This window comes from Quercus lobata, chromosome 12 (assembly GCF_001633185.2).
Source record: "Quercus lobata isolate SW786 chromosome 12, ValleyOak3.0 Primary Assembly, whole genome shotgun sequence".
In the NCBI taxonomy this organism is placed as follows: domain Eukaryota; kingdom Viridiplantae; phylum Streptophyta; class Magnoliopsida; order Fagales; family Fagaceae; genus Quercus; species Quercus lobata.
The window spans coordinates 2,112,436-2,256,614 of record NC_044915.1 but is presented as its reverse complement, the minus strand read 5'-3'; the positions used below and the strand labels follow the sequence as shown (position 1 = coordinate 2,256,614).

The 144,179-nt window shown below is 35.0% G+C and overlaps 9 protein-coding genes and 1 long non-coding RNA gene across 12 annotated transcripts; 4 read left to right on the top strand and 6 right to left on the bottom strand.

The window, feature by feature from the left end:
• Nucleotides 1-20,437: 20,437 nt before the first annotated feature.
• On the bottom strand, nt 20,438-20,869 carry LOC115971651 (E3 ubiquitin-protein ligase RNF181-like). The gene has a single exon (XM_031091652.1). The coding sequence runs from the start codon at nt 20,867-20,869 to the stop codon at nt 20,438-20,440; it is 432 nt and encodes a 143-aa protein (XP_030947512.1).
• Nucleotides 20,870-23,669: 2,800 nt separating this feature from the next.
• On the bottom strand, nt 23,670-25,304 carry LOC115970926. Its single transcript, XM_031090551.1, has one exon. The coding sequence runs from the start codon at nt 25,157-25,159 to the stop codon at nt 23,702-23,704; it is 1,458 nt and encodes a 485-aa protein (XP_030946411.1). The 5' UTR covers nt 25,160-25,304; the 3' UTR covers nt 23,670-23,701.
• A 5,522-nt stretch (nt 25,305-30,826) lies between these two features.
• Nucleotides 30,827-34,226, bottom strand: LOC115970927 (probable serine/threonine-protein kinase PBL15). The gene is made up of 5 exons (XM_031090552.1): nt 33,746-34,226; nt 32,512-32,647; nt 32,006-32,142; nt 31,773-31,896; nt 30,827-31,533 (listed from the first exon to the last, which is right to left on the bottom strand). Exons 1-5 carry the CDS (start codon nt 34,160-34,162, stop codon nt 31,085-31,087), a joined length of 1,263 nt encoding a protein of 420 aa, XP_030946412.1. The 5' UTR covers nt 34,163-34,226; the 3' UTR covers nt 30,827-31,084.
• Nucleotides 34,227-59,994: 25,768 nt separating this feature from the next.
• LOC115970930 lies at nt 59,995-60,741 on the bottom strand. The gene has a single exon (XM_031090556.1). It carries the CDS (start codon nt 60,589-60,591, stop codon nt 60,265-60,267), a length of 327 nt encoding a protein of 108 aa, XP_030946416.1. The 5' UTR covers nt 60,592-60,741; the 3' UTR covers nt 59,995-60,264.
• Nucleotides 60,742-69,683: 8,942 nt separating this feature from the next.
• On the top strand, nt 69,684-70,970 carry LOC115970929. Its single transcript, XM_031090555.1, has one exon. It carries the CDS (start codon nt 69,832-69,834, stop codon nt 70,546-70,548), a length of 717 nt encoding a protein of 238 aa, XP_030946415.1. The 5' UTR covers nt 69,684-69,831; the 3' UTR covers nt 70,549-70,970.
• A 5,345-nt stretch (nt 70,971-76,315) lies between these two features.
• LOC115970928 (ubiquinol oxidase 2, mitochondrial-like) lies at nt 76,316-79,354 on the top strand. The gene is made up of 4 exons (XM_031090553.1): nt 76,316-76,816; nt 77,487-77,615; nt 78,474-78,962; nt 79,095-79,354. The coding sequence occupies exons 1-4, from the start codon at nt 76,427-76,429 to the stop codon at nt 79,152-79,154; spliced, it is 1,068 nt and encodes a 355-aa protein (XP_030946413.1). The 5' UTR covers nt 76,316-76,426; the 3' UTR covers nt 79,155-79,354.
• A 7,645-nt stretch (nt 79,355-86,999) lies between these two features.
• On the bottom strand, nt 87,000-93,929 carry LOC115970924 (11S globulin seed storage protein Jug r 4-like). Of its 2 annotated transcripts, XM_031090550.1 has the most exons (5): nt 93,629-93,929; nt 93,289-93,539; nt 92,646-93,194; nt 92,224-92,547; nt 87,000-87,103 (listed from the first exon to the last, which is right to left on the bottom strand). In XM_031090550.1, exons 1-5 carry the CDS (start codon nt 93,927-93,929, stop codon nt 87,056-87,058), a joined length of 1,473 nt encoding a protein of 490 aa, XP_030946410.1. In that variant the 3' UTR covers nt 87,000-87,055. The 2 variants fall into 2 exon arrangements, with proteins under 2 accessions (XP_030946410.1, XP_030946409.1); XM_031090549.1 differs by lacking the exon at nt 87,000-87,103 and having other exon boundaries at nt 92,143-92,547.
• A 2,584-nt stretch (nt 93,930-96,513) lies between these two features.
• Nucleotides 96,514-114,047, bottom strand: LOC115970923 (LRR receptor-like serine/threonine-protein kinase FEI 1). The gene is made up of 14 exons (XM_031090548.1): nt 113,864-114,047; nt 110,994-111,223; nt 110,357-110,492; nt 109,396-109,467; nt 109,232-109,303; nt 105,979-106,050; nt 102,153-102,224; nt 101,967-102,038; nt 101,528-101,625; nt 101,083-101,250; nt 100,628-100,960; nt 99,502-99,747; nt 98,206-98,339; nt 96,514-97,246 (listed from the first exon to the last, which is right to left on the bottom strand). Exons 2-14 carry the CDS (start codon nt 111,088-111,090, stop codon nt 97,028-97,030), a joined length of 1,791 nt encoding a protein of 596 aa, XP_030946408.1. The 5' UTR covers nt 111,091-111,223; nt 113,864-114,047; the 3' UTR covers nt 96,514-97,027.
• Nucleotides 114,048-119,977: 5,930 nt separating this feature from the next.
• On the top strand, nt 119,978-122,996 carry LOC115970080 (E3 ubiquitin-protein ligase RNF144B-like). Its single transcript, XM_031089752.1, has 2 exons — nt 119,978-121,650; nt 122,683-122,996. The coding sequence occupies exons 1-2, from the start codon at nt 120,596-120,598 to the stop codon at nt 122,756-122,758; spliced, it is 1,131 nt and encodes a 376-aa protein (XP_030945612.1). The 5' UTR covers nt 119,978-120,595; the 3' UTR covers nt 122,759-122,996.
• A 4,437-nt stretch (nt 122,997-127,433) lies between these two features.
• Nucleotides 127,434-133,377, top strand: LOC115970961. Of its 2 annotated transcripts, none has more exons than XR_004087183.1 (9): nt 127,434-128,006; nt 129,222-130,072; nt 131,390-131,473; nt 131,588-131,689; nt 131,911-131,945; nt 132,069-132,378; nt 132,580-132,652; nt 132,733-132,797; nt 133,002-133,377. It is a non-coding gene; the product is annotated as an uncharacterized LOC115970961 (long non-coding RNA). The 2 variants fall into 2 exon arrangements; XR_004087182.1 differs by having other exon boundaries at nt 132,729-132,797.
• The last annotated feature ends 10,802 nt before the right edge of the window (nt 133,378-144,179 follow it).

The window sequence follows — 144,179 nt, the reverse complement described above, 5'->3', positions numbered from 1 at the left end:
ATTATAGAACATAGAATTGGTAATTTAGCAACATAGGCATAGGAGAAGGCATGTAGTGGTTTAGGAAGAGTAGGCATTTAGTTATAAGGGAAGAGGAGTAGGCATAAACATAAGAAAACCTTTGGATGGAGGAATAAGGAAAACAAAGAGTTTTTGATGATTAACATCCCTCTATCTTATCTATTTGTCTTATTTATTACTAATTAAAATCTATTGAGTTTAGTAAATAACTAATGTGGCATCTAATAAGTGTAATAAATTAAGAATTGTGTATTTTATTTTTTATTTTTTAAAATTCAATTATCTTTTTAAAGAGAGTGCCACTTGGCAAAACTTCATACTCTCCCACATAAAGTCTCTGCTTATATATATATATATATATATATATATATTGATTTATTATAAAAATTGGGCATAAAATTATTAACATTATTAAAATTATAAAAACTTATTAACATTATCAAACTTAAATATACAGATAACCAATTAGCTACACTTTATATTTCTATAATTTAAAAATAAATAATTTAATTATTTATGACGTCATCGGTTCGACCATTGATTCGACCCCGATCGGACCATAAAACTGATAACTAGTCTCTTTTTTAGTCTTTAATCGTACCAGTTTTTAAAACCATGCATGAAAGTTATGAAAATAAAAAAATAAAAAACTGAGACATGGAAATCATGCATTCACCAAGCAAGTGGTTGTTTGGTCGCATTAAAAATGCGGATGGACTAGAACACTTTAAAAATTATTTGCTTGTTAGAAAATTCCACATTTTTTTTTTAATTCTCGTATGCAAATGCCGCCCTTTTTTTTTGTAGTTCGCGGTTTGTCCTGAGCATTTAGCACATGGATGTGGAAGGTCGAAAATGTGATTGAGAGGTGGACACCGCACAGTTTGAAATTGTAATATTGTATGGTAGGATTAATTAACATTTCTTGATAGAGTAGTACTAGGGACATATAATATAACACAATTTTATGTCACAATTTGTCATGTGACGGGTTGTGATTGGTAAAGGTGTTATTTTTTTTTTTGTCTTTTTTTTTTATACCCAATCTTCATTCCAGGTAAATAGGCACTGGAAGGAAAATCGAAGCTCTGCCACAAGATTTTTGAGTTTACCTCTTAAAACAAGGTTTCCCGAATCCAATAGCGTAGCACTTGCAGTTGCATTGCCATTAGATGACATGTTGGATACCGAGTAAGACAACTGACCATCCGCAATCATGAGATTCCCATCATTACTAATAGTGAGAACTGCAGAAGAATTGACAATAGGGTGATTTCGGTTGGCTTCCTATGTGACAGTTTGCTGTGGAGTTTCCAGGACGAAAGAATCCTAGTTCAAATTTTGCGTCAGCTAATACTATAGTTTCCGTAATTGTAATAGATTGTCCTTGCGATATAGTATCTCCGGCAGCATGAGAGGAGTGAAAGAAGGGGCATAATACTAATAGCATCAGCAGGAACACAAGACGAGTAGACTTACAAGTTAAAATATCCATGCTACTCACAAGCAATCGATGCAAGGTCATCAAAGCTTGTTCAAGCATCAACTTGTTATAAGCGCAATTCCAGCTCCTATAGTGATTTTTCATATGTTTGACTCAGACCTTGAGTCGTCACACAGTTTCTAGCGAAAGACTTTAACTCTAGGCATATTTTTCTTTGTTTAATTAATTTTCACTTGGCTATTAGAAGTTTCGGTGGGGGACAAGTTTGTTAAATTACCGATTGTTTCAAAAGCTATTGGGATATGGTAAATTTAATCATTTAACCATATATTTCTAACACTCCCCCTCACGTGTGGGTCAAAACTATCTTTTAATAGGTGAGACCCAACACGTGGGAATTTAAATGGAAGGTAGAGTAGAGGAGACAAGGATCGAATTCAAGATCTCTGATACCATGTTAAATTATCGATTGTCCCAAAAGCTTAAGCTATTGGGATATGGTAAATTTAATCATTTAACCACATATTTCTAACAAAGTCCACCTAATACAATAGACTACTAGAGCCAATTTGGTCTTTTACTAAGTTTTTCTGATTTCCTATAGATAACCATTTGAAAATGTATAAATTTAAGGAGGCAAAGTATCATTATCTTTTTATACACCATTTGTTGTGTTCCAAATAATATTATCACAAATATTAGCAATCCAAAATAATAATCACACACAAGAATACAAAATTTACGTAGAAAACCCTTTCTCTTTGAAGGGAAAAACCACGGGACAAACTCCGAATAATTTCACTATTATCAAATCAATTACAATAATTCTTGTGTATGTCTCAAGCCCAAAGAAAAATCTCTCTTATTTTTTCTTTACTCTCACACACACTAATTATCTCTCTCAAAGGCGGTAATACTTTGCTCTCCTTTTAATTTTCTTCTCCATGCATAGTTATCTTTCTTGGTTGTCTTCTTTCTATAAACGGCTTCCGCTTGGAAGCTCTCTTTGTCCTTGTTTGGCAATCCTTGTTGCTACTCTCACCTTTGCTCTTTTTGCGGCAATCCTTTTTCTCTATTCTTCAATATGCGGTCCACACTTATTCAGCACAAACCATATTTATATATAACCTAGCCTCACACCACAATTCCAATACAAGTCAAATAACGAGTCTTTCAACCATTAGCCACGAACTCTTATTTCAAAGAGGATGAGTTCTTTTGCTTTCCTAGGAGTTCACTGACTCCTAATTCTACGTGAAGTAGAATTCTTGATACAAGCCCATTCAGCTTTCAGGTGGGGTGGACCCACAACACCATTTTCATTGGCATTGTCGAGAACACTCCTCAGAAAACATCTCTCTTATTGTCTCTCTACCATCAATTTATATTAGTGCATTTAGATTGTGCAACTCTTAAAGTATAGTTTTTAAAAATTCGGGAGCATTTCTAAGTTTTGATTAGGGTCCGTTTTGCCTTGCACGGTAATCAAGGCCATCCGGCCTAGGCCATTATCTAGGACACCCTAATAGAGGAAGGCACTGAAAGGGTTGAACGAGAGAGAGAGAGAGAGAGAGTGCTTGCTCACTCCCAAGTGCAGGAGATCGTAGCAATATATTTCTCAAAGTACCGAGGTCGAACTACAAGGAGCAGGGTAAATTCAAAGATAATATAATTAAATAACAATTTGAGTGAAGAAGAAAAATACTTTTGCTTGGTTGTTGTTAACAAGAATAATAATAAAAACTGATTTTAATCAATAATGTAAATACTAAGGCATCCGGGTGTTTCCCTATATCGATATGAAATTTTTTGTGATCTAAGAAAATATCTATTTCATAATTGATTGTTCTTATACAATTAAAAACTTATGATTCAGTTGAACTGAGACAATTCAAGAACGCATGATAACCTCGATTGATAATGCGGTTAGAAAAGTTTTCAGAAAAACCCATTCACTTTAGATCCTGATTTCTATTTGAAACTATTAGAAATTTATCTAAACAATAAGAAAAACATGATTGAACTTATTGAAAGCATGGAAGAACTAATACATCAAAAGAAATCTAATTAAACAATCAAATATGTCGTTGATAAAATCCTAGAAAGAATTACATTAAATATTCATACTGTATAGAATAAACATAACCCCTAGTCCTAGCAAAGAGTTTAGGCTGCCATTAGAGAAAGAAAAATACAAGGTTTTCTCTGCCAAAATTCGTTCTACCAGCCTCCCTTCAAAACCCTATTGTCTAAGTGTCCAAAGAAAATAAAACATTTACTATTTTAATTTCCGTCCAGGTTTACAGTGGTAACTTGTGAGTTAATTTCGGCATTCAAAAATTGAGAATTTCGAAAAACTCAAAACTGAAAAGTTGTAGATATTTAAGTCACGGTTCCAACCCATCTGGCCTTGTGTCAATTGGATTTTTGAGGAGAGAGATACGCTCAAAATACTGATCAGAGCTCAAATCAGATTTTTCCTTTTCAGATTTTGCTTCTTTGATTTCTTTCCTTATTTGAAGCTTCCAATCATGGTAGACGATCCAAGCACTCCAGCTGCACCTCCTTAGACATTTAAGCATGCTCCTTTAGCTCCACTTTAATTCTAGTTTGGCCTCCATTCTCTCACAAATTCTTGTAAACTCATCTTTCTCACATGATTTCCTGAAAGTAGAAAATTACACGCAATGAATAGCATCTTATTCAAGAAATTATGTAAAGATAAATAATAGGGACTAATGCAAATCATGGCTTAATTGTACAAATTAAGCATAATAATAAGGAGGTAACGCCTATATAAATATATAACAAGTATACATTTAAAAAAAAAAACTTAATGAAAGAGGTAAAAAAAGGCTAAATGCAAAATTAGAGTACCACTTGGTAGGACTTCATACACTCTCGCATGTGATCTTTAAGAGAGAGACATTTTGTAACAACTTTTATTCTACAATATTCCTCCAAATTTTTTTTTTTTTACTCATTCTTTGAACTGAATAATTATAATGGTTATGTGTGTGCAATTTATAATTGTTGTTTCACTGCATATTTATAGCCTTCTCAAGGTAAGATTAATTTTTCACCCTAAAAAAAAATGTAAGATTAATTTTTTTTTTAAATCATGAAACAAAAAATAAATGCAAAAGAGTAACAGAACCATGAAAATCAAATAATTTGTGTTGTGTTCACATATTTAATACTATGAAATAAAAGTATGTCCAACTCTCTCATTGTCTTCCACTCATTGATAGTACGACATTAAAACATAGTGTGGGCAAGTGTGTATGCACGTGTCTTATAGATGATTTAAAACCATAGTAGAATATGGTTTTACATTGCGTACCAAATATTCTCTCTATTTATATACCCAAAACAAAAACTATCCAACTAAATTACCCAAACCTAAATCATATTTAATCCCATAATTTAAAAAAAAAAAAAATACCCGTAGGGGTTTCGATGTCTTGATGGTGGTGGGAGGCCAATATGACGAAGGTGACGTCCCCTCAAATTTCTCTTTCTCTCTCTTTCAAATGTTTTGTAAGTCTCAGATCTTTTATAGTGAAACAATGCATTTTGATTTTGTAGTGAAACAATGTGTTTTATTTAACAATCCACAACATTTTTATTTCTCTCTATCTCTTTCCAAGGCCTTATCTGGTTAGTTATTACTATTAATCCTTAATTATTATTTTTTTGCTTTTTTAAAAAATATTAAAATGGTGGGTATGCTAGAAGACACGAAAAAGAGAGAAATGTGTGATGTAAGCTTAGGCAATTAATGAAAGACTAATTAGATAACAGTAAAATAAGTTAATATAAACTTTTGGGTAATAGTAAAAAAAACTTAATGAAAGAGGTAAAAAAAATGTTAAATGCAAAATTAGAGCGTCACTTGGCAAGATCTCACGCACTCCCGCATGAAATCCCTGCTTATATATATATATATTGATGATTATTCCTTTATAACTTCTAATCACTAATCAACATGAGTCTCAAAAAACTTTGTGATAGGACTTTATCATACGTACAAAATAAGTATAGATTTTTTTATCTTTTTTTTTTTTAAAGGATATTGCTATTGTGTTCATCCTTATAAGAATTTAAGCATAGATTAAATTTTCATTTTTTTGACAATTTTTCTTTGATTCCTTTATAATTTATATATTGTGTTGGTTTAAATGAATTTTTTCTCAAACTTTCAGAGGATGGACTTTAGATAAGATGTTCAACTTTTATACGCCAAGTTTTGACTATAAGTCTTGTACATGGAACAAATAGAGATAAGAAATTAAGAATATGGTCCATTTTGGTTGGCCTTAGCTTGATTTGTCTAGACATCAATTTTCTCTCTTGCCAAAAGTTTGACTTATTTTAGGTGGAAGTTTCCTTGATTATTACTTGTATACAAAATTCCAGGATCATTAAATCGGAATAGGTCCCTTACTAACCTAACCAATTGGAATAGGATGAAATTTCTTCCCATCCACACTAAACGTTGTGTACACTCCAAAATTTTTCTGCATCTCATAATGATACGTTGTTGATAGGTGTCATCCAAGTCCAACATGATTGAGAGTTGTAATTGAGACTATGGCCCAGAAACTTTACTATTCAATACTTTGCGAGAAAAATTAAACACTCATTTGATGTAACAGGAGACTATGGAATTTGACATTGTATACACTGGGGTTTGTTCTTGATGTTGTGAAATTGTTGTAGACACTAACAACTCTAGTTTGATTAGTTGGCAAGTCATGTTCTTTAATCGTGAAAATTTTACAATGGAAAACTTTTGTATTCCTACAATAAATGTTTTAGAGAGAAAATTGTTAGCCCCCTCATCCCATTGGGACCCCCTATTTATACAAAGGAAAACGGGTCCAATATTCCTAAGTGTGACTTAGTTACATGGAATTTTTATGCAAATGTGCCTAGATTTCTTTTAAAAATTTAATTATAATTTTAAACTCTAATTTAGTGATTTTTATATGATTTTTGTGGTTTGATTTTGATTCACATATTAGCCAAAAGAAACAAAGGTAAAGCTATTAAAGAAATCTGTACTTTCAGATTAGCAATTACAGATGGCTAATGTTGCATTGTCATTTGTGGTTGTGATATGAATAAGCAGTATGTTGTTTAGGCGACTGATTAAGGCAAAGCAATTAACCATATTAAAAGGGATTAACAACTTTTTCTTTTTCCTTTACCATTTGTGGTATGTATATGCCTTTTTCACATATGCTCAACTGAAGTCCCATTAGGATTTCCCTTAATTATGATAAACATTTTTTTTAAAGAAGTTTTATATTTATTAATTGATATATATATATATATATATATTTATTTATTTATATGTCGAGGGCCATGTAGCTGAATTGGAACCTCCCCATACACAAAGTGACTGGCCTTTTAGGGAGAAAATGTTCAAATTGCGGAAGTCAAGGAAATAGGTACAAGTTGCGGGATTAGCAGCATATTGTAATTATTTCTATAAAATAAAATAAAATAAAAATAAAAAATAAAAAAGAAGATATAGAGATATATATTGTTTTCCTTGAGCTAAAGCAGTTGCGATAAAAGTGTGGAGTGGATGGTTTTTTTTTTGTCCTTAAGTATTTTGGATTGTTTCAAATGAGTAATGGCTCCTCTCAAGCTCCTAAATTTTTTGGTTTATTGATTTTGCTATCTATAACTTTGATTCTTCTTTACCTAATAAAGTTTAGAATTTTCTGTAAGTAAATTTTTTCTTCAAGAAAATGAATAGAAATCTCCCTTCATGTTGATGTTCATATTTGTATCTTTTGCAATACTCAATAAGTTATTTACTCATTTTGTGAATTATCAATTGTAGTTAAGAAAAAAAGTATAAACACAATACTATTCAATTAAACTAAAGTGAAAAATTAAATCTATTAGATTAAAAAAAATGGCCATGAAAATGAAAATTTCACAAAAAATTTCTTAAATAGAATTAAAATAATTTTTACTCAATATTGTTTATCAAGCAATCATGCACTAACAGACAACATTCCAATCATTACGTGTATAACAGGGTGATGAAATGGTTGTTCAGTTTATTTAAGAAATGTTATCTAGCTAATAGAAATTAAAAAAATACAATAACTTTCTTGCGTAGTCATGAATTATACCTTTACATATATCTTATGCATTTTATGAGTTTTATTTTATATAATTGTATTTCATAAAATTAACAAAATTTATCATAAAACCCTTCATTGTATTTTTTAAAATCACTACATAAAAATAAAAGAAGCTTTTTTCCCAAAAAATGTTCTTCAATCATAATATTTACCAAAAAAAATCGTGCAATGCACAGGCCAATAACCAGTCTATATATATAATTAAAGCCAAAACTGAGAGAAAATCCAATTAGTTTCAATTGTTGTCTAATTTTTTGTATGCGTCCAATTTAAGGTTTTTTTTTTAAATGATTCCAAATACCAATGGACTCACCATTCCAAATATATTGCAATATACTAACCTTTTTTTTTTTTTTATGAGATAGTGGCTCCTAAAAAAGGGCATATATGAGACTGTGATTTCATAAACAACATGTAATTTTAAATAGACTGATGGTAGGATGCTATACACACACACACATAGCCAAAACTAAGAGAAAATTTAATTAAATTCTAAATTAAAGTCTAATTTTTTGCCACATGTCTTATCTAATTTTTAAATTTGTGTGTCAAGTGAATTATTAGATGCAAAAATCAAAGAGTCTAAATTCAATTAAATTCTAAATTTAATTTTAATTGGAGTTCAATTTTACGCCATGTATCCCATCTAATATTTTAATTTTTGTAGCAAGTAAATTATTTCGTACAAAAACCGAAGAGTCTAGATCCAATAGATTCTAAATCATATATATATATATATATATATATATATATAATTGTGATTGTGATTGTTTTTAAATGTACATGTGTATATGCACAGGGTTACACACTACTTTTATTAAATGAAAGTATAAATTTTTAAACACAAAATAGAAAAATAATTAGGAAATTGATTTCTTACCTTGTTGACATGACAGCAATTATATTCATTACCATGTTAGTTTACAAGATTTTTATAATATAATTGGTAATAACTTTAACTTCTTAAAAAAATGATAATGTAAAAAATTGACATTAGGCTTTTTTTATTATTTAATTTTCATTTTAAAATTAGGTAAATAGTATTTTTTTTTTAGATGATGTTCATGAGCACTTTAACTAAAAAGTCAAGACTTAGACCCCATTTGGTTGCCGAGAAAGCAAAGGAAAAGAAAAGAAAAAAAAATTTCAATTTTTGCTAATAAAATGACATCTCATTTACTTATGGAGATGCAATTAATATATTTTCAAATATTTTATTTTATTTTCTAATTAAGGACACATGATAATTCAAAGGATAGCTTATATGGCATAAAAATATTATTTTGATATTAATGTTAGATACATCAATTCTTTTCATGTACTACTTAATAATAAGGATTATTTTGACACAATACCAAAAGTTTAGAAACAAAATTGACATGTTTAAAATGTTAAAAACCATTTTAATACATAGTACAAGTGTTAAAGACTAAAACGGTAATTAAACATGTTTTTTACATATTTTTATTAAAGATTAAATTCTATAAGGATGTGGTTTAAAACCCAAGTTTTTCACCCTCCAATTCTAACATGCCACATCATCTTATCACGTATGAAAGAATACAAACAACCACACTCAATCAATTATAATGCTCATTAGAAAATTCAACCAAATTGGGAGTTTATTAATATGTTATTAATTGTGGTATGGTGTACTAAGTTTTAAGTAAAAATTTTATGCAACATCTCTTATTGGATGGTGTAAAACATGAATTTTACACCCCATTCTTACCAAATTCAAACTCCTTTTATTAATATCCTCAAAACACTTTTTTTTATTAGCTGAATTTGGAAATTAATATCATGTTTTGTTGTAAGGGAGATGAAAAGGAAAGAAGGGAGGAAAAAGTAAGGGAAGGAAAAGGGAAGAAGAAAGAGTTGTACATAGAAGGATTGCATTAAAAAATTTCTTCAAAAGAAAGGTCTTCTTTGAAAAAATAATGGGACCGTCTGAAGGATTGTGTTAAGAAAATTTCTAGAAACACAAACTTTTCTCAAAATTATGGGTTGTGAGGAAAGTATGAAACTTCTTCGAAAAAGAAAAAAAAGTATGAAATATTGGTAAATCGATCAAATTGTGTATTCCCACTTTTTAATAGAAAACTAAAAAGTGAAAATACTTAGGACCATCACAGCATGTATTAATATAAAAAAAACTTAATAAAAGAGGTAAAAAAAAAAAAAAAAGGCTAAATACAAAGTTAAAGCGCCACTTGGCAAGACCTCATACACTCCCGCATAAGGTCTTTGCTTATATATATATATATATATATATATATATATTGATTTGCTAATATTGATTTGCTTATATATATATAGTTGATGTCCCATGCAATGCACAGGTACCATATAAATTTATTTTTAAATATTTTATATAAAAAAACTATATATTTTTTATATGAAATTATCTTTATGACCATGCATAATATTTATTATTAATATTGCTACCTCTACCATGGAAAAATCTCTCCCAGCTTCATCTACCATTGCTCCCAATCAAGAATTACCTTCCTCCTTTGATTGAAGCATCTAAATCCAAATTTCTCTCCCTTTGCAACTCAACGCTGCAATGAGCAACTTATTATCATCATAAATCAGAACTCCTTCTTTTTGTTTTATTCTTAAAAAATAGCCCCATCAAATTTTATTTTGAAGGACAACTCTTAAGGAGGTTGCTATTTATATTTGATTGGACAAATGTGTAGAGATAAATAATTATATTACCAAATCCACTGAATCTGACTCTTACAATTCTACATTGAACTTAGTTCTTGAAGGGCAACGGTTAAGTAGGTTGATATTTATGCTTAACTGGTTAAATGTGTAGAGACAAATAATCATATTATTCAATTCATTGAATCTAACTCTTGCAAATTTACATTGAACTTTGTTCTTATGAAGAAAAAAGTAAATAGAAAAGTTATCATTGACTCTATCTAAAGCATTTAAAGTAATAAAGGCATATTAAAGATTTAAGTTGATTGGCTAATATAAAACATCAGCCCATTGTTTGGAATTCAATGGGAAGAGCATAATTTTTGTTATACTCTTGACTGCATATGTATCAATTGTTGCCGAAGAAACTAAATATCAGTAAGCTAACATCATAATTCAAATCAATAGTAAAAAACAAAAATGAATAAAAACATTTTTGAATATGGCTTAATGCATTCTCACATTCATGGAATGACAAATCAATAGATACTAATTTAATTGATTAAACTAATTATATTTTTAATCTATTAGAGTATGTTGCAAACTTTCAATAACATAAGCGCTTGTTGAATAAATTCTCTCTAATAAAACAACTTACATATCTCAAGATATGACACTACCAAGCCGCCCTTGATGGTTCTTCCTGCCAAAATCGATCTTGAGCACAAAAACTTCAAAACTAAAAATTAAAAGTATTAGTTACAATGTAAAAAGATTAGACTACATGCATTTTCATATTTTTAAGAAATGCATTTTTAAATTGTTTTTGGCCATTTAGTAACTTTAGCTCAATGAAGTAAATGTCGGCATACTTAATTTATTTATAGTAGATATATGTTTGTGTGGTTTCTCCTAAAGCATATATCTTTTTGCAATCATCAAAGTATTCATGGTGGCTAAAACTTTTTAAACCTAAAATGAAAATGAAGCACATAACAACCTCAATTTTAATATATCTTTGTGAAAGTTACTCTTTTGAATGTATAAGATCAACCAACAAACACAATAGAATCAAATTGTGTATAATGAAATTGAAGCATCGGCTTAACATCTATACTAACTTGAAAAACCAAAAGGAAAAATGGATCAAGAAAACAACAGTTAGGCTCATTCCATTGAAGTTGAAATGATAGATCCTTCAACACATTGAGCAATACATTGATGAGTTTAGAAAGTTTTATATCTATCAAAAACAAAATGTAGAAACACAAATAATTTTTTTTTTTTTTAAACCCATAAGTTTGTGATGCTTAAAATTAACCCCCCAAAAAAAATTGACAATCTTAATCTATTAACAAAACTTGATAAAAATCATAATTAGCAAATAAAAAATGGCATAAAGAGCATCCTATTATATGACTATATCACTTTATAAAGCCCCAAGCCCCAAATGCCCATAAGAATGATAATTAGCAAACGAAAAGTATAAGTAAAAGAGCATCTTAGTATCAATTTATATTTTAAAAAAAAAATTACAATATTGAACCACGACCATTATGACATGAAGCAAGTGGAAGATGAGCATTATTGTTGTTTATTATCCCAGGTGAATAAACATATGCTTTTTTGGAAGATTCATGTGTTCTTAAATAATCTGATTGCTATTTTAGTTTGTGCAAATTATAGAACATAGAATTGGTAATTTAGCAACATAGGCATAGGAGAAGGCATGTAGTGGTTTAGGAAGAGTAGGCATTTTGTTATAAGGGAAGAGGAGTAGGCATAAACATAAGAAAACCTTTGGATGGAGGACTAAGGAAAACAAAGAGTTTTTGATGATTAACATCCCTCTATCTTATCCATTAGTATTATTTATTACTAATTAAAATCTATTGAGTTTAGTAAATAACTAATGTGGCATCTAATAAGTGTAATAAATTAAGAATGTTGTATTTTATTTTTATTTTTTTTAAAATTCAATTATCTTTTCAAAGAGAGTGCCACTTGGCAAAACTTCATACTTTCCCACATAAAGTCTATGCTTTTATATATATATTGATTTCAAAGATGTGGCTTTGGAGAGAAATGGAAGCGTTGGATCCAATTTTGTATTTTCAGGGTGCGATTTTCTACAATTATTAATGGTACTCCTAAAGGCTTCTTTTCCAGTACTCGTGGGTTGCAACAAGGTGATCCCATTTCACTATTGTTGTTTGTTTTGGTAATGGACGCTCTTAACGTGTATTATGTTATGGGCTTTAGGCCCAGCTAGTTTACTTGTATAGCACACTTGTACTTGTACTTGTACTACACTTTACTTGTACCACACACATATGCCTCCTATATAAAGGCACTCATGCATATTCTTTGATCATGAAATACAATACAACTCATTCAGTATTTCTAACATGGTATCAGAGCCATTGCTCTAATTTTCTTGTGTCTCGCAGTCTTGTTTTGTTGGTATTTTCCGCTGCCTCAACTTCTGTGGTCAGTAAACCCTTTCACTGCCCTCTCCCGACAGCTCCGCCGCCGTCAGAGGTCCTCAGGGTTGAATCTCCACCACCAGAAGCTCCTCCTCCGCTGCCAAAACCACTGCCATCATCGGATCTGCCACCTCTGACCTCCGATTAGGACATAAGATATATCACTATGTAGATATTCAATCACTCTACACATAGCCGCCGGAAAAATCCACCTCTGACCATCAACGCGCCGCCATGCGCCAGTCAAAGTTTCGGCAAATTAATCCACGCACTTCATGCACCACCACCGTAGCTCCAATCTTATTGCCGCTGACACCATCAGAATCGTCTTTCTTCGATTTGCATCTTCGGAAAAGAATCGGCTTCATCTGACAGCCCATGTGCCCTCACGGGCCGCCCTAACCTTCAGCGAATTTTATCCACGCGCCCCACGCGCCGTTGGGTTACCTGCTAACGTCATAACTGCCATGTCAGCCCTAGCTGACGTCACCTGCTTACGTCATCACAGTCTGCCTGCTGACGTCATCCGTTGACTTTTCTTTGACGGTTGACTTTGACTAGGTTTGACCGTTGACTTTTTCGCAGAGTTGACTTTTTGTAGTCCAGGTGCTCCTTACCCAGTTTTTCGCGTAGATTTCATTTTTGCAATCCATTTTTGCATATTTTGCTTCTAAATGAAGAATAAGGTCAAGTCTTCCTCTTGTTGCAATAATCATCGCCGATAATCTAGCAAACGTTTTTGCAATTTTTGCAAACGTTTTGGCCACAATATTGAGACTTGCTATCATTGCAACAAATCAGTTATTTCAATTTCTGCTGCTACTGTTACTAACACTGAGAGTGTCCAACCAATGGCTCCCATCTCTGCATAGTCTAAGTCTTCAAAACGTACTTTCACCATGTCCACAGATGACCTTAAAAACATCATCGCCAATGTCATTCGTATGGTTGGTAATGCATCTTATTCCTCTTCTCTCTCAGCTTTATCTGGTATGTCTCCTTCCTCTTGGCTTATGGATTCCGCTTGTTGCAATCACATGACACCTTACTCGTCCTTATTTTCTGAACTCAAACTTGCACCACACCCTCTTAATATTCGCACAGCAAATGATTCCACAATGTTTGGTCATAATATAGGTTTTGTTTCGACCTCCAACCTTTCGGATCCTGGGGTCTTTAATGTTCCTGACCTTTCTTACAATTTATTTTCTGTGGGACAATTAGCTGAGTTGGGTTATCGTATTATATTTGATTACTTGGGTGTATTGTGCAGGATCCGAGGACGGGACAAGAGCTTGGGACCGGTCCTAGAGTTGGGCATATGTTTCCCATGGACAACCTTCGTCTTCCACTTGTTGCTCCTGTTTCTGTTGCTGCAGCTGCTACAGTTTTTTCAATTCCTTCCCTTCCACTTTGGCATGCTCGACTTGGTCATGCATCTTCCTCTTGGGTACAACAATTAGCTTTTAGAGGTTTGTTAGTTCAGTGTCTACAGAAAATTTTTATTGTGTTTCGTGCCAGTTAGGAAAACAACCAACTTTGTCTTTCAATACTAGTGAATCAATATCCACTGATATCTTTGACCTTATTCATTCTGATGTTTGGGGGCCTTCCTCTGTCTCTAGTATTGGTGGGTCTCGATATTTTGTTGTCTTTGTTGATGATTACTCTCACTATAGCTAGATTTTTAATATGAAACATCGTTCTGAATTATTGCAAGTATATTCTAATTTTGCAAAAATGGTTGAAACTCAGTTTTCCAAATGCATCAAAATTTTTCGATCTGATAATGCTCTTGAATACACTCAATATGCTTTCCAAGTTGTTTTGCATTCCTATGGCACTGTTCATCAACTAACTTGTTCAAGTACCTCTCAGCAAAATGGTAAAGCCGAACAAAAACTTCGTCATATTCTTGACACTGTTCGTGCTCTCCTTCTCTCTGCCAAAGTTCCTGCTCCTTTTTAGGGCAAAGCTGCTCTTCATGCGGTTTATGCTATTAATCGTATTCCGAGTCCTGTTATCCAAAATCAAACTCCATATGAACGCCTTTTTGGGTCACCTCCAGACTATCACCACCTTCGCTCCTTTGGTTCTGCTTGTTTCGTTCTTCTTCAGCCACATGAACATAACAAACTTGAGCCTCGGTCAAGACTTTGTTGTTTTCTTGGCTATGGTGAAACTTAAAAGGAGTATCGGTGTTATGATCCTGTCTCTCATCGTCTTCGTATTTCCCGCAATGTTGTCTTTTGGGAACATCGCCTCTTTGTCGAGCTCTCTCACTTCCGTGCCTCCCTATCTTCCTCCTTTGTAGCTGCTCTTGATCCTCCTGTAGTTGCTCATGATTCTCCTGTAGACTTCTCTGTCCAACCACCAGATATCACTGATTCCTTTCCTAGTTCACCCTTTAATGAACAGGTGAAAGATGAACAGGTTGTAGACGAGCTACCCAACCCCAACCCTGAGCTTGAGTCCCCTGCTCCTGCTCCGCCTGAAGATCTTGCACAAGACATTCCACCTCGTCACTCAACTCGGGTAAGATCTATTCCTGCACATTTACTTGACTATCATTGTTACACTGCCCTTGCTACACTACACGAGCCTCACACCTATCGTGAGGTTTCTACTGACCCTTTATGGTAGATTGCAATGAAAGAGAAACTTGATGCATTATCTAAAAACCATACTTGGGATTTGGTGACACTTCCCCCCCGGGAAATCTGTGGTTAGTTGTAAGTGGATCTACAAGATTAAGACTCGCTCTAATGGGTCCATTGAGCGCTACAAAGCTCGTCTTGTTGCAAAAGGGTTTACACAGGAGTATGGGATTGATTATGAAGAGACTTTTGCTCTGGTTGCTCGTATCTCATCTGTTCATGCCCTCTTAATTGTTGCTGCTGCCAGTAAATGGGACATTTTTCAGATAGATGTCAAAAATGCATTCCTTAAGGGGGATTTAAGTGAAGAAGTTTATATGCAACCTCCTCTTGGTCTCTCTGTTGATTCAAACAAGGTGTGTCACCTTCAACGTGCACTTTATGGTCTTAAACAAGCTCCACGAGCTTGGTTTGCCAAATTCAGCTTTACCATCTCTTACTTGGGTTACATGGCCAATTATAACTGGTGATTCTGCCTTATTTCTTCGTCGCACTGACAAAGGCACTATTTTACTTCTCCTGTATGTGGATGATATAATCATAACTGGTGATGACCTCAATGGCATTCAAGAACTCAAGGATTTTCTCAGTCAACAATTTAAGATAAAAGATCTTGGACATCTCAGCTACTTCTTGGGTCTTGAAATCACTCATTCTACAGATGAACTTTATATTACTCAAGCCAAGTATGCTTCTGAACTCTTGTCTCGAGCTGAACTCACTGATAGCAAGACTGTTGACACTCTAGTTGAGCTTAATGCGCATCTAACTCCCTCAGGAGGGAAACTATTGGCTAATCCCTCTCTTTACAGACGCTTGGTTGGCAGCCTAATTTATCTCACTGTCACTCGTTCAAACATTTCTTATGCTGTTCACCAGGTGAGCCAATATTTGTCTGCTCCACAATTGACTCACTATGCTGCTGTTCTGCGCATTCTTCAATACCTAAAGGGCGCTCAATTCCATGGTCTTTTCTACTCTACTCAGTCTCCTCTTATTCTCCGTGCATTTTCTAATGCTGATTGGGCAAAAGATCCCACTGATCGCAGGTCCACCACTGGTTATTGCTTTCTTCTTGGTTCTTCTCTGATTTCTTGGCAAAGCAAGAAACAAACTCATGTGGCCCGTTCCAGTACTGAAACAGAGTATCGTGCCCTTGCTGATACCACATCTAAGCTCCTTTGGCTACAATGGCTTCTCAAAGACTTAGGTGTGTCTACATCCTTTACTACTCCTCTTTATTGTGACAACCAGAGTACTAGGGATGGCAATGGGGCGGGGCGGGGCCGAAGGATGAGATCTTCGCCCCCGCCCCGCATGGATTTTTCTTACCCCATCCCCGCATGACGGGGAAAATTTCTTGCCCCATCCCCGCCCCTTAAGGCCCCGCGAAGACCCGCGAAGCCCCGCCCTACACCGTAAAACTTTATTTCTTGTTAATTTTCCCTACAACTATTACCATTTTTTCAAATAAAATGACATGTTTCAATAATAAAATATACTTGAAATTATAAATAAATTTATCCTATCAAATCAAACTAATTTTTAGCAAAAGCTAAATAATATTATCTAAATGTTTAACAAGACAATATCACAACAAAAATCTCATAACATGATAAAATAAAATTTTAACAAGCTTAAAGAAACAGTGTTGTTAAGCAGCCAAATGCCCACACAAAATTACAAAAACAATGACACAGACACATATTTAGAGCCACAGACCCGTAACTCATTAAAAAAATATATATTATGTTCATGATGAAAAGTAAGTTGAGAAAGACCATATGAATCATGAATGAAATCATCAATTCAATAGTATATAAATTTGTTTCCAATAAAGACAAAAAAAAAGAAAAAAGTTAAAATTGGTACCTTATTTCCAACTTTGATAGAGAGAAAAAAAAAGGTAGAGCCACGCTAGGTAGAATAAAATAAGCTAATGATATTTTTGTTTAAATAGTAGGGTTTTAGGGTACAATAAAATTACAATTTAACCCTTATTAATGCGGGGTGGGGCGGGGATGGGGTGGGTCTAAAAAGTGTAAACCCATCCCCACCCCGCCCCGTGGTGTGGGTCTAAAATCTCGCCCCATCCCCGCCCCACCACCTTTGCGGGGCGAGGAAAACCCGCACGGGGCGAAGCGGGGAGGGGCGGGTCAAGCGGGACGGGGAAAAATTGCCATCCCTACAGAGTACCATTCATATTGCTCACAATGATGTCTTCCATGAACCGACTAAACACATCGAGATCGATTGTCATTTTATCCGTTATCATCTTGTCCATGGTGCTCTCAAACTGATCTCAGTCTCCTCTAAAGATCAACTTGCAGATATCTTCACCAAGTCACATCCTAAGGGACGCCTTCGTACTTTGGTTGACAACCTCAAGTTGGTCTCACATCCACCTTGAGTTTGAGGGGAGCTGTTAACGTGTATTATGTTATGAGCTTTAGGCCCAGCTAGTTTACTTGTATAGCACACTTGTACTTGTACTTGTACTACACTTTACTTGTACCGCACACAAATGTCTCCTATATAAAGGCACTCATGTATATTCTTTGATCATGAAATACAATACAACTCATTCAGTATTTCTAACAGACGCATTTGGTAGATTGATGTTAAAAGCAAAGGAGGAAGGTTATATAGATGGTTTACCAGTCTCTGCATCTAGTGGGGACTCTATGTCTATCTCCCATTTGTTGTTTGCAGATGATATACTAGTCTTTTGTAATGCAAATATAGATCAGATACACCATCTTAGATGCATTTTGTTGTGTTTTGAGGCTGTTTCTGGCCTTCGTATTAATCTGGCTAAGTCTGAGATGGTACCTATTGGGATGGTTGCTAATATAGAGAGTATGGATGGTTTTATGGGTTGCAGTAATTCCTCTCTTCCTATGAAGTATCTGGGTCTAGATGCTTCTTACAAATCCTGTAGTATCTAGGATGGGATTGTTGAGAAAATGGAGAAGAAGTTAGTGGGTTAGAAGAAATTATATCTTTCAAAGGGTGGTCATTTGACTTTGATAAAAAGTACACTATCTAATCTCCCTACATAATTTTTATCCCTTTTTCTAATACCAGCTAGTGTTGCTAAGAAGTTAGAGAAGATTCAGTGGGATTTTTTGTGGGGAGGTCTTCATGGCGAGCACAAATTCCACTTGGTTGGTTGGTTTATGGTGTGTAAGCCAATACAACAAGGGGGATTAGTCATCAGCAAACTGTTATGTTTCAATCGTGCTTTACTGGGTAAATAGTTATGGAGATATGGTTTGGAACCAGAGTCTCTTTGGAGGAAAGTCATTGATAGCAAATATGGTTAAGATATTTGTCAGTGGACTCCAAAGAGGTGCAAGGGACTTATGGGGTGGGGCTTTGGAATTTTATTAGAAAGGGATGGGATCAGTTTGCTTCACACATCTGATATGAGGTAGGGGATGGTTCCCAAGAATTGTTTTGGAAGAATCATTGGGATGGTAATAGTTCCTTTCAAGATAGACATCCGGAGCTGTTTAGATTTACTAGAGACAAAGATGCTCGAGTCTTTGACTGTATGGAATGGGTACATGGCAAGGCACACTGAAGACCTATTTTTATTCAAGATGTTCAAGATTGGGAGTTGGAGTCTATGACTCAGTTTTTAGATGATTTGTATGCTGCACAGGTTGGTTCATCTGGTGGTGATAAGCTGGTTTGGCTCTCTTCCACCAACAAAGGTTTTCAAATCAAGAGTTATTACACAGTGATCAATACTATAGCAGCTCATACTCTTAATTTTCCTTGGAAGTGTGTCTGGAGAGGTATTTCCCCACCTAGTATCCGTATTTGTCTGGGTGGCAACACTGGGAAAATTTCTAATGACAAATAACCTCCGTAAAAGGGGTATTGTAATCGCGGATTGGTGTTAAATGTGTAAATTATCTGGTGAAACATCAAGTAATCTGTTGTCCAATTGTTCAATTGCCTATGATTTGCGGGTTTTCTTTTTTCTTCTGTGCCATCAGGATTGCTTGGGTCATGTCAAATTCAGTCAAGTCTATGATGGAGTCTTGAAGTGGAATGATGGGGTGTCGTAGGTATGGAACTGTATGGCGGGCAGGGACAGCCTGTATTCTATGGTGCATTTAGAGAGAGAAATCTATGGATATTTGTGGAGAAGAAGCTGTCTATACTGAATCTAATGTTGCTTTTCTTGAAAACTCTCTTTGAATGGGTGACACACTCTTTTCCCATCTCAGCCTTATTTCTTATGGAGTTTTTCGATTCATTGTACTTGTATCGCTAATCTTATAGGTTCATTTTCTATCTTTTGTTTCTTTCTATTTTTTAAATCTCTGAATACTTCCAATATACGCTTTTCCAAATTTAATAATTTACAATTTCTTATCCAAAAAAAAAAAAAAAAACATACCTTCTTTTTCATCTTGATAAGCTATTTGATTTTAGTTGTGCAAGAACTAAAATCAAATAGCCTTGTGCATAGATGGAGGTGTGGAGTGTATTTCTTGTGAGTTACAAAAGTAATGCAGCAGTTCAAAGGGATCAAAATCAGAAAAGCTTCACTTCTTTATGATATTTGTTCATTCTTTCTGCAGATTTTGAATCATTAGGCTTGCTGCATCATCTGTGTCAGTTTGACCTCATGAGCATTTTGTCAGTCATCAGAGTGCAATTGGCTACTTTCACTGCATTTTGCAAGGATGCGCCGAAGACCTTTCTTTCTTCACATGAATGGATTTCAACACGATTGAGTTATTTATTCATGCTTTCCGATTTCTTAATCTGTAATCTCCTCCAGCATTTGGATTGTTACTCAAAATTACGAGTAAATGAAATCTGTATAAATTGAAAATGCTCTCATGATTCTTGTTTATTCCATTATCATAATTTTGGATTTGATCAATTGTAATATATACAAAGGCCAAATCATTCTAAACAACATTATATATAAATATAAATACACACATAAAATCACATATTATTTTTGCTAGACTAACAGCCCAATTAGACAACATTGTCAACTTGAAGCTCTATGTGGAGTCTACAAACAGGACAAGAAGCATGGTTCCGAGTCAACCATGTCTCAATACATGCAGGATGGAAAGCATGAAGACATGTAGGAAGCTCAACAAGGCTCTCACCCTCAACAAACTCCTCAAGGCAGACAGGGCAGTCCGTGGCGGCTTCACCGGCATGGAATTCTCTTTGTGGTAGTTCCGGCATAGGAGCATGCGGCTGATGATCATGAGGAAGCTCCGCATTGTGTTCTTCCGGTTCTGGTTGGTTCTTCATCTTCCACCAAAGAAAGGACATAATCAAGGTAAAGATGAGACCAACGGCTAGTGTTCCTCCTATCCCGATAATCGCAAGGGGCTCTAAGAGAGGCCCTTGCTTCACATGGCAATTCAAGCTACTAGCCGTTGCATTGCCAGCCATTGTGGGAATTTTTCTTTCTTTCGTTTTTTTCTTGCTCTGTCTCTCTCGGAATACAAACTCTCATACGAAAACATAAACTCTCCATGAAGAGTGTTTGGTTGGGTGGGAACAAAGGAAAATAAATAATAGGGTTAATGTGTTTTCCTCCAAACATATCAAAAAGTTTTCTCTATAAAATAGAAAGAAAATTAAGAGGGAAAAAAGTTCATGAAACGAGCTTCCAAAAATACCTCACCTTGGAATTTAGCTCCAAATCTCCAACATGTTGGCTTCCTTTTTTTTTTCTTTTTTTCTTTTTTTTTTTGTTTGTATCTAACCTGTTGAATTTTCTTTTCTTTTCTTTTTTTTTCCATTGATTTTTTATTTCTCTGTTACTAACTAACGTGTTGGTTTTTTTTTTTTTTTCCTTTGATTTTGTCTGGACAAGTGGGCTTCTTTTCTTTTTTTTTCTTTGATTTTTTCTGGACGTGCAGCTTTCTTCTTCTTCTTTTTTATTTTTTTGGTGCTCATATGTTTATTTTCTCATTAATTTTGGTTGGTTTTTGTTTTTTTTTAAGAAAACAATTTTGGGTTAATTTCTTATGCTATTTCTTTTTTCTTTTCTTTTTTACTTTAATGAAGTGTCCATCTATTCACAATTTTTTTAAAGTACAACATGTTACTTTTTGTTTTATTTAATAAGAATATGATGATAAATTTATACAAACTTTATTCTCAATCAAACAAAAAAGTTTTCCATCCCTCTACTTTTCCACCATTCCAACCAAACACAAATGAGGTAAACTAAAAAATTTTTTATCCTCCTACTTTTCCATCCTCTCTCCATTTTCTATCCTTCCATTTTTCCATCATTCCAACCAAACGAACCCTAAGAGTTAAGACAGACAGAAATACTCTGGCGTGTGTTGGTGAGTTAGTGGGTTAGAGGAAGAAAACAAAATTAAGAGAGTTTAATTGTCTAGTTCTCTTTGGGAGAAAGTATACGATATGTTTCAGGAACTCCAGCATCTGGTGTTTCTATGCCCAACAAGAAATTGACATCTATTCCAAATGAGACATCAAATTAAAAGGACGAAATTGACATATGGTGTTTAGTATGATGTAGTTTTTTATAAGTAGAGAAATAAAGCCCTCTCTTTGTTTATTAGTTGATTTAATGTATTTGGTGGTTGTGCTTGATTTTCAAGTATTATTTATTAGTTAGATTTTTTCAGGTATCACATTAGGCTCAGCCAAAATCATTTCAAAGTTCACTTTTTTAATGTACAAAACAATCCCCTTTTTTAAAAAAACTGAAAAATAATATGTTATTTAAATTCAAATTTACACATTTATTTTCATTCTACAAATTCTCAAAAATCAATAGGATAAAGATTTACTTGTTGGTTTTCCTTGACACAGTTATAAGCGGTGTATATTGATAAACATGACAAATGTTGTTTGTTGTTTGGGAACTTAAATCAATTCTTTGTTTTCTTTTTCTTATGGATTAAATCAAAGTACTGTGTATGAAACTTAAAAGTACTGTGATATATTCTAATTGCAATCTTTAGCATGAACTTTTGCGATCACTGATATATTGGACACTCAGGATAGCTACAATGTGATCAGCTATGTTGCTATAGTGACAAACCTTATAATAATTTCTACAACATAGATTTTGAGAAATTGGTGATCGGTGATGTTAAGACCTTATCAGTTAGACATATAAAGGGAATAAAAGGGAACAATGGTGGTGACAGTGTGAAGAGTAATATTGGTAGTATGAGAATGTTTATTTGTTGAATTTGCTTAATGATACCTTTCAAATGAAGTTTGAACTTGGGGTTTGGATGCATAAAAATTCCAAGTTCAAAGTTTCTCACAAATTTTGAAATATAGTGTTTACCCAAAAAAGGGATATTGGTAGGTTAAAATTTTAATTATCAACTCCAAAGTAAAATCTCACTTCAAAATATGGAATTAAAAGTTTCAGATGCAGACCAATTATTCTAAGTCTTGTTGACAAACCGAGGAGGTTACACAAACTATAGTATATCATGAGTTCAACGTGAACTTCGAGTTGAAGCTAGCTAAATCAAATATGTTTATGGTGAAGCATTTAATGGCTATGGCTAAGTAACCTTTCATGGAAACAAACTTCTAATCTGCATATATGATCCATTGATCCCCTATCAGGCTCTCCTTGCATACACACGATAGCCTTTGCAAGAGAAATATGGCTGTGTTAGTTGATTTTTGTGGTATGTTTTTTATTATACTAGAAGCATATATACTCATTTTGGTTTGTATTTGAGAAGTACACTCCCCCCCCCCCCCCCTTCTCCTTTTCTAATTATCTTAGAATTGATTTCAAATACAGAGCATTTTCTGATTACTTATCTCCCATAGTTTCTTTTACTGTGCAATGCTTTTGAGTGTTCTCTTTTTATTTAGGGCTCTGCTAAAAAATTTTGAAGTATGGTAAAAGTCTCTTTTGAATAGTATTTTGGACAATATACTACACAGCTCATGGATAGCATTTTGGACATTATTGCACAGTGGAGGACATCTTAGATAGTATTTTTGACGTGATAATTTTTTGGATAATATAACTGAAAATTTGGACAAGTGATTGCATAGCCAATGTTGTGGTGCTTGCTTTCGAAAGTACAAATATAAGAAAACCAATTTTGAAATTTTCTTTATGTTTAATAATATGAATCTTAATTAATTGGTACAACAAGAAAAACTGTATAATTAGGATTTGATTTTGAAAATCAATAATATATATTATGTTATTTACTCCAAAACAAAGACAAAAAGGGGGCAATAAATGTATCTCTATATAGCCTAAGGATAGGTACAAAATGATTCGTTTTTGATACAAAGGAATAACCTCTCATATGCCAATGCCATCTTTCGTGCAGTAAACATGGAAGTTGCATATTCACGACATGCCTGTCCTCTCTGTGCTAATCTCTCTGATCCTTCCTCCACCACTGCTTCAAGTGCCTCTAACAATGACTCTACATTTGGGGCAAACATGTAACCAAATTCATCATCCACAACAATTGTACCTTTGATGCTAGGAAACCTTGATGCCATTACAGGCTTTCCACTCATCATGGCCTCCATAAGAGTTAGATCAAGCCCTTGAGGCCTAAGTGTGGGATTTACAAATATATCAATGGCATTATAGAAAGCCTTCAATTGTGATGGACTCATAGAGCCCAAAACCAGAACTTGAGGCCCCAAATCTTTGTACCTTTGCTCCCATGGTCCTGACCCAGCAACAATCAAATACACATCAGGGTGCTTTGAAATCAGTTTGGTGAATGCTTCATAGAGTAGTGGATGACCTTTGTCTTTTACCAATCTTCCAGCCACACCAAGTACTAAACTTGCATTACCAGGGACACCCATTCTAGACCTGAACTCAAGGCCTAAGCTCAAATCTTTTCCAAACTCATCCTCATCAACTCCATTGAGAATCACATGGACTCTCTTATTAGGAATTTGATACACATCCCTAAGCATTTCCCCACAACTATCACTTATAGCAACATGATGTGCGTAGCTCTTGAAGAACCTTATTTCATTTAATACCTTTGGGACTACCCCTTGTAAAGTATTGTTGAAAGCTGGAGATATGGGCTCGTTTGGTCTTCGAGCCAAATCTTGGAAAATATCAGATTGTAAGCTCTCAAGTGCTATGCCATGCCATGACACAGCAAGGTTTGGAAGTTGTCTTGCAATATAGTGAGGAAGTGCTACACTTTCCGAGTGAACCACATCAAAGGGTTCACGTTTGTTCTCTTCCATAAATTGCTCCCAAGCTTTGTTATATCGCCAACGCCCCGGTTCGCCTTCATGGCAATGGATATATGGTGAAGAAGTTGTACTAATTACTCCAAGTTGATTAGGAGAGGTGAAGACATGAACTTGATGGCCACGGCGTGCTAGAGCGGTGTGTAGAGTATGTGCGTGGCGTTCCATGCCTCCTGGTGTTGTACCAATAGGCCATTTTCGTGAGAATACAGCAATCTTGAGAGCAATAGGTGGGGGTTGGTCAGGGTATTGGAGGAAGAGAAGACGGTTCCAAGCAAATTGGGCTGCTCGAAGATCACCCGACCAAGGCTTGACATGGTTGGCAAAGGTTGTGCATATGGATGTGGTAGGTGTGTGGAGGAGAAAAAGGGCTGGGATGGTGAAGAGAACTATGAAGAAAAGGATGGTACATAGATTGGATTGGGAAGAGGAAATGGATTTCTTGGGTTTGTTGTTGCTATTGTTAATGTTGAGAGCCATTTTGGGATGGTTTCTCTAATCGATAGGGAATGAATATGTGGATGTTTGTGTGGTGGCTTTTCACTTTGAAAATTTGGTATGGTAGTACTATTACTATACTAAATTTCATTGCTGAAAAGTTAAGAAAAGTTTTGGCAGGTTTTTTGGGGGGTTAGGCACGCACTCAAGCAAGTGCGTTTGGGTTTTGATTACTTTAATAAGAGTTTTCTACTTTTCTTCTTCAAAGTGCATTCCTCACGCTTCTTTGAAGAAAAAGTGGGATTTATGTGCCAAATAGTTTGTGACTTTTATGTATTTATGATGGGTGATATTATATGATAGTATATGAGCTTTTCATGTGGTCACATGAACCACCGTGAGAGACTCTAAATACATTCCACTTTCGTTTTTCAGCTCATGAATTATGCCAAATGCACATGACAAAGAGAGAATTTAAAGTACTCAAATTTCAACTTTTGAGCGTGACTGATTTGAAGTGTTTTTGAATAAGGTTATTTTTATTGACTAAATTTGTTTAAAATTACAATTGTATATAAAATAAGAGTTTAAAGTTGTATATAAAGTATAAACGGGACATGATATTACCTGGAATTTTAGGCTAAAATATACAGAGACTCACGGACTTCTAAAATCTAAATGATTCTTTTCATAATACCACTAATTTTTTTTTTATGGCATATGTTAGTAAACTTTTTTATAGAAAAATAAAAAAGTGACTAACTTTTTTTACAACTTTTTCAATTTCCTATAAAAATTTTCTAAAATGAATGATTAATATACCTTTTTTTAAAATAATTATCACTTTAAATTATATTTAGTGCTAGTTTCATTAAGCTTTTATATTTTAGGCTTTTTAAAAATGTGGCATTTTTGGAATTGTAACTCTGAAGAGTCAATGCAAAAACGTGAACAAATATGCTTCATAGCCCAAAACACACAATGTTAAATCCTACTAAACATAAAATTTTCCTTTTACAAAACAATATATTTTAAAAAAAAAAATTTATGAGATATCAAGCGTTTGTTTTGAGCAGTTTATTTAAGTTTTTTTGTTAAAAAATTTTTGCTAAAAATGGCTAAAGTATAATTGTATTTTAAAAAACGAGGAAAAAAAATTGAAATTTTAAAAGGTTGTATACGCTGACCAAATAGAGAAAGAATAAGCAATCGATTTGGTAGAGATCAGAATGGGATTAAAAGTCAACCAACTTAGGCGAAGACGCGTCTGCACGTCGTTCTTGACTCGGAAAACCCGCCTCATGAGGTGCGTTGTTATTTTCTTTAATACGACAGTCAACCAAGAAATTAGGCACTTGGCATTTTTTTTTTTTTTTTTTTTTTTTTTTTTTTTTTTTTTTTTTTTTTTTTTTTTGAGGGGGAGGCACTTGGCATTTGGCAAGTGCTATTTGCTTCATCTCAAAGCCACTCATCAGCTTCTTCTCTTTAATTGTCCGCACAGATACGTATGACTTTGAGTGACTTCTATGCAGCTATAGCTAGATGCCTATTCAAAAAGCCTATAATATCCTCCAATCACATGGGGGCCTTATTATATTGGAAGATATGGATCATGGTTTATTTTAAGGGTCATTCTAACTAGCATTTTAATTAATAATTTATTTTAGAAAAATTTTGACATTATTTTTGTGAAAAATAAAAAAAAATTGTCAAAATATTAATTTTTTTTTCTTTTCCCATAAAAAATTTTTTTAAGTGGATTATTAACTAGTGTCATTAGGGTACTCGTTAGCATTTCCCTTATTTTAATCCAACACCATTTTGCGGCCAAACAATTTGTTCTAATATATTGTATAGGAATGCTACTTGTCAAATCAAAAAAAAAAAAAAAAAAAAAAAAAAGGAAAGGAAGGAATGCTACTTGTATAATTTTTTAGAACAAAGTTTGGCTCCATTTAAAGCTTTGGGCTCTAATGGTCAATAGGAATATGATATTTATTTTTGTCATGTGGAACATTTAACTTAATTATTTAAGTGAGTCACGTGCATTGTATATAACAGGACACATGTTATTTTTATAATGGTAGTTAGAGTTTTGGGCCTATTTTTTATAAGTGTAAAACTTAGGTTAAAATTTTTTGACAAGATATATTAAGTTTCTCAATTAAATTCAAATACAAAATTGTGTTAAATTTATTTGTTATTAGAAAATTATAACATTAATTGTACTTGATTTATTAGTCAATGCAACCATGTGTTGAACTTTGATTGAAAAATCTAATGTATTGCACCTAAAGAATTGTACTTAAATTTTGCTTTAAAAAAAAATATAGTAATTACTATGTTAACAAGTTGTTATTGATTTTTATATGGATCTACCACTAATTTTACTTTAGACTTATTGTAAGTATTATTAAAATTTTGACATTTCAACAAATTGTAAAAAATGTTGTGATTTTAGACGAATTATATAATATATCTTATACTTTGCTTCCAATAATCATGTGGCATCTTTTATTTTATTTTATTTTATTCTAAAAATAGATTTTAAAGGTTATTAGAAAAAAGCAACTCAAGAATTTGGGACAAAAAGCGATTAATGGTAGCTTGAGTTGGGTTAAAATCACATATAATGTATTTACACTATCATCATTTTCAAATAAAGTATTTTCTATAGTGGTACTATATATAACAAATTCAAAATAGAGAAATGTTCAAATACATGGTTAAACTCCCTATCAAAGGTGGCTCAACTTTTAGGCCATTTAGGCAATGACCTAAGGCCCTCAAATGGAAGAAGGTCCCCTAAAATATATTATATTATTTGCCTTATAATATTATACAAAAAAATAATGTGGGGTCCGAAATCTGAGGTCCCAGCCCACTTTGTATTCAGGGCCCAAAGCCCGGGCCGAGAAGCCCTACTGCCGAGGTCGTATGATGAAAGCCCCTTAAAGGCCCAAGGATGTGGCCAAGGACGATCTCACGCTCAACACCTCACAAAACGCCTGAAGAAAAGGACAAACTCAGTACAAGAGCAGTACAAGGGAGAAAGCTGCCAACACCGTAATGTTGAGCCCTGCGTCTGACAAACCCATACTCCAGACCATGCTATTTAACTTTTCCCAACCACCCCCAACCACTCTGACATATGGATTGATAGGACGAGTCATTACCCCAAAAAGGAAAAACTGACACGTAGACGAAAAACGGGAAGTAAACACTGGTATAAAAGGGGAGGAGAGCCAGGGGAGAAGGGGAGAAAAAGAGGATCCTACAAAAAAGAAGGATGGAGTGAAGGTGATGCTCCTCGGACTAAGTCTGAGGACTCAAACCCTCCGAGCTACACCGATGTAAAGCCTAGCTATTCTAGTCAAACCTACCTTCGTATGCGCTTCCATGAGAATCATGACTAAACCGCCGTCCAACGACCAAGGTCCAGCCTTTCTATCCCACTCTCTATGAATTATATTGTTCGGGTCTTTTACATACGAGCCCAACGTCATTCTTGGGTCGTTAAAAATTGTGTCCCTACAAATAATAATAATAAAGTAAGGCTTCTCACTTAGGGAAAAAATATCTTCTATTGGCCAATAGAATGTCTTGTATATTTGCCTTACGATGTAAAACTTTTAATTAAGGCCCAAAAATTTAATAAATAAAAATTATTTTTAAATATTATACTCTTTTAGAATATTCAACATTTTATTAATTTGTTTCACTATGTTTGCAGTAGTTTAAGTCTTTAGGAGAATAAACAATTTTAATCTTCCAAAAGTTTACTTTTCCTTTCTCTTGCTATCAAAATAAAAATTAGAATTAATAGTTTTGAAGAGAAATTCATTATTAAAATACATTGTTCAATAATTGAAATTCAATATTGCCAAGAGAGTAGTGGCCATCTAAAATAAGATATTTATTCTAATACTAATTGTTTTGATATTTTTAGAATTAAAACTTTTAAAATACTTTTTATGAATATATATATATATATATGGAAATAGTCCAATTAATGTATCTCTTATAAAATATTAAGTAACAACATATTTTACATTTGTGTCTAACCCCAAAATGCATTGAGTCGACCTTAGACTATGCCCTATTTTTGTATATCGTAAATTAGTGCGAGATTTGAAAAGAATCTGTTTAAAACTTAATTGAGATATTCAATAGAAACGACACCATTTAAAATTTACAAGTTTTTAAAAAAAAAAAATATTTTATATTTAAAATACTCTGCATATAAAAAAAAATTATAAAAATGTAACATGATTAATATTTCATTATTTTGGCATGATCATAGTAGTATTAGTACAAAGAAACTAATTAAGTCAAGGTTAAAGTTGTTAAAGAAACAACAAATATCAAATTGATTTCTTTTTGTAAAGAAGTGTTCAATGAGTACCACCATTATGATACGATGCCTATTCTGGCTATGTAGTTTTTGTTAATGAATTACCTTTAAAAAAAAAAAAAATTAGAAACTAATAACGTGTTGAGCGACTTTGACGACGAAGGAAAGCAGACTGGTGCGGAAGGCAAAGTTGCCACCGGAATCACTAAGGACAAACGAAAAAAAAACGAAAACAGAAACTCAAACCTATGCTAACTTGGATTGGGCTCGGCAAGGCACGGGTCTGTCCCAATACGATTTTTTCCCGTGTGTGGCCCAAGTGTTTCAGCTACAATTAGGTCCAATTGCAAGACATGTTGGATATTGTAGATTTTTTTTTTTTTTTTGAGCTCCGGTTATTGAACTATGCAATTACCATCTTATGTGAGATATAAAGGTTGTTAAGGTTTTTTTTTTTTTTTTTACCCTTTTTACTTTTGACACATAATTGGATGGTGCAACAATCCTATCTATTGCATCAAATCCAAATCCCGACAGGGGCACGACTTAAGGGATTGGGCCTGCCGTCGCACAAGATCGAGAGCTGCCAATGGATTTGTACAGCATGGGGTCATGTGAAGTATTCAGGGGCAATGAAATTTTAAAATATGAAATTCAAATTAGCACATGCATCTTACTGTCTACACCATATTATTAACCAAGTACTTAGATATCCTAAACCAAGAAGAGCTTGTTTGGATGGGATGAGTTTTAAGTGATATTACTCAATTTTCTGTTTTCATCATCCAAATCGTGTGGGTCCTATGGATGAGCATTTGTTTGGATGAGTTTTGGATCATTGTTTCCATCACTCAATTCTCTAATTTTTTAGTGATAAGTTATGGAAACTGAAAACACATTTTAGGTGTTTTCAGTTTCCAAAACTCAGTTTTCAATGACACTTTCGTAATTAAACCCACATACCCAACCACAATGTTTGAAAAACAGATTTTTTTTTTTTTTTTGGGTGAAACCCAGCCGCAACATTTGACAAATTCTCTTTTTTTTTTTTTTTTTTTTTTTTTTTCCGGTGAAACTCAGCCGCAACTTTTGAAGTTGAAAACTGGGTCTGAGTTAAGGTACCAAACAGGGGGTTTGGGAAATTGAGGTATTTTAAGTAATGAAAATTGATTAATGAAAATTAAGTGATGACAAATGATATGGATTATGGAAGATAACAAGTTCCTCACATGCCTAAACTTTTATTTTTTACTGCTTACAATTTGCCACTTTAACTAAAATTGTTTCAAAAGAAAAAAAGAATAGTAAAAGTAATTTGAGCTGTTCATTAGTCATCAGATCAATGGACCCTGATAAGCAAGCAAATCATTGTTGTAATTAATCAGAAAAGCAAGTCTAGCTAATTGATGCTAGAACATCTGGTATCGAACTATATATAACAACTTTATCAAGATATTATTATACACTCATGGGGCTATATACTTATATATGCTTGCTATGTGCGATTCAAATATTTACATTGGCAGCCAGACATGGCCAAGGAAAAAGTGTATACTTAATAGACACCCCCATGCTACTATAAACTTTCAATTCCCTCTTCCCTTAGAAATTATTCATGCTTTCTTACTGGGAGTGATAGGAGTGGACTTTCTATGAAATCCACCTTTACTCTCCATCCTCACTTTTGTAGAGACTCCATTTCTAGTTGATTTTGGTGATGATGCTGGCCATTGTCCACAAGTGATTGCCATGTCCTTATAATGTTGCAAGTTTTCAAGTGTTTCAACAACGCCTGGCATTTTTGGTCTGTCTTTGGGGTTCAAACTTATGCATTGCAATGCCAGAAGTGCCATTTCCTTTGCTCCCTTGACTGAATACTGACCTGCAAGTCTTGGGTCAATAATGCACCGCAATCTTCGGCTACTGGTCAAGTATGGCTTCGCCCAATCAACCAGGTTTTGCTCACTCTTTGGTCTTGTTTTGTCTAATGATCTTCTTCCTGTAATTAGTTCAAGTAGCACCACCCCAAAGCTGTAAACGTCACTTTTTGTAGTTAAGTGCCCTGATAAATATTAACAAAAATATTGTTAAAATTATAATTAAACGATTAAATTCAATATTTTCAAATATCTTAAACTTTTGCGACAATTGATAATTTATCATGATATTATGATAAATGTCAACATTTCCTAAATTTTTAAGCTTTACAAATAATCTGTAATTTATCAAATAGAAACAACCAAATTGTTACAAGCTTAGCCTTTATCATTTAGTCCACTAACTATATGCCAGAAGCAGTACCTGTTGAGATATATTCTGGGGCAGCATACCCATAGGTACCCATCACTCTAGTGGTAACATGTGTGTTAGATCCTTCTGGTCCCATCTTAGCAAGCCCAAAATCTGACAATTTGGCTGTGAAATCCTATTAACATAGAGAAAAGCAGCATTATAGTCAAATTACTGGTTTGATTGTAGGGACTTTGTCAATCAACTTATCTGATTAAAGAAAAGGGAGAAATATTGCTACACACAGAGTCTAGCAAGATGTTTGAAGTTTTGAAGTCGCGGTATATGACAGGCTGCTCAGCACCATGTAAAAAGGCAAGGCCTTTAGCTGCTCCTATTGCAATCTTCACTCTTGTGCCCCACGGCAATGATATTGATATCCCTTCAATCATAATTAATGACTTGTGAAATCAAATATTAATTGGAGCAAGAAATGAAAAATATTTAGGATCTCTCAAGCTGGCTAGATTGATTTTTTCCTCATATAGCTTTGAGAGAAATCACCTCTAACCTATTATGTGATCATTTAGATGACTATTCATACGTATTTTAATCATATAAGACACATTAAGTTATCATAGGCAAGTTTCATATTAACTTTTTCCTAGTCCTATAATCTCATTCTCCTTGAAGATAAAACAAACTTATGACTTCTATGAGGGTTTTAATTTTAACTTTATTAATCAATCCCTCCAAAATCCAAGTGTTAGATAAGATAAGAGCTTAAGTTGGTGACAAAAATAGAACTCACTTTTGAACAAGTGATTCTCTAGGCTGCCACGAGGCATGAACTCGTACACAAGAAGTCTTTCTTCATCCTCGCAACAATACCCTATCAGTTTAACTAGATGTGGGTGCCTCAGCTGCCCCAGAAATATCACTTCAGCCTACATGGAAAAATATATGATTGTTAATCAATATGGCAGGGGCCAAGTTTTTTATGTGATGTATGGGAAAATCAAACATAAAATAGAAGAAATCGTATATAATTGAAGAGAGAGACAAAATAAATTATGCTGTATGATATAGTCAAAATGATACGTTTGCACTTCTTAAGTCTTATTCAATTGAAAGCAGACCAGGAACTTTAGCAACACTCTCAGAAAAGAATGAGAAGTAGGTGACCTAATAACCCGAACCATATATGTATTTTGTTTTCTTCATTGTACATATATATTTGGTACAGCCTCATTAATAATTGGCCCATACGATTGAAAATGTTCCGGTACCAGCGCAATTTGCATCCTTCATCCATGGAAACATCATATTCTGTGGAAGGGCTGATTTGACTTCAGCTCTCTGGTTGTATAAACTAGACACAATAGCATACCTAACAGGCTTTTGGCGTAGACTTTAGCATGTGCACACAGACTGTCTAACGAGGTTGGTCCAAGGAGGCCTAATATATTCTATGGAATATGGATCAATTTTAAACAATTTCATGCACTTGTTTGAAAGAAAATTATAAACCTGAATAGATAGATTAAAAGAAAAATAATTGTATTATAATTTTAATTATATTACTATACGTTCGTCTATCACGGGTAATTATTCAGTAAACAATACTCCCTCTACTCTGACATAATATTATTCATTAATTATTTATGTTAATATCTATCATTTACGTAAGAGGATGAAGTACAATGTTTTTTTTATACTCCGAAAGTATCTAATAATTTTATATGTATTACATGACAGGCATATCTGTAATGGACAAATAATTTTAGAACCAATATCTAATAAAATATAGGAAAATCATGCTTTGAAAAAAAAATTTGATACACCAATCATATCATAGATGAACCGTTTCATCATAAATTATTTTTTGTTATTCACACAGAACAGAGCTACATCAGCAAAAAGAGAATATATGATTTCTATTTTCTCAAGCCAATCTACTTCTGGGAAATCTTCAAAAATGGAAAGTGTTTGACACAATAAGAATATTAATTATTGGGTACAAAATTATAAATGAATTTACTTACAAGCCATTCACGGTGTCCTTGAAGGCCTTCAATGTCCAAAAGCTTAACAGCAACTGCCTGAGCCTTCAAACCCTGTCTTAAGTTTTCATCAATATAACCCTTATGCACTGTTCCAAACCCACCTTCTCCTAATAAGAAGTTGCTTGAGAAGTTCTGAGTTATTGCACGTAGCTCACTTAGCTGAAAATCATGCAAGTCCGACCCAAAAGACAGTGCAAGATCTTCATTGATGCGTGTTGATGAAGAGCGACTAAGATCAGAGAAAGATAGTCTCCGAAATGAAGGTAATGGAGCAATGTCCTTAGAGAATTCTGACCTTGATGGTCTGCATCGGCTGAAGTTGCAAAATATTGTTTGGTCTTCAACTGAACAGCAATTTGCTGTAAATGGTCTCCATGGCTTTGATTGCTTTGTCATTGTAGGAGTAGGAGGAGAAGTAGAAGAGGTTGTGGAATAGGATAGTGGGTGTGCATGCCTTAAAAAGAAATCACCATACTTATCTTTAAACTAATGAGAGAAGAGGGTCTTTCTCCAACTACTCTAACCACTCTACTAAACGGGGCAATTTGTTTCCAGTCTCTTTCAACAACATTATCTAAATCTTTGTTCCTTCTTTTGTCACCTGCACACTGTCTTCATGCATAGGTTCTAAATATCTTTTCAATTCATCTCAAGGAGACAAAATTTTAATCATTACAAAAAAATTTAATAACTTTTTTCACTACTTGTAGAGGTCCCAAGTTGTATTTGGTGTGATATTACTTTTACATGAGATACTTATTAATACCACATTCATTAATTACAACATATTATCTCAAAATAGTTGTAAATTTTTTTGTCACTAAATTCATTACATTTTTTTTTCACTTTTTTCGTAATTACTGAGGTGGCTTTTGACACGTTAGCTCAACAAAATGCGAAATTATATAAGTAATCGTGTATATCTTAACTTATAGATTGGGTGGACCTACTGACACATTCTTGTGTGTAGGTTCGAATTAGCTTGCGTTATGAGTATCAAGACTAATGTCCGAGGTAACGCCCAACTCTATCAACTACTTCTCAATTCATTGTACTAAGACCTAATTGTTTTATATATAAAAAATAAAATTAAAATCTTAAACCTACTTGCAATATCATTACTTACAAAGCAAGTTAGTCTAGAGTTAGCCTAAGGTTTAGTATATAGTATAGGCATCAAACCATCATATTCCCAACATGAATACTCACATGGTATTAAAGCTATATTTCAACAATTTAACATGGTATTATATCGTAGCTAATGTCTTGATAATCCCTCTGTTTTTTTTTTCCCAATTGTGATGCTCTCTAGTAGCTTAGCAAATCCTCAACACATGTACCCCCAAGCACCTATACTCCCCAGCACAATTCGTATCACATATTAGGAACAGATGTCACTACTAGAGAGTGCCACATCAGCCCTTGAAACATATTAACAACCACTGCCACATCAATACACCATATACCATGTCAATAACCTACCATATTGGAACCCATCGATAGTTGATCGCCCCCATTTGGCTGCCCACTACCCTTTCATATGTTGTTGCATGTACAATGTTCATCGACATTACAACCATTGTCACTTATACCTGCAAACGATGACTTTGAGCCTTGAGGCCACTCTTTCGTGGGTTTTGTTCTCTTTTATGTGTGAGAGTGTAAACATTAATTCACTTAAGGGGTGTGTATGGAGTCTCTATCGATCATTGGAATTTCTTAAGATGCGATTGGTCACTTGTTTTAAGATTGGTCTTACCTAAAGCCCAGTTCTAAGGGTCATTGCAACTTTTGTGGATGAAAACCATTTTTTAGGACTCCCCAAATTAAGGATGGTTACTAACCGTAAAGGTTTTCCAATCTTTGTTTGCATTAGGAATTCCTCAAAAGTTGGTCAGAAATTCCTAGTGTCTTCCTATATGAGTTCCCCTTTGTCTAGCCAACAACTGTAAGAATCGTCCTTTACTAAGTATTCCCAGAAGATTGGTCAATTTTCCCAAAGAGTTTTTGAACTATAATTTGCATTCAACGGAATTGCCCATAGTTGGTCAAGAATTCTAAGAATATCCCAAACTATTTTTTTCCTACTGTGTGCTATATGTAAGCAGTCCGATGAAACGGTCGGACATGTGCTCTGGGAATGCCCCATGGCCAGAAACGTTTGGGCAATGGCTCCAGGACGGCTGCAGAAGTGTGGAGCTGTGGCGCAGAATTTTTACAACTTGGCCGGTCAGTTGGATGATAGGCTTGCAAGGAAGGATATGGAGACTTGGGCGACGGTGGCTTGGTCCATCTGGAATGCCAGAAATAGGTTCTGTTTTGAGGAAAAACAATCCCAGCCAAAGGACATTCTCCAGGCCGCCACAACTCTAATGCAAGACTACCAGCGATGGAATAGTCATCTGGCCGAACCAAACTAAGCAACTGAAGGCACAGTGATGGGTAACTACGTGTTTCAGCTCCTGGCCATTATTTGCTTCCTTTTACTTTTGCTTGGTTTGTATCCTTATGCCACGGGGAGGCTTTGGTTTTTGTCTGTCTTCTGTATACTTAATGGGGGTCTTTTTCATCCCCAATTTTCAATAAAAATTCTATCTTCACAGTCAAAAAAAAAAGACCTGATGATCCTCCTAACAGAGGTACTTGGGCAAACTTTTAAGGAACCAATCCCCCCCCCCCCCCCCCCCTCAAGATCATTTAGGATTCCTTGTCATACACAGGTAGACAAGAGTCCGTAAATATCCATAAGCCCCACAAGATCATTTAGGATACTCCTGTTAAAGAGTCCCTAAATGCCTTCAACACGTTTTTTGGGATTCCCTTGTTTAACAGATAAAAGAGTCCTTAAAATGCCCCCAAATAAGTTTAATAACTTCCCCCATCAGGCTGTTAATTTGTTCTAAAAATACTCCTCCCAGTTATATTCCCTAGTGATAACCAAAATCTCCAGAGGTAATAATACCTCTAAGACTTCCATTGTAATATACAGCTAGGTTGTTCTTAAAATAAAAATTAAAAAAAATAGAATTTTTTTTTAAAAAATTAGGATTTCCCTTGTCATACAGTTAGTAACTTGGTAGATTTTAAACACAAAAAGCTCTATATTATTAAATGTTCCCTTGTCATACAATTAATAGATTCTAATAAATATCCCAAATTATTCCTTAGATCTCCCCTTGTAAATATAGCTAAGTCCTAAGTTGCTGTATGACTCTTTTAAGAATCCCCTTGTTCTTATCAAAAAACAGAATCCCCCTGTTATACAGTTAAGAGATTCCGAATAACAGCTTGATGATCATGATTTCCACTACACACCTAGGTTAAAATCTAGTCACAAAACTTGGTATCCTCTCTTTACATTGGTGTTGCTTGTTCAAGCTTTGAAAATTACGGAAATTCTATGAACACCTCATTTTTAACCTCACCTCACCAAGAGAAAATTGTAATTTTGACCATTGGATTTCTAAATTCTTAATTAAAGACAAATCTAGAAGAGATTTGGATGAAAACAACATATCATGTTATTAAATCAGACCACGGATTAAAAATTATAACTAAATCAAAAGTTAATGGTTAATACCTAATATGCATTCCATAGTCAAAGTGCTTGCTGTGATTCATCATGTTTCTCAAATTTCACCAACGCATGGGGATTAGGGAAGGCAAATTAGGATGTGTTTGAATGTCACTCACACTTTTAATTCATCGCAAAATTCACAACTTACATACAAATTTCAAAATTGATCATAGTTTTGGCCAACTATATCTACACATGATCTTCAAACTGGGGAAAAAAGCATTTGAAAACTTCCTAACTCATGTTCATATCATAATTACACCATGAAAATGATAAAGAATTAAGAATCCATTCTATTTATAAATTGTCTGTATACTACTATAGGCTGCAATGTTAGAACAAACTCGTGCTCCCCATCCAAATATTGAAACACTTTTTGATCAAAGTTCATAATTTATTAGTACAAATACACCAACTTTTTGCTCATTTGAATGCCATTAACCCCTTAAAATAAGGGAATTTTGACCACCTTTCAACCAAAAAGAATGGTAGTATATGAATTACTAGTATATATATATGGATGAACCCCACACAAAGCTGGCCTGATATGTATAACAGCATGAGCAGTAGCGTGATGAGAGATGAGAGCAGCAAGTTTGTTTGGAACCGTAAAGAAAATCCAAGGGGGAGCAGTTGAAAGCTGATGTGATGAATGATGTGTGCACTGTGCTCTACTCCTCTTCCAGCCCCATCATTAGTGCATCATTACTAACAACAAATTTTATTCTCTCATGTCATCCTCACTCTAATATCAATCAATATCTCGTTAGGCTTTTGGGTTTGTTAACACACTTACAATGGGCAACAAGATAGGTTTTGACAATAAGATGATTTGGAGTTTATTAGGAAGAGGATTTGGAGTTTAGGAGTCTATTTGGGATCCACTTATTTTGCTGAAACTGAAAAACTTTTTGTTGAAAATACTGTAGATAAAGGTAAAAGTAAGCTGAAATAGTATAGTAGGACCCTTGAATAGTACCAAAAAATGCAGTGGAGCTCATATATAGTAGCAAAAATAAGCTAAATAGTAAAATAAGCTAGCTTTTTAAGCTGAGCCAAACACACACTAAATGTCTTAGTTGAAACACCAGAAAATACCAACCAATTAAGTTACAAGGGTTTTAACTAATGCAAGATAAATTTGTTACATTACCCCCAATCTTTTGGTCTTAGATATACATAAGTCAATTGTTGCAAAATATAAAATTTGACAAACAAAGACTTATTATTCTCTACAAAACCAGCCAAATATGACAAAATTTGGCTACAACTCCACTCAATGTCTTTTTATTGAATATGAATTTTGACAAATCTACCATTAAATTACGTTACCTATTATTCTCTATAAAACCAGCCAAATACGACAAAATTTGGCTACAACTTTACTTGATATCTTTTTATTGAATATGAATTTTGACAAATCCACCATTAAATTACATTTTCTTTTTATATCATCAATGTTTGCAAAATCTTCAAAACATCAAAGATTAATAGCTATGTCATTAATCAAATGTTTAAATTTTAAATTTTTATAATCTATAATTATGCATAAAAAATAAGTTGGATCGAATAGTAAATAATATATGATTGACACGATATTCGACATGCAAGTAAATCGGATGCTACCATGGATCTACATCTATTTATAAGCTTCTTCACATTTTTGTGTGTTCTTCTGATACTCTAATCTTTGAATTGTGTGTTCTTTACGCTCTTAATATACATGTCAAATTTTGTGTCAATTAGATATTATTATACATCTATAAGTTTATATTTTATACATAATTTTAAACTACAAAAACTTGCAATTTAATAATTTATTGATGACATAGTTATTAATTTTTAATTTTCTAAAAATTTTGCAAACATGAAGGATATAAAAAGAAAATGTAATCTAACGGTGGATTTGTCAAAATTCACCTCCAATAATAACATATTGAGCAAGGTTGTAACTTAAGGTTACAACCAATTTTGTAACTAAATTGTGTCCTTTTTTTTTTTTTGGCTTTTTTGATGAACCATGGCAAGAAGCCATGAACAATTTGATTGAATCCAAAACTGAGGCAAATACAAAATAGGTCAATTAAGCCAGACTGTCCTCTTTCTACACGCATTTGAGCACTCAACTTCATTTCTGCTTAGTTCTCCACACACAAAACATTTCGTTTATGCTTACTAGCTTTTTTTTTTTTTTCAATTTCACTTTCGAAATGCTAGATGAAATATTCGAAAAACTTTCCTCTCTAAATTGCTAAAGCGAAAAAACAAAAAAAAAAAAAAAAAAAAAAATCTTAAACCTAATTTTTTTTTTCCTTATTTTTTATTTCACTATGCAAAGAAATTATCTTGCTTAAATTTTGCAGAGAATTTTTGGTCGAATCGACAAATAATATGCTATTCATACCAAATTGGATTATGTCTTTGAAATTGTGGAACTTAGATATGGCATCCATGTTTAGGGGGATTTGAAGGTTTTTCTCAAGGTTTTTCTTTCTAATTCAAAGAGTAGCAACTTGTGTAACTTTGATGGGTTTTTAGCACTTGATCAAGTTTGCAAAATTCGTAAAACTAGCTTAGTTATGAGCGGTGCAACTTATTATTAGTTTTCTCCAATATTTCAATAAGATTTAGCTTAATTGGTTGGCACCTTAATTTCCAATAGAAATATTCAAGATTCATATCTCCACCTCAACTATCAATGTTTAAAAAAAAAGTTGTTAATAATTTTCCCTTTAAAAAAGGGTAAGCTTTAGTTATTTTATAGATAAAATAGAAAGACACTAAGAATAGTGTAGTGATTTTATCATACTATATATATATATATATATATGTGTGTGTGTGTGTGTGTGTGTGTTTACAAATTAAAAATTGTATGATATAGTGGCTCATATGGATAGGCATGTTTCACACCTACTAAAAAAATGTAAATATCCTTCAATTTTTTTTTTTTTTTTTACATTCTTGATTTTATGTTACTAAAGTTTTTTTTTTTTCTTTTTGTTGGACATTGTTTCAATTGTTTCAAAAACAACTAATTTGAGTAAGAATACCATATTTCAAATCAATTGTTCCACGCATAAATTTTTTTTTAAAAAAAAAGAAGCAATTGTTTCTCATTTAAATCTTAGAAAAATGATATTAAAATTTCATTATGCTTAAAATAATTAATATAACAAAATAAATATATTCATTCTATTAGTTATCTTTCTAATTACATAAAATAAATACTACAATGTTAATCCCCCCCCCCAACACAACACACACACACACACACACACACATATATATATTACATGCCACGAAAAGAAGTTAGAAAATTTTAAGGGTTAAGATTAATTTTAGTGAATTCACAATTTTTTTTTTTTTTATGGTTTTTGTGTCAATTGTTGCCAAAGCAACTAAACGTGAGGAATATTGTAAATCTATTATTATTATTCCTACTAAAAATTATTTCTTATATAGAGTCTATAAAAATAATCATATAAATTCAATTAATATAAATAATTAATACAACTATAGATAATTAATATGTACTGTGGGGATCGTTCGATTGATAGGCCCATAGGATTCAGAATTGGTTCAGGATTGTTGGGCCAGTGGCCCATCCGAGGCCGTATACCCGTCCGAGGACATCATGCTCCTCGGCAGTACGCGTCTGAAAACTACAGCTGCCTCCGCATTAATGACCTCTCAACCAACTCTCTGGCCGCATTAATGTGGAGGTGATACCTGAACAGTAGGGAAGCAGCCTTACAGCTGCCCATAGGAAGTTCCAGGAGGTGCCAGATGGGACAGAAAGAAATCCCCCGGACACAACCTACACGTGTTCGGCGAGGATGGAGCGCAAAGGGGAGTATATAAACTAAAAAAAGAACATGAAGAAAGGGATCAAAAAAAAAAGGAAAGGAAAGAACAGACATAAACTGGAGAGAAGAAAGTAAGAGGAGGAGGAGAGAGTTGCACTAGGGAAAAAAGAAAAACATTCGAGACACCAACTTTAAAAACCTTGAACGGGTTTGAGAGTAAATCTTGGGAGGAAATACCACAGTTAACCTAGTTCTTACACCCACGCTCTACAAATCATATTGTTTTGGGCCGTTTTACGTGCGAACCCAACGCCGCTTCGGTTCGTTACGAATCGTGTCCTTACATGTACATTTACTCTATTAGCTAATTCAATGAACTAATTATTTGATATAAATGCAAACTTTGTTAAAGTAGAAGCCTAAATAAAGAGAACTTTAAGGAATGCACCATATATATATATATATATATATATATAAAAGAGGATTCCCCTCTTTCAACTAAACTTTTATATGGTTCAAAAATACCCTCATTAATAAAGGGTAACTTCATTTAGAAATAGAGTCATAAATGTCAAATAATAAATTTCATTTTGAATTCAAAAAGAGAATTCTTAAAATTTAGGATTTTTTTCCTTTTATATATATATATATATATATGAGATAGGTTCAAGTTACATCTGGTGTAACTTCACAAAAGTTACACCTTTTTTGGACCATTGATTACTATTAGATCTAAGAGTCAAAAAACACTTATAGTAATGCCATTATTACTCCCTAAAAATTAGTGATTTAGGCATTAACTCTTCTCATTAAAGAAGAAGGAAAAAAAAAAAAAAAAAACCACAACATTAACTCTCCGTACTCTTCCATATCATCATCTTCTTCTTCTCATCTTTTTTTTTTGCACTATGTACTTTCAGGCCTTCACCATTCATAAAATGCTCAAGATCAAATTGTAAATCCAAGCTATCTTCATTTTGTTTTAATAAACATGATTACCATTTTGCAAACTCATTTATTATGGAGGGAGTATTGTTTTGCCATTAATTAACCATGGTATATGGTCTGAAAAAGGTAGAAATTTTTTTTTCGTCCATTTGAGTTTTGAGTTTTGGCAGTACCTTGAGTAAAATTTGTCATGATGGTTTTAAAAATACTTAGCCTCAACAATCTTTCTCTAAAACAATTGTGACTTTGGCCATATATTTCTAAAATTTTCAAGTACCTCAAGACAATACTGTTAAGAAATCGATGGTGATGGCCTGAGAGTACATAGCATAAGAAGAAAGATGTGAGAGAGGATGAGAGGAAGAAGATGATGACATGGAGGAGAGTGGAAAGTTAATGCTTTTTTTCCCCCTTTAATAAGAATAATTAATGCCTAAATCACTAATTTTTAGAGTATGATTATGACATTACCATGTATATTTTTTCACCCTTAGATCTAAAAGAAATCAACGGTCTCAAAAAGGTGTGATTCTTGTGAAGCTACACCAATTGTAATTTGAACACATCTCTCTCTCTCTCTCTCTCTCTCTCTCTCTCTATATATATATATATATATATATATAAGAAGATTCCCCTCTTTCAACCGGATTTTTATGTGGTTCAAAAATACCCTCATTAATGAAAGGTAACTTCATTTAGAAATAGAGTCATAAATATCAAATAACAAATTTCATTTTAAATTCAAAATGTGAATTCCTAAAATTTAAGATTTGTTTCCCTTCACGTTCAAAAAAGAAATTATAGTTACTACTTATCTCAAAAGTTTATCATTTTTATTTGTTTGAAAAATAAAAATAAAAAACATTTCTATATATTTCTAAATTATAATAAATGCAAATTGTAGGGATAAGGGCCAAAGATCATATATTGGGCCTTGGGCTTTGTCCAAGGACATTGATAGGTCCAAAGAGGAACAAATAATTACTAAGGGTTCCCATTTAAAGTCTCATAAGTAGGGAATGAATGGAAAGTGATCCAAGGAGGAACTCCTCCTCGGATATGATGGATGCAGCTCAAGTATCTATTCCGATGATTAGAACGATCTTCTAGAAAACTCCAATGATAGGAACATACCTCATGAACATACGAGAAGAAAAGAGACCCAAAAATATCTAAAGAAAAACTGCTACTACCGCATTAAATGCACTACAACTACTTTTCTAGCCGTATTATGTGGAAAAGACCTCTGAACAGTGCTGCCTTAGCTATCACAACTTATAAAAAGCCAAAGAGGTGTCTGATGAGACAGATACTCAAGTAAGGGCTCAAACGATCAACAAGTGTACGATCAAGATGATCCTAAGGAAACTATATAATGTGAGAGATCCTCCATGAGGCAAAGGATCGGGAAAATAGAAATAGAACATTGTAGCAATCTAAATTGTCTTTATATCCAGTTGTGATCAATTTATTTAAGGTGACCTCCTCAGACTGAAAGTCTATTGATATCAAAACCTTTTATTTGTGTTTGATCATCATTTAATTTAGTACTAGCTATTGTCCAACTCACTAGGGCTTAGTTCTTTGATCCACTCTCTATAAATTTTATTGTACTGGGCTTATTGGGCCAAGGTCCTATGCATTTTGGACTTGGACTGTAAATCTGGTACTTACACAAATTATTATGTTTTATTCAAAAAAATAGAGAGCATCTAAGCACGCGCATATTCAGAGGCTAGTGTGTGTATATTGATTTTCAAATTTCCTAGCCAAAAAAATAATAATAATAATAAAATCAATTTGTCCAACCTAAAATAATTGCTGCTTGTATTTACTTCCGTTGATTCATATTCTGCTGTTTATATATTTTTCCCACATGACACAACCCACAGGTCTCTTTCAATCTAGTTTAATTAACACATTTAATGATTGCAATTGAAAATAAAATTATTTTTAATTGATTTATAATTTAAAATATTCGCGGGATATTTAATTTCATTATTTTCTTGGGTACGTCATAATTTCTTAAAGATATTTTTTTTAAATCAAAAAAGAAAATTCCTTAAAAGATATGCAATTTCCCAAATATTCTCTTCTTTTTTTCTTTTTTCTTTTTTCTTTTTTTTTTAGAAGAAACCCTATAATATTATTCAAGAAATAGCCACATTGGTTAGAATTACAGAGAAAAGATGTGGAGGAACATCCTCCATTCACACTGAAAACTCGCTAATATGTTTAGCAATGTTATAAGCAGCTGAGTTGCCTTGTCTCCAAGTATTACAAAAAACGACATTAGAGAAATTCCTAAGAAGAGACTTGGGCTTGTTTAGCTTGGCCATGACTCAGTTTTCATAACTTAATACTCATAACTCAAACTCAAAACCTATAACTTATAACTCAATTTCCACTTTCTTTCAAAAACTCCAAAATTCTTGTTTGGCAATATGACCCAGTCACATAACTCAAAATTTAAGCTTACTTTTTGCCGAAATGGTGGAGCCCACCCACTGACACCACACTATTTGCTTATAATTGGTACCCACGTGGGAATTTTTCTTACCTCTCACAAGACATATTCTCCCAATGCAGCACGCTCAGTCCAGAAACAAACCCAAACCCCATAAAGCGAAAAACACAGCACAAACCTCCCCATCCAACGCCGACTCAGATCAGAAACAAGCTTAGTCTTCTTTACTCTTCTTTCTTTTTCTATATCTTTATGATTTTCATCAATACCCAAACCCATTTCACGCCTCTACCCATTTCACACATCAATACCCATTAGACCTTGGTTTAATCTTCTTTCATTTTTCAATTTCATTTTTCAATATCACGACAAAGGGCTCAGTATGGACAGAGTGACAGAGCTCGGTATGGACTCGCCGATGAAGATTCAGTTTTGCCTTAAAAATGCTCAGTAACAATCATGGAGTGTTCATCTTAGACATGGTGCTTCGATTATGGAGTGTTCATCATGGAGCTAACTCACTGGGGATGAAGAGGGAAAGTGTGAAAGGAGGCGGAGAAAGGGAAGTGAGAAGAGGGAAAGTGTTGCTGAAAATTTTGGGGGAGAAATGAAAATGAAAGAAGGGAGTTTGCAACGGTAATAACTCCAACCTGACTCTGATTTGACAATACACTGATAAGGGGCCCACAAAGTCATTTTATTTACCACTGAGTTTCAGTTTTCAACTTTTGAAATCACCAAAATCTTGTTTCCATTTTCCATTGTCCAAACTCAAAATTTTGAGTTTTTGAGTGATGGAAACAATCATCCAAAACCAAGCCAAACACTTTGTCATCTGTGGGACCCACTCGTTTTAGATGATGGATCATGAAAACTAAGTGATATCACTCAGTTTTGGTGCTATCCAAACAAACTCTTAGCCTCTTCAACCAGATGGCCATAAGCAGCAAAAGAAACCACTTCAGAATTCAGAGCATTGATAATACATTCTGAATCACCCTCTAAAAAAATGGAAGAAGCACCAATGTTGAGAGCAAAGTGAAGGGCTTTGACAGTGGCAATAACTTCCACAGCTACCATCGAGTTTGGGAGATGGATGTTTTCTACCATGGAGGCTACGACCAATCCTTTCTCATCTCGAAGCACTACCCCAATCCCTGCTGCATTCTCTTCCCAAAACATAGCTCCATCAAAATTCACTTTAAGGTGACAATATGGTGGTGGTTTCCATTTAATTCTTTGAGGAACCCGATTAGTTGAGTCTGGAAGCTTTGGTGGGATGGCTCTTGTGAGGCTTGCTTGAGTTGCTAAAACATCTAGAATAACTTGATCGATTGCGTAAGATCTGTTGTTAGCTCTAATTGCATTCCTTTGAAACCAAACTGTCCAGACCATGGTGGCAAAAAACTCAAGATTTTTCTCCTCTCTGAAACTCTGAAATTGTTTGAAGGATCGAAAATTTCAACTGGAGTTTAAATTCCAAAACGGGTCTAGATAAGGGCACAACCAGAGAGCATAGAGAACATCTTCAGAACCAGCTTTACAATGATCACAAATATCTTCCCCAAGGGTACTGAGATGTACTCAAGTTTTTCCCTCTTGAGATCAAAACCTGCTCCAAGCAAACAGGTACATCCAGAGAGTTGCCATATGGTTTAATGGTTGACGTCAAGGTTACATTACTCATCCTACCAAATCATTCCCACTATTGGTCTTCATGGGTGGAAGTTAAAAAATAAAAATAAAAAAAATAAAAAAAGCAGAAGAGTATGTTCTTAGAGGGGAACATAAATATCAAAAATTTGAATCCAACTAGGTGTGCTACTTATCCATAATAAGAACTTTCAAATGAAATTAAGTGTCATTTGTGCTTAGGAAGTAAATTGATTATTTTTTATAAGTCCTCATAGTGTTTGATATTAGCCCAAACTTTAGGGGTGATTTTTTTTTTTTTTTTTTTGGTGAATTTTACCATTTATTTATTACTATACATCATACTATATTGCATACTTCTTTTTGGTATAATAACACAAGAATTGGTTCCTTGTCTTGGGACATGAGATTTACAAGGTTATAGGTTCCAAATCTCTAATGAACATCATTTGGCCACCTTCAAGAGATCTCTCCATATTATGTGTGTAGATGGTGAGATTACACATACTTAAGGAATAGTCAAATACTAAAAAATAGGGGTGTGCATGGGTCGGGTTGGGTCGGGTTGAGGGGATTTTTTGACCCAACCCACCATAGTGGGTCAAAAATAATTCAACCCAACCCAACCCGTCACATAAGTCCAACCCAACGCAACCCAACCCACATGGGTCGAGTTGGGTCGGGTTGAACCCATGGGTTTGACAAATTTTTATTATTATTATTATTAAATTGAGTAGAAAAAAAAATTAATATATTAAAAAAAACCTAAAGATTAGTATCAATGTAACTCCTTAAAGGCGAACAACACTAATGACTAAACAACAATAGTAATTTATTAGGATTTGTGTGAATTAATTGGTTTTTATATAGGATAAGAAGAACTGGCTATTTAAAAAAATTATTAATTATATAATATATTATATATATATATATATATATATATTAAATTAGTATTAGTAGGAGGACCTGAGGAAATGCTGCTCTACAGCTGTTTTTTTTTTAAATTATTAAATATAATATATATATATATATAAGTGCCCTACAATTGATTTTAAAAAAATTATTAAATATAAAATATATTTTAAATATATATTAAATATGGGTGGGTCGGGTTGGGTTTGGTGGGTTTGTAATTTTATGACCCAAACTCAACCCAACCCGCCATAAAAAAAAATTTTGTAACCCAACCCAACCCACCAAGCCTTAAAAACCGACCCAACCCGACGGGTCGGGTTGGGTTGGGTCGGGTTTGGCGGGTCGGTGGGTTTTCTGCACACCCCTACTAAAAAAGAAGCTCTTAACACCCTCCTTGACCAAAAAGATTTAAAAAAAGACTTTTGAGTCTTTTTTTTTTTTTAAAGGAGAAAAGACTTATGAATTTTGATTAATTGAGATTAGGGGTGACAAAATCTAATATGACTCAAGAACCCAACATGACACAACACAAAATTGACAAGTTATGAGTTGAGACTTAATGGGTTTCTATCATATTCAGGTTCATACGACTAACCTGTTTAATAAATGTGTCATGTTTGGGTCCAACTCATGGAACCACTTTGACCTGTTTGACCCATTTAACTAAATGTCATTTTACTAATATATTCTTCAATACCCTAGTCATATAAACTTATTTTCTTTCATAGTTTCATTCTCCCAAACCCCATGGCCGCCTCTCACTCTCAATCTTCAATCTCACCTTATTTTTTTAGCCATCATCACCCTTCTATCACTATACCAAGCCATCGTTGTCCTTTCCTTTCATCTTTGAACTCTTTGTCACTACCGCATAATCGATGTTGTCCTTTACTTTTATTTATTTTCCTTAACTTAATTGTTGGTATCTAACATTGACTGTTGTGGTTTTTTTTTTTTTGTGATTTTTTTTTTTATAATATTAAGATATGTTTTAGTTTTAAATAATTATTTGTGATTCAGTTACTCAATTAGTTTTGAATTATATATATATATATATATATTAAATGTATTTATTTGGTTTTTCATATAGTTCAAATAGAAAATCTCTTTGAGAAAATTTAATAAACGAATCGACACGACTAATCCGTTTAATAAACAGGTCATGCTAGGATTAATCAAATAATCATGAGTCAATACAACACAAACTCAACACGCAAATACAAATTGCCATCTGTAAGGCACCGAGGTTCCCGAACCCAATTACGCCTTGGATTCAGGCCCAGCAACACGGCCCACATTTTCAATCCCTTTTTACTCCACCCTCACAAACTACAAGTCCAAGTCTCATCACCTAACCATTGCTCGGCGTGAAATTCCCGAATAATAAAGAAAGACTGAAATACGAACACACCATAGCATGCTCGGTAGTTTCCAGGAAACATTACTGCCAAGCATTATCACTTAAGTTGGAACCAAGTTCCAAGGCCACATTCCACTCTCACCTAAATATCCACTTACGACAGATGATATTAGACCTTCAATTGCAATAACTATGGCAGTAATCATGATCTCTCCACTAATTTAGAGTTATAAATATGAGAAGTTGGGGAAGGAAAATGGTTATTGAGAGTTTCACAAAAAGAGAGAGAGAGAGTAGAGCAAAACAGCGATTCAGAAAGAGAGAGGATAAACTACGTTGAGTCTCTGTGCCGAAAACAACCCAAAGTAGGAAATCCTAAGCCCACCATATAAGTAAGTTGTGAGCCCAAGTGAGGTCAAGCCCAACAACCTCATTTCTGACGTGCACAATTGGCGCTCACCGTGGGGCTATCCTATGAAGCTGTGGTTCAACTGAGACTCAAGCACAGGAAATGTCCGAAGGGCATTCGAAAGGCCAAGCCAAGAGCGGATCGGTAGGACCTTCTCGAGACTCCACATGGCGGGAAAGAAGACAAAAAAGGCATGAGGATAAGGAGCGTGAGCATAGAAAAGAAGAATCTGACCCATGGAAGGGGTCAAACCAGACTCACCGAATAATGTCGGGTGCCTCAGGGCATGGGCAACATAATAAGAGAGACCAAGAGCTGGAGCGGTTCCGCAGACTGGTGAGAGATTTAGAGTTGGAGGCAAGGGGTTGGCGCCAGAGAAGAGACCGAGACAACCGAGAAAGGAGGGACGGTAGTGTGGGAAATCGAGGCGAGGAGAGGTCTAGCCAGTCCGATTCCCGACAATTTCGGGACCGTTCACTTTCCCGAGAATCACACTGACATAGGAATCGCTCACACTCCCACGAGACGTGTCAGCGCCAGAACCGTTCACGTTCGCACATATATGACAACCGCGGTTCGGATTCCCCGAAGGAACGACAACCCTATAATGCTGCCATGGACGCAATGAGCCGGGCCTTATGAAGAGCTGCTCGGTCGTCGTTCTCAAACGAAATTGAACGGGCCCCTATGCCGAGCTGATTTACGCGACCACCATTTAACTCCTACGATGGGAAAATGGACCCGGTGGAACACATCAGTCATTATATCAATATGATGTCTTTGCATACACACAATGATACGCTGATGTGTAAGGTGTTCCCTTCAAGTCTTGGCTCCACGGCCTTGAGATGGTTTAATCGGTTACGAAAAGGTTCCATTCACAATTTTGTCGAGCTGATCCAGGAATTTGGCGCTCGATTCGTGATGTGTAGTCAGTATTGGGAGCTATACAATGAAATCAGTGAGGGTAATAAGAAGATTGCGGCAAGCACTTTCAGGATAAGGCTTCCCGAGGACTCTGAACTACGAGAGTCACTGACGAAAAGACCTCCCGGGGATATGAGGTAACTTATGAGGCGTATTGAGGAGTATAAAGTCTCAAAGATGATCGGTTGCAGAATAAGGGTAAGGCCCAGTTGCTGAATCGCTCCGGGCAGGGCGTTTTTCCCACGAGACCAAGGAAGGATTTCAAGATGCAAGAACCAGAAGCACAAATTGGAGGGCTGAATGTAGCGTTTAAAGAGCCAGTACACAAAATTTTAGACCGGATTAAGAATGAATCGTTCTGCAGGTGGCCGAATAAGATGGGGAGAGACCCGTCTGAGAGAAATCAAAACTTGTACTACATATACCATAGAGATAAAGGGCACACCACCGAGCAATGCCGGGTATTAAAAGATCATCTGGGGCAACTAGTGAAGGCAGGATATTTGAAAGAGTTCGTAGTGAATTTCAGTAACTGGGATGCTGGCCATGGTGCTCAGCAAAAAGGGAACCCCCTCCCGCCACCATTGGGAGTGATCGAGGTCATCCATGCTGCCCCAAGGGGTGCAACCATAACCAGAAGAGGAGTATTAACAATGACGCCCAAAGAAACCTACACGAAAAGACAACCACTCGAAAAGAGGATGAAAGTTGGCCGGCTGGCAATTTCTTTTGACGAGGAAGATCTGAAGGGAACGATCCAACCACACGACGATGCGTTGGGAGTAACAGCGCGGATAAGCGACTTCTTAGTGAAAAAGGTGATGATAGACCAATGAAGTGGAGCCAACGTAATATACCGAGATCTATTAGAGGGGCTTAGATTAAAAAATCAAGACTTGACGAAGTATGATACGCCGTTCGTCTCATTTGATGGAAGAGTGGTGATCCCTAAGGGTCAAACTTCCCTTTCGGGGAATATGGAGGGTAAAGAAGTGATGGTGACTTTCATAGTAGTCAAATCATTCTCCCCATACACGGCAATCCTAGGAAGGCTGTGGATTCATGCAATGAAGGCTGTTCCATCCACCCTGCATGTAAAAGTTAAATTTCCTACCGAACATGGAGTTGCCATGGTACGAGGAAACCAGCAAATGGCTAGGCAGTGCTTGGTCGCAGCGGTCAGGTGGAAAGGCAAGCAAGTTGAACAAAAGGAAACCACCGAAAGAGTATCTTTATAGCAATTACAGAAGCCCCAAGAAGAAGTAGGGGCAAGTTATGCTGAGGATCTGTTGAAGGTTAAAATTTTTTTAGACACTGACAGGTATTTTCAAATAGGGACGAGCATGAAAGACTAGGATAAGGTAGAAATGTTGTTATTCATTTTGCAAAATGTGGATGTCTTTGCATGGAGTTCGTATGAAGTGCCTGGGGTAGACCCCGAGTTCATTGTCCATAAGCTCAATGTGGACCCGTCATTCCCCCCGAAGAAGCAAAAGCCGAGAAAAGTATCAAAAGAGCATGTTGACGCGGTCAAGTTGGAAGTCCAGAGGCTAAAGGAAGCTGGGGTGATAAGAGAAATCTTCTTCTCGGAATGGTTAGCAAATACCGTGGTAGTGAAGAAAAAGAATGGCAAGTGGAGGTTTATGTGGACTTCACAAACTTAAATCGGGCATGCCCGAAAGACCCGTTCCTAATGCCAAAGATTGATCAATTGGTAGATGCTACATACAGACAACCAAGGATGAGCTTCTTGGACGCCTTTCAGGGGTATCATTAGATTGCCCTGGCACCTGAGGACCAAGAGAAGACAGCATTCATCTCCCCATATGCAAACTATCACTATGACGTGATGCCATTTGGGTTGAAGAACCTCGGAGCCACGTACCAATGGATGATGACAAGGATGTTCCAAGATAAAATTGGGTGCACAGTAGAAGTATACACCGACGATATTAGTGAAGAGTAAACAAGAAGCATAACATGTAGAAGATCTTTGGGGAGTGTTTGAGGTGCTCCAACAACATAAGTTGTGCCTAAATGTTGAGAAGTGCACTTTCGACATGGGGGCTGGTAAGTTCTTGAGGTATCTGATCACTAATCGGGGGATAGAGGCCAACCTCGACCAGATCGAAGCCATGAATCGCCTCAGGCCGCCAAGTAATCCCAAAGAAGTGCAAGTATTGATTAGGATGTTAGCCGTACTTAATCGGTTCATTTCCAAATTTGCTGATCGCTGTAGACTGTTTTATCAGCTTCTAAAGAAGTGGAAGGGATTTCAATGGGATGAGGAGTGTGACAAAGCCTTTCAAGATCTGAAGGAGTATCTGACGCAAGCGCCCATGTTAACGGCCCCAGATTCCGGAGAAGATTTATTCATATACCTTTCGGTGCCCGATCACGCCATAAGCCCTGTGCTGCTGAAGGACCGAGGAATACAGCAACCGGTGTATTACATAAGCAAAACCTTGGTTGATGCCGAGACAAGATACCTACCTTTGGAGAAATTAGTGTTGGCCTTGGTGCACGCCACGAGGAAGCTATCGCATTATTTTCAGGCTCATACTATGTTCGTCATGACCGAGTATCCTTTACAGTTGTTGTTAAAAAGATCAGACTTTACGAGCCGAATAGCTAAGTGGGGGACTCGGCTAGGTTCCTTCAACATAAGGTACAAGTCGCGAAGATCAATAAAGGGGCAAGTCCTTGCTGATTTCGTTACGGAGTGCTCCTCTAGGAACGACGGGAAGATGATCTGTAATGTAGAGAATCGCTTGTGGAAGGTGTTTGTGGACGGCGCTTCAAGTGCTATGGGGGCCGAAGTTAGAATTGTCGTAATCACTCTGGAAGGTATACGACTGGAGCATTCCTTCAAATTGGGGTTCAAAGCTTCTAATAACGAGGCTGAGTACGAGGCCTTTCTTGCCGAATTGAGGACCGTTTTATGCCTAAGTGCATGAGATGTGGAGATTTATTCGGATTCTCGACTGGTTGTGTATCAGATCCAAGGAAGCTTTAAAGCTCGGGATTCTCGGATGAAAGCCTATCTGAGTGCAGCAAAGAAAATCATTAACAAGTTCGAAACAATGAAGGTGGCCCAAGTCGACCGGGCACAAAACAGATACGCTGACTCACTAGCCACGTTAACCTCGTCAATGATTGAGGAGGTTCCTCGGCTTATCAAAGTAGAGCTTATAAAAGAGCCAAGTATCAGTATGGAAGATAATTGTATCTCGACCGAGGTCGACGTTGCCATGATTTCAACAATCAGGTCGTGTTGGATGGACCCGATCATTGACTTCTTGGCTGAGGATAGAGCTCCGAACGATGAAAAAGAGTCCAAAAAGATTCGTCGAGTGGCTTCCCGGTATTGGTTGTCAGCAGATTGCAAATTATACCGGAGGTCTTTTAGAGGACCGTACATGTTATGCTTACATCCCAATAAAGTAAATGAGTTTCTGTTTGAGCTACATGACGGAGTGTGTGGTAGTCATATTGGGGGGCGCTCGTTAGCACATAAAGCGATGACTCAAGGATTTTGGTGGCCGCAGGTACAGAAAGATGCAGCGGAATATGCGAGGAAATATGAACAATGCCAAAAACATGCTCCCTTGATCCATCAGCCAGTAGGTCATTTAAACCCCGTCAATAGTCCATGGTCGTTTGCACAATAAGGGCTAGACATCCTCAGCCCATTCCCCCGAGTAACAGGTAACCGCCGATTTGTGTTGGTAGTGGTTGATTATTTCACGAAATGGGTGGAAGCCAAGGCCCTGGCAAATATCTGGGATGTAGACGTGAAGAAGTTTGTATGGAAGAACATAGTCACGAGATTTGGGGTGCTAGACTCACTGATATCAGACAATGGGCTACAATTTGACAGCAAAGCTTTCTAAACCTTTTGTAGCGATCTCGGCATCAAGAACAGGTATTCTACTCTGGCATATCCCCAAAGTAATCGCCAAGCTGAGACAACTAACAAGACCATTTTGAACGAGTTGAAGAAAAGGTTGGACGAGGCAAAGGGAAGATGGGCTGAGGAACTACCTAACATTTTGTGGGCTTACCATACAACCCCCAGAAAGTCCACAAGGGAGACTCCATTCTCCTTGACGTATGGAGTAGAAGCCGTGATACCGACCGAAGTGAACCTGTGCAGTGCACGGGTTGCAGGATTTAACCCTATCCAGAATGATGGTTTAATATTGGAGCACTTGGATTGGTTGGAAGAGTGCCGGGAAGCAGCAACAGTACGGCTCGCAGAATATCAGCAGAGACTTGCCCAACGATACAACCGAGATGTAAAAGTTAGGGAATTCAATGTTGGGGACTTGGTGCTGAGAAAAGTTATGGGAAACATACAGGACGCAGGTGCAGGGAAGCTAGCTCAAACGTGGGAGGGACCGTACAGAGTTACTGCCATTGCAGGTGCAGGAGTGTACTATTTAGAAGACCTTGACGAGAAGCCACTCCCCCGGCCATGGAATGTCCACAACCTAAAGAAGTTTTACCACTGACCATTCGTGCACGGAAACGTAAGTATAAACTTTGTACACTGCTCTAGTCAATATAATGATGAAGTTCCTTGTTGCAGTTATATTCAATTTCATTATTGCACATTAAGTATTAATTAATTGCATATTTAGTATTAATGGATTACGTTAAGAACAGAAACCTCATTCTCGGTTCGATCAATATCATCGAGCAGGTGGAAACCTTATTCTTATAAAAAAAAAAAATCCTAAGAACAAAAACCTCATTCTCAGTTCGATTAATATCATCGAGCAGGTGGAAACCTTATTCTTATAAAAAAAAATCCTAAGGACAGAAATCTTATTCTCGGTTCGATCAATATCACCGAGCAAGTGGAAACCTTATTCTTATAAAAAAATCCTAAGGACAGAAATCTCATTCTCGATTCGATCAAAATCGCCGAGCAGGTGGAAACCTTATTCTTATAAAAAATCCTAAGGACAAAAACCTCATTCTCGGTTCGATCAGTATCACCAAGCAAATAGAAACCTTATTCTTATAAAAAAAATCCTAAGGATAGAAACCTCATTCTCGGTCCGATCAAAATCACCGAGTAAGTGGAAACCTTATTCTTATAAAAAAATCCTAAGGACAGAAACCTCATTCTCGGTTCGATCAATATCACCGAGCAAGTAGAAACCTTATTCTTATAAATAAAAAAATCCTAAGGACAGAGACCTCACTCTCGGTTCGATCAACATCACCGAGCATGGGAAACCTTATGCCAGAACATGAGGTAGCTTGCCGTTCATCTTCTCAAGAAAGCAAGTATGTGTTGTGTAAAACACCCAATATATGGGGGCTTGATTTATCCCACTGTACAAATCATTCCCGGCCATACATGCAAGAAGATAAATGGCAACAACAAAAAAGAGGGGAATGAAACAACACAGAACAAAGCAATAACCGAGCATTCACGAGCATGATCAAAGCAAACACATGACAAATAAATCATCATCCAAATAAAGTTAACAGAAAAATAAAATCAATGTTTCGTCGCCAAACCCAGCAACTGCATACGGGTCATTCCTAAGAAATAAATAAAATGTTCAGTCACCACAACATAGGCAAATTTATTGGAAAAGAAATAGTATTAAAAGGCAATAAAAAGAAATAAAAGCATTAAAGAGTCGGTTCGGCAATTAAGTTAATGGAACAGAGGGTCCGGACTGATCGGCTGCGTCGATCTGCTGCTGGTCGGCCACGGGAGAAAGCAGATCCCCACTGTGCTGATCTTGAGCACGGGGGATGCTGGTGGCTTCTGTCTCATCTGACTCCGCAAGTGCATCAATCTGTTCCACCAGTTCCCTCATGCTTACCGTTTCCTCCTCGTCAATGGGCACCGGGTGGTTCTGCGCGGCAGCGGTTGAGCTCAGGAAGGGAATCTAACCGGGATCTCTCAGAGGGGAATCCTCAGGGACCCCCAAAATCTGCAGAGCAGCAAACCACTCGGCCTCAAAATCCAACCTTCAAGCATGATTCACAACTGGTTCCGTGGAATTCTCGGCGTCAGCGAACCCTTCATTGTACCATTCCTCCTCGCAAGCCTTCAAAGCCGCTCTCAGGTCGGCAAGTTCCTCAACTTGAGCCATGTTCAGAATGATTGCCTCGGCTAGCTTAAGGTCCGTCTCATTCTGCTTAGCCAAGAGTTCCACAGACCTTTTCTTCGCCATTGCTCTGTTCTTCTCCGCGGCAGCAGCTTTTTTCTCGGCAATGTCAGCCGCCTTTATTTTCTCCTTAGTCGTTTTAACAGCCGTCTCCCTTGCTGCCCTCTCCCAGTCAGCTTCCTCGGCAAGTTCTTTTGCGCGACCATCCAGGATATGGGCCAGTTGAGCAGCCTAACAAAGTAACAAAAATTAGTACGGCAATAAAACTAAAAGGTAAATGAAAGATAATGAATGTGTAAAGGATAGTGAAGAATTAGTAAGTAAAGGGTTACAGCGACAGCCACTATAGCCTTCACCCCATGGACTCCTCCAACCCTTCTTCGAAGGCGTGCACGTCATCGGGTAGAAAGAGGCCCTGCGCCAGAGTCTGGGCAATGCGGCCCCCTTCACCTTTCTCCCACATACACACACAAGCATTTGCAAGAAGTGGCTTGTCGTCCAACAGAAACTTAGGCTTCCATGCCTGTGCGGCTTGGGAGGAGAATGTTTCGCTCGGCCCGACTTGGGTTTGCAGCTCCTTAATGACAATGCTCCGGTTGGTCGGGGAGGATTTTGAGCTGCTGTACCTCCCGGGCCCGTAGGCGTTTGCTCGGCAACCCTCTACCTCTTCCAGACTCATCCGGTTTGAGGAGGAGGTGGAGGAGGAGGTGCTTCAATTTGGCTCTGAGAGGGTGGCTGCTGCACGGCTTGCCTCGCACCGAGCACGAAACGATCTATGGTCATAGCCCTCCGGGTCACCATGTCTTCACTAAGGAAGGGCTCGGTGTCTGAAAGATTGGTAATGTCAACAACAAATTGCTCGGCTTCCTCTACAGGAGCCTCGGGTTCAATAAGTTCCTCAGGCTGTACGGGTTCTTCTTGAACGGGAACTTCTTCTTGGACTGGCTCGTGGGTTAGCTCTCGAAGATGCCGGGACACACGCTCCACTAACTCATCCTTCAATGGTGCAAGCTCGTCCGAGTAAGTGTATCACCTACCCAGCTCCCTAGCTTCACCAACTGTAAACCTCGGCAAAAGGACATTTGCGTGCCGAACGTCTATGTATGACAAAAAGGGGCTATCAACCAAAAGCGCCTGTTTGAAAGATTGACAGGTGGAATACACCGATTCAACTCCGAGGATTAAATGTGATGCCCGGAGCTATCCGTCCCAATGCACATATATCTCGAACCAGAGAATGAAATTCAGGTCCCTAACGTGAACTGTCCTGAAATCCGGGACAAACACTTTACCATTTGCAAAGAAAATTTATATTTATACATTCATACAAAAAAAATGAGATACAATGTTAGTGACCAAATAGATATAACTACTACAAGTAGAAAAGCAGTTAAGTTAGAAATCGGTACGAACCCACTTCATGTCGTGAGAGGGGGCAGGGAATTTCTCCGGCAAACCAATTGATGCATACCCAGACGAACTCCCCGGCTGAATTCCTATTTGAATCAGGTAGGCATGATATCAGCTGTACCCGTGTATCTCTAGTTTTTAAGTAATAATTGGTATTTTTATTCCCACAAAGACTATACATGTGGTTTATATCATGGTGGTCCAATTGCAAATCAAATGTATGGTTCAACCTATTAATGCAACTAACTACCCGGTAAAAATTGGGTGGGAGTTGGTCGGGGCACAACCCATAATACCTAAGTGTCTTAACTAAAAGAGGGTCCACGGGAAACCTAACCCCGCCCTCTAGAATTGCCATTAGGGGGAAGAAAGTAGTACCGCGCCCTTTGTGGAGAGCAATTTCGCTCTTATGGCAATATGCCACTTCCACATCATTGGGGATATCAAACTTTTACCTAAAGGTGGCTAAAGATGCTGGGGTATCTAGAAGAAAAGTGAAACCCATTTCAAAGCCTAAAACTAAAGGAAGAAACTCGAAGAAAGAAACCGAAGTAAAAAGAAAGGGTAGAGAACTTACTTTGGGCTCTAAGGAAGGAAAGGTCTCTGGACTGGTGAGTAAGCGCTCAAATGAATGCTCGATAGAGAGTAAGCTCAGAAAGAGGGAAGTGAAAAAGTGAAAGAACGTTCTGAGATGAACTATTTATAGAGGCCAACGAGGACAGAGAGACGTTTAATCAGTAATAAATAGGTACGATTAACGAAAAACTCTACGAATGCCAATGGTAACCGACACATGTGTTGCCTCGGTTCATGAACCGTCAGGTAATAATGACAACTGAACCTAACGCCCCGGAATAGCATGCCTTTTGAGAGAGCATTAATAGGATACCATAACCGCCCAAGCTTCTACCTGTTAATCTCCCAAAACGAGAATGCCTTTTTGGTTCCTTGATTCTTCCCAATAGCCGGGCATGAATTAAGGGGGGCTAATGTACGGCACCGAGGTTCCCGAACCCAATTGGGCCTTGGATTCAGGCCTAGCAACACGGCCCACATTTTCAATCCCTTTTTACTCCACCCTCACAAACTACAAGTCGAAGTCTCATCACCTAACCATTGCTCGGCATGAAATTCCCGAATAATAAAGAAAGACTGAAATCTGAACACACCATAGCATGCTCAGCAGTTTCCAGGAAACATTACTGCTAAGCATTATCACTTGAGCTGGAACCAAGTTCCAAGGCCACATTCGCCACATTCCACTCTCACCTAAACATCCACTTACGACAGATGATATTGGACCTTCAATTGCACTAACTATGGCAGTAATCATGATCTCTCCACTAATTTAGAGCTATAAATATGAGAAGTTGGGGAAGGAAAATGGTTGTTGAGAGGTTCACAAAAAGAGAGAGAGAGTAAAGCAAAACAGCAATTCAGAAAGAGAAAGAATAAACTATGTTGAGTCTCTATGCCGAGAACGACCCAAAGTAGGAAATCTTAAGCCCACCATATAAGTAAGTTGTGAACCTAAGTGAGGTTAAGCCCAAAAGCCTCATTTCCGGCGCGCACACCATCCTTAATTGATATGGAATCCTAACACAAAAAAATTAATGGCTTTTGAAGCGACGAGACCTTGAAAGTTGCTTTTTCAAGTGTCAGTAGCGGAACGTTCTGTCAATCGGGGAAGGTTTTTGGTGACAACACTTGGAGATAATTGTATTATTATATTTGTTTAATTTTCTTAATGAAATCTCACTAATTAATTAATATTAATGCCAACCTGATGGAAGGGGGCCAAGCGGAGAATGTCTGAATTTACTATTTTAGTTCTTGAAAATGAAAAGTAATAAGCTGAGTTTTCAGACGGCCTACCCATGTATCATTTTGACTAGACCAGTCTATCAAAGACCAAATATTTGCATAAAAGAGCCTTCAATTATTTTTTTATGTTTTCTTTTTAATGAATTTTGACCAGTCTATCACTATCAAAGACCAAATAATTTCCTAAGAGCCTTCAATTATTTTTTTATGTTTTCTTTTTAATGAATTTTGACGAGTCTATCAAAGACCAAATAATTTCCTAATATTGGTTATTAGAAAACTATAGCAACTAAAATTGTCCAACATAAATATTATTTGAATTTTACTACTATTTTGATCGCAAACAAGCAATAAACGTTTGCATGCAGAGATTTTTCCCCATTAAAATATCCATGTAAATAAATGTGTTATCTGTGATCAATTCTTGCATCTAATCTAAATCCTGAATTAGCTAAACATAAATGATTGCTTGACAATTGAGCATCCAACTTAAGTTGTTGAAGACGTACTAGGAATCTTTCAACTCAACTTGTATGGGGTTTTTTATGTTTTGTTTCTTCCATGATATCTTCATCTATATATACAGTAAGAAGATTACAATTTACCAAGGACTAAATTCACTCAGTAAGATTTCTTCTAAGATTTTAAATTGTTACTGCACAACACTAAAAAATATTGAACTTTGAGAATGAGAAGAGAAGCTCTATAAGTTAAATTCCAAAACCCAATTCTAAGGTAATACTTTTTTTACTTGGAATAAAGAAGAGGTAGTACTCTTTCTAAGTAGTACAGCTTTTTGTTATTGCAAAGGTTAATTTGAGAGGGAGAGAAGACTTGGACTACTAGTGAATTGGACTTTATTTTACATTCGAACTAAACTTTGTTTTTCATCATATGGACAATTTCATATTGAATATTCATATGGATAGAAAATAAACAAGAGAAATGGATTTACAAATTCCAATTCTGCTGCCAATTCCATATACAACCACATGCATCAAAAATTCAAACTTCAAGGAAGAAACAAAAAAGGGAATTTTACAGTACAGTATAAGTGTAAAACCATTACTTGGTTGTTTCTTCATCATGATTACTAAGCACAGTTTTGATTACAGAAGCATCCATTCTTGCTGATTCTTGCTTCACCCATTTGACAACCCTGTCGGCTTCCCTACTAATCTTCTCCTCCTCCTCCAATGCCTTCTTCAGCTTCCTTTCTTGTTCCTTAACCGAAAAGGTGCTCAAGTCTGATAAAATCTCATCGTTCTTTTCCCACCTTTTGTCGTCTATGTTTGATCCTGAAACCTCGTATCTCCTACTCTTCTTTCCATCGTTCTTGTTGGTGGAGAAACAAAAGCAACAAACTACTCTTTGCGGAGACTCTGACCCCATTAGCAAACTGATCAGAGTTTTAATCAATCAATACCCAGATGTCAAGCTTTGTCCCTTAAAAGCTGTGAGTTCTAGAATCGTTATCTATCTGAGGAAGAGGAAACAAAAATGGAACAGGTTTTGTTGGGATGTGGAGGTGATGAATGATGATGTGTATTTGACTATTGGTGGTCATTATCCTCTTATTATTAATCTCTCAATTAACAAATTGCTGAATTGTTGGGACCCAATGGGTATAATTTTCAAAATGATGAGATTGGATCCAATGAAAGGCGCATATTCACTTACTATGAAGTTGGTGGAGGGTTACATCTATTGCAAAGTATAATTCTCTTTTTATGTCATTGAATACCAAATCAAGATATTAATTTCATCAAAAAATTATGAGATTGTTTAATAAATTAAAAATCAAAAAAAAAAAAAATAGAGATGTTTATCCTATATTGGTTTTGTGTGACTAGTGTCTGCTATTTATAACCACAGTCTACAATTACAAAAGTTAGGCCCTTTTATAATTATACTCTGATTATGTAATGTATTATAAACCCAATTTAGTATTACTATTTATTCAAAAAAAAAAAAAAAAAAGTAGGGATGTTTATCCCATATTGGTTGTGTGTGTCTAGTGTTTATAACCCCAAAGTACAACTACAAAAATGCCTAATAAGTATTATAAACCCGATTTAAAACACTATTATTATTTTCATGACTAGTGTCAGCTGTTTATAAACCCTATTCTACAACTACGAAGGTTAGGCTCTTTTATAGTTGTACTCTGATTATATAATGTATTATAACCCCAGTCTACAACTACAAAAGTTAGGCCCTTTTGTAGTTGTACTCTGATTATATAATGTATTATAAACCAAATTTAAAACACTATTATTATTTTCGTGTGTGTTCTAATAAGTATTACTGTTTACTCAAAAAAAAAAATAGGGATGTTTATCCCATATTAGTTGTGTGTGTCTAGTGTTTATAAACCCGGAATACAACTACAAAAGGGCCTAATAAGTATTATAAACCCGATTTAAAATACTATCATTATTTTCATGTCTAGTGTCCGTTGTTTATAACCTTAGTATACAACTACAAAGATTAGGCCTTTTTGTAGTTATACTCTGATTATATAATGTATTATAAACTTTGTTTAAAATACTATTATTATTTTCGTGTGTGTTTTAATAAGTATTACTATTTACTCAAAAAAAATTAAAAGAACAGTCACTAGAGAAAATTGTGAGATTGAAGCAATTAATATTGTAAGGACTCTTTTTGTAACAAACCGAAACAATGTTGAGTTCGCACGTAAAAAGGCCCAAACAATATCATTTGTAGAGCGTGGGTTTGAAAGGTTAGGCCTTAGTCACCAGACGGTGGGTTTTTCGTGGTCTTCATACATGGTTTAAATCGTGTTCGCCTTGGGAGTCTTTCTCCTGGAGGCGGGCTGGGAGGCTCTGGTTTTTGGCCATTTTTCCCAGCCCCTTCTCTGGATTCCTTCCCTTTCCTTTTATACTTGCATGTGTTCCTTATCCTTCGTCCACGTGTAAGATCGACTTTTCCCAGATTGATACTTGTCCTATTAGCCCATACCCAAAGTGGTTGGGGGTGGTTATAAAAGCTGAAGAGTGTGGCTCTGTCAGGTGCAGAGTATTGAATGGCAGTAAGGACAGCTTTCCCTGGTCGTTATACTTTCTAGCGTATCCTTCTCTATTGACCTAGATATTTTAGATTTTCTTCCAAGCTGATCCTGTACCGTTTTTGCCCTTCCTTCCGGTGAGATCTCGGACATGCCAAGGACTGAATCGTCCTCGGCTGTATCCCAAGGCTATTTTGTACTCGTATTACCGAGCCTGGGCTATAACCTTCCTCGGCTCGGGCCTTGGACCCCAACGAATAAACGTGCCAGGGCCACAAATTATTGGGCACCACAATAGCCCCTCAAAACCCTGCTGTCCAACTTCTTGGTTGGAGGGGAGGGTTTTGGTAATACCAATCCTTTATTACAGCTCGTTTAACTCAGCCTTTCATTAATGTTGGCGTTTCCTCATCTGCCCAGGAAACGTACCGATTTACGAGACATTCCTCTGAATTTATTCACAATGCGCTCCTGCCGTTTGGTTATCCAAAATGTGCCTTTAATGATCTCCTTTTACAAGACCATTTAAATTCGACAGTTATTGACGGTATGAGGAAGTGGAACGGGTATATTCTCGTTTACAGATTTTCTTGGAAATCTGAACAGATTAAATACCTTCCGTTTCACCCTTCATATAAGAAGAAAAAGCAAGAGGTTATTTCTCCTGTACAGAGACCCTTTCAATCCTTCTGAAATCTGAAACCCTTAGCCTCCTCTAGAGTTTACTTTATCCGCTAGTTTACACTTTAAATTGTAATACGTTCGAGATAGGAGTAAGTAATGAAGGAACCATACCCTTCCTAGGAATACCATGTTCTTATGAAGCTGAAAATGGCTCGGTCAGGGCAGGGATGGCAGAGACTCAAGATACCTCTCCTCCTCCTTTCAGCCAAAATCTGAAGCAGGGGTTCGTTGCGTCAAACTTTTGGCGCAATTGAGTTGGGGTTACCCATTATCAGTACCAGTCGCTCTCTCATGAGCATATCTAACATGGCACCAGCGTGTTAGGAGTCAGGACTGACGCAGGGACCAAGTATCCCTGCTTCTTCCTCTCTTCCTTCACTGGTGCCTCCTTTTACCTCTCTTTCTTCTTCTTTCCACCACCAGATCCATCCTGGTGCTTTTCCTTATTCCTCTTCTTCTCCTCCTTCTTTCTCTTCTTCTCCTCCTTCTTTCTCTAAAGAAGGTCCTCCTTTCAATATGAGCGTTACTAGGACAAAGTTTGGAAGGACCTCGGAGACAAGTTTAAAAGAACATCTGACTATTTATTTGTCTTATTGTTGTTTTTTTTTTTTTTTTTGTTTTTGTAATCCACCTTCTGTATAGGCTAGTTTAAGCCCTCCTTTGTACGTTGTAATACTTCTTTATATTAATAAAAGTCGTTATTGCTTTATTTCACATGTTCTATCTCTTTATTTCTGAAATGGTTACGCCATGAATAGACATACTATCTTGTGAATTCTTTTTATTTTTACACTCTGACCGATGTCTAGGACCGAGATCCTAGTTAATAAAAAGATCTTACTCTGTGTTTATAGAAACTATCCGACTTAATAATACTGAATCGACTAAATGATACTTAGGGCTGAAACCCATATTGAGAAGAAAAAGAAAGGATATTATGATGGGCTTATTGAGGCGGTCTGGCACAACACCGCCGACCTGAGAGCACAATACTTAGGGCCGAAATCCCTTATCAAGGAAAAAGACGCTATTATGAACTTACGAGTGCTGTTTGGCACAATAATACCGACTTAAACAAATGACACTTGGGGTCAAAACTCTTACTAATGAAAAGATATTATCATGAATTTAATAGAGTTGTTCAGCACAATAATGCCGATTTGAACAAATGACACTTAGGGTCAAAACTCTTGCTAAGGAAAAGATATTATCATGAATTTAATAAAGTTGTTCAGCACAATAATGCCGATTTGAACAAATGACACTTAGAGTCAAAACTCTTGCTAAGGAAAAGATATTATCATGAATTTAATAGAGTTGTTCAGCACAATAATGCCGACCTAAGAAAACAACACTTACCCCAAAATAGCCGAGATGACAACTGAATGCTCGGTGCGATGTAGGAGGTAATCATCCGAAGACATATAACCCAAAAATGAACAGCCCCTCCAGGTTGCTGAGTAATAGGGTATTTCACCATCTTCCTAACAACTTTCATAGCTTTACCCTTTTCTGGTATTTGACCCGAGGATTGAGCATCTTAGAATTTTTATTAAGTAACCGGCCTTTCCATAGGTTTGAGTCCGAGGACCATACCATACCTTGGTTCTGTCCAAAACTCAGTTTTCTCATCTAAGTAGTTGGTTTCCCCATAGGTTTGAATCCGAAGACCATGTAATACCTTGGTTCTGTCCAAAACTCCATTTTGATAAGTAGTTGGTTTCCCCATAGGTTTGAGTGCGAGGACTAAATACCTTGGTTCTGTCCAAAGCTTCATTTTAATAAGTAGTTGGTTTCCCCATAGGTTTGAGTCCGAGGACCATGCAATACCTTGGTTCCGTCCAAAACTTCATTTTAATAAGTAGTTGGTTTCCCCATAGGTTTGAGTCCGAGAACTATGCAATACCTTGGTTCTGTCCAAAACTCGATAGATATTAATAAGCAGTTGGTTTCCACATAAGTTTGAGTCCGAGGACCATGCAATACCTTGGTTCTGTCCAAAACTTGATAGATATTAATAAGTAGTTGGTTTCCCCATAGGTTTGAGTCCGAGGACCATGCAATACCTTGGTTTTGTCCAAAACTCGATAGATATTAATAAGTAGTTAATTTCCCCATAAGTTTGAGTCTGAGGACCATGCAATACCTTGGTTCTGTCCAAAACTTGATTTTGATAAGTAGTTGGTTTCCCCATAGGTTTGAGTCCGAGGATCATGTAATACCTTGGTTCTGTCCAAAACTCCATTTTGATAAGTAGTTGGTTTCCCTATAGGTTTGAGTCCGAGGACTATGCAAGACCTTGGTTCTGTCCAAAACTTCATTTTAATAAGTAGTTGGTTTCCCCATAGGTTTGAGTCCGAGGACCATGCAATATCTTGGTTCTGTCCAAAACTTGATTTTGATAAGTAGTTGGTTTCCCCATAGGTTTGAGTCCAAGAACCATGCAATACCTTGATTCTATCCAAAACTCGATAGATATTAATAAGTAGTTGGTTTCCCCATAGGTTTGAGTCCGAGGACCATGCAATACCTTGATTCTGTCCAAAACTTGATTTTGATAAGTAATTGGTTTCCCCATAGGTTTGAGTTCAAGGACCATGCAATACCTTGGTTCTGTCCAAAACTCGATTTTTGGCATGGGGCCCTGGTTTTAGGGGGATTAGCTCCTCGGGCAAGCCCCTAGAACCATCCATGCGATTGACGTTACAAAGCGTAGCCCCTAGTCAAGAACCATAGTCTCTAGTGGAACTTTACGCGAGAACACTATAACCGGTTGTTAGAAATGACAAGGGAACTATCTCGACCTACCGCCTATGCCAACACAGAAGCCTTCTCACAGACGGCGCCAATTGTAAGGACTCTTTTTGTAACGAACCGAAACAGTGTTGGGTTCGCACGTAAAAAGGCCCAAACAATATCATTTGTAGAGCGTGGATTTGAAAGGCTAGGCCTTAGTCACCAGACGGTGGGTTTTTCGTGGTTTTCATACATGGTTTAAATCGTGTTCGCCTTGGGAGTCTTTCTCCTAGAGACGAGCTGGGAGGCTCTGGTTTTTGTCCATTTTTCTCAACCCCTTCTCTAGATTCCTTCCCTTTCCTTTTATACTCGCATGTGTTCCTTATCCTTCGTCCACGTGTAGGATCGACTTTTCCCAGACTGATACTTGTCCCATCAGCCCATATCCAAAGTGGTTGGGGGTGGTTGTAAAAGTTGAAGAGTATGGCTCTGTCAGGTGCAGAGTATTGAATGGCAGTAAGGGCAGCTTTCCCTAGTCGTTATACTTTCCAGCGTATCCTTCTCTATTGACCTAGATATTTTAGATTTTCTTCCAAGCTGGTCCTGTACCGTTTTTGCCCTTCCTTCCGGTGAGATCTCGGACATGCCGAGGACTGAATCGTCCTCGGCTGTATCCCAAGGCTATTTTGTACTCGTATTACCGAGCCTGGGCTATAACCTTCCTCGGCTCGGGCTTTGGGCCCCAACGAATAAACGGGCCAAGGCCCCACAAATATATACCAGTAAAATTCAAAATATTATTGCCTTTTGTATCTAATTTCATTGTAAATATGTTTTCACCACCTTTTTGTGGGTCATTTGATTAAAGACATTGTGTCTTCAATTAATTCTTTAAAATTTCTTTCTTTCTCTTATACGCGTCGGCAAGGCAATGCTTTGGCACATGCACTAACCCGGAGAGAAAGACATTCTTTCCTATTTTAGTTTGGAGGAATTCTTTCCCTTTTGACATTTACAAGTTTTATGTTTATGATGTTTTAGCAATAAAATAGCTTGGTCTGCTTTTTGGCCGGTTTCTCAAAAAAAAAAAATCATTATAATGTATTATAAAAATAAAAATAAAAGTGTATGAGAAAATGTAATTTTTCAAACTCTTGTTTCATGGATGTAGCTCACATGGTCGAAGCACGTAAACTCTCTTATCTCTTTTCTCTATCACTCTATCAAAAATGTATAGAACATCTAAACTTATGAAGAGAATACGGTATTTTAAGTGTTAACTTTTTTTCATAATTCCAAATTTAGTTCCTATAAGCACCTGACCTTGGTTATTTTATTCAAACCAGCTAAAGGTCTTGATGGTTTTCCTAAAATAACTTAAGCATGTGGTCATTTTGTTCAAATCTACTAGAGAAAATTCATGGTTTTAATAGTTTTATAATATTTTCTTCCTATAACAGATGATATAAGAGTTTAACGCCTCAACTTGTTATAGGTACAATTTGAGAAATTATGGGTAGCTTATCTTGTGGAGAAAAAGAGATAATCACTCTCATATTAATAATTAATTAACAATATATATTAAAAACCTTGTAACTTAATTGACAATCTTTTAGGGTTTTTAACCTAGATATTTAATGTTCAAATTTTTATCTTATTTGCTTAAATTGTAGATGAATAGACGATGATTATAGATGGAGGAAGAAAATAAATAAATAAATAAATAAGAAGATGAAGAAGTAATAATGATTTATTGTGGGCCTTGAATCATTTGTGATGTGATGTGAAGAGCTTCCACGCCTCAAATGTTTAGGTTAATTGATTGTTGGGAGGATTAAGTTTAGGGTTCATTTGAGTCTCAAAAATAATAATAATAATTTGGAATCATTTAGAGTTAGTTTCCTCAGGTTGATCTAAAACTGGTTGATTGATTCAAAAAAGTAGCCGAGTGGGTGGATTAAAAAACGAAACCCTCCAGGCTTATCTATGTATATTGGTGATCAGAATGTTGAGTAAAAGCATTAATTGTTGACCTTAACTGCCAAATTCAGCTATCGATGTTTCATTAATTTGGCTTTAGAGGAAAGCTCCTCTCTATGAGTTTTCTTTTTGGGCGGAAAGGAAAAAGATGTATAGATTCTAAAGTCTAAACCCCCTCCCAGCCCAATTAAAAAATAATTCGTAAACCTAAACCAAACATTCATTCTTTAGCTCTTTTTCTCTCTCTTTTACTCTCTCTTTTAAATATTCCTTGTTGCATATTGGTTGTTGATGACTAAAACTTGTTTGTTCTTTGCTATTTGTTTTAATGAAAGTTGTTTATAACAACATTTTTTTTATTATAATGAACTGCAAATTTATATTTTATGTTAGGACAGATCATTTGATTCTCAAAAAATTTAAAAAGACAGATTATCATAACATTTTTTTTTATAATAAACTGTAAATATATTTTTATTTTAAGGAAGATTATTTTATTCTTTAAAAAAAAAAAAAAGAGAGAGAGATTATTTTGTACAATAGAAAAAAGAAAAGAAAGGTTGTCTTCTTAGCGTATAATTGCCTCATTGACTCTTACAAACTCAAAGTCTCAAAGCTTAGGCTGCTATATTATATAAATTTCAAAAAAAAAAATTGAGAATATTATAAATTTGGAATACTTAAAAAAGAAATCAACCAAACAAAAAGAGCAAGATTTTTTTTTTTTTTTTTTTGGGTCACCACTAAGCTAACCTCCACAAGACACAACACACAAGTCCCTTCAGTTAATATATATCGCAAACTTAGTAAAAGTACATTCAACATGCCAATAGCATTTTAGCTCAATTAATACTTTTTGGTGTTTCCAACCAAAACATCTATGAATCAAAATCCTCTTCCTTTAACTATTAAATTATAAAAATAAAATAAAAAGTATATTCAACATGTATCTTGTAGAAGCCCATCTCGTAAGAAAAGTAACTATATGAACGGGCATAGACTTATTTGTTTATTTATAACAAACTTGATAGTAGAGATGTCATTTCTTAAAAATTTTGGGTGGGGGCAATGTAAATTCATTAAACCTCAAAAGAAGTTTGTGTAATTTACCCTAAACTTTAAAGGCTGAAAAATCAAGATTGTTTGTAAGGGTACCCAACTTCCTAAGGTCATAACTTTTGAACCTAAAGTCCAATTGATGCAAAATTGGTGTTGGTGGAAATATAATTCCATACATTTTCAAATAAATAAACAAGAGAGAGAGAGAGACTTTGCTCCAATAACTCAATATATTATTATTATTATTATTATTATTATTATTATTATTATTATTATTATTATTATATAGGTTTATTTAAAATATTTTATTATATGATGGGTTAGTTTGTGCTAATATTAAAAGTTTGGTTGATAGGAGAAAATAAAGATTAAAGTGCAAACCCATCAGGTGATACTTCATTGTCAGTGTTACTGAGACGCAAGTTTGGAGTTAGGAGAGCTGAAAAACACCAAAGATAAAGAAAATGGTGGATTAGAATCATTAGACTAGTGTGCATACAGCCAATGATATCACTGTAATAGAACAAACACAGGAGAAAAATTGTTCAGAACCAAATTAAAGAAGAATAGCAGTAATACACCAAATTTGCACAACATTTTTCATAATAATTAAAATAATAAGTATTTTTTGTTAATTCTAATTTAAAACCTCCATTTAAAATTTATAATATTATTATCTACCATTTACAATTTATATTATCACACTAGTGAAACATTATATATACAAAAATAAAAATAAAAATAATTTGACAAAACTTTTCATAATTGTCAATATAGTATATTATCAGAAAAAATTTGTCAATTTAAAATACAGTGAATTTTATGTATATATATTGCATTAATGTCTGTTTTTTTCTTTTTTATTTGTTTTTATTGATTTTAACTCCTAATCTGAGTGGGCCGAATGTGTGTGGACCCCACTCGTTGAAAAAGAAAAGTATGAAAATTAAAAGCAAGAAATTCCTAAAGCATGAGTTAGCCGTTAGAGAGAGAGAGAGAGAAACATGTTCTACAATCTTCTTTCCTACTGGACCAGTGGACCTCGAAACTGCAGTGTGAACGCCACTGGGTAATACTGCATTTTTCACTCCCTAAACACCAAAAAAAATTGAAGCCCATAGCCAATTTTAGAGTTTATTCCAATGGCTGATTTCAGGTGCCTATCAGACACAGACGACGAGGAAGAGTCAGCAGCAGTGGAAGAGCTAATCTCACAAGCAAAAGACCTTTGTGTTCTTGAGCAAGTTGCTGCTATTCGCTGCTCTTCTTTCACTGACTCTGTCCTCCCCACTGACCTTGAGTCCCGCTTCCGCAAGCTCAAATCTTTTCCACTCACTAATAAGCCTAAGCCCAAGCCAGATCATTCTGCCAATGCCGATTTTTCGCTTTCAAAAACGCCTCCCAATCCAAAATCACCACCCGAATTGTCAGTGGAAAAGGGGGTTTTCTCAGATTTGGAAGAAAACCCAGATCCAGTTTTGAAGCATGAGTCTTCAAAATTATCAAAATCTCTATCTGGGTCTTCGTCATCGATGGATTTTTCGCCTTCTCCGCCGAAGAAAACAGGTTGCTTTTTCTGCCTTTCTCCAAAGAAGGCTTCTTCTCATGATCATCATCAGAAGAAGAAGAGTAAGAAGAGTAAGGAGAGTGGTCTTGATTGGGACATGAACAATGAATTTTTATCGGATTTGAGCACCTTTTCGACGAAGAAGCAGCAGAAGATGCTAAAAAAGGCTATGAAAGAGGAAGAGAAGATTAACCGGGAGGCCCAAAAAATTGTCAACTGGGCTAAGCAATCGTCTGCTAGGTTGAATGTTGTTTCGGGCATTCATGATGATGAGCTAAGTGATAGTAATTAGAAGTATAGTTTTTGGTAATCTTGGCCTTCAATTTTTACACTTTGAAACAATATATAGTATAAGAGCTGTGGCTGTTGTCATTATTGTAGACAGTCATATACCAGATAATCATGTTTTGTTCTGCTTTTTTTTTTTTTTTTTTACTAAATATATGTTGTAAAGGTGATGTATGTTTGGAAATTGGAAGAATTTATCTATATGGAAGTATTGGAAAAATTGTCTTGATGTGGTTCTTTATGTAATGCATTGCTTCTAAATAATTTCCAATGCTTTATATCTATTGGAGTGTCACAGTTTACAATTATGTTTTTCTGTGGACTTCTTTGAATCGCATGTTTCTTGGAAGTTGAAACTACTTATTAGTGTAAAATAATAGCTTCTTATATAGTAATTAGAGTATAGTTTTTTTAATCTTGGCCTTCAATTTTTACACTTGAAACAATTTATAGAATAAAAGCTGATACTGTTTTCGCTATTGTTGTTCTGCTTTTTTTTTACTAAAGATATGTTGTGGTAATGTCTGTTTGGAAATTGGAAGGATCTATCTATATGGATCTATCAGCAAAGTTATCTAGCTGTGGTTCTTTATGTAATGCATTGCTTCTAAATAGCTTCCAATGCCTTATATCTGTTGGAGTGTCATGGTTCAATATTATGTTTTTCCGTGGACTTGTGTTAGTTGAAACTAGTGATTACTGTATATTAATCTTTTTCCTCTTGTTTCGCGGTATTACTTTCTAAACTTAATTTGTTGTGTGATGTTTTCACCTATTTTAAATATTGAACTAATATTCTATTTGGTGAGGACTAACTAGTCTGCTTCCCTTGTCATTGTGTTAATTGAAATGAGAAGGATAGGAGACTGCAATCTTCATATCCAACTCCATATTTGTTGCAGATCAAAGAAGCTTAGTAAATAAATAAATGGTGGATAAGAATGATTATGGTGTCCATCCCGGTTACCAAATCCTTAATCTTATACCCATTAGTTCAAAATCGATATACTTAATCATTAAGGGACTCTTCAACAATGACATTGAAGGCCTTGACTCTGGAGGGACAATCGCCATCTATATATACTGAAGCACCAACTAAGATGTAATAAGAAGAAAAGATCAAAGGGAACCATGAGCAGCAATGCTACTGTTCTGGAATTTATGTATCAGTTCATATTATTTCATTCTTGTCATAACAATAGAATTGATATTTGTAATTTATCATAGGGACTGCATGTAGATTGTAGAAGCAATAATATTTGTTGCAATTAGGCTCTTTCACAAGCAGCACAGGTTATGTTAATCCTATTTAGCTGATACAATGCACTTTGTTGTGGAAGATCTTGCTCCATGATTCATGGATCTCTTAAAGGATGTAAGTATTTAAAAGCTTTGTTTGTCTTTTCTCAGATTTACAAGTCATGGGGTCATGAAATTGCCTTTCAGGGCACTTGTCTTCATGGATCATTCCTTCTGTTGGTGTTGTTCATGAGCCCTACATTTGTGAGAAGCTTCACTAGGATAGGTGAATTTCCATTTTATTTTCTGGATGATGTCCATCTGATTTTCACTACAGTTCATTGACAACATGAAAGAGCATTGAGTACCTGACTAGACTGTTGAAGATAAAGAAAATCCTAGTCTGGTACCATGTGGTTGCAACCACCAGTTTTCACTCTTTTTGTCATTGTATGTGGTTCTGGGTATCACTAGCAGCTTGCATACAAATTTGGGGAAGAAAGAGGTGAGGAACTTGGGCTTTGATAGTTATCTAGTCAAGGCGCTCATATGGACAAGGATCAAAAGCTCCTCATGTTCTCATATTTCCCTTTCCAGCACAGGGACCTGTCAACACCATGCTCAATCAAGCGAAGCTTCTTTAACTTTCCAGCCTCAACACCTATTGCAACCCCAATCGCCTTGTTGTTTACACCAATATACTATCCTGTTTCACGTGTTTTCCTACATTCCAATGCAAGACCATCCCCGGACCTTCCAGCTTGTTAGCATATAGCCATTATTTTTATATCATACATTTCAAATGTATGTGTACATATGAGTAATAGGGACACGCCCCTTTCCACACCTAAATTTACACCATGTTTATGTGTCAACTCTTAATTGGATTTTAGTTTTTTCAAGTAAATGTGGTGGACCCATGTGAAGAGTTGACACATAAGTAAGATGTGAATTTGGATGTAGGAAGTGGTGTGCCCCTACTCTCTAGCTAGTATTACTCGTGTACATATTTCCTAAATCAAATAATATCAATTATCATTAATTCAAACATAATAAGAGCCTCTCAAGTCAACTATCTTAGCATATATATAGGGCAAGATGTAAATTTGAGTGTAGGAAGTGGTGTGCCCCTACTCCCTAGCTAGCATTACCCATGTATATATTTCCTAGATCAAATAATATCAATTACCCTTAGTTCAGGCATAATAAGAGCCTCTCAAGTCAACTATCTTAGCGTATATATAGGGTGCCTCTACACAATTGAAATACACAGACATCATATATATACAGATTCCTTTTTCTTAATCTCAACATAGTGTCAAAGCCACGACTTTGTGACCTTCAATAGTTTTGCTTGTCATTGTGCAACTCTGCTCATCACGGGTCAACATATCAGTTCCTTGTCCTAAGATTGACCAAAGAAAGCAAACCAGAGTCAATTTCGTGCCCTCACGTGCCTCCAACAGCCTTGGTGAGTCATCTCACGTCACCTCTCGTGGCCTCTCTTTTATGGTTAAAATGACAAAGCCCTAAACTATTTACTCTTATTACCTAAATACCCTTATATTAAATATGAAAAACCCAAACTACCCTTAAATTTAGTAATAAATAATAGTCCAACTTTCACATGCATTAAAAATAAAAGTTCAAAATTTAATTTAATTATTTTCAAAATTAACAATTTTCATTACAAGAATCCCATTAAATGCTCAAATTAATCTGTTATCAATTTTTTTTTTGTTAATTACAAAAAATTAATTTTTCATGGGTAAAATACACAAATTACACTCACTATCAAAAAATTTTATTAAATTATATGGGTCCAAAAAAATCATAAAAATTACTTTTTTAGCAATGGAAAGCATTTTTTTTTTTTTTTTGTGTGTGTGTGTGTGAAAGAAGACATAGAGTCGTCTACAAAAAATTTTTTAAATATGAACTCGCTCTAATGCAAAGAAGCTGACTTGACAAATGGCCAAGTCAAGGAGTGAATTGTTGTCAAGCTAACATTGGTTATCGATCTAGTTAGTAGTAGGTTAGCCTTTTTCAGCTTAGCCAACCTGACCAAGATGCTTCTGCGAAGTGATAAACTTTTATAAAATGAAAAATGAAATATTTCCAACACTTTTAAAACTCTTTAATAACAAATCTTAAATGACAAGTTTTTATTAGTGGATAAAAAATTAATTTAGTGATGGGCTCAAATTAAAACCAGTAGATTCTCTAAAAAAAAAAAAAAATTAGAACCAGTAACAATTTACTGCTTGAGATTTATTATGAAAATGTTGTGAATATAGCAGTTCTCTTATCGAATTGATTAGTACGGTAGGTTTAGTCTTTGTCTTTTAGTAAAAAGGTTGCGAGGGTGGTGGAGGTGCAAGCCCCCACTTGAGCTGCATTCATTCGTGAGAGAGAGAATAGTGAAAAAGATGTGAGCTATGAGGTAGCATAGGCTCAAGCTATGTGCCAACAATGGAGGTGTCAGCAAGTTCAAGTTGGAGAGAGAGAGAGTAAAAGCGGGAATTATTAAATATTTTTAGAGTACAGTAGCATGGTGCTCCCTCTTTTTACATTTATGGTAGGATTCATCATGAATGTAAGAAGAAATAGCACATGTCATCATAATTTGAAAGTATCTAAAAATTACTCATGTAAAAAATAGAAATGAGAAAAGAAAATATAAGATAGAAAGGGGAAAAGATGGCAGGATTTGATGAAAAATGTGTGGGAACATCAAACAACGTCATTTTCTACTTAAGCTAATATCCACTAGGCTACACGCTTTTGTTGGTAAAAAATGGACAATTAATATATTTAAATACAATTAGGAACTATATTTGTTGTTGATGATGGAATTAGGAACTAGATTTATTAAAAAACGTTCATGATATCATCATGGTTCAAAACTTGAAACCTTTCCCTTTTTGATTCTTTGAACGATTCAAAACTATGAATTTTTTAAATTCAAATCATAAAACAATACAAGAAGTTCAGATGGAGAAATTAATTTACATAAATAATGGGTCTCACTACGAATAGACGAGAGATTCTGCATCCAAACATTTAAATCATGACCTTCTAAAGCTCTTCTAATCAGAACATGTGTTTAAGGCATTTTCTTGACACTTTAAAACATGAGTAAATTTATGCCAAAATCACGCTTTTACACCAGATTGTGTCTTTGTCATAAGATATTCATTAATAGTAAATCTTGGTGTAGGATCATTTAGTATTTCCACCACCAGAACATAAGGACAACAAATTAATAAAAATTCATAATAAGTGAGTTAAAGTCATAACTTACAAAAATTAAAATATTTTTAATTTCTTATAATAATCAATGGCGGCTTCAGAAATTTTTTTGTTCCTTAAGAAGCATAAATTATACAATCTAATAAAAATATAAATTCATATATTAACAACAACAACAACAACAACAAAAAAAAAAAAAAAAAAAAAAAAAAAAAAAAAACACGCAAATACATAAAGTTTACAATTGTCTTCTACGAGTTTTCATATTTTAAAATCGTTGCATGATAATCTCATTATCAATGCTATAAACTACATTTCTTTCTATGTACATAACCAAACAATCATTCATCCACTGAATGTAGAACAAATTATAAAGCAAAATTTAATTTTATTAACATAAAAAAAACTAAGGTTATTCCCAATTTTTTTTTTTTTTTGAATGGTAGACAAATAAAATATTTTAAATTTTATATATATATATATGATCACAATATTAAGGACCACCCTTAAGGTCAGGGTGATCCTTAAGGCCAGGACCACCCTAACCTTAAGGTGACGCAACCCCTAATAATAATAGTATTATTAGTTGTATATATTTTGCACAAAATCATAAATACATATATTGAAAATACAATCCAATCATATACTATATCAATATTTAGCTTTCAAAATCAATTTCAACAATATAAGAAAATATAGGGAAATATTTATTGTTTTGCCTCAAGTTGAAACAAGGTGAGATTGTCATTGTATTGGCTATTGCCCTTAATGGCAGGCTCCTTGATTGTCTCCGCTTCCCTCGTAGCAGCCGGCAGCCGCCAGCCGCCAGCCACCAGGTCAGATTTGCTCTGAAAATATTAAACACCTCGAAACTTCGAATTTCGTGACTGACCTCAAATTTTGGAAACTGCCAACTTGGAATTGGTTACGAACACGATCTTCATTATTTATTGGTCTTTACTCGTATTCTTGAGTTCCAAGCAAACTTGACTTGGTCCCCAAGAACTTGCCTACTTTTCTTGACGTCTTGATTCTCTCTCTCCTCACAATTACCAACCTACCCTAACCCCCACTTCACAACGTTAAATAGGCCAAGGGTAAATGAGTCAATACAGTTAAATCCTACACCAGTATCAGCTGTCTAGCAACGTCAAAATATCATTCGGCTTACAATATGACACGTGTTGTGATAATAACCGTACACGTGTCCCTCTTCCACTACGAACTACCTATAATTCGCTTATATATAAAATCAAAAATCTCCCCTAAACCCTCGTGAACTAACAAACCCCAGAAAAAAAAGCAAACACAGACAAAGAAACAAAACCAAAAAAAAAACAACCTAAAACCTCTCCAAGAATCTTGGTTCGGTTGCTAGAGTGACGGTGACGATGATGATGATGAGACAAAGTGGGAGCAGGGTGGCGGGGATGGCGGGCTTGGGGTCGAGGCTTTTTTCAACGTCAGTTATTAAGGGTGTGCATGAGTCGAGTCGAATCGCCAAACCATCTTTGTTGGCGAAAGAAGTTGTGGATACGTTTGTGAGGGCTAGGCCTGCGGTGGCGGTGTTTCGCGGCGCTAGGCAGTACTCTAGTACGGTGACGCTGCAAGGGGAGACCGAGAAGGAGAAGAACAAGGAGGAGGAGGAGAAGAAAGTGCAGAATGTTAATACTGCTGCTGACTCTGAGAAACAGAAAGGAAATATTGTGAGTTATTGGGGTGTGCCGCCTAGCAAAGCTGCTAACAAAGATGGCACCGATTGGAAGTGGACTTGCTTTAGGGTATCTACCTCTTCCTCTCTCTCTGGTTTCAATTTTTTTTTTTTTTTTTTTTTTGCCGATACAGATCTTTTCGAATATTTGATTATTTCTTATCTAGTCTTACATCACATGGCTCCATGATAATAATCATAAGTTTGTTTTGAATCCAAAATCTCATAGATCTTGTAACATAAAAAACCAAGTTATTATTAGGGTTTTTTTTTTTTTTTAATGGAGATATTGTTATTAATTGTTCATTACATTACACACACGTATTCCCGTTTGGCTGGTCTTGAGTCTTGACCAGCAAGTAGGTGTGGCCTTGAGTACTCCACACGTTCCACGCAGTCACGGGCGTTTAGCTTTAATTAAGCTCCACTTGCTGTCTATATGAAATATAGTAATAGGAGTAATAAATTTTAAAGGGTAAAAAAATATTACTTTTATTATATAGTAATAGGAGTAATAATTTTTTTTTTTTTTTTAAACCCACAGTAACCAGAATAAACATGTTTATTTTAGAGAATTTTGTCATTATTAATAATATTTTATTTAACATAAAATTATGATTCTTTTATTTTTTATTTTTTGTAGAATAAATTTCATTTATTTTATAGATTTGTTCATTTTTATGGAGAAAAAAAAATGGTATTGATTTGTAAATGGTATTGTGTTTTGATGATGATGGAAGCCATGGGAGACATACCAAGCGGATCTTTCAATTGATCTGAATAAGCATCATGTGCCCATAACATTCTTGGACAAATTGGCTTACTGGACCGTCAAATCCCTCAGATGGCCCACTGACTTGTTCTTTCAGGTATCATTTCCTCTCTCTCTCTTTTTTTTCCCTTTTTTTTTTTATAGAAAGTTATAAACCATATGTTGTTGTTTGTGACGTGCTAGAACTAGAAGCCAATTATTCTTTTCTGGCTAAAACTTTGGTGCTATTGTGTTTGGTTATCCTTAGGAACTAAGGAAAATTAGGTTTTTTTTTTTTTCAATTTTTATATCCTAAAGTTTGGGATTAATGCATGATAGATCACAATGTTTTGCAATTCAATATATAGCCATTTTCTTAAAAAATCAATAATCTACTACTCTTTAAAATTTTAATTGTTTCTTCAATCTTTTTTGTCATGGACAATCTAGCTTTTTTCTCCCTATGTTTTTGGATCTTAACGAAACCTTCAACCATTACTTACAAATGGCTGACAGAAAATTTAAACTTTGATTCTTTTTATAAAAGAGATGTGACAATGTTACTAAATTACAAATCTTTAGCAGTTATTAACAATTTAACATGAACATAATTGGGTGTGCTAGTGACACGATTGAATCCAAAATTTTGAACTTTGGTATACATCTAAAGCAGTTTAACTTAACAAATTGCGTAAATAAATTATATCTGAGGTAGGCTGTACATTCTAACATGATGAAAAGGACATGTTAGCAATGATTATGTTAACGAGGAAGAGTATAGGAATTGTTTTTCCAGGCCTAATTGTTCTAATTTTATCTCACAATCAAAAAAGATTTAATTGTGTTTGGATGGATCCTGCTTCTGATGCATCTTCTCATGTGTTTATGGCTTAAATTTTTCTGGAGTTGAAAATTGAAACAGGGGAGTCGAATATAATACACTTCTTGTATTTATGCATATTTGTGTATGTTACAGAGAAGATATGGATGCCGGGCAATGATGCTTGAAACAGTGGCAGCAGTACCTGGCATGGTGGGAGGTATGCTATTGCACTGCAAGTCACTGAGGCGATTTGAGCATAGTGGTGGCTGGATCAAAGCACTGCTGGAAGAAGCCGAGAATGAGCGTATGCACCTCATGACCTTCATGGAGGTAGCCAATCCTAGGTGGTATGAGCGTGCTCTTGTGTTTACTGTCCAAGGTGTTTTCTTCAATGCTTACTTCTTAGGCTACTTGATATCCCCCAAATTCGCTCATCGTGTGGTGGGTTACCTTGAGGAGGAAGCAATTCACTCATACACCGAGTTCCTCAAGGAATTGGACAAGGGTAACATTGAAAACGTTCCTGCTCCGGCCATTGCTATTGATTACTGGCAGCTGCCTGCTGGCTCAAACTTACGCGATGTTGTCATGGTTGTAAGAGCAGATGAGGCTCACCACCGCGATGTTAACCACTTTGCATCGGTAAGAAAATCATCTTAGTAATTACCACTTGTTACAGATTTGATAAATTAATCATTAGCTAGCTTACATAATGATTTTATTCTATTGGGTTATTCTTAATGTTTATGGTCTTTTTGTTATAATGATTTGCAGGACATACATTATCAGGGACGTGAGCTGAGGGAGTCACCAGCTCCAGTTGGTTATCATTGATCAGCTTTCTACAATTTGGGAGATGAGAAAGTCCAACAATTATCAAACATAAAATCAAGTTCTTTTTTGAAGTGATAATGGTATCTGCTTATGGTCTGTTACCAAATATAATTTTGTTGTAAGTACATTATGGAGTTCCTTGTTTACTAAGGTTGTGGAGTTGTGATATATATTAGTAAGCCTTTCTTTGTTTTCTTCTCTTTTCTTTTTCTTTTTCTTTTTGACTCTTAAGGAATTCTAACTGTTCTCTCTTGCATATTGTGTCATGTTCTTCCCTTCCAGTTATCTTCTAGAAATGTAATCGGCAACTCAATTGCAAAGGGCACAACCATCATATGATCCACAACGCAATCAACAAGAAGAGTTGCCGTTTAGTGAGAAAATTTTTTGTGATTTGACAACTAAACAATGAAAGTGCTATCTTTATGTGCCCTTAATGAATATATATACAGTTAATTCTCCGGATGATACTGCAAGTCTATGTGTTATAAGAGACACAGAGACTCCAGTTCTTGAGTCCACATACGTGCAGGTTGCCTTTAAGCCAAGGGACTAATGGCTGGGGAGTTGAGAGGTGTTGAAAAGGATTATTAACAACCAACTGATAAGAGTAACAAACTTGTATTAATCTATATATTGAAGGATATAGGAATAGGAGCATATATATCAAAAGCTATTTTCACACAAGGCTTCAACTTGGCAATGAACTCCAAATTAATACAATTATTGTATGGACCTGAAGGGAATTGTTACAAGACAGAAGGTATCAAGAACTTAGATTAGGGATGAGGAAACCACAACTTTTTTTTGTCTTTCCTCACGAGGGTTGAAAATCAGCCTATTCTGTTGGAGATTGAAAATGGTAAATGAAGTATTAATTTTGATTGACCCCTGGCCATAAGTTAAAGCTAAGTGAGCAGACGAGCTTGACCTGACCCCTTGCCTTGGACAACATGTCTTATTTCAGGTTCAGCGACTTTTTTTCAAACCACGAATAAGGAATAAGGAATATCCATGAACAAAGGGCATTAGGTTACGGAATTAATATTTAATCTTAGTCAAGTCCATGGACAATTCGCAGGGGAGAAGTGGTCTGGCAGGCAGAGTAGGGTATATATGAAATCATTGGTTTGGCAACCATGTCTTTACTTTAGTTAAGTATGGATCAAGGCATTAGCTATTGCTTAATAGTCCACTGCTTCATTAAAAGAATCATATATTTGAGTTAACTAAGTCAAATAATAATAATAATAATAATAATAATTATTATTATTATTATTATTATTATTATTATTATTATTATTAACCGAAACATTTGACTTTTGGTTAACCTCACTACAATTTTTCATATCAGCATTTTTTATTTATATTTTTTAATTTGATTTAGGACTTTTAAGATGTATTCAAACACAAACACCTTGTCTCTCCTACAGTTTTCTATTTTGTTTTGGACTTTTCCTTCTCTAATTCTCTGGTCACTACATCACTATTAGAGTTTTTTAATTATATTTTTACTGTGTTCTTTATGCAAGCACCTCCTCTCTCATTTGATTTTTTTTTTTTTTTTCCTCTTCCTTCTCTCCTTCTCTAATTCTTCGGTCACTAGATCACTGTAGGGACACGATTTTTACAACCCAAGGAAGACATTGGGCTTGTGTGTAAAGGGTCCAAACAATATGATTTGTAGAGAGGGGGTTTGGAAAAGGCTAGACCTTGGTCGTTGGGCAACGGTTTTGTCAGGATTTTCATGGAAGCCCATCCGAAGATGGGTTTGGCCTGAGTGGCTAAGCCTTACACGGATGGGGTGTGAAGATCTATCTCCTCGGAATTGGTCCGAGGAGCGTCTCGTCATCACCATCCTCCTTTTTGTGAGTTCGTTCTCCCCCTTCTCTCTGGTTCCTGGGAAGCCCCCCCCCCCCCCCCCCCCTTTGTCAATGCGACGAGCTTCCCTTTTATACTAGTATTTCCTTCCCACTCTTCACCCACGTGTCCGTTTCTCATTGTTCAGGGTAGTTGCTTGTCTTATCAATCCTCACGTCAGAGTGGTTGGGGAAGGCTGGATAGCAGGATATGAGTGTGGGTTTGTCAGGCGCTGGGCTCCACATTAAGGCGTTGGCAGTCTTCCCCCTTGTGCTTATCTTGTACTGAATTTGTCCTTTTCTTCAGGCCTTTCTGTAAGACGTTGGGCGTAAAGTCGTCCTCGGCCACATCCTTGGACCTTCGAGAAGCTTTCATTGCGCGTCCTTAGCAGTAAGGCTCCTCGGCCTGGGCTTGGGCTTCTAATACAAAGTGAGTTGGGACCTCAGATTTCGGGCCCCACAATCACTATTAGAGTTTTTTAATTATAGTTTTTTGTTGATAAGAATTGTCAATTTTTTCTATTATGTAGTCATATGTTTTTATTTTTTTTGTTTTGTTTCAAATAATGTTTAGGCACTGAATCTTCTGGTTCTATACTCTTTCTTTTGGCTTTTCAGAAGTTCTAACATCTAAATTTTGGGTTCATATTTTGCAATATATGAAATTGTCTTGAAAAAATTTCAATTGCTATAATCATGGGTTATTCTTTTGAGGTAACTTATCTTTCTCTTATATTTTTTCTATTATGTAGTCATATATTTTGACTTACCATTTTAATTAAGAATTATAAATTACTATTATTTTTATAAAATTAATTTTCATATATATATGACCCTTTTTGCATTTTTACTCTATTTTTTTTTTTTTTTTTTTTTATGTTACTGCTTACTAGGTCTTGAATATTGATGAACAAGCTTAGGTTATTTGTTAACCTCATAAATTTGTTCTTTAAATTTTTATTATTTAAGAACCAAAAAGGGTGTTGATATGTTTCTTGCGGCATTTTTCTCAATTATATTACTTGAAGGCAAGAGCCTCTTTCTCTCGCCAAGAATAAAAGTTGGAATCATAAGTAGACGAGAGGTAAGAAGGTGGCAGCCTAGGCTATGAGATAATAGGAGTATTCCAAGTGCTTCCTAGATTGGTCATCTTCTATCTCGATTAAAACTCTATGGCCTTTCAACTGGTACTTCCTTCTTCTTCTTTTTACATTCATATATTCCGAAATCTATTCTTTTTAGTGCATTTATTTGTCTTCATTCTCTAACGAAGTCAATTTATTCATCTAATACGCCTTTTTATAGTTCTTCTTCTACATGTTAAAATATTATAACTGTTGCTTATAACATTAAATTAGCTTTTCCAATTCTTAAAATATATATATATATTTTTCAAAACCTATTGCTCTAGATTAATGACTCTTTTTTAGTGTCAATGCCATTTCTGGGTATAATTAATTACTGTTTTCTGTGTAAAAACTTCTATAGTTTTTATTTTCTTATTTTTGGATTTTTTGGTTGCATTTTATATAGCAAGAAAAAACTCAGGATTTTGCAAACAAATTGAGCAATGGGAAGAATTATATTATATTAAAAAATTGATTGAGACCTTAATTTTTATTAAAGAAAGGATGCCATTGATAATAGACATGACATGCTAACATTATTGGTGTTAGTATTTTTTTTTTTCCCCTCTTAAATTGTAACTTGTATCATTCATGCTTGCGAAATTTTAAAAAGATCAAAGATCAATAACTATGTCATCAATGACATGTTTAAATTTCAAATTTTTGTGATAAAAAATTATAGATGTGTTAAGAATATAAAAAACATGCAATTGAATAGTTAGATTTTCCAAATTCATATTCAATAAAAAAAAATTATCAGAGAAGTTTGAAAGATTTTTCTTCAAACATTGTCAATTAAATAAGGACTTCCTTCCTCCTTTTGAAATTAGGGGTTTTTTTTTTTTTTTTAAATTCGATCGGATGATACTGCAAGTCTCGTATTGTACTTCTTGTTTCTTCCTTGCACTGTGCGGATAGAGACTCGTAGAAAATGGCTAATAGAGTTAAGTTTTTCCTTTGACTTTGTGTAAAAATCGTATTATTTTTTATATCTTTGATGTGTTGTCATGTCATTATCATTCAAAGTTCTTTGTTGGTGCAGTACAAGGAAGAAAAAAAAAAGTGTGTTTTGATTGAATAAAAAAAAATTGTGTTGTCACCCTAACTTCACACAGGGTTTTCTCTCTTTATTTTATTTTTAGTATAATTTGATTCAATCAACTTTTAAACACATGTGAGAGTGTGAGTCTTTTAATGAAATAGTAGACCACTAGGTAAGAGTGACATAGTCTATCATAAAAATAGTATAATTTCTCCATAGTCCCTTTCATTTTCAGCATAATTTTGTGTCAAAAATGCACCATAATTCATATTTTTTCTTTCTTTCTTTCTTAAGGCAGCTAAATTAGTTTCTTATGTGGCTAAAATTAAATGAACTTAGCCTAATTGAGAATCCAAATCAGGAATAAAACGCAACCAGCTCTTACACCAACAAAATACAACTATCCTAAGTATGAAACTTCTGACTATTACCCATTAACCAAAGCAGATCGAGGTGTTCAGCCATTATTATAAAAGGACAAGACATGTACAAGGAGAGAAATAAAGAGAACAATCAGAAGGCATCAATATCTTGACTCTCCACAAAGACATCCATTTCCATGATTCCATCACTTCTTCTATCAACCAACTATCAAAACCATTCTCATACAATCATTGACATTCATTGTTCAAACCCTATTCTCTCCCTTCCTAACTCATCCCCCCTTGTTTATTTTTTTTTTTTTTTTGTATAAGATCCTTCATTGTATTTTGATTCTCAACTTTGAGATTACTAACTTCGTTATAATCCTCATTCTATTTTTGTGAATGACAGTATCACACTCCATTCCTTGGAGACCTTGAATATATATATAATCTCTTATAACCAATTGTGTCCATTACAAACATATTTCAAATTAGATTCTCATCTACAAAAACCTCAAAATAGTGCTTACTAATAAGATTAATTAGAGGGTAAGAAAAAGAAATAAAATAAAATATAAACTTGAAGGGAAGGCTTAAGTGTAATTTTTAAAAATGGGACTGGGTTTCTGATATTATCCCAAAAATCTCGAGAAGTTAGTGTAATTTACTCAAATTTATCTCTCCTGTCTTATTATTGAAAACTATTTCTTGTTTTTAAACATAAAACTTTTCAAGTTGCTGAACATATAAAACAAAATTTCCGTCCATTTGAATATGGAATATTTGCATAGCTGAATATTGCATTTTAGTCATGCTAAACAAGTTTTTTCTTGCTTTGATGAATACATTATTTTTTTTCTTACCTTAATACATTATTTTAGCTTTGCTAAAAATATTAGACAGTTGCTTAATATACTAATCTTTTATCGTTGAATATGTTTATCTCACCTTGCTGAAAGCATACCAATGTACTTTCACAAATCTTGTTATACTTTGTTTGGGAGCATTTCCAATTTATACAGATGTCATTTACACTTAATTTGGAGGAACAATCCTAGAGGAGACTACAGATTTTAAGAAATGGGAAAAGAAATTGTGTTGAAATCCATTCGCATCCCATGCAAAATGAGCAGTGCAAGTAGCCAAATGCACCATGATGACTAACAAAAAGCTCAGTTGGTCTAATGGACACAGATGATGCAGCACGCCTAATTCTTCAAAATCTGCAGAAAGAATGAACAAATATTATGCAGTAGTCAAGCTTTGCTGATTTTGATCCCTTTGAGCTGCTGCATCACTTTCCATAACTCACAGTAAAGAAATGGACGTGAACTCCACACCACCATCTATGCACAAGTCTTTCAATCAGAGTTGGAATCATAGAAGTCACTTGGGCACAGGGTCATAACCTCTGATTCAAGCGACTGGACCACCCTGTGCAATGTGGGGGTGATCATCTGGAAAAGAAGAAACACACTGAATGGCAACTGAGAGCACATCAAGACTATCTTCCTGCAGCCCCTCACACTGTAACAATCTCTCTTTGCCTACTCCTGTGACCAGAAATAGTGGGTTAGCAGAGCAGCTTGAATAGAAGAAATGTGCAATTGCCCGAAATTGCGGCAATAATTGGTACAAATGAAATATTTTGAATACGAACACGTTTCTCGCGAAAAGTTTCAGGGTCAATTACAACATATTCAGTTTCTTTCCAAATCTTTAGAGATCCAGAAATATTTCATGGGATAGAATTAAACCATGCTTGTTGAAGCCATCGAAAAGCGCATATTTATTTGACACAACAAGAGGTTTATTCCAGGATTTATGCGCTCCATGCTCTTTTATCACCCATATGCATGTGAACTTATTTTCATCAACCCTCACAAATCTAATCAAATTTAGTTTCCCCCTAAATAACAAAAGACGTCTCCCAAGATCCTCTCCATCTAAACAATGATCAGGCGGCACTAGCTCTTCGAATGTCTCATTATTGATATCAAATGACAAAATCGTTTCACTCTTGCAACGCCCTTGATTAGGTATGTTATCTACCAACCAATGCAAAGCTTCACCAAAAAATGGGGTTGGCAAGAAGTGATTAGAATAAACGTTAAACGCAGAATGAGGTCTCAATGAAACCCCAACCCTTCTTCAAGAATCTGAACTTTTTGTGTACACCTCAAGCTCAACGGGTTTCAAATAAGAAGAATTTGGAATTTTGACAACCTTATAAATTTTCAACCTTATACTAGTCTCAGCCTCATCAAACATTATGCCCCAAAAAAAAATCCAGTTAATCTTTGGCATAAATTAACAACTACTCTCGAATTAAATAAATTTTACAATTTATAATAGTCTCAGTCTCATCAAACATTATGTTCAAAATAAAAATAAACCAGTTATATTTGGTATAAAATTAAAAACTACTCTTGAATTAGTAACTTATACTAGTCTCAGCCACATCAAACATTATTAGGGGGAAACAAATTTAACTTTGGTATAAAATTAACAATAGCGTTGAATAAACAACATTATACAAGAAATCAACAGCTTACATACACTACTCTCTACACTCTACAAAGACTAAGAGAAGCCATCCAAAAGACTATTGGGACCCAAAATAAAACACACATTCAGATTAAATTGTCCTCACAAAATTCATTTATTACATACAAAACACCACTGCTTAAATTGTCCTCACAAAATTCACTTATTACATTCAGACTCAGCTACCACTGCATGTTATCCTGCATGTCAAAACGCACTTTTGGGGTTCCGGTTCGATCTGAGATGCAAACACAGAGAAAGAGAGAGAAATGCAAATTGAACTGTTAAAAAAAGGGGGAGCTAGATAACAACAGAATAAAACCGCCCCCCTCTCTCTAGTAGTAGAAGTGTTTGAGTATCATTGTGCGAAAATATGAAGGAAAAGAAATAAAATCTGTAAACAAAATTTAGCCGAACAAACCATATATATAGGATTTTATTAACTTATTATAAGCTCACAAAGATACACATAGCAGTGATTTATTTGAGTAGATACACTGCTAAGCATTGATTATTTATGAGAAGAGCCTTGCAACCTCACAAAAAGCGAAACTACGAGTCGGCATGATACACTTTCGACACAGTTACATTAGATTTTTCATCAAAGCTATAGTCCTCCTCTGAGAAGAAGATCTAGAGGGTTTTACCATAGTGATCTCTTGCTGTTCCAAATTAGATTTCAGTTCTGAAACATCTTCTCGGCTAAGTTGGAAGGCGTTGGCTAGTACGTCCGCTGGAATGGCCCTGAGGACAGAGGTCTGTCCCGCAAGAGGAGAAATCTGGGCATTGTCATTTGTCTTGAAGGCCACCCACTCGAAACCCTCACTACTACTAGCTCGTTTCACCACAGCAAAGTTCTGTGGTACGGTTAAGATTTGATGTTGCTGCAGCTCATCATGGAACACAGTTTGACCAAAGTCGTCAACCACTTGAACCTGGGCACGACCCTTTACCACATAGATCACGCTGTGTGCATTCCTATTCCAGTGTGGAACATAAATAGCATCCTGCGTGTAACATGTATGACCTCTAAATTAATTAATTAATCTAAATATCAAAAAAGCAAATAATATTTGTTAAATTTAATCGCAGCTTTCATTAACATTACCGTTTGGAGTCTTCCAAACTCAGCACTGAGTTGAAGCCAGCGAAGGACTGGGAGGTTGTGGCTGTTGAGGGTACTGATTCTACCAGCTTGGGGGTTGTCAATATCAGCTCGTGAAGGGTCGTGGATGTTCTCCCTGAGCCTCAAGGTGCATAGAGTCTCCTCAATGCCATTGTCATGTCCATGTCCACCTCGGCGGCTCTGGCTCTCACGTTGTTCCCTTTCATCTTCTCTCTCTTGCTCTCTCTCTTGTCTTTCCAATCGCTCGCGCTCTTCACGTGACCTTGGCGGCCTGGCCACTTGAAGCCTACCCTTCACTTTCACTATGTTTTTCCTGTCTTCTTGGAAGCCTTGAAGGTTTCTAATGGTATTCTCATTCACGTTGAAAGCATCAGCCAAATCCTCAGTACGGAAGCCACTGAAGAGATTGTTGCCCTGTCCCTGTTGCTGCTGATGACCACGCTCGCGACGGCCTTGGCCTTGCTGTTGCTGGCGTCGTTGTCCTCGTGGGCTTCGACCTTGCAGCTGAAATTCATCTTCCGGGTTTCCGGCAAGGTAGAAGTGCTACATATGTATACAAAGCCAGCCATATAATAAGATGCATATATCATCGTCACTTTAATTATACCAGTTGGATTGTTATTACATATTAATTGGAAATAATATTTGGATTTCTATTTTAGTTCTTACTCTGGGGTTCTCGTCAAGCTGGTTGGCTTGGTTGTTAGTGTCAAGGAGAGAGAGTGCGACAACCTCCGAATCGCCATCATTGTACAACCAATGGGCTACTCCGGCGGGCAATGCTATGATGTCACCCTGCCGGAAGTTTCGGATCTTCTGGTGCTGGTCTCGCTGCTGTCCTTCTCGTTGTTGTTGCTGTTGTTGAGATTCTTGGTATGTGTTGGGGCAGCCGGGAAGTACGGCACCAAAGATACCATAACCTGTTGTATAACATTACACAAATTAATTAAATTATACAGTTTGCACTTGCACTTGTACATGCACAGAACTAAATTTAGTGTAGCTTACCTCTCTCAATGTAAATGAGTTGAGGAGCACTGGCGTACTGAGGCAAGAGAAGGCCATTAGGCTCAATGGTGCGACGAACGACGGCCACTCCGACGCACTGGAATTGCTTGTCGTTGGGGTCCCAAGACTCTATCACACCGGCTTCCGCCTCAATGCGGTGGTTTGGTTCGAGGGCATCTAGCCTGTCCATTTGGCACTGGTTGAACCGTTGTTGCTGCCTGCTTGTTTGAGTAGCTAGGCATCCATTGAAGAGCACAAGAAGCAGGCACAGAGAAGTATAGAGCAAGATAGGCTTTGCCATGGTTTTGGTTTTGAGGTAGTACTGAATGAAGTGGCGACTCGGAGATGCTGATGTTTATAGGAGAGATATGTTCGTAAGGGACAGACACGTATATAATATTATACATATGTCATGCATTGGTTAAGGAATCTTTAGCCATTCTTCAGTTTGCATGGCTATTTTTTTACACCTCAATATTTTTGTTGGGGCAGGTGTCTATATATGCCTCAGAGAAAGAGACAAACACCGTACCCAACGTGAGATAGGATAGGATCGCTTATTTTGCCGATGCTGAAAATACGGTATATAAAAGTAAAAGTTAGTTGAAATAATATGGTGGGACTTTTGAATAATACCAAAAAGTACAGTAGGGCCTATGAATAGTAGCAAAAATAAGCTGAATAGTAAAATAAACTAACTTTTTAGAAGAATGACTGTCTTAGAATTCCTTTGGTAACAACTTATCTTAAATTAAAAATAAATAAAAAAATTTACTAAAAATACTATAAATAAAGCTAAATAATAGTTGAAATAATACAGTGAGATCTATAAATAATACAAAAAAAGTGTAATGAGACCCATAAATAATAACAAAAATAAGCTAAATAGTATTTTTTTTTTTAAATAAAAATAAAACTGGACATTACTTTCTGTTGGAATGACTTGAATTGTCAAAATTGGTGGCTTGACATTAACCAACAAACCATCAGAAAGTTGCATGATTTTATGCATGAAGAAGTCAAGAAGTTGTATTAAATGTTGCATGGACTCATGGCCAAATTTATTGACTTCTTTGTTGATAGAAGTCTTGCATTATTGACATGCATACATACTTTACCTTTTTGGCCGAATGTATGACTCCATTGGCATTCATGAATTGTCAAGAAAGGGCAAGGAACTACACCTGAAGTTACCAAATACATGCTAGCCAAAATGTATGACTCCATTGGCAATAAATGCTAGCTATTTTTGTTGACTTGATATGTTTCATGTTGGTGATATTTCGGCTGAAGTTTAGCTATAAATAGAGGTGGAGCAAATGATATTCATGCATGAGCTACAGAGATAACAATTAGAACTGCTTCTGTGTGTGTGCACCAAAGTATAGGAAGTTAGTGTCTTGCAACTTTTGTCTAAATACAATAGGGTGTTCTCTATTCATTTGTGAGAGAACCAAGGGTGTATTTGGGGTTTGGGTTTGTGTGAGAGTGTCTTCAAGTCATTGTTGTAATCTCCACAGTTATAGTGAAATTTTATTCTGTCGCCTCTGGTGGACGTAGGGATATTGCTGAACCACGTAAATTCCTTGTGTCACATTTTTTCTTCTCTCTCTTCTTAAAACTTGTGTTAACAGATTATTTCAACCAATTTTCACAACACTTTCTATAACTCACAATAAAGACATGGACGTGAACTCCACACCACCATCTATGCACAAGTCTTTCAATCAGAGTTGGAATCATAGAAGTCACTTGGGCACAGGTAGAGTAGGGTGTGAAATCATTGGTTTGGCAACCATATCTTTACTTTAGTCAAGTATGGATCAAGGCATTAGCTCTTGCTTAATAGTCTACCATTTCATTAAAAGATTATCATATATTTGAGTTAACTAAGTCAAATAATTATTATTATTAATAGCCCACCCATGACCTTTGGTTGATCTCTGCACAATTTTCCATATCAGTATTTTTTATTTATATTTTTTAATTTGATTTAGGACTTTTAAGATGTATTCAAATACAAGAAAAAACTTATCGTCGAAGTAAGTCGGAGCAATCCAAAAGGGAAGAAAATGAGTTTTGGAAGTGAGGAGTGTTTTGATATATTTGGGATTTTGTTTTTGACATATTATGTGTTAGAATAATGGCTGAAAGAGAGGTGGGTTACGGATTAGTAACGGAGGGAATCACAGATGGATAAAGTGTCAAAATTAAAACCACGGATAGGCAAGTCAAATTAAAAGCAAACTACAGATGGGTAAAGTGTAATTATCCCACACTTTACAGATTTCTATTTTGTTTTGGGCTTGTCCTTCTCTAATTCTCTAGTCACTACATCACTATTAGGGTTTTTTAATTATATTTTTACTGTGTTCTTTATGCAAACACCTCCTCTCTCATTTGATTTTTTTTTTTTTTTTTTTTTTTTTTACTCTTTCTTCTCTCCTTCTCTAATTCTCCAATCACTAGATCACTATTAGGGTTTTTTAATTATAGTTTTTTTGTTGATAAGAATTGTCAATTTTTTCTATTATGTAGTCGTATGTTTTTTTTTTTTTTCAAATAATTTATAGGCACTGAATTTTTTGGTTCTTTACTCTTTCTTTTGGCTTTTTAGAAGTTCTAACATCTAAATTTTGGGTTCATATTTTGCAATATATGAAATTGTCTTGAAAAAATTCATGGGTTATTCTTTTGAGGTAACCTATCTTTCTCTTATATTTTTTCTATTATGTAGTCATATATTTTGCCTTACCATTTAAATTAATGTGATTTAAGAATTATAAATTACTATTATTTTTAAAAAATTAATTTTCATATATATGACCGTTTTTGCATTTTTACTCTATTTTTTATATTGTTTTTTACGTTACTAGGTCTTGAATCTTGATGAACAAGCTTAGGTTATGCGTTAACCTCATAAATTTGTTCTTTAAATTTTTATTATTTAAGAACCAAAAAGGGTGTTGATATGTTTCTTGTGGCATTTTTCTCAATTATATTACATGAAGGCAAGAGCCTCTTTCTCTCGCCGAGAATAAAAGTTGGAATCTGAAGTAGATGAGAGGCAAGAAGGTGGCAGCCTAGGCTATGTAGATAATAGGAGCATTCCAAGTGCTTCCTAGATTGGTCATCTTCTACCTCGATTAAAAGTCTATGACCTTTCAACTGGTACTTCCTTCTTCTTTTTTCTACATTCATATATTCCGAAATCTATTCTTTCCAGTGCATTTATTTGTCTTCATTCTCTAACAAAGTCAATTTATTCATCTAATACACCTTTTTGTTGTTCTTCTTCTACGTGTTAAAATATTATAACTATTGCCTATAACACTAAATTAGCTTTTCCAAAAAAAAAAAAAAAAAAAAAAAAAAAAAAAAAACTTTTTCAAAACCTATTGCTCTAGATTAATGACTCTTTCTGAGTGTCAATGCCATTTCTGAGTATAATTAATTACTCTCTCTATATAAAAACTTCTATAGTTTTTATTTTCTTATTTTTGGGTTTTTTGGTTGCATTTTATATAGCAAGAAAAAAGGAGATCAAAAGGCACTGTTGGGGTTCCGGTTCGATCTGAGATGCAAATTGAACCGTTAAAAAAGGGGGGAGCTAGATAACAACAGAATAAAACCGCCCCCTCTCTCTCTAGTAGTACAAGTGTTTTGAGTATCATTGTGCGAAAATATGAAGGAAAAGAAATAAAATCTGTAAACAAAATTTAGCCGAACAAACCATATATATAGGATTTTATTAACTTATTATAAGCTCACAAAGATACACATAGCAGTGATTTATTTGAGTAGGTACGCTGCTAAGCATTGATTATTTATGAGAAGAGCCTTGCAACCTTACAAAAAGCAAAACTACGTGTCGGCATGATACAGTTTCGACACAGTTACATTAGATTTTTCATCTAGGCTATAGCCCTCCTCTGAGAAGAAGATCTAGAGGATGTTACTATAGTGATCTCTTGCTGTTCCAAATTAGATTTCAGTTCTGAAACATCTTCTCGGCTAAGTTGGAAGGCGTTGGCTAGTACGTCCGCTGGAATGGCCCTGAGGACAGAGGTCTGTCCCGCAAGAGGAGAAATCTGGGCATTGTCATTTGTCTTGAAGGCCACCCACTCGAAACCCTCACTACTACTAGCTCGTTTCACCACAGCAAAGTTTTGTGGTACGCTTAAGATTTGATGTTGCTGCAGCTCATCTTGGAACACAGTTTGACCAAAGTCGTCAACCACTTGAACTTGGGCACGACCCTTTACTACATAGATCACGCTGTGTGCATTCCTATTCCAGTGTGGAACATAAATAGCATCCTGCGTGTAACATGTATGACCTCTAAATTAATTAAACCTAAAATTCAAAAAAGCAAATAATATTTGTTAAATTTAATCGCTGCTTTCATTAACATTACCCTTTGGAGCCTTCCAAACTCAGCACTGAGTTGAAGCCAGCGAAGGACTGGGAGGTTGTGGCTGTTGAGGGTACTGATTCGACCAGCTTGGGGGTTGTAAATATCAGCTCGTGAAGGGTCGTGGATGTTCTCCCTGAGCCTCAAGGTGCACAGAGTCTCCTCAATGCCATTGTCACGTCCACCTCGGTGGCTCTCACGTGGTTCCCTCTCATCTTCTCTCTCTTGCTCTCTCTCTTGTCTTTCCAATCGCTCGCGCTCTTCACGCGACCTTGGCGGCCTGGCCACTTGAAGCCTACCCTTCACTTTCACTATGTTTTTCCTGTCTTCTTGGAAGCCTTGAAGGTTTCGAATGGTATTCTCATTCACGTTGAAAGCATCAGCCAAATCTTCAGTACGGAAGCCACTGAAGAGATTCTTGCCCTGTCCCTGTTGCTGCTGATGACCACGCTCGCGACGGCCTTGGCCTTGCTGTTGCTGGCGTCGTTGTCCTCGTGGGCTTCGACCTTGCAGCTGAAATTCATCTTCTGGGTTTCCGGCAAGGTAGAAGTGCTACATATGTATACAAAGCCAGCCATATAATAAGATGCATATATCATCGTCACTTTAATTGGAAATGATATTTGGATTTCTAATTAGTTCTTACTCTGGGGTTCTGGTCAAGCTGGTTGGCTTGGTTGTTAGTGTCAAGGAGAGAGAGTGCGACAACCTCCGAATCGCCATCATTGTACAACCAATGGGCTACTCCGGCGGGCAATGCTATGATGTCACCCTGTCGGAAGTTTCGGATCTTCTGGTGCTGGTCTCGCTGCTGTCCTTCTCGTTGTTGTTGCTGTTGTTGAGATTCTTGGTATGTGTTGGGGCAGCCGGGAAGTACGGCACCAAAGATACCATAACCTGTTGTATAACATTACACAAATTAATTAAATTATATAGTTTGCACTTGCAACTTGTACATGCACAGAACTAAATTCAGTGTAGCTTACCTCTCTCAATGTAAATGAGTTGAGGAGCACTGGCGTACTGAGGCAAGAGAAGGCCATTAGGCTCAATGGTACGGCGAACGACGGCCACTCCGACGCACTGGAATTGCTGGTCGTTGGGGTCCCAAGACTCTATCACACCGGCTTCCGCCTCAATGCGGTGGTTTGGTTCGAGGGCATCTAGCCTGTCCATTTGGCACTGGTTGAACCGTTGTTGCTGCCTGCTTGTTTGAGTAGCTAGGCATCCATTGAAGAGCACAAGAAGCAGGCACAGAGAAGTATAGAGCAAGATAGGCTTAGCCATGGTTTTGGTTTTGAGGTAGTACTGAATGAAGTGGCGACTCGGAGATGCTGGTATTTATAGGAGAGATATGTTGGTAAGGGACAGACACGTATATAATATTATACATATGTCATGCATTGGTTAAGGAATCTTCAGCCATTCTTCAGTTTGCATGGCTATTGTTTTGCTATTGTTTTACACCTCAATATTTTTGTTGGGGCAGGTGTCTATAGATGCCTCAGAGACAAACACCGTACCCACCCTGTCTTAGGTTGAGATTCACTTACGTTGTTAATCTGAAAACTTTTTATTAGAAGTAAAAGTTTGATGAAATAGTACTGTAAAATTTAAGAATAATACTAAAAAGTATAGTAAGATTCATGAATTGTAACAAAAATAAACTGAATAATAAAATAAGTTTGCGTTTTAGAAGAAGTGTTGTCTTAGAGTCCCTTTGATAACAACTTATTTAGCTTAAATTGAAAAAATTTTACTAAAGATACTGTAGATAAAGTTAAAAAGTAACCAAAATAATACAGTGAGATTCATAAATAATACCAAAAAGTGTAATAGGACTCATAAATTGTAACAAAAATAAACTAAATAGAAAAAGAAAAAAAAAATGACAAAGAACAAACTAAGGTCCCTTCAGGGATTACATGGAAATTAGATAAAATGCAATATGTTTTGGGCTAATTAGCGGTAACTAAAGAAAGAAACAATTAATAATTATGCATTTAAAAATAAAAAAAAACAATATGCTTAGTGGCGGATCTATCATTAAGTATGAATATAAAGAAATTTTCGGCCCTTGTTGCCCGTTGCATGCGTGCAACTCAATGTGGTTGCTCACTTGAACCTCCCTAAAAAGATTAATTCACTTGAAAATGTTTTTTCATAAAATGAAATATTTTCTTATGTCAAATATTTCTTAGACATTTTTTGTAGTCCAAGTTAAAGATAAAAAATAATCAAAATCAACATTAAAACTTTGTAGCATAAAACTATATATTTCATTTAAATGCAAAAATGTCTTCTCAAATCCTCTTTACAAGTTTGCTAAATGGGAGGGTGAATATATAATTATATTTATAGGATATTACCTTATGTGGGTCCGAGAGTTCTGCAATCCGGCCCAAACTCTATCTGGGCCCAGGGCCCGTGCCGAGGAGGTATCTTGCCGAAGACGAATGATCAGTGGCCAAGGTAGCAAGGGGAACGGCTGAGAACTTACCCTGTCCTCGGCATTCCAGAGCTTCAACGGGAAGACCAACACCATGGTGTAGGCAATCCCCAAACAGCCCCCTCAAGGGGATGTGAACGAAATGGGGCCCATAGGGAAGCAGGGTGTGAAGTCGGACCAAGGAAAATGTGTCCCCTCTTCAGTAAATGCACCTGCCAATACCCATAGCTGATTAATGAGAAAAGACGTTTGGACGGTGTAAACTTCGATCCATGCAACTAATAGAAAGTTAGACGGGACGGTTGATGGGATGGATACAGAAATAAGCTCCTGCCTGACCTACAAGTGGAGGGTCAGGATCAACCAAGACGGACTATATAATAAAAAGGAAGGTGCACCAATGGAGGGGTTGGGAAAAATGGCCAAAAACCAGAGCCTCCCAGCCCACCTCCAGGAGAAAGACTCCAGGGGTGAAGGATAACTTAAACTTGTACGAACACCGCGGAAAACCCACCACCTGTCGATCAAGGCCTAGCCTTCCAAACCCACGCTCTACAAATGATATTGTTAGGGCTTTTTTACGTGCGAACCCGACACTGTTGCGGTCCGCCACGAATCGCGTCCTTACACCTTAAGTGTTTTAAAATGTCCATTAACAATTTGGAAAAATATTTATAAGAAGGTGGAGTAGGTGAAGAAGAAAGATGGCAACAATTGAAACCTTCTTTTTAGTTTTAATTTGACTTGGTTCATCCTTGAAAATTCAAATGAAACATAGATATAAACTTCTATTAAGTAATGCATTTCATTAAATAGACACCATAAATTTATGTAACTATTATCAATAAAAAATGATGATACTCAATATATTTCTTAGGAAATTTACGTACAAAAAATGTATAGTAGTCATCTAATGACTAATAATTACAAATTTTGAAATAAAATAAAATCCCGTTGCAAAGCCCCTAGTCTATCCTTTGATAAACTATTTCACCTCTCTTGTGGAAGCTTAACCAAAATATAATCCAACTCGAAATAACAATCAGCCACAAGATGCAAGTTTTACGCTTTCACTAAATAATTACGTGCAGAAAGCAGGGTTAAAGAGAAGCTTTGGACCCTCTTCAGATGAGGTCTCAGAGTTAACAGAATTTTCTCCAATTCCCATGAAAACCTGACTGGCAATGATGAAAAACGTTCCTAGTCTTATCAATTTTTGTACCAACTTGTAGGATTTGAACCACCATAACAAATACATGTCGACTATGCCTTATTACCAAATAATATTATGACTACGGCTTATCACCTGACTAATACACTGGTTAGTCATAACACGTACGTACTCAAATCTGTTCAGAGCAAACTAGGCCAGAAAAGAAAAAGAAGAGGCAGAACAAAATTTAAGGCTTTAACAGATCTGCAAGAGAGTAACACCAAGTGTGCATGTATATCAGAGAACTAATTATTGTATTGAAAACATATTTTACAAAAATGGCATAAACAAGAATCATTTGCAAGGGGGAGCCCTGTTCAATTTTTACAGATTTCATTTACACTTAATTTCGAGGAACAAATGCTAGAGGAGATTACAGATTAGGAAATGGGAAAAGAAGGGGGGGAGGCTGGGGAAAGCATGAATAAATCAATCGTGTTGAAATCCATTCACGTGAAGAAAGAAAAGTCTTCGCGCATCCATGCAAAATGAGCAGTGTAAGTGGCCAAATGCACCCTGATGACTGACGAAATGCTCAGAAGGTCAAACGGACATAGATGATGCAGCACGCCCAATGACTCAAAATCTGCAGAAAGAATGAACAAATATTATAAAGAAGTGACGCTTTGCTGATTCTGATCCCTTTGAACTGCTGCATTACTTCTGTAACTCGCAAGAAATACATGGACGCAAACTCCACACCTCCATCTATGCACAAGACTTTCAATCAGAGTTGGAATCATAGAAGTCACTTGGGCATGGGGTCATGACCTCTGATTCAAGCAACTGGACCACCCTATGCATTGTGGGGCGATCCTCTGGATTAGAAGAAACACACTGAATGGCAACTGAGAGCAGTGCATCAAGACTTTCTGCCTGCACCCCCTCACACTGTGGGTCAACAATCTCTCTTTGCCTATTCTCTGTGACCAGAAAATTTAACTGCATAAAGGAAAAAAGCAGGTTAGCAGAGCTGCTTGAAAAGAAAAGTTATGCAATTGCCCAAAATTGTGGCAATTATGTGGGTGGGTGTGGTTCTTTATGCATACAGGAGGCCACCGGCCTATCTTGCAAGGAAAGCTCCATTGTCAAAAACGGGATACGTGGCTATAGATCCAGTGAAATTAAGCATACATTCAAAATCAGTTGTTCCAAAACTGGAAGACAAATAGGATATCTCAATTAATTTTAAAATATTTTATATCCAGATTTTTATTTCTCTATTACAACATCTTTTAAATAACAGATTGTAAGAAACTGATAAAATAAGAATTCATGAAGTCCAAAGAGGGGAGTTGAATTTTGGGAAAGCAAAGTACAGATTATTTGTCTATTGCCAGGGGAAATTAGGTGCATTGTTGGAGATCCCCTCCCCACCCCCATCCCCCCCCCCCCCTTCTCTTGGGGCGGGGGCAACAGTGAATTGCAAGGGCTATCAGGCTCTAGACAGATTCCTGTCCGCTTTTTTTCAAACATAGCTCCATTGGAGTTAAGGGGGATGCTAGGACATGACATAATATATGCAGCAGAAAACTCAAAATTAACAACACAATATATATATCAATATATATATATATATACAACTTATGGTAAAATACAATCGGCACCCTGGAGTTTTAGGCTAATGCCAAGCACGTCCAAGATATTTCAAAAATAACCAATATGGTCCCTAAACCATATGCTCTTGGAAATCGGTTAATTCTGAAATATCTTAGACCTACTTGGTATTAGCCCAAACCTCAGGAGTGCTGACTATATTTTACCCTATAACTTACATGAGATATAAAAACATGCAACATTGTAAGCACGAGAGATTTCCATTTCTAAATCTTTAAGGCTGGTTTAGTGATTGATTTAAAGAGTCTTTTGACTGCAAGCACAAGTGTAGGGACGAGACATACCCAACCAACAACATTGAGGCCCTTCTCAATAAATGATGCATCTGTTGGTCGCTTTCCACTCAACACTTCCAGCACCAGGACCCCAAAACTATATACATCAGTCTTCTCAGTTGCTCTCCCGCTTTGCATATACTCTGCCAGTGGGGTCAAACACAGACTTAAAGATAGATGGTAACGGAAAACAACATATGATCCATATTATATTTCACAAAGGAGAACAGGCCAGCATATGCATGCCAAGAACCTCTCTTGTCCTTGGTCCAATCATAATGTAAATATCAAAAAAGAACTTATTCTTTTTTTTTTTTTTGGTTTCCCAAGGTGTCCCCAGGTTTTTATCCCAGGACTAATCCTTCAAGGTACTGTCAGGCGCCAAGGCGGGGACCTCTCCCAAGAAAGTTTGCTGCATCCACAAGGGCTCGAAACCGAGACCACTTGCTTAAGCGACCAGAGCCCCTTCCACTCAGGCCAACCTTCGTGGGTAGAAAAACTTATTCTAGGCATCACATTAGCACAACCACACACTTACAAGACACATTATGAAAGGAGTTGCAAGTCAAATTTATCAAATATTGTACTAGACAATAACAGAACTGTTACATTTAAAGCCTTGTACACATGGAGTTCCCACTTTATGAAAGTCAGGTCTGAATCAGTAGCTATTTATTATTCCAATTAAATCCTCCAAGTCAGTTCTATATATACATATATGTATTCAGATCTTCATTTCTTTCTTGAAGCAAATTCTGTATAACTGTAAGGAAAAGGATGGAATTGGTTCACTTGGATAGAAGCATTTAAAACAAAATATTTGGAGTTAAATTTTAAGTTAAATGACTTGAATTGAGTATTAAATGGTAAATTTTTTTCTATTGATGAAATATATGGGTGGTTTTGAGCTTTATTAATATGCTCGCTTGAACGTGAACCTGAAATGACTAGGTATAAGACATTATTTCAAATCCACAATAAAAGTGTTTTTTGTTTGAGCAAAATCTTCGAAGCTCAAATAATCATATGTTAAATTTCTATAGCAATTGTTCTTCAAATCCCTTTATTTTAGATCGTCAAATAAAAAAGCAGCCAATAAGTAAAGCTGATATTCGCACCAGTTTATACATCATATTGTATATCTAAAAATTTTGGGGGCATGTGAAAGTCTGATATAGTTTGACGTCAAATCAATGATCTTCCACACTGGTTTGGGGTCATTGGGTAGAAACCTATAAAGAGCCATTTATGCTCAAAAAACTTAAAATTAAAGGTCTAGTTGTGCTTTCACTAGACATTGCATACCTGGAGCCAGATAACCAAAAGTTCCAGCAACAATGGTCGTTTTATGGGTTTCTTCGTCCTCCAATAGTTTTGCAAGTCCAAAGTCCGAGACTCGAGCTTCAAGATTACCATCAAGCAAAATATTGCTTGACTTTATATCTCTATGTATGATCCTGGGTGAACAATCATGGTGCAAGTAGGCCAGTCCTTTTGCAGCACCCATTATGATATTCAAGCGTGCATCCCAGTCTAGCAGATCAGATCTATCTGTTATGAAACATTGTTAGTATCAGGACCTAAGGGATTCATTTTTTGCAACAATTTAATACAATGCAAGGTATAAAATTAAAATTATTTAAAATAAATTAAAATAATAAAAAACCTGTGGTAAATGAGAGTAATGTTACAAAAATCAAGATACAAATATTTATCCTATGGTGTATAGCTATGACTAGAATTTGATGGAATTATAAAATACTTTTTGGATAATCTGGATTCTTAGTAATGCATGATGACCACCCATAAATTTTATATAAACCTATACATCTTCCTTCACTATTGAGCACAATCAGATTATAGTCATATTTATATTTGAACTTGTGTGGACATCAACTAAAGATCTATGTAATTTTATTGACCCATTGAAATTTTAATTACATATGTTGCAGGCTTGCAGCCAACATATGAATACGATTCCTTGCAGAACAGGAAGCAACAGAATGAAAGCTCAGCCCTAAGCAGTCAACACCATAAGTAAATCAAGCAACATTGTTTTAGGGTTACACTTGTTGCACACATTACTTTACATAGTTTTACACACACGAAAAAACAACTTAAGTCACGATTTCCAAGTGACTTCAAGTCACAATTTAGTTGGTTTTTCAGGTGTATAACTGTGTAAAATAACTTGTGTGAAAAGAACACTGCTCTCAATGTAATCAAGCAACATTGTGCCAATTTCTGGAATGGACTTGATCTAATTTTCTTCAAAGGCCTCATAAATTTCATCTCAATGAATATTATGTGTTTCTAGGTGATTGTGTAGTTAAAAATTAAGTAGAGGGATACCCTGCATACAAGCATTGAGCCTGACAAGAGCTATATGTCAGGCCCACCAATAAAAGATTAAAATAAGAGAATATCTTACCGTGAAGAGCTTCGTCAAGGCTACCGCCAGGTAGGAAATCATAAATTAAATATTTTGATGTAGGAGAGTTGCAATAACCTCGCAAATTCACTAGGTACCGGTGTTTTATGCTTCCAAGAATTTCTAGCTCTCTCTCAAAAAAACGATCAAAGCCCTCATTCATCTTTACAATTCTCTTCAACGCAAATATATTGCCATCATCCATTGCAAGCTTGTACACTGTTCCAAAGCCCCCCAAACCTATAATGTGTTCCTCATTTAAACTTTCCAATTTCTTTATGATGTCTTTTGAAGAGTATGGCAAGTCTCCATGAAACATTACAATTGATGCACCTGACATGATAAGACTCTGTAAATAAAGATCCTGAATTCTAGGAACTCCTACACATGGATGCAGATGAAGAATAACTCAAACAGATTTTTAATGGAACAGATATTAGCTATGAAAAGAGTACCTCCACTGACATCCATTGCAAGACTTTGACCATCATTTTTACCGAACTTTTTGTACAGAAAGCAACCCCAAAAACACATAAGTGCAACCAGAAGTAGGGCACCAACTGTTGCTGAGGCACTTATAAGCAGCCGCCCGGAGTATTTCTTTTTAACACCCAGACCTTGGGCTGCAAAAAGTCAAATTCAAGAGAGTATAAGTCATCACAATTAATCCAGTATTGAATACAATAATGTAAAATATAAATCTTTTAACATAAAAATCATTGAGTGCCATCTAGAGTACCAACTCTGCCAAATTTTTTATTTTAATGAGTTCTGCCAATTAGCAAGACAACCATAATAGTAGTAAAGTTTTCAGTCCAATAAATGGAATCTGAATGCTCTATAATCCCAAAATTGCATCCATAACACAAGCCAATCAAGTTCCTATGCATGCTACTTTACCTGAGGTTGGAGATTGGGAATTTGTTCCAGGTCCTCCAGCATCATCCTTGCATGTCACATTGATTTGCTTCCCACACAAACCACGGTTGCCAACAAAACTGCAAGATAACATTTTCAAATTAATGTATTTGTTCAGCTTAATGTAATGTTCAGTGACAAAGGCAAGTTACGGATCATAAAGAAATTTTTGTCAAGAGTAGAGTAGCAAAAGGAATCTGTTGCATTCCCTTTCATCAATAATAATTTGTAATATTTCATTGATAGACTTGTTTATTAACAGCAATGAAAACTTTATTAAAAGAAAATATACTTGGAATAGATAGAGAAGACTCCCTAGAAGCTATCCTTAATTATTAGCCACTAAGCGGCTTGATGATCAAAAAACACATAACAGAACATATTATTATGAACATAACAGATGAGGATAAGCTGTACTTACGAACTTCCTGTAAAGGTGAGAAGCACACCATCAGAGGGTATTGGTCCCATAAGAAAATTGGTTGACACATTGCTTCAAAATGTCCAAAAAGACCACAATAATAATGAGTTTCAATGTAACAAATTCAAGCAACATGTCAATAAAACACCATTTTAAAGCACCAATATGACCAAAGGATCTACTCACAAATTAACAAGCTTATTCAACTTCCCAAGTGATGCAGGGATATATCCACTCAGAGAGTTGCTTGAAATGTCTCTGTAATATCAGAAAACACAATATTAACTCACATTTGTAGAACACAAAATTACCTGAATGTAATAATTTGGAATAAATAAATCCACTTGCGTCTATGCTTAGTGTCAAATATATTGTTCACAACTAGTCCCAAGCCCGGTTAAAGGACAGCATAAAATTTAGTCACTTTATTAGAAATGGTTCCATTACAAATACATGTTGGGACGTATATGGCCAACCCTGACTAGTTTGTTGTTGTTGTCTAATAGTTTTGATAAAAATGATGAAACTTCTTAAGAATATAGTGTCACTATAACTCAGGTTCATTCATTCAAAATTAATATTTGATAGGCATAATTTAAGTTCCTTTGTTTTTGGAAAGTAAATCCTCATTAATAAAAGAACGTACTCTTTAGTAACATAAACCTACCACCCTTAGATAAATAGAGACACTTCCACCCAGATAGCTTCTTCTCCATTTTCTCCAAAATAGGATTCCAAATCAAAGCAGTCTTAAAAGAAGTCCCCAACGGCATCCCCAAATATTTCATAGGCAAACTGCCCACTCTACATTGAAGAATATTAGCCAGTGCATCTAGATTATTCACCTCCCCAATAGGGACAATCTCACTTTTCCTAACATTGACCTTCAAACCCGTAAAAGCCTGAAAACAAGACAACACCAACCTAATGGACAGTAGCTGTTCCCTGGAGGCATCACAAAATAAGATAGTGTCATCAGCAAATGACAAATGGGAGATACGCACACCAACAAAGTTCACAAAGCCCACATGAAACCCCCGAATAAGATTACACTCCTAAGTCTACTCAAAACCTCCATTATCAAAAGAAACAGAAGCGGGGATAGTGGATCCCCTTGTCTCAATCCACGAGAACAACCAAAGAAACCTTCTGGGGAACCATTTACCAGGACTGAAAAACGGACAGAAGTAATACAAGCCTTAATCCACCCCCTCCATTTCAACCCAAAACCCATCCAGCCCAACAAATAAAACAAGGCCTCCCAGTTCACATGGTCGTAAGCTTTTTCAATATCAAGCTTGCAAACCACACCCGGTAATCTGCTCTTCAACCTGCTATCCAGACATTCATTTGCAATAAGCACTGAATCCAGGATCTGCCTTCCGCCAACAAATGAATTTTAAGACTCAGAGATAAGATTATCCAAAACCGCCCTCAACCTATTAGCCAACACCTTGGATAGCAGCTTGTACACACTACCCACCAAACTGATGGGGCGAAAGTCCTCAATGTTAACAGCATTACGCTTCTTGGGAACTAAAGTGAGAAACGAAGCATTCATAGACCGTTCAAACACAGAGTGCCGATGAAAGTAATCAAAGAAATCCATGACATCCTTTTCCACAACACTCCAACATTTGTGAAAAAAACCCATGGTGAAGCCATCAAGACCAAGGACTTTATCAGCCTCCATCTCCCTTAAAACCTAGATGACTTCCTCCTTCGAGAACTCCTTCTCTAAGGATAACCTCTCTTCCTCTCCAATGCTAACCCATCCATAGTAGGACACCACACCTCATTTTCCTCAAACAACCCTTGGTAGAAGAGAACTAATTGAGAGCGCACATCAGCCTCATCCTCATAAAGAACACCATCCACCTCTAATCTCTTAATTAGATTAGCATTTCTATGGGAATTTGCTAATCTATGAAAGAAACGAGTATTATTATCTCCCTCCTTCACAAACAAAGCACGAGACTTTTGTCTCCAGAAAAGGAGGATTAGATGAAGATATTATAAGTGTGAACTCCAAGCCCATCTCAAACGAAGCATTTTAAATCCTAGGATAGCTTACAAATGTGTATATATATATACTGATAAGTAAAAAAATTCACTGATAAAGATATGAGAAAATACAATAAAAACAAGGCAAACAGGGAGTGTGCTATGGAAACAGCAGAATATCTAAACTAACTAGCAGCGAAAGTGCAAAAATCATGTGCATATATAAAGCATCATCAAACTCACTCCTTAGCAATGTGGGACACCGCCCAAAGGCAAACCCCATGTTGAGTTGGGCTTTTAGCATTAAAAAAATATTTTTTAATAGTTAACAAAGTAATTGGACGGAAGGATCAACATTAACAACAAATATAAACTTTAAGGACTAAAACAATTAAAAACAAAACTTAAGGGACCAAAATGACAAATCACCAAACTTAAAGGGTGTGATCTAATCTGTATTTTAACCATGTATATATCACAGCTCAGAATTTTTTTTTTTGGTTGTATGTTGATAATATACTCCTTACAGTTAAGTAATTAATTGTGATATACAAGTTGAAGGCTCAGTTATATAGTGAGTTTGAGATGAAAATTTTGGATGTGGCTAAGGAATTGGAAATTCAAAGGGATTGACAAGCAAGTTATTTTTGTCATTAAAGAAGTAAATTATAGAATGCTTGAATGCTTTCATATAAGCTTGCTAGTACTTCATTTTCTTTTACTTTTAAGTTTTACTATTGTCACCAAAATCTGAGTAGTAGCACATCTCGTGTTCCTTATTAGTACTATTTTGCACTGGTCCAAATATTTCACAGGTTTTTGGTACTAATAACAAATACATGGCTAACCTTAGTATAGAGCATAGCCAAATTGTAAAGTGGGTCTTTTGGTATTTGAGAATACTAGAGACATTGACTTTGTATATTACAAGGCATCATCTAGTGATAACACTACGGTTGTTAGATTTGTGAATTCTGAATATGCCAGTGATTTGGATAAGAAAAGTGGCTTGATGAGCTAATTTTTCACTTTCTAGTTGTGGCATCAATTGGAAGGCGCCTACAGTTGAGAGTCGCTATCTACCACAAAATCAGAGTATATGGTAGCAAAAGACAATAAAGGATGCAATTTGGCTAAGACGTTTCTTGGTGATTTGGGTTTGCAGCAAAGTGAGATTTTTATGCTTTGCAGTATCTTAAGTGCTAATACACTGACTAAAAAACAAATATCATGGTAGGACCAAATTTGTTGTTTAAATTCACTTCATTTGAGAGATTGTTTCTCAGGATATATTGCAGTGAAACAATTGTTATGATAAATGATCCAACACATATGATTAAATTTACACCTTTGTTCACATTCAAACATTGCTTAGATTTTACTGATGCATCCAATTTATGATTGCTCTTAAGGGCTTTGGTAGAGGAGATGGAGGAGTTTCATTGGTGAGGCATGATCTAATTCAATCTAAGATGGAGATTTTTTCAGGTGGCTTTTAAATTGGCCAAGTTCTAGAGTCTTTAGGAAAGCCCACCCAATTATCAATATTGGGGGATATTTGGATGCCACATCGCCAACTCCTAAAGGGATTACAACACCCTTATATTCCTTGAGCCATATTTCCAAGTTTGGTTCATTGTTGCAATCTTCTCCTTTGTGCTGGTAAGGAAAAAGAGATTTATAATTTCCTTGCTGTGTTGTGGTGTGGTATTTGTATTTAGTACGTAGATAAATCTTTGGGCGTATTTGAGTTTTGAAATCAGTGAAGATTTTGTACCAATATTTGAATCACTCTACATTGACAGTGAAAATTACTCCTCAATGTTGCCTGTAGATTGCAGGCTTAGAGGTCAAGTCACATCAATCCTATGTTCCCTTGTGATTACTGTATTCTATTTTTTTTTTTTTTTTTTTCAAAATCCAATATAAATGACTACACTCAAAAGATATTCAATACTTTAAATATATTATAATTAAGGCAATAAAAACCATGAGAAAGATAACTTACAAATGTTCAAGCTCTGAAATGTTTCCCAGTTCGCTGGGAATAGTTCCGCTCATGTAATTTCCCTGCAAGAATCTGTAGAAGACAGATCAACAGTACTACTCTCAATAATAAACAAACAGGATTAGTGAGTTATAAAATACAAGATATCAATGTAACCACTTCATTTGTAATCTATGTCACCAACTTGATATGTAAATCAAATACAATGTGATCACATCTTACTCATGCACCAGGTGATTAACAAGGGCCATAAGCCGCAACAGGAAGCTTTAATACAAACTACAAAGTGCGAGCTAGCATTGTCTGCTATTAACTATTTAATTTGCAAAAAGTAAACCGCCTAAGGGTTAGACAAATCTATACAGTTTAAGCAGAGGCTCTCATGTTTGAATTATGGCCCATTGATCACACATGGTTCTCAATGGTATCCAAGGGCACTGTACTCGGTATTCTACAGAAGCAATGGAAAGAAATAGCAAGGTATTCTCCCAGTACTAATCAATCCATGTAAGCGTGACTATTCTCAGTACTTTGAATTTCTATTTGAACAATCAACTTTGTAAGGGGCTAAATCCCAAGAACCTGTGATCAAGTTCTGGTATTCTGCCAAACAAGGAATACATTTGATTAAATCTGCATTGCTGAACCTTTTCAGCATTCAAAAGTAGAAAACTATGAAGTTAACTATAAACCACAAACTATGAAAACACCCTGAGCAAAAATATCAACTATGAAAGCATTATCGACAGAAGACAAAGTGATGCAGAACAGAAGCCTTAATGAGCTCTTATACCAATTAAGACGTAGGATCTTTAGAAATTCAGCACTAAATTTTTTCTTTTCTTTTTTTAAATAAGATCTTGAAGGGTTCTTGAATAGGGATTGATGTTTAAGTGTTTAGGTAGCTTTAGGGAATAAAAGAGTGGACCTTTAATGAATTTGATGCTTGTTTGGTGTCAAAACAGTAAATAGAAAGAGAAACAAAGAAAGATAAACCCTAGGCAATAACACCCACATTACCTAAGCGATAACACTTAGATAGGAGTAGACAATCACACTTATGTGTTGTAGACAGGGGAGGTAGACTAACTCCCAATCACACTTGGGGGCTCACTCCATTTGAAAATATGTGGTTGAAGACTGCCGGTTTTGTAGACAGGGTAATAGCTTGATGGCAGAGTTATCAGGTTATGGGTACTCCAAGCTTCATTCGTTCCTAGAAGCTAAGAGCCTTATAGGAGGACTTAACAAAATGGAACAAGGAGGAATTGGGTGATGTGGGCATCGAGAAGAAAGATTTATTAGCATACAGTACCAGGATGAGAGGGATGGGAATGGGAATCTCTCTGTGGAGGAATGTTCAAGAAGGACTGAGGCTAAGGTGCAGTTGGGGGACATATTGCTGTTAGAGGAAATTTCATGGTGACCAAAATAGAGGGTGTTATGACTGAAAGAGGGTGATAAACATGCGAAATTCTTCCATTGATTGGCAAATTCTCATCGGTGGAATAATTGTATCCAAAAATTATCCAATGGAGCAAACAGTTGGGAGAATCAAGAGGTAATACAGGAATAAATAGTCCACTTTTACAAGCAGCTATATTCTGAATCTGAAATTTGAAAGCCTCACTTGGATGGTTTAAATTTCAACTTGCTTGATAACAAAGATGTGAATTGGCTGGAGAGATCTTTTGAGGAAGTGGAAGTTCTTGAGGCACTAAAAGATTTGAATGGCAACAAAGCTCCGGGATTGGATGGTTTCTCAATTGCTTTTTTTCAAAGCTGTTGGGATGTGGTGAAAGCCAATGTAATGGGTACTTTTCATTCTTTTCACGAAGCTGGTTTGTTTGAGCAAAGCTTGAATGCCACTTTCATTGCATTAATTCCCAAGCTGGTTTTTTTGTTTTTTGTTTTTTGTTTTTTCGATAAATAATTAGCTTCGTTGAAATATAATGACAGAATACAAAAATCCAAGGAAAACAACAAAACTAAGATGCATGGAAAGTACATCTATCAATCAGATCAGAAAAAGAAATAAAGTGAAAAACACCCAATGCATTTGTCCATTCAAATAAAGTCTGGAAAAAGGAAAGCATGAGTTCATGAATCTCTCCCACCAAATGCACCACATAAGACATTGAGGGATCATTTCTGTGTCTACTAAACTTGCTTGGCCAGCTAGCTAGAAGCTCCACAACCCAAATAGTGAAAACACTATATTCCACAGCTCTCTAGCTACACTGAGTAATGTAAGAGCAAATGATTACTTGTCTTCCCAGCCCTTTTACACATACAACACCACCTCAATAACAATAATCCCACGCCTTTACAAATTATCAATGGTTAAAATTCTTCGCTACGCCACTGTCCACAGGAAGAAACTAACCTTTGTTGGCACTTTTGGTTTCCAGACAATAGTCCATGGAAAAGACATTTGAGAATTGGAATGTAAGACCTCATAGTAGGATTGGACTTCAAAAACTTCCTGAGAAGAAGGTTTCCAGCAAGGTTTATCTATTCCACCCCCTCTCCACACTCCAAAATAAATCGAATCCATAAAGGAGGTAATTGACTCTTAACTCCCAGTCTTGAACCAATTGAATAAAACTGACATTCCAATGATAGCTATCCCCTGAGAAAGATATTCGCTTAACCACTGAAGCATCCTCATCACATGCAATGCCATACAATTCTGGAAAAATATCTTTCAAAGGTGGTCCCACGCACCAAGAATCATGCAAGAATTTAATAGAAGAATCATCACCCACCTTGAAGCTAATAAAACAATGAAAAGTATCCCGCCCTTTCTTGATACTCTTCTAAGAACACCAACCGCACCACAAACTGCCATACTTTGTGTCTACTACCCTTCTCAACAAAGCATCCTCTTCATATGAAGTGTCCCTTCAAGAAGGGCATTTTTACCATTACCTCTTCTTGATTGGTATGGAGCTAATAGACTTAAATGGCATACAGAAGGTTACTTTTCTCTAATCACACTATGGATGTGGCATATTATGTACCATTCTAATGCACTAGCAAGCAAATTTAATATGTACTGCACGAAGTTTGCATATATTGAGGAAACTTTCTATCTTCAGTTCATGATTTTTAACAACTAATTAACACCATTTCTTTAACATTCAGGAAGAAAATATCACATATCATTAGTTAACAAACATGAGAACGTATCATTTAGTTAACAAACATGAGAACACATATTAGTCATAAGATAACCATTGGTAGTGCTTACATTGCCTGCAACTGTGTGCAGTTTCCCAATTCTGAAGGAATTGTCCCATAAAAATTGTTGTCATGCAGAGCTCTACAACATGATACATCATAATACCATCAGCTGCAGCATCACATTTTAACATAGTAAATAAAACAAAAAAGGTCAACAAAAAAAATACATACAAAAACTTCAACTGGTCTAGCTTCCCAAGATCAGGTGATAGAGAACCACTCAATTTGTGATAAGGAAGACGCCTGGAAGTTTATTATGAACAAACAGAGTTAGTATCATAATTTCAAAGACAATACATTTCACAGTTGGTAAATTGTGTCCTATCATGTTTCCATTCCCACTTCTCCATCCCATGCATCATGCATTATATGATACACATTTTTCACAAAATAAAAAAGCAAAAAGGGAAAGTTAACTAAAAAAGAATAGGATACACGCTACTTTCAAAAAATATTTTTAAAAAGTGCATAATTTTTCACCATCAAAAGGAAGAATAAAGTTTTTTTTAATAGATCTGAAGTCGGAGTGAGAGATTCCAATCCTAGACGCCTCGTTGGAAACACCAGGGAGTGCTAGTAAGGTCATTGGCTTGAAAGGAATAATAAAGTACCCGTTGCCTGATCCAAAATATGAAATCTGTATCCTCAAACTCAATAAAATTAGCACTTAAGAATGTAAAACAAGTGCACATCACTTTAGGTCCCATTCGCCAAGTTAGGAATTTATAATTCCACAAAATTTCCTGTGATGGAACAAGACTTTTATAGGAGAATTTCCTTATGTAATCTAGTATGACTGTTTTAAATTGTTATGAATGTTATAAAAACCATTTGTCAGAATTTGGAAAGAATACTTGAAGTTCTTGGAGTTTCTTATTCCAATTTGGTGGGAAATTTTGGTACCCAATTTTTGGAACAGTTTGTGCAACTGCAACCCAATGAGGGAGTTGGATGTATGTTATGAAGAACAAAGGTCCCTTCAGGACCACATGGAAATTAGATAAAATGCAATATGTTTTGGGTTAATTATCTGTAACTACAGAAAGAAACAATCAACAATTATGCATTAAAAAAAAGCAACAGAGGAAAATGATGATACAAGCATATTTAGGAGGTTATTCTGGAAACTTACAAGTATGTTACCCTCATTGTTTTCACATCACATTTCACCCCCTTCCAATTACATGGGTCAGGATCTTCTGGTCTCCATTGTTGAAGGACTCCATCTGAACTAACAACTGCTGTCCTGAACCTTAGAAGTGCCTCACCTACAAACCACAAAGGGAACTTGACACATTAAAAGTGAGAGAGAGAAACAAAAGAACATGTCCGTCTTTCTTGCTTGAAGCATAAACTAAGCAAACAAGGTGAACATCCACCTAGAATTTCAATTGGTGCCCAACCTAGTGAGGTGAAAAAAAAAGGGCAATATTTATCATTATCTAGATCATATCATAATGGAGAATATATATATTCACTTTTTTTAATATCTAAATGATGGAATTGTCAAAGACAAATACTGCGGCTGAGCTATAACTTATAAGAATGATAACTTCCAACCAACCTCAACAAGTGGCTTATGCAAGAACAAGCAACAATTTGAAGAGAACCATTTCCATTATTAGTACCAAGGTTTTGATAAAATGTATATTTAATAATGAAAAATATATAAATCATCAGCACTGTACCACTTTGAGATATCAAGAATAATTGGGAAGTTTAAAAAGAAAAAGAAAAAGAATTACAAATTCATAAATATATCACCATACCATCAGGACTGAGAGCTCTACTGTTGCTCATTAGGATATAAATCAGTAGAATGCAAAGAAGCGACAGTTTTTGCCATTTCATCAGACAGATGCCCATAGTGGCCCTGGTGGTTGAGTATACAGCTACTATAAATCATCTGACGCACGAAGCTCGGGAATGCCTCCTCTGAACATATTGTTATTTGGGTGGTAATAACATCTAGAGGCTGCAGAAGAAAGAAAAGATATACCTGAAAACAAAGAAACTTTAGTCACAATAGCAACAAGAAACCTACTCAAGAAGATATACTAGGCAAATGCGTGATAATAAGTCATCTATACTGTCAGTTACTCTATTATACCATCAATTTCCAAGGACGCATTACCACATAAAAAAGAGGAAACTTCTTCAGAACAATAAGAGAGGTGTTACTTCCACAACATTTTCACAACAAATCATAGGTGGTTAGTTGTTATTGGTCCTAATTTGAACTTACCACTGAAATTACTTTTTTACCCCACCAATAACAACCTGCCACATAAGATTTTTTGTGAAAATATTGTAAAAATGTTGTGGACATAGCATTTCTCAAACATAAAGTCACTAGAATAGCTGCCAATACAATCATGTACACCCCAACTTCATCCTGTAAAAAGAGAACACCACACCACACTACCTACATCTTTTTCCTTTTTGTGGTTGGACACAACAGTAACTTTTTTTTTTTTTCTTTGAGAAGTAAAGTTTATTGACAAATTTAAAACAGGTGCTATCCAAGAATACGGCTATAGTACCTATCAAAAAAAAAAAAGAATACGGCTATATACAAGTACAGCACAAAAACAGGAAAGAAGAATACACAAAGATAAGAAAAAATAAAAAGTAGGACACAAAGCTAGAAAAAAATCTCAAGGAATTCAGGAATTCTAGGAGTGCAGTGAGTCGCCACAGAAAATGCGATAGACAACAAAGTTCAATCAAATGCTTCAAAAATAAATATTTCAGCTTCATCAAACTTAGCTCTTGCCCCTCAAAAAGCATTCTGTTCTCTCCAAAGACACCATATCAGACACAAAGGAGCCAATTTCAATATGACCTATTCCGCCAAAGCAACCCTTTCAACACGCAAGCAACTCTTGCAACGAATTCGGCATCACCTAGGAAGCTCCAAATAAACAAAATATCATAGCCATTGTGGCACAGCATAAATATATAATCCTCCCATGAATTTTACGCATGAAACACCATTCTGTAATAATTCTGGCCCTCTTACTTAAATTCTCAACTATCAAAATCCTCCCTGACACACCACCATGAATAGAAAGCCCCCCTTGGTGGGACACAATCTTTCTAAATGCTTTTCTACAGAAAACTTGCTCCCCACCCCCCCCCCCCTCCCTTCAAAATGTTGTAGTAGCTCTTCAAGTGGAAGCCTTTGCTTTGCGAAGGGAGCCACACCAATTTATCAACATTGCCATACCAAATCTCTACTTCGTAAAGATCCTCCAATAACTTTGCCACGAAATCTACTTCCCAATCTTGAACTGCACAAATGAACAAAGGATTCCAATAAAAAAGTTCGTGTCACAACTCTAAATAATCTGCCACTATAACTTCACTATCTATTGCTATTAGAAACAAATTGTGCATCTCTCCTTAAGGGTGGTCTCCCCCTGCCACAAATCATGCCAAAATCTAACTTTCATGCCATCTCCAAAATCATATCTAATGAATCCCACCCCATGCAGCCCACTTACCTCACCCAAACACTAATACTCACCAGAGGAGCCATATTTTATTCCTATTACCCTCCTCCATAAAGCCATGTCTTCAATTGCATTACATGACAACCACTTTCCCAACAAAAGCTTGATTAAATAGCAATAGCTTCTTGATTCCCAAGCCACCATGGTAAACTGATTCCAACGAGTATTCCAATTAACTAATTGAAACTTAAACTCATGACCCAAAAACAGCTAAATTAGAGCATTCAAAACGAAGTGTTTCCAGTTGAATTACTTATTCCTAACAAAATTATCTACAGTCAGATTAAAGAAATCTAAACAACAATAAGATTTTCTAAATCACATTTTTAGGGGGAAAAGGCCTAAAATCAAACTAACATCTAAAATTACAGACTCATCAAACATTAGAAATTAAAAAGAAACCTATACAATTAGAAAAATAAAAAAATTCACGACTACTATTGAATTTAATAACTTTTACAACTTATACTAGTCTCAGCCTCGTCAAACACTATTAAAAAAAAATTTTAAAAAAAGTTAATATTTGGTGTAAAATTATCAACCACTCTTGAATTCGTAACTTCTACAGCTTATACTAGTCCCAGTCTCATCAAACATTATGCCATAAAAATTAAAATTAAAATTAAAAAAAGAAAATTCAATTTTCTTTGGTTTTAACAGCTACTCTTGAATTAGTAACTTATACAACTAATACTAGTCTAAACCTCATCAAACATTATGCCAACAAAAAAAATTCCAGTTATCTTAGGTACAAAATTAACAACTGCTCATCAAACATTATGAAAAAAAAAATATATATATATATATATATCTTTGGTATAAAATTAACAACTACTCTTGATTTAGTAACTTATACTAGTCTTGAATATTATTGGGGGGAAAAAAAAACCCATTCAATTTTGGAATAAAACTAACAACTAGTGTTGAAGTAACATTACTCAAGAAACCAACAGCTTACATATACTACTCTCTTCAGAGAAAAAAAAAACACCTATTTATGCGTATACATACACTACACAACAGCTTCAACTTCCAAACTCAGCTAAAAAATTTATCAAGTGGTATAGAATTGGTGGAATTGAGTTAAAATCTAAGGAAAAAACAGTGAAGAGATCAAAACGCACCGTTGGGGTTCGGGATCTGAGATGCAAACACAGAGAAAGAAAGAGAGAGAAATGCAGATTGAGCTGTAAAAAAAAAAAAAGGAGAGAGATAGCAACAAAACGAAACAAAAACCACCCTCTCTCTCTCTATAGTAGAATGTGTGTTGAAGTATCTGAGATTTATGTGACTACAAAGAGAGAGAGAGAGAGAAAGAGAGAGAGTGTAGTGAAGTGGCAGTAGTGGTGTGAGTAATAAGATGAGGGAATAGATGCTTATGGTGGTGGGACCCACATGCCATTTACTTTCACACGTGCCAATGCCGACCTTGCGCACGTGCGACCGACGCCTCTCGACACTCACATATTACCATTCATTTTTTTTCTTTTTTCCCCATTTCCATGATATAGATATGGACAATAAAAGTAGTGGACTTGGTACAGTCTACAGCAACCAACACAAGTCAAGTTCAGAACCGTGCCAGCCTTGCGCCCATCCCATGTGCCAGCTTTGCGTTTCTCAACTCAACTCTCGACGCCCATACTTTTTAAAAGTACATAAGAGGCAATTTTCAAACTTGACTCCGTCTAAAAGTTTGAACTATGTCAAGCTTGAACATTATCAAACGAAGTACATTATCAAATCAATATCAAGCCAATTTGGTTTGAACGATTGATCTCAGCTCTCAATTAATTAAAATCTTGGTAATATATAAGTTTATTTGTCAAGCTTGTATCATGTTTATTACCAAGTCTATAACAAGCATAGGCTTTTATCGAGTCCTATTATTTACAAGGTTGTTCATGAACAAATTTTTTAGTTGATTTTGGCTCGTTTATTAAACAAGCCTAAATTTAAGATTTAAGTTTGGCTTGTTTATAAACAAACAAAATGAGCGAATTTTTTATCAAACTAAACCCAAGTTGTTTATGAACAATTTGGTTTATTTACAGTTGCAACGACGATGCTCTAGTCTATATTTCAAATCTTTTTTCTTACATCCATTTCATGGATGTTGTTTTGTGAATCTAACAATGTACATCTTATCTATACTACCATTTAAGGGGTTTCTTCTATTAGGGATCCTCAATTTTTTTGGCCAAAAATGTCCCTACTCCCCTGTATTTAAGTAGAAACAAAATTAAAGGACAATCTAGTAAAAATACAACTCTAACTCCCACTAAAACATTACATAAAAAATAGGGTTACTCTTTGTTGATTTTCAAATTGTTTTATCCACTTATAAATTAGATTCTCAAAATAAAAATTATATATATATGTATATAATAAAAACACATGTTTTTTTCTACAAAATAGAACCACTAAGCCCAACGTTTTCACTTCTTTTCTCCTTATCAAGACTGTAACATTTCTCTCTCTCTTTTTGGTTTTTTTTTCTTCTAAATTCTAATCTCAATTTTTTTTTATAATTTTTTTTTTTTTCAAAATGGAATGAATAAAAAATTATGACACAAAAAAAAAAAAAGTTTCATTGCACGCGCGAAGCGCATGTGATGAGACTAGTTAAAATATTTAAAATTTTAAATGATGTGATAATGTATACACAAAATTATCATTTTCTAATGTGTACTTAGCTGCTTCAATATGATTTTCTGCCCTTCTTCCAATTTACCTCTTTTAGCTTCACATTATCCCTCATATTTTGAATTAAAATGATATAATTAAGGTTCAGTTTGATTTTACAAGTTTAATATTTTAGCCTTTTAGGACAAATTTTTCTCTTTTCCAACATAATCAATCCATACAATTGATCATATTCATTAATCCCATAAAAAGCACAATTTTACACACATAAAAAAAATAAAAAAAAAATAAAAAAAGAGAGAATTTGAGCTCAAATTATACCCAAATTCAATTCCCACCAATCTGATTTCTTCACTAAGCAATACATGGAGAAATTGAACTCGAAATATATTCATATTCTCTGCTTTTGTAATGGGAAAACAGAAAAATAAATTTGACATCTAGAATTTTTTGTTTGGATATGGGTAACTTTGTTATCTAAAATTCACTGGATTTTACATATCATCACCAATGTGGTTGAATAATAAGGTGTGAGGAATCCTTTCACTTAAAAACTTAAGTCATTCAAAAATAACACAACCTAGAACAATGTACAGATCCAAAATGTACAATTTTTTTTATTTTTTATAAATCAATAGTTGGAGGTGGTGGTAATGAAAAAGCTATGTTAGGACAAGGGGACATGTACCCCTTGACCCTAACACCAGCCCCTATATATGTTGCTTGCCATCTCAAAATGAATTGTTTTTTATAAATATTTAAAATTTTGATCTCAAAACATATCTAAATCTTAACAATTTAATTGACCCAAATAAGTCCTAGAATGACTTTTTAACATAATTTAAAAAAATATATATATATACACATAAATTTTTGGTTTTTCATGATGTAAAAAGTTTTAGTAAAAAAATATCATTTTCTAGTCAATATATATATATATATATATATATATAAGCAGAGATCTCATGCTAGAGAGTATGGCAGCATTTGGATTGCACGTTTCCACATCCAGCATCTACGTTTCCCTTTTTTTTTCTTTTTTTTTTTTAGCCGCAATATTTGACTTTTCAGCAACCCCAGTGGGTCCCATGCACTGTTCACGGGACCCATAAACCTCATTTTTCAGCAACTTTTTCATTAAAAGTGGGTTTCAAGCCATTATTTACACATTTAAAAATTATTTTGTTATAGTGTTTTCAATTTTTAGTTTTCAGCAAAATAAGTTGTATTCAAACGGACCCTATAAGATTGTGTCATGTGACGCATTCTTTGAAGTTCTCTTTATTTGGTTTCCTACTCCAACAAAGTTTGCATTTATATTAAAGTATTAGTTTATTGAATTAACCAATGGAGTAACTGCATATATTAATTATCTATTGTTATGCATTAATTATTTATATTAAATGAAATTATATGATTATTTTAATAAAATCTACATAGAAAATAATTTTTAGTTGGAATAATAATAATAAATTTAGAATATGACATTCTTACTCATGCTCAGTTGCTTTTATAACAATTGTCACAAAAGCCATAGAAAATAAATATTTGTAAATTCACTAAAATTAACCTTAATCCTTTAAATTTCCTAACTCCTTTGTGAGTGTGTGTGTGTGTGTGTGTGTGAGCCCATGCGTGTATGTGTGTGTGTGTGGAAATAATACTGTAAAATGTATTCTATGTAATTAGAAAGATTACTAATATAATAAATATGTTTATTTTGTTATATTAATTATTTTAAGCATAATGAAATTTTAATATCATTTTTCTAAGATTTATATGAGAAACAATTGGTTTTTTATGTGAGAAACAATTGATTTGAAATATGACATTTTTACTCAAATTTAGTTGTTCTTGCAACAATTGAAACCATGTCCAACAAAAAGGAGAAATTTTTTTTAGTAACACAGAATCAAGAATGTAATAAAAAATAATAATTGAAAGATACATACATTTTTTAGTAGGCATAAAACATGTCTATCTATATTAGCTATTATATCATGCAATTTTCAATTTGTAACCACATATATATAGGGTCCGTTTGGATACAGCTGAAAACTGAAAACTGAAATTGAAAACTGAAAAATACTGTAACAAAATAATTTTTAAATGTGTGAATAGTACCGTGTGACCCATTTTTAATAAAAAATTTATTGAAAAGTGAAATTTGTGGGTCCGTGAACAGTGTACAGTGTGCACTGACTGGCTGAAAAGAGTGAGAAAAGTCAAAGTTTGCGGCTACTGTTCATGAACAGTGCATGAACAGTAGCCGTAAGTCTCACAAACACGTGCAAAAAAAAAAAAAAAAAAAGGCCAGACGCAGACACGCTGGGTTTTCAGCCCAATCCAAACGTACTCATAGTATGATTAAATCACTATACTACTCTCAAGGTCCGTTTGGTTGGAGGAGTGGAAAAGTGGAAGGATGAAAAATTAATGGGAGGATGGAAAAGTAGGAGGATATAAAATATTTAGTTTTCCCTCGTGTGTGTTTAGTTGGAGGAGTGGAAAAGTGGGAGAATGGAAAACTCTTTTGTTTGGTTGAAAAGAAAAGTAGGAGGATAGAAAATGTAGTTTATATAATTTGACTATTATACCCTTATTACATAATAGGTAAGAAATAGATTTATTTGTACTTATTAAATAATATAAAATTTACCAATAATTATATTTTTCAATAAGAAGTGTTACGTCTACAACATTTTTCGCAATACTTTCACACTAAAATTTATGTGAAAAGTTGTTACTAATTCTAATTTGAATCCGCCATTGAAATTATTTTTTTACTCATCAATATTAACTAATAACAATCTGTTATTTAAAATTTATTATGAAAATATTGTGATAACATTTCTCAATTATGATTTTTTATTCTTTATATTATTTATCATTTTTCTCATTTCATTTCATCCATACGTTTTTTTTTTTTGTTTTTTTTTTCCTTATTTTTCTCCTCCACACACGTTGTCCACACATGTTGTCTTATCTCTATCCCCCCTTCTTTTATTTTCTTTTTCTCCTTCATTCAAGAACGTTCTAGTACTAGCAACTCTCATTCTCTCTCTTTTTTCTCCAACTTGCTCTCTCTATTTTTTACTTGATTCCAGAACAGTCGTCCCCAACGCAGTCCAAATGGGTCATCTTCGTCCCAAAGCATTTGGCCCAGCCTAGAGCCATCGCTCATCTTCATCCCCAACGCAATCCAGATGGGTTAGATGGCTTCTGTCTTCTATCTTCTGTCTTTTGTCTTTTTTTTTTTCTTTTTTCTTTTTTTGTTGCTTTTATTGTTATGATTTGAATAATTTTAAAATTGTATTTTTGAGTTTGTATTATGATAATCTAATTATACTTGAGTTTAGAGATGTTTGAGAAAAAGATTGTTGTATTTGTAGTCATTGTGTTTGTAGCTGTGAGAGGATTGAGAAACGGGGTATATGTGTAAAAGTGCTTTCACAGCACTTTTCTCTCCACATTTTCCTCCCAATTTGGGAGGATAAAAAATGTGGGCTCGGGAGAGAAAACTTTCTCCCAGGTTTTATGTCTTCTCCATTTTCCTTCCCCAACTAAACAGTGGAAAACAACATTTTCTACCCTATTTTTCTCTCTTTATTTTCCATCCTCCCTGTTTTCACTCCAACCAAACACAGTCTTAGTGTATTTCTATTTTGTCTATATATAAAGTAACTAAAGATTACAATTTTTTACAATAAAATTTATTGAAATATCTTTTTTTATACATCGATAGTTGAGGGGTAGAGATTTGAATCCTGAATGTTTCTATTGGAAATTGAGGTATCAATTAGTTAAATTACAAGATTTTTGGTACAACTTATTGAAATATTGAAGAAAACTAATAATAAGTTGCACTGCACATTGTGCGGGAACTCAACTAGTTATAATAAATTAAGAACAAACCAAGAAATAAGAAACAATGTTCCTCTTTTATTCATATTTTAAGGCAGTTCCTTTTTTTTTTTTTTAGATAGATAGAGTTATATTTTAACCTAATTTAAGTGTATATATATGTGAATTTTCATTCCAAAGACTTGAACCTCGATCCTTACCCCCACATTCCACAAGCACTTATACTTGTGAAGTGACCACCACACCAAGAGTGCACGGTGGTCCTTGTTTTTGAATATGCATGTGTGTCCTTTTATTCATCCCCAGACACAACCCAAACCCTCACATTCTCATCTTCATTCTTTGTATCTTCTATACTACCAATAACATTATTCTTTGTTTGAGTTTTATCATTTTGCGTACTAAAATATTTTCACACAAATTCTTAAACTCTATAAAATACCCTATCTTTTAGTTAAATAATTTTAAATAAAAAAATAAATGGATTAAAATAGTAATTTATTGTTCCTAGGATTTAGGATTTTTTTCTTTATTTTCTCTATATGAATTACCACCTTTTATTTTAAATTCAAAATTTCAAATTTTAAACCCATTTACAAATAATTTTTCTTTTAAATCACATAGAAAAATATCCTAAAATGATGACATTATATTTATCTCAGTTTTAAACATTACGACACTAAATATATATATATATATATATATTTTTTAAAGCTCTATTACATGCACAAAATATATATGATGAGGCCATTAGAAAAACCAAAAATAATGATGAAGTGAGGAAAAATACTGTAGAAATCAAAGGAACCATGGAAATAGAGTTAAATAGGGCCAAAATGGTTATATACCACTGTTTACCGAAATATATATCAATCTACTACTGTTTCAGAAATATGTAGGGATCTACAACTTTTTGAGTACTCGAGTTTGGCAAACTCGAGTTTTTCATGGTACTTGAGTTCCATAAACTCGAATTCTTTAAAAAAATATCCTTCAAATTAGCCAAAATTTTTTTTGATGAAACTCGAATACCATGGAAAACTTAAGGCCTCAAAAAATAATAAATTCCTATATATTTCCAAAACCGTATTAGAACAATATATATTTTGTTAAGTGTCATTGTGTCATTTTTAGATAAAGAATTGACTGGGCTGTGGAGCATGTGGCCCAAACTTTCAAAATGGTGACTAGGATAGTGTAGCTGTAGTATGCTGAACACTAGTACACAAACTTTCAAAAAAAACAAACAAAAGCAAAAGCATGAGAGAGGGTTAAAAGAAGCAAGAAAAGAAGAAGAAACGGCGGAGAGAGACCCTAAAAATTAAACTAAAATTAAATTCTGTTGAATGAAAATGGCTGCTCCATCTCCATCTCCTCCTCCTCCTAATGATCCTCTTATTTTTGGGTCCTCATCCTCATCCTCAAATCAAAGTGCCAAACTGATTCCCAAAAGAAAAAGGCATCAGCAAATGGATCAGAAACAGAATATTATAGATGTTGTCGAAGTTAACGATGATGATGATGATGATGTTGTTGTTTTGAAAACAACGACCTCGGACAAAGGCGTTAAGGGAACCAACAAGTTCAACGCTATCTCTGTTGAACGCTACTCTGAGAACAGAGACCTTCAACTTGCTATCATGGCTTCTCTGCTCCAATCATCACCTAATTCTCAATCCTTCATCAACCTCGATGATCATCGTGATGATGGTGATGATGAACTCCGAGTTCTTATGTTCAAACCCAAAATTCAAAACTGGCGAAGAACAACTTCTTCTGGTCCTCTTTTGGAAACTGGGCAGTCTTCTTCTTCAAAACCCAGCAATCAAAATGGCTCCGTTGAGTTTATCTGTGAAATTTGCACGGAAACCAAGAGTGGGAATGAGAGTTTTAGCATCAAGGGTTGTGATCATGCGTATTGTACAGAGTGTATGGCCATGTACGTGGCTTCCAAGCTTCAAGACAATATTACCTCTATACGTTGTCCTGTACCAGAATGTGTAGAAGGATTGTTGGAGCCAGAGCAGTGTCGTTCTATTCTCCCCAAGGATGTTTTTGACAGGTGGGGTAACGCTTTGTGTGAGGCTCTTATTCCTGGTTCACAAAAGTTTTATTGTCCCTTTAAGGATTGCTCGGCTTTGTTGCTTGATGACACCAGTGAGAGTGGAGAAAGCATAAGGGAGTCTCAATGTCCCAATTGTTTGAGAATGTTTTGTGCACAGTGTAAGGTTCCTTGGCATTCAGGGATTGACTGTGCCCAGTTCCAGAAATTGCATCAGAATGAGAGAGAAAGGGAGGATATCATGTTATTGAACCTTGCCCAGAACAAGAGTTGGAGTAGGTGTCCAAGTTGCAGATTCTATGTTGATAAAAATCAAGGCTGCATGTTTATCAAATGCAGGTCCTCATTTCTTTCTTTATATTGCTAATTCCTTCATATGTTCTAGCATACTTAATCTAGGACTTTGAATAGATATAGATGAATTAGACTTGTTAGTTAGTATGTTTGGGTTGCTTTGCCACTTCCTGCATATTCAATATTGTCTACCATATGCCAATTTTCATTCCATAATCTAGAATTCTAGATAAATATTTCAGCTGATGCTTACCCAGAGATTAAACAAGGCAACAAATCCAACTTATATCCCATTGCAAGCCTAGTGAAACTTACCACAAAAAAAAAAAAAAAACACTGATGCACAAATAGTTTGGATTTCTAGAAATATGATTTTGTGCAGAGGTTTGTGGTTGGACTTTGGAGTATCATTTGTCGCTTAAAATGAGGAGTAATAGCCTTTCTTGAACCAATTTCCTGGTTAACAATAGTGTTTATGTCAAAACTTTTTGTTTATAAAACTTTTATGTCTTTGTTCCTCAAAATGTCTATTTAGGAGCATGGTTCTTTAATTTTTTATAGGGAAAAACTTAGGTTCAATTACTAAGTGTTAAATCTTAGGTTTCCAAATTAAATTCAACCTCAGGGTTAATTGATCAATGCAGCGGTATTATCTTCTCCCATGACCAGTTGACAGTGTAGTTCATTGGCCAATGTAACCATGTGATTAAATTTAATTGGGTAACCTATGGTACAACACCTAAGGAACTATACCTAGGTACCCACCCCCCCTCCCCCACACACACACACACACATATAATTTCCTTTTTGATTGATAAAATTTTAGTTAGGTGCAGATTTTGTATATCATGTGTAATTGATGAGTTAATGTTCTTGTCCACCTACATGCTCAATCTATAGATTAAATTCCTACCTTACTCTATAAACGATAAAGTTGTTATTTAATTAAGGACCTTAGGCATGTGTCGACCCTATTCTTGATGTATTACCTGCACAATCACTACAATTATTTTCAACTGGTATTTTTCTATGAAGTCTTGGATGCTGTAATAACTTTCTTTTTGTGTATTATCACAGGTGTGGAATCGAATTCTGTTACAGATGTGGAACTGCAACAACTCGCTCTCATTTTTGTTCAAAGTGTAAATGTTAGTGGTTAGGAGACAAATTCCACAATGGTCTTTGTATAGATACATTGGGTATTGTCATTTAGTGGATGGCGAAAAGTTAGATCTTTTTTGCCTGAAAATATTATAATTAGTTATGCTGGATAATATTTGAATATTATTTATCTTTTCTAAAGGACCTCAAAGATGATATCTTGACCTTCTTGAAGGACATCTAGATTATCTTACTACCAAACCAAGTATACGAATCTCTTTTCTTTTTTTTCTTTTTTTGGTGGCTTGTTATTGCTTGTTTGTTGAGAATTTATAAGCAACCCGATACTCACAATGGATGTTGTCTGGGACTAGTTTATCCACGTTGGCACTCACAATTCCAATTTATCTACCTGGTTCAAGTTCTAGTTTCAGATTATGTGCCAAATTGGTCTTATTTGAGATAAAGGAATTTTGAGTTCCTCCGCAAACTTGGCATTGAAGTCTGCACCACTTAGATTCCCCACCATCTATGAATCAGTATTATCAACCACAACCACAGGATCATTACTTCTGAACTGCACAATGTTCATTTGCAACAATAGCAGAGGCTGCTGCCCAGGAGACGCGTTAGTCATTATGTTTTCCTATTGACAGGTAATTAAATACAAGAACAGGAAATTATTTGTCTTTGTTTTAGACCAGGAGTGAAAGAATAGTCCTTATACTTCTTTGTGTCCTTCTGTTTGAAGGAATAGATTATCTAGTACACATTTCTTGTCTCTTAACCCCTATCTTACTCCTTCCTGGTGATGATTGCATTCTTGGGATTGGTTTTCCACCTATGCTTATTTTAATTTCATGTTCTCACCAGTGTGTGTGTGTGTGTGTGAGACATGTGTTGTTGGTTGAAGTCCACTTATTTATAAGGCCACTGATTAGTCTGTGAGGTAATGGTCATCACATATCAGGCTGAGGACAACTTCATGTTTGGCTGGACATTTTAAGTGTTGCTTGTGATGCATGCTTTTTGATGGTCCTTCCTGATGAATTGCTTTAAAGAAATGGTTGCCAACATTTAATTGTGATTGTTGGGCTCTTCTTTACAAAGGTTCCATAAGTTATCACATACATATATAACTGTGATTGTAATTAGCAAGCTGAAGTCTTTTCTCATTTATAATTATCATTTTACTTATCAAAAAAAATATATATATATATATATATATATATTAGCAAGCTGAAGTCTAAGTGGCTCTTGATTCTGACTTCTGAGACAGTTGTTAAGTTGATCCAGACTTTGCTTTGAAATGCTTATGTTTCAAGAAAAAAAATACAAAAGTATGATGTTACTTACAAAATTCAAGTTGACTTCGTATTGGGCACTTTTGCACTTTAAGTATCCGTAAAAGGCCAGCGTCTGGCGTTTTGCGTTTTCCTTCTTCTTTTTTTTTTTTTTTAATTGAGAAGCACGTGAAGATGTTGTCTGTCACTGTTCACGGGACAGTGATAGACATTTGACCAAAGAATAAGCAGTGGATGGTGCACACCAGTGGGTCCCGTGCACTGTTCACGGAACCCACAAACCTCTTTTTTCAGTAATTTTTTCCTTAAAAATGGGTTCCACGGTACTATTCACACATTTAAAAATTATTTTGCTACAGTGTTTTCAGCAAAATAAGCGGTATCCAAACGGACCTTAAGTATGCATTTGGATTGAGCTTATCAACCCTGTGTCTGCGTTTTTTTTTTGGGAGAAGCGCGTTTCTGAGTAACCAGTGGTTCCCGTGCACTGTTCACGGGACCCACAAATCTCTTTTTTAACAAAACTTTCATTAAAAATGGGTCCTATAGCACTATTCACACATTTAAAAATTATTTTGCTACAGTGTTTTCAGTTTTTAGTTTTCAGCAAAATAAGCGGTATCTAAACGAACCCTAAGTAAAAACAATAACTTTTTTAGCTGGCACCTATAAGAATAAGCTGTATGATATATTTAATGCGAAGGAACTCTTAAACTTCCTTTGCTCTGAACCTAGGAAATATGACTTTTGTTATGCAAGTCCATGGACTTTTTTGATTATGCTAGGGTATTCGTGTGGTATCAGTTTGATGGAGGCTGGTTTGAGATTGGAATGCTTGGACAATGTAAGTTACTTAGAGTAGTTTAGGAAATGCAAACTCTTCCAGAGACACACTCTTGGTATGATACCTCTCATGTAAGTGTTCATTTAATGCTCCAAAAACTGATTATAAAGTAGTAGGCTTGGTACATTTATAGCCATCAAGGCAGGCTGCTATTGGTTGGCTGGTTTGTTGCACTTGTTGCTCTTTGATTGGCTTACAATAAAAACTTTTTAACTAACCAGCCCTAACTGACTGATCTTACCACTGCCTTATCACTAACTGTTTTATTTCATGGATACACTATCAATCTGTTACAAGAGATCTAATACTAAGAATGCATCATATTACAAGCACTGCAGGGCAAAGCAACCACATAATGAACAATAGTCCAGCACTGTTATATATCTTGACTGCACTGCATCATGACTTAGCTGCATTAGCTTCATAGCTACAGCAGCATGCTCAGTAGCCACTTGCAAACACTAGGAATGCACTGCAAGTCTGCATCACAGTCCCCTGTCATACATAATCATTCTTTTCCCTGAAATCATTGTAACAGAATGAGTCAAACTTGGTCTCCAAAGGTGCATAATAATACAAAAGAAATGGCAAGTACTTCTCTGAATGTTGATAAACATGCAATCTGTGGGCTGCATGTCATTGATTGGACCTTTTTTTACAAAATGGAAACCTTGAGTTCCTTGACATTCAAAATAATGGTATCGATTATTTTATTGTGGTATGTTTGCTCTTTTATGTTAGTTTATTATGGGTATTCCTTTGGTACTGTCTATATTTGTATCATGATTAATACTTAAAAAGTATGTTAGGAAGTGGTTGATTTTTTAGGATAGAAATACCTTGTGCTTGTGGTTTAGTAGTCTAATCAACTGGTTGTGATGTCTATAATTTGTTCTATAACCAGTGCTTATACTATTTTCTGATTATTATTTTTTCTTGGTTTTGTAGCATTTAGATATCTTTTGTATTTCAAGACTCTGAATTTTAAGCTCAATATCTTTTAGATCATTGTTCAATAGCTGTAAAGTAAGTGATTTAAAATATGTCTTTTCATTTTGGGGTTTTTTTTTTTTTGACGAACTTTTTGGGGTTTCTAAATGAAAGTGAGTTGATTCATTTTGGTGTGCGTTTGGGATTGCTTAAAAAACTAGTTTTTTTTATTATTCAGCTTATTTTTACTACTGTTTATGGGTTCTATTGCACTTTTTGGTACTATTTATGTGCCTTACTATATTATTTCAGCTACTTTTTAGTTTTATTTACAGTACTTTCAGCAAAAAAATTTCAGTTTCAGCTAAATAAGTTGTTTCTAAACAGAAACTTGAGCTGAAACTTAAGAATAGATCATTTGATTTTATTTTTTTACCTGAAGAGTAAGTTGTAATTGTCAAGTTGATGTAAGTACAAGATACAAGATGATAGTGAGCCTAGGCTTAACATCAACCCAATCAGTAACCACTAGGCTGATCCTGTTCTATTCTCCATAGGATTCATTTGTTGAGCTTGAGTTGGTTCAAGACTTCAAATGTGAAAAGCACACATCAAAGATGGCACTAATGATTTTGAGGCATGAGAATGCCTTTTGTCCTGTGGGTCACATAAATTTTAATTTCAAATCCAATTCTGGCATTCTTAAAGATTTCATCAGCTAAAAATGGAGCTATGTCAGTTTCTTGAAAATGAGTATGGAATTCTTTTTGGACTCCTCACCGATGCCTTCTGTTCTAGCCCCCAATATTTCACACAATTCACTGATTCAATCCCTGAGGAATCTTCAAAATGTGTAAGGCCACTTCCCTTCTTTTTGTCTAACCTTCTCTCTCTCCCTCTCTCCCTCTTAAATATATATCTTAAATTATTGAAATTTTCTTCTTTTTGCAGGGCCTGCTTAAACTAAGTTATATCTTGTCGATATAATGTTATGGTATTCACTTAATTTGACACAATTACCAAAATCATATTAACTATCATCAACTTGAAAATTGTGTCTGTTCTCCATAGTTCTATGTTCTATTCTTAGCTAATGCAGGTCCCCCCCCCCCCCTTTAAACTCAACTCTCTTTTCTTTCTTCCTTTGTACTTTTGACTAGTTTGTGTTTGTCGGACCATGACCCATGCCATTTCACCTCAAAACCAATTGGTGACGAGAAAGACACACTAAAATCTTTTATGGCATTCGACATCGCGCCCCATGAGCCTACTTTTAAAGTGGTTGTAGTGAGTCAAATTTTGATTCCCCCAACAATTTCTCCTTCACAATGACACTCCCGCGACTAGAACCCATGTCGTTGGCTCTGATACCATTTGTTGAACCGTGAGTTATGCCATTCATCCTCAAAACCAATTGATGATGAGAAAAGACACTCTCAAATCTTTTATAGCATTTGACATCGCACTTTGTGAGTCTATTTTTAAAGTGGTTGTAGGGAGTCAAATTGTGGACCACCCAACAGTGCTCCTTTGCACAAAGTAGTTATTTTTTATTTTATTTTATTTATTTATTTATATAGATCCTTCTTATTTATCAAAAAAGAAAAAAAAAAAGAAGATAATCGCTACAAAGATGTATAGATCAAAAGCCTATATGTAAGAGACTCAAAAGAAGTTTAATTTTGTAATGGTGAAGCAACTTCCTTGAATGGACCAGCTGATTTTAAAACACAGAGAGAGATACATAGGCGAGCAAAGAAAGACAAGGAAAATGTTTCAAAAGCAAATCAGGCAATTACAAGAGAGAAGAGAACTAATGAACATAGAGAGATATTTACTAGATGTGAATCCCCAAACCCAGGACCAGTCAAACAAAAAGCCACTAAAAGAAGCAAGCAATTGATTATCCAAACTATCCACATCCTCTATCGTCTGCCTGTTACTCTCCCTCCAAGTACAGCACATCAAACACAATGGAACTAAAACCCAGATGTCTGAAGAATGCTTCCCCAACCAATCCCACCAACCAAAAATAAAAGAGCAGGTATCGTCTTTGTCCAGTGCATTCTGATTGTTGTTCTTTAGAATTTCAAATGAGTTATTACAAATTTAATGAATCTCAAAGAGAACAAACTGTGTTAAAGAGGCTGAAGCAGGGTGAGATTGTGGCATTGATAACTGATGCGGGGACACTGTGCATTAGTGATCCTGGTATGGATTTGGTGAGTTTTGTAGTACATTCTGGTTTGCTGATTGACTTTTGTTATTTTTTCATGCACTCTAGTTTGAAAGATCAGTCATAATAAAACCTCGTTACCCTTTGGTGGGACGCATATTGTGGTAAAATTATCTTGATTGCAATTTTTAGTGGATGTAATACCTTCATTTTTCCACTTGAATTGAGTCAAATTAAAATGGGGTAGAATGATGTGGAAGTACTTCAGCAGTAATCTGGATGTGGTACATGGATATAGATATATAGTTAGGGTTGAGTACTCTTGTTTGTTTATCTTCCCTATTTATCCTCTTGTTCAGTCTTAGCATAAAGGTTAATTGTTTTTATATTATATGTCATTATTTCATAAATGTTGATTGTGTAGAATGCTCATTTTTGCAACAAACAAGAGTTGTATTTATTTCTTCTTTCACTACAAAGTAGGCCAGCGTGGTATGAATTTGGCTGGCTTTTAAACTAGGTTTGAACTAGATCTTACTCTCTCTCTCTCTCTCTGGCTAAGGATACTTTGAGAAGGAGAGGAGGGGAGGGGAGGGGAGTAGGCCCCCCCTCCCCCCCCGGTTAGCCACTTTGCTGGATGTTTGCAGTTGAGTTTTTGCTGTTGATTTATTTTGAGAATTGAAATGAATACATATTTGAAATCTTAGTGCAGGAAAGGTTATGTGTGGATGAGAATATTATTGTTATTCCCATTCCTAGGCCTTCCACTTTGATTGCTGCTCTTTCTGACTCTTGTTTGATCACTGATGACATTGCATTTGGTAATTTTCTTAATCATAATGTGGGATGGCATGCTTATTGTAGGATTCTGTGTCCAAAATTTTAAGATGTTGAAAAACATTTTTTTCTAGATTACTGTAATGACTCAAAGAAAAGCGCTAGTCACATCTGCGTTATACCTTAAAAGGACTAATCATAATTGAGGCTCCTTGTAATTGTTAATAAACCCCATATCTACCCAGTATATGCCCGATGTGGGACTCATTACATACCCACGCACATCACATAATCAATAAAATTGGGGCATAATAATTACAAACACATCTTGTGAGTTATGAGCCCACAACTTCACCCTTCCTCTTGTTTTTATAAGAGTGGAGGTGCCATTTGTGCACTGGGTACAACTTTTTTTTAGGAGGTTCCGTTTGTACTAGAGCTCATTGGCATTAGGATTTTAAGCCTTATATTATATATACTGCAGCAATTGGATTCCTAAACATGCTAGATCAAGAAGAGAGAGACTGATGGTTTCTGCAAATGAGTTGGTGACTCAAATATTTTATGTTCCTCCACACAAGCTTCATCAGTTTCTTAAAGAAATTTCTTTGCATTTCAGTGACTCTAGGTAAATTCCTTATCCACCTAAATGTACATATATCCTATTTGCTACTATGGAAATCTCTTTATCTGTTATATAATAGATGCAGGAAAACATATCAACAGTTTACTGGGAAGTGACAAAATTGTAAAATTCTTGCTTAGTCTGTCTGGTTGGTAAATTTCTTCTTAACTTGCTTATTGGCAATATGAGCTATGTTCTTTCTTTTTCCTTTTAGTTTGCCCCTCCTTTTCTTGGAAATGTCATATTTGTTTTAAGGGAGTGCTGGAGATACACCCAATGTCACTGGATCAACATCAGTAACCTTTTGTTCCTGGGTGAGAATGGGTAACTTATTGATACTATAGCCTCTTGCTTTTAATTAATTCCTAGGTTATTAATTATTGTATGCAGCCAAATTTTGGTTTCTTGATACAATTAGGAGATTATCCTCAGGACTCCTGGTACAATGAGCAGTTTTACATCAATTAGAGGGAGGTGAAATTATACGAGCTTTCACTCCTTTGAAGTTCTAATTATGGTTCATTTCATGTGACGATGGATTACAAAATGAAATTGTATTAGTAAATTCATGTGTAATAGCTGATTTTCTGTGGATATTTACTCTTTTAAGTAGATATACAGTTCCTTAGAATCAGCTTTAACAATTCATCATAACAATTGTATTGCAGACGATGTTTCATAGCTCGAGAGATGACAATATGCACGAAGAGGTAGGTCCTACATTTTTACATCTTCTTCATATTGCTTCAGTGAGTGAGAATGTGGATTGTAATGCTGTCTGGACTTCGGAGACTAATTTATCTGCTCTATAATATTTCCTTACCAAATTTGTGTTGAATATAATTATATTAGGCCAAATAGGCACTGCAATATTGTGATGGTGACCTATTTGTGGATTGCAATGAGATCTTACTTTATCAACTGCAATAGACAAAGTCATTTATTCATTTGGTTGGGTATATGGGGCACTATGGAGAGGTTTCTGATGCCATCAAGGCACTCAAGAATGAAATCTCTCTCTCTCTCTCTCATATCTTCTGTTTTTAGTACTCTTCAAGCACCCTCTCCTTTGGTCTGATTTTTATTAAAATGATGAAAACAAATACCTAAAGAGTACTTGCTCAGAACTACACTTGCTATGTCAAAGAAGGACGTTAAAGTTGTTTCAGTACTACATTTATCTTATTTTATGATGCAGCAAAAAGACAGTACCTTCATAGCCATCTGACAGTAATAGGGCTTAAGAGGAGCATCCAACAGAAAAGACAACAAGAGATAGCAAAAGTATTGAACTTGAAACTCAAATGTTTCTAGGCTCAAGAAACCTAGATATATTCCAGATATAAATTCATAAATGTCAAAAGACTGCTTTGGGAACTCTTAAATGACTACTGAAATGAGGCTTATTGTAATATTACAGTATAATTCTTAACTACATATGAATTTATCAAAAAAAAAAAGAAGAAAATTAACTATATATGAATTCTTTTAATTGTAGCTAACCAAGCTCATCAAAAGTCATATGCTAATCCCATAAAGTTACATAAAGAATATAAACATAAGTATTAATTGGTTTGAATTTGAAATTTCTCTTTCAAATTGTAATTAATTTGGTTCAAGTGCTAAATGTGATAGCCATTTAGGGATATATTTGCGTCTATGCATGTATTTGTGCACAATTGTATTTGATCATATTAGTAATACTAGGGAAGTTTGTGAAAAGTAAAGGGTATGTGATTTTAATTAGGAAATTATACTGTGAGTGTGTGATTTTAACAAAAAAACATAAAAAGGATTCGGTAATATTGTGCCTTTTGGAGCAATTAAGTTACAATGAGTGTGTCCTTTAAAGTGGCCTTGGAATCTAGAGGTAGAGCCTCCATGAATTCAGAAAAGTCACATGGTGAATAGTAGATATCCTTTAGTATTGTAATTCTTAAGATTTTGTTATATTAACTTCATATTACTTGTTAGACTTTACTTAATTTCAATTAACAGCTATTGGCTTTGGTATTTGCAATCTGTAGGCCTTTCGTATATACCTGGATAAACTTTTCAATCAGTATGTCACAATTGTTTGCTCCTTAACTTCCATTCTGGCTTTGGGGGAGGTATGCTTGTTTTACTAAATTTCATGATTTTGCTGGTTTAGCTGAGATGTTTGAAGCTACTACATTTGATAGATTTAAATGGGATTGATTGTCCTGTTGTCATTCATTTGTCAGGTCATTCTACAAGCAATATGCACAAGATATGGACTTACTATCAGGGCCAAGTTCATATGGCTTGTGAGAGTTTTAATGATAATTTTCTATCCTATAGCTTGGGTGAGTTTATTTTGTTCAGTTCACTTGTGAATTTAGACTGATGCATGGCACTTTATGAATTATCCTTGTGTAAATCTTGAACATAATTTTTTTTTATCTCTTTCATTTTACTGAGAAATTGATTTTTTTACTATGGGAGGTTGATATAGAAAAAAACTTCCATTTATTCTTATTATTTCATGGAGAAGCAATCAACTTAATTCTTCTTCTATACTCTACAGGATTAAATATCAGTCCATGCTTTGTCTGCCAAAAGGTCTGACTCTTTAGCAGAACCTTCAGATTGATATTCTTCCCTTAATCATAGAATATTTAATTTTTATGTACCTTGTGCATGCTATGCTGAATCATTTATTATTTCATTTTTCTTATTTGGTAGAGAATCACATTGTTGGAGCTCCATGTGGTGTGATGGACCAGATAACTTAAAGCACGTGGTGAAGCCAACACACTTCTTGCAGTGATGTTCCAGGAATGCATATTAGCTCTGTAGAAAACTACTTGACTACAGTTTTTTCACAGATCAAAAAATGATGTCTAAATTTGAATCTATGCAGCCTGCTGAGATATATCAAATTGCTTTCTTAGCTAGACATAATGACCACAGCCCAGTGCTTTCGTTGGTGCTGATTAACGTCATATGTGCTTACTCTAAGTAGCGATAACTTAGACTCATATTCCTTGTTATGGTACTGTCAGTTCATAAATATATTCTTGCTTTAAATTTCCATCTATGGTTTCTTTTTTGAGTACATTTTGTGGACTTCATTGCTATAAGACATTAAAGATTTGAGAGATAATGTGCAGCAGAAATACCTTGTCTGTCTTAATTTTTGATTACTATAATTACATGTCTTCTGAGTTAGTTTGCTTAATTACTTGTCTCACAGGCTTTCAAAGCACTTATAACATTGGCAACTTCAGATGAGCAACATATGGGATCTTGGAGAACTATTGTATGAGGTATATTTAAATTTTTAGTATTGATAAATTGTTAAGCGTGTTGTGTGTTTTGAAATCCGCTTATGCATATATGTAGGTAGGCCTCAGATGGAAATAAAGCAATGGAGACTAGTGACATCTGGAGTATCAGCCCCTTGTATTCCTTGTATGGCTAGCAATTAAAAATTCTAATGATTTTTTTATATTCTATAATGCATGATTTTAAATTCATTCTATGAACGTATGTTGTGTCTTTTAGTAGGCTTGAAACAGGGACTGGAAAGTTATTTCTAACACTAACGTTTTGTTCTAAGGCTTTGCAGAGCACCTATTGAATTTTTCTGATTTTCTAATTGTTTTTGTGATTTAGGATTTTTGAAATGCAATGGGGACAGATTAAAGATAGCTTTTGTTGAGGACATTACACATATAGCAGGATTCAGGCCAAAAAGAAAAGGAAAGACCAATTAATTTCACTATCAAAAGTTTTTGCTTCCATCATGCAAAATTTGTACTAAGCCCATGGTTTTCAAACCACATCAATGTTTCTAATTCAATTATCATTATGTTACTCTAAGCTTGGTAAAATACGTTTGGCTGATGCTAATTAATTTGTAACAGGCTAATCATCATGAATGAGGTTTGTAGCTTTTATATGTCCTACTTATGGGCATGCATGGTCAAGTTGTTTAGCTAGTTTTATATGGCCTAATAATTATGGGCATGTATGATCACCATTTTAGTCATTGTTGATAGCTGGGAAATACACTTCATATTTGGCCAACAATTTTTCCATTTATGCTTTGCCCAACACCTGGCTGTTACCTGGTTGGTCAAATTAGGCAATGCTCATAGGGTAGAGTTTTCCTTCAAACCAGTTTAGAGGAAAGTTCCTTCAATTCACTATGTGGCAACTTGCAAAACTATCCGCATGTACTTTTTGAGTCACATGACTACTTGTTTAAATGATTTAATAAATCATGTGATTTAATTCTTGTGGATGGTCTTATGAACAGCCATGTAATAGGTGATCTGGTTTTGAGGAGAACTTTGTCCATGCTTATATGGGTGGTTGAAATTAGTCATGGAGCTGCCTACGTTCATAATAAAAATGAATCCTTATCATATGAAGATGTGGGTTGTTTACTGCTTTAGTTATGTTGGAAGTGCTCTTACTGTGTCAGTCAGTGGTAGCAACAAAAAATATGGCAACAGGAAGTCAGTGGAAGGAGTTTCTTGCGAAAAGGATGTTATTTGTGAAGGCAACCCATAAATAGGTTGTGTTTGCCTTGTGGCTAAAATATGTCAAAATCAGGGTCAGTCTGTCAGATGTGTACTAATGTAGAAAATTATGTCTTAGTATGGTCTGCACGGTCTGTAATTTGTTTAAGAGTATCAGTTAACATAGTTTTGTGACTTTTGTCTCAGAAAAATCTTAGCATAGGTGAATTAGCAAAGAATGAACACTCATGTATGAATGAACAAGTCCAACTATTCAGGGAAAGTCCCAGAGTGCATCAGTGCAGATGAGTCAAACTTCTGCTCATTAAATGGGATGGAGACAATGACACAACCATATCATTCTGGTGATGGATACTCAAGGTTATCTCGAGCTCTTACATCTCAATTGTTGGAGGAATCTGTCTGTCCATGAGTACCAGTGCAGTTGAGATCACCTGTTGGATTTGATCTTCCTATATGATCTTATCTCAGTTGCTTGAATATTTTTTTGTTATATATCCCATATGTGATAGAAAGATATATTTTATCTGGTTATAATGATAACAGTGCAGCGCAATGACAATTGTGTATTTGTGTAAGACCTCACTTATAAATTTATAATTAACTTTGAAATTTTTTTGAAACTTTTGTTAAATGAGTTTATAATCAGAGTGGTGTTTAAATTTCTTGAAACTGTAATGATAAAGTTTACCCAATAGTAAATTATCTTAATAATTTTAAGAGCAAAGTGCAAAAACATCCTTCCAACTTCAAGTGTATTGCAAACTTTAATTTTTGAAAATTTAAATCATAAGGTTCCACAAAGTGTGAAATTGATCCTTCCATTTCATTAGTGGATAAAAATTATATATATAAATATAATTTGGAAGTTGGAATAAGCAAATTAATTTATCCTTGGAGAGAGACGTGCTTTAAGAGTCCGTTTGAGAACAGCTTATTTAGTTGGAACTGAAAACTTTTCGCTGAAAATATTGTAAATAAAGCTAAAAACTTGCTGATATAGTACTGTGGAACCTATAAATAATACTAAAAAGTGTAATAAGATCCATAAATAGTAGCAAAAATAAGTTGAACAATAATAAAAATAAGCTAAATAGTAAAAAACAACAGCATTTTCCAGCCAATGCCAAACACAACCTAAGGGTGTGCGATGGTCTTTTTTTTTTTAACATGTTTATAATAAGTTTGCTTGATTTTATTTTGTTTGGTTGCTAAGAAAATAGATGGTGAAGAAATTGACGAGTTCGATCAAACTAAATTGTGGCTTCCTTTTTTTTTCTTTTTTTTTTTAATTTTTATACAAGATATAAATTTTACTCTACACCTTACAAATACTTATATTTGTAAAGTGACAATCGTATCAAAAGTATGTGGTGGTAAAAAACATAAAGAGACTGAATTGTGGCTTTCTTAATTGGTACAATATTGTTCTATATGGGTACATCCATTAATGAACATTTTAGTAACGGACATTTTAGTATTAATAGTGCACAATTAAATTTTTTTTTTTTTTTTTTAAAGGACTTCACATTGAATTTTTTGAATTTAATAAAGGGGGACAATTTGTAGATTATCAATTAAGGGGACATTAATCACTTTTGTAATATAGAGGAAGATTGACATTGATCCGATAACTTAGAGCCAAAGTGCAATTATCCATTATAATTTAATATGTAAGCACTAATAATTATCTAGTACTCCTGAATTAAATGTTTTCAAACAAATGCTGAGCTCCACAAATTGAATTCATGGTGTGATCCACCGTTTATTTTTATTTCTTATTTTTTGATGAAAAAAATATATAGTTTAATTAATATACAAACACAATAATAATAAATAATAAATGCCTATTAGTAACTATCATTAGTCTTTTTTTTTTAGATTCTAAATGTATAATTATTGAATTTTATATTTCAAAAAAAAAAAAGAGAAAAAATATATATGTTAAATTTTTTTTTTTGTATTATATATAGGATCCAGTTAATGTGTTCCCTTAAGGTATATATTAATTATCCATTTTAGAAATTTTTTTATGCGAAATTGAAAAAACAGTTAATCACTTTTTCGCTTTCTCATAAAAAAATTTCCTAAAATGGTTTACTGACATATGCCCTAAACATACATTAGTAAAACCCTTATATATAAATTATGTAGTATCAATATAAAAATAAAATATCTATACTATTATTTAAAGGGCTTCTTCGATTTGGATTTCTCATTTTTTTTAGTTTAAAAATGCCCCTACACCCCTATGTTTAAATAGAGATAAAACTAAAGGACAATTTAGTAAAAATGAAACTCTAACTTTCACAAAAATATTGCCTAAAAAATAAGACTATTAAGCCAAACGTTTTCACTTTTTTTTTCTTCTCCTTTTTTTTTTAACCTTTATCAAAACTTAAACGTTTCTCTCTTCTTCTTCTTTTTTTTTTCAAATCTCTTCTTCTTCTTTTTTGAATTATTAAAAAAAAGTGATTTTTAATGTACTCCTTTTTTTTTAAATGACTTATTTATTTATTTATTTATTTATGTTGCTATTTGAATTGTTTTCTCATCACATCTGTTTTTTTTTTTTTTTTTTTTTTTTTTTTTTTTTTTTTTTTTTTTTTTTTTTTTTCGGTTTAATGAATTTCTTTTCTATGTTTAAAATAAAAATCACTATGTATGTAGTTTAATTAGATAGAAGAGAGAAACGTCTCAAATTGAGATAAATGAAAATTATGATACTAAACCAAAACAAAACCTCATCGCACGCACGAAGCACGTGTGATGAGGCTAGTATATCTATACTATTATTTAAGGGGTTTCTCCTGTTTGGGTTCCTTAATTTTGATACCCAAAATATCCTCAAATTTACCAATTTGTAAAGCTTAAATAGTAGGGTCAGACATGTAAAATCATCAGTTTAAAAAAGTCCTAAATTTTAGATAAATTTGAAAAAATATTGCCCACAAAATATGAACACTCACACTAACCCACTTATTCTAACACATGTTTCTAATATTTTATTCTAAAAAAAACCTCACGTTCAGTAAAAAATATATACAACTAAATAGTCATGTTTCTAATATTTTATTCTAAAAAAAAAAACCTCCCATTTAGTAAAAAAAGAAAAAAAAGAACACAACTAATGAGATACCCTTAATTTAATAAACGCCTATCTTTATCTCTAAATCATAAGAAATGGTTTAAAATCTTAAATTAATAAAAATTAAAAACAAAAACTAATGAAAAAATCCATGTTGTATCAATAAAATTATCTACCACATTCCTATTTGAAAAAAAAAAAAAACCATCCTACGTATTGTTAAAAAAAAACTACCCTAGCCACCCTTTTTTTTTCAAATTCAAAGTTTAAAAACATAATAAGTTTTAGATAACTTCACATTTTAAAACTCAAGTAAAATATGCTAAAATTTTAGATAAAACTACCACTCTTCCACAATCACTCCCACAATCACAAGTTATTTTTCCTTTATCTAAATGCAAGTTACATGGAGTTATATTTCTGCCATAATGATAACCACTCATGAGAAGAATTATCCAAATTAATTCATGGCCATGTCAAAGGTTACTTCCGCACCAGGTTAGAATTTGCTTAATTTATGATTTATACATGCGAGTTTGTCACTTTGTCTTCAATGCAGTTCGATCAATAACATCTTCTAGGAATTTTTTGTGATATTTACTTTACTGGGTAAACAATTGAGGGAATTACTTTTATTTTTTCTTTCTTTTGTTTTTTTCTTTTGTTTTTTTTTGTTTTTTTTTTGGGACAATTGCACTTTTAGTCCCTACATTTTGACGTTTTTCCATTTTAGTCCCTACATTTTATTTTTTCCACTTTTAGTCCCTAAAACCAATTTACGCTTTCCGTTTTAGTCCTTGAAACCCTGTTCTGTCACCAAATTAACGGAAAGACTGACGGATTAATAAGATATTATTAAAAAAATTATTTAACATTTTTTATATGCCAAAATTAAAAAAAAAATTAATTACTCAATTTTAATTTAGAACAAAAAACAAAAAAAAATTATTTTCTTTCAAACAAAAATTTTACTTTTTTTTAATTAAAATGATTTTTTTTTATTCCAATCTTCTTCTTCTTTTTTTGTTCAGAAGAACATTCAACACTTGATCACAACAACACAAACGAAAAAAAAGAAAAGAAACAGAGACCAAACACAAACACAGACCCAAAGTTCTTCGTGTTCTTCCCAGATTAAACCTAGCAACCGAGAACACAAATCCAAGTTCTTCGTGTTCTTCCCAGATCAAACCCAGCAACCCAGAAAAATAATCAATATTTTCTTTTCTTTTATTGATTTTCTTAGCAAATAATCAAACCCATGAACCCAGAAAAATCATCAACAACCCAAAACTAGAAAAATCAAACCCATGAACCCAGAAAAATCATCAACAACCCAAAACTAGAAAAATCAAACCCAGGAACCCAGAAAAATCATCAACAACCCAAAACTAGAAAAATCAAACCCATGAACCCAAAAAAATCATCAACAACCCAAAACTAGAAAAATCAAACCCAGGAACCCAGAAAAATCATCAACAACCCAAAACTAGAAAAATCAAACTTCACGTTCTCACAGTCTAACCCACTGATTAGTCAACAAACCCTCGCCCACAAAGTCACCAAACCCATTACCACCATTGTTGATCAAAAAAGAGAGAGGGGGAGGGATTTGGGTTTAGAGAGAGAAAAAGTCGGAGATTGACAAAGAAAGAAGCAAAAGAACGATACAAACACAAACAACACAAACAAGCAAAAGTCAAAGATTGCATGCTGTGCCCATGTTGCTAATCTCCTCTGCCTCTTCTTCTTCTTTTTTCTTAGGCCGATCTCCTCTTCTAATTCTTCTGGGCTGATCTTCTTCCCTCTTCTTTTTCTCAGCCGTGGTTTGGGATATTTTTCAACCAACCCAATCTGAGAGCAAGTCGTCTAAGATCGAGAGAGATAGAGACTAAGAGAGAAAAATGCCACACAAACACAAACTAATTTGGGTTTTTTAGCACTATAAATATGCTTCTCTGGCTGATGTTGTTTGGGATATTTATTAATTTATTTTTGCTTTGATTTTAATTTTTTGGTTTATCTTAAAAGAAAGAAGAAAATGAAATAGATACAAACACAAACACAAAAAATGTTAATTTATTAATTTTTTTTTTAATTTTGGCATATAAAAAATGTTAAATAATTTTTTTAATAATATCTTATTAATCCGTCAGTCTTTCCGTTAATTTGGTGACAGAACAGTGTTTCAAGGACTAAAACGAAAAGCGTAAATTGGTTTTAGGGACTAAAAGTGGAAAAAATAAAATGTAGAGACTAAAATGGAAAAACGTCAAAATGTAGGGACTAAAAGTGCAATTGTCCCTTTTTTTTTTTTTTGAATTGCAACAAACAGGTTATGAGTAAGATTGCTTTTCAACACCATTAAAGTCCAATACCCTTTAAACTGGGAGTGTCCTTTTATGGTCGTGGTATTTAGTTTAATGTGTTAACAATTGTGGAGATTTTACTTTCTTCTTCTTTTTTTAAATTAATTTTGCAATTGGAGTCTAATACACTTTATAGGGGGAGTAACACATGAGATTGTAGAGTCAGGTTCTTATTTACTTTTTTCTATTCTTTTTTTTTCTCTCTCTCTCAATTTAGATTATATTTTCCATTTTTCAATTAATTTGTTTTGGATGTATACATTCCTCTTCTACATTGGGGGTTCTAAAGTCAAATGCAAAAGATGAATCATTACCACCAAATGCAATTGTGTTTGTTTATTTATTTTTATGAAAGATTATGTTTATATTTAAGTGCATACTAGCCTCTGAGTACACGCTCACGTGCATGCTCAAACGCTCTTTTATTTTTTTGAAAAAAATTAATAATTTACATTCATTATAATTTGGGATTACTACATTTTCCAACAACAAAAATATCTAGGCATGTGATGAAAAAATTATTTCACCCACAAACGTATAACACTCATCACATGCCTAGGTATTTTTGTGATTGGAAAATGTAGTAATATCAAATTATAATGGATGCAAATCATTAACTTTTTTCCAAAAAAAAAAAGAAAAGCGTCTGAGCATGTGCATGAACGCGAGGCTAGTTACATTAAAATAGATAAGAATTTTTGAACAGCCATATAATTATGTGGGCGGTGGGCTTTAAAAGATTTGATATGCCAAAATATAATAAGAGACTCTTCCGGGACGGGATGGTGGGGCCTATCGGAAAAAACAATTGTCCTTTTGCGCTGTTGCAAATGAGAAAGTATACTATATTTCAATAATACCAACTCAACATCTGTTTTGGTATTTCTTACCAAATAAATGAGTGATACTTGTTTCAAAAAACCACATCAGACTATTTCAATAAATTAATTACAATCTTCTATACTACCGAGAAGATAAATTAATCAGTTATTGGAGTAGTCTGATGTGATTTTTTGAAACATGTGTCACTCATTTACTGGGTAGGAAATACCAAAACAAATGCTGAGTTGGTATTACCGAAACATTGTATACTTTCTTGTTGCAAATAGTTTGAGCTATCAAGAAATTATTAGAACCTACAGGACGACTGCTGACTTGGTCCTCCCAAGCCGTACTAACCAATAGAAACATGACATTTGTTTAAAAAAAGATGAGTCAACTTCCACTAACTACACAAACCTAACTTTGGGGTTAAAAAGCAAACTAAACTCATGGGCAAAATTACAAATTTCAATCAAACCCATTATCTTATCTGCGATCTGCCTCTTTCTTTTTATCTCTAATTCTATTTTGGTAATCGCATCAAAACCAATTATTCAAAGCTAGCAGCAAACCCACAACTGAATATAACCGATACAATCTTGATTCAAACTTTCGAACATCAATCTTTACTATTTCTTCAATATTGTTAATTTGGAAAAAAGAAAATGAAAATCAATCAAAGTTAGTGGTATGAACAAAACTGTATCCTTATCTTTGGTGTATGCCTTTAGAATGAACACAAAGTAAGTATTTGGTTTTTTTTTTTTTTTTGTTGATAAACAGCAAGTATTTGAATTAGTTAGAGTAATTCAGACCTCCTTGATAATTTTGGGATACTGATTCTGATGTTTTATTCATATTCCTTTATACAAATGACAACAATGTTTGCCATAAAAACAAATAAATAATGACAACAACTTTCAAATCAAGGAACCCAGCAACATGCAACAGCAACACTCAAATAAATAATTTCTCCTTTTTCTGGGTCGGGAGCCGAACTAGCAAAACGTCAATTGTTTTCCTAATAGTTATATTGCGCAAAGACAATTATTATTATTATTATTATTATTTGATAAGAAAGCTTCCATTAAACCAGAAATTGAATGACAATTATTTTCCCAATAGTCTCTTTTGCTCTATACATGTGCAACATTTTCCATGGTCTTTTTGCACTATTGCAAAAGGTGTGCAATCTTGCGCTAGTGCAAAAAGACGGTAGTATTATATCTCTTGTCAAAAAGATGGTAGTGCAAAAAGGTTTGCACTACCATCTTTTTGCGCAAACCTTTTTGCACTAGCGCAAGATTGCACCCTATTGCTTGCGCTAACGCGAACCTTTTTGCACTAGCGCAAGATTGCACCCTATCTTGCACCCTATTGCTTGCGCTAACGCGAACCTTTTTGCACTAGCGCAAGATTGCACCCTATTGCTTGCGCTAGTGCAAAAAGGTTTATCTCTTGTCAAAAAAAAAAAAAAAAAAAAAAAAGACGGTAGTGGCTTGTTCGAAATAGACAAAGATTCGAAAAAGACAAAGCCAATAGTGCTATCTTGCGCTATCACTAGCGCAAGATAGCACACAAATGAGAGCAAGACTTTGTGTCATCTCCTCAAGCCCACAAATATATCCCATGCATCACTCGCATCCTCTGCTTCATTCCTTCTCCGGCTTCTCACACAGTTTACATTTTTTGCACAACGTCCCTCGCTCTTCCTAATTCCTATACTTGACAATTCTAGGCAATCGTCTCCTCCTATGGCAAGGTAACACTAGCTAGCTAAAGTTATATGTGTGAGTTCCTTTTTCTGTAATATTGATACAATTTTTTTTTCCCAACAGCTTGCATTTCAGCGTTAAGGATGTTACGGAAATCGTGACCCTCATGATTCTCATTCTTAAACTCATTGCTAAACTCGGTGAGTGTATAAGATATTTCAGAAGAGGTGGTTGGTAGCAAGGCGATGACGGCACTACCAACAACAAAATGGGTAATGAATCTGACAACTGTATTGTAGCCTCTTTTGAAGCTTCTACATCTGCAGGAAAATGGCATTCATCATGCATATAGTACTCTTTCTTACTATTACTTAGAATAACCATGCTGCTTTTTCTTTTTCTTCAAAGGCTAAGTTCTAGTTTTTTTGACAGAGAGATTAGTTTTTCTTGGGGCCGTTATACTATCCTTGTAGTTGTAGATGTAGTACTATGGGCCCAAGAATGGGGTTTGTTCCTGATCTTCTCAGTCGCCCTTTCTTATGCACCGTGTTTCCTTAATAGGTTCATCTGTGGTGTGGATTTTATAGTTTGTGTTGTGGCTGTTGATTAAAATTTAATCTCATTCATCCCCATCCAACCAAAAAAAAAAAAGAAAAAGAAAATTGAGATGTGAGATTGGTGGATCTACTTCTTGTTTTGTAAATTTCTCAATTAAAAAAAAAAAATCACTTCTTATTTTGTAATGTTTTTATTTTTAGCTGTAAAATTCGGTGATTTTTTTGGAGTGTGTGGCTTAATTCCTAATAAAAGTAATTTTTTTTATCATGTATGCATGCCAATATGTATTATTGGATTATTGTGCTAGTGTATGCCCAGCCCATTTGAATTGATCTAAATTGGCAAAGTTCTTTTACGGATTGGGGTTTTTTTTTTTTTTTTAATTATTAATTTTTATTTTGCAAAAGATTTTGGTTTTTCTTTTTGTAAAGTGGACCCCAAAAGAATATTTTTGAAGGGCTAAGATTTATGTAAGATTGTAAGGTAGTTACTGGATTTTGTCATCTTATTAAGCCTGAATTAAATTTGGGCTAAGATTGGGTCTAAAAGGGGAGGTAATTTAGGGCTTGTGCAAACTTGACCAAGTAATGAATTTCAGTCCTGGTTGTTGAGTACTATGGGCCCAAAACTGGGCTTTGTTCTTGATCTTCTCAACCGGATCCTTTGTTGGGCTGTGTCCTTTCTGAAGGCTTCATCTAGTGTGTGTATTGTCAATTGTGTAGTTTGTATTTGTGGTTTTCTTGTTATGTTAGAATAAAATTTATTCTCATTCATCCAAAAGAGTTACATAATTTGAGATATGCACGTTCTATTCATTTCAGATTTGGATATATTGACTTGATTATATCATAACTTGAGATTAGCATGAAATTTGGGATGAATTGAGTTAACACATAGAACTTATAACCTGAAGAAAATCATAATTTTTGAAAATTTTTAGTTACTTTAAATTTAAAGCCAAAGTGGTGAGGAAATTAATTATGTCTGGCCAAATTTGTTGGGTCCCTTAGTGTTTGGTTTTAGGCTTAAAAACTTTCAAGTACGACCAACATCATTAAAAAGATTTTGGAGTAATTAATCCAAATCTGCAAGAACTTTATTTTGAGACCCATGATGTGTTTCATAATTTCATTACTGATATTTGATGGTTTAGGTTATAAATTTATGAAGGCCGTGATGTAAGTCGCTTAGGAATTTGCTTTGGTTCCATTTAATTATCCAAAAACATTTGTTTATTGGTTGGGTAACTATAAACAACAAACTCTCAACACGAGATAGAAATTGTCTTGAAAGTAGAGATCATCTCTCTTCTTTGAATGTTCTTTCACTTGAAGAGTTTGGGATGACATGATAAAGTTGTGTCTAGTTTCAAATGCTCAGTTTGTGTGAGAAGACTTGATTGTTGGGGGGCTAGAGAGTTAAAAGGGAAGGGGCTTAGTGTAATAAGTTGCAAACTTGCTTTGTGGTCAATGGTCTACCACATTTAGTTGCAAAGGAATGTCATAGTTCATGAAGATAAAATTTGAACTGAAGAGTAGCTCAAGAGAAGCATCGATCATTAAGGATGTCAAAGCAAGGGTGGGGTTTCAAACCAAGTTCTTTCAAATGCTACTATCTGTTGTAATTGGGGATTGTTCCAAATGGTCTTTTAATTTGATTCTAGAACTCTTGTTCTGCCATGTTTTGTCAAAGTGTTATTGTGCTGTCCATCTGTATAGATGTGTTGTTTAGTTGTTAGTGCAATTTTTCTTTGC

Excerpts from the sequence above, each read along its gene's own strand:
- LOC115971651 (XM_031091652.1), bottom strand. The coding sequence starts at position 20,869 with ATGGCTGGCAATGCAACGGCTAGTAGCTTGAATTGCCATGTGAAGCAA.
- LOC115970926 (XM_031090551.1), bottom strand. The coding sequence starts at position 25,159 with ATGGCTCTCAACATTAACAATAGCAACAACAAACCCAAGAAATCCATT.
- LOC115970927 (XM_031090552.1), bottom strand. The coding sequence starts at position 34,162 with ATGACAAAGCAATCAAAGCCATGGAGACCATTTACAGCAAATTGCTGT. Across the intron at positions 32,648-33,745 it reads AAGGACACCGTGAATGGCTT|GCTGAAGTGATATTTCTGGG; the intron begins GTAAGTAAATTC and ends TTTTCCATGTAG. Across the intron at positions 31,534-31,772 it reads CCCAGAATATATCTCAACAG|GGCACTTAACTACAAAAAGT; the intron begins GTACTGCTTCTG and ends AATATTTATCAG.
- LOC115970930 (XM_031090556.1), bottom strand. The coding sequence starts at position 60,591 with ATGGGGTCAGAGTCTCCGCAAAGAGTAGTTTGTTGCTTTTGTTTCTCC.
- LOC115970929 (XM_031090555.1), top strand. The coding sequence starts at position 69,832 with ATGGCTGATTTCAGGTGCCTATCAGACACAGACGACGAGGAAGAGTCA.
- LOC115970928 (XM_031090553.1), top strand. The coding sequence starts at position 76,427 with ATGATGATGATGAGACAAAGTGGGAGCAGGGTGGCGGGGATGGCGGGC. Across the intron at positions 77,616-78,473 it reads CCACTGACTTGTTCTTTCAG|AGAAGATATGGATGCCGGGC; the intron begins GTATCATTTCCT and ends TGTATGTTACAG. Across the intron at positions 78,963-79,094 it reads ATGTTAACCACTTTGCATCG|GACATACATTATCAGGGACG; the intron begins GTAAGAAAATCA and ends AATGATTTGCAG.
- LOC115970924 (XM_031090549.1), bottom strand. The coding sequence starts at position 93,929 with ATGGCTAAGCCTATCTTGCTCTATACTTCTCTGTGCCTGCTTCTTGTG. Across the intron at positions 93,195-93,288 it reads AGCTTGACCAGAACCCCAGA|CACTTCTACCTTGCCGGAAA; the intron begins GTAAGAACTAAT and ends ATACATATGTAG. Across the intron at positions 92,548-92,645 it reads AGTTTGGAAGGCTCCAAAGG|GATGCTATTTATGTTCCACA; the intron begins GTAATGTTAATG and ends TGTTACACGCAG.
- LOC115970923 (XM_031090548.1), bottom strand. The coding sequence starts at position 111,090 with ATGGGCATCTGTCTGATGAAATGGCAAAAACTGTCGCTTCTTTGCATT. Across the intron at positions 109,468-110,356 it reads ACAATGAGGGTAACATACTT|GCGTCTTCCTTATCACAAAT; the intron begins GTAAGTTTCCAG and ends ATAAACTTCCAG. Across the intron at positions 102,039-102,152 it reads TTGAATAAGCTTGTTAATTT|CAATGTGTCAACCAATTTTC; the intron begins GTGAGTAGATCC and ends GACATTTTGAAG.
- LOC115970080 (XM_031089752.1), top strand. The coding sequence starts at position 120,596 with ATGAAAATGGCTGCTCCATCTCCATCTCCTCCTCCTCCTAATGATCCT. Across the intron at positions 121,651-122,682 it reads TGCATGTTTATCAAATGCAG|GTGTGGAATCGAATTCTGTT; the intron begins GTCCTCATTTCT and ends GTATTATCACAG.